At 40.9% G+C, this 144,179-nt stretch overlaps 2 protein-coding genes and 1 pseudogene across 4 annotated transcripts; all 3 read right to left on the bottom strand.

Annotated features, from left to right (window-relative positions):
• Positions 1 to 32,833: 32,833 nt before the first annotated feature.
• On the bottom strand, positions 32,834 to 81,558 carry ZNF235 (zinc finger protein 235). Its single transcript, XM_082710793.1, has 5 exons — positions 81,483 to 81,558; positions 79,973 to 80,035; positions 69,980 to 70,106; positions 68,963 to 69,049; positions 32,834 to 35,674 (listed from the first exon to the last, which is right to left on the bottom strand). Exons 2-5 carry the CDS (start codon positions 79,985 to 79,987, stop codon positions 33,735 to 33,737), a joined length of 2,169 nt encoding a protein of 722 aa, XP_082566919.1. The 5' UTR covers positions 79,988 to 80,035; positions 81,483 to 81,558; the 3' UTR covers positions 32,834 to 33,734.
• A 19,712-nt stretch (positions 81,559 to 101,270) lies between these two features.
• ZNF112 (zinc finger protein 112) lies at positions 101,271 to 125,431 on the bottom strand. Of its 2 annotated transcripts, XM_082710733.1 has the most exons (5): positions 125,402 to 125,431; positions 123,777 to 123,791; positions 121,941 to 122,067; positions 117,874 to 117,969; positions 101,271 to 104,682 (listed from the first exon to the last, which is right to left on the bottom strand). In XM_082710733.1, exons 1-5 carry the CDS (start codon positions 125,414 to 125,416, stop codon positions 102,197 to 102,199), a joined length of 2,739 nt encoding a protein of 912 aa, XP_082566859.1. In that variant the 5' UTR covers positions 125,417 to 125,431; the 3' UTR covers positions 101,271 to 102,196. The 2 variants fall into 2 exon arrangements, with proteins under 2 accessions (XP_082566859.1, XP_082566858.1); XM_082710732.1 differs by lacking the exons at positions 123,777 to 123,791; positions 125,402 to 125,431 and adding an exon at positions 122,617 to 122,950.
• Positions 125,432 to 128,339: 2,908 nt separating this feature from the next.
• On the bottom strand, positions 128,340 to 141,134 carry LOC309853091 (large ribosomal subunit protein uL1 pseudogene; annotated as a pseudogene). The gene is made up of 3 exons (XR_014316609.1): positions 141,023 to 141,134; positions 139,905 to 140,014; positions 128,340 to 129,086 (listed from the first exon to the last, which is right to left on the bottom strand). The product of XR_014316609.1 is annotated as a large ribosomal subunit protein uL1 pseudogene (transcript).
• Between the last annotated feature and the right edge of the window lie 3,045 nt (positions 141,135 to 144,179).

Raw genomic sequence — 144,179 nt, 5'->3', positions numbered from 1 at the left:
TTCAGATTAGATACGACATTACCGTTGGGGAGAGAAGAGAAACTTTGGATGATGGAGGCAGAAACCCCCGGGGGGTGGGCGTTCAGGTAAGAGGCGGGCAGCTCGGGGTCCTCACCACCTCCCTGATGGCCCGCCCGCCCCCGCCCCTGCCCCTGCCCCTGCCCCTGCCCCTGCCCCGCATCCATTACCCTGCCTCATTGCAGCAGCTCCTCCAGGGGGCGCTCTGTTCTGCAAGTGCGCGAGGACCGGGCAGTCAGCCCGTGTCCCTCCACGTGTTTAGTCTTCTCTGACTCCGGTCTTCGTACAACCCGTTGTCCTCACCGTGGCGGTTTGGGCAGTAGCGAGGTGGCCTTCTGCGGGCTTGTCCTGACCTGGGCTCCCTGCTTCACCCTGGGTGAGCGCTGAACACTTCTCTCCGCTCCCTCCTTCCTCCATTTGTCTTTAACTTGTGTATCCCTCAGGTACACCCGGCCCAAGAGGACAGCAGTAGTCATTCCTGCTGGATATGAGCAGCGCAAAGCCCAAACCAAATCAAACAAACAAAAAACCAGAAAAATCCCTCTGCGAATTTGGTGTCGTGAGTAGTGAGGGGAAGGTCTCCCTGGTCTTCAGTTGTTTCTTTCCATGTATCCTTCTGCTGCGTGAGGCCGAATGTGGTCAGGCATGTTGGGTGCTCGCTCCGTCCAACTTGCTGCCTTGTTCTTACCTATAAACCTAACCTTGGGGGGGTAGGATCCCAGTGATTACCATGGTCTGTTTGCTGCTGCTTTTTTTTTTTTTTAATTTTATTTATTTGTTCATGAGAGACAGAAAGAGAGAGGCTGAGGCAGAGGGAGAAGCAGGCTTCCCGCTGAGCAGAGAGCCTGATGGGGGGCTCAATCCCAGGACTCCGGGATCATGACCTGAGCCAAGGCAGACGCTTCACCGACTGAGCCCCCGAGGCACCCTGTTTGCTGCTGATTAGGTAGTTTCCCAGTTGCTTTGCCTCCATGTACAAATCTATACTTTTATTTTTTAAATTTTGGCCTTTTTACTGAAATATATCTCAGGTACAGAAAACTGCACCAATTATAATCGCACAGCCCCATGAATTTTCAGGGCATAAAATGACTTATTTGCCTTACAGTTCTTTTTACTGAGGTACAATTTAAATTTGCACATCTTCAGTGCGCAGCTCTGACAACTGGACAGTCCTCTGTAAGAGATATTCCTCTGAATGCAGAACAATCTCACAACATATTCTGTTCCCGTGTCCCTTATTATTTTTCTTTTTTTTTAAGTATTTTTTAAATGTACTTGACAGATGGAGATCACAAGTAGGCAGAGAGACAGGCAGAGAGAGAGGAGGAAGCAGGCTCCCCACTGAGCAGAGAGCCCGATGCGAGTCTCGATCCCAGGACCCTGAGATCATGACCAAGCCGAAGGCAGAGGCTTAACCCACTGAGCCACCCAGGCGCCCCTCCCCTGTCCCTTATTAAAAGATCTTTAAGCAAACATCAGGACACTCCAGGATTTTGTGTTTTGTCTATCCATCTAGGTGCCCTGCCCCATCTGTGAAGAATCTTCTTGAGGTCTGTTTTTACTGCACAGAAGCTCAGACTGAAGGGTTTCTTCTCCCTTAATCTTCACAAACAGAAGCTCACAGAGAAGGGTCCTACTGTTTGCGCTCCTCCGGGAGACAGTTCGCATGAGCAGAATAAGCTAGCGTGACTGAAGGACTATTTCAAAACATTGTTAATGTCGACCTGATTAGAAGTTCTGTGGCACTTGTATTAACTACCTACTGCTATATAACAAATTACTCTTAAACTTATTGGCTTACAGCCACACATATTTATTTACAGTTAATGTGAACCCAGGAATCTTGGGGCAAGTTTCTGGGTAGTTCAGGCTCCGGGCTTCATGAAGTCACCGACAAGGAGCCCCCGGGCTGCAGCTGAGGGCCTGATGGGGCCGAAGGGTCTACTTCCAAGATGGGTTCATTCACATTGTTGTTGGCAAAATATCTCAGTTCCTTGCTGGATGTTTGGCATCTCAGTTCCTTGCCAAGTGGGCCTCTCCCTATGGTTGCTTGAGTGTCCTTAAAACATAGCATCTGGTTTCCCCAAGAGCTGTGGAGAGTGGAAGGCAGAAGCCACCATGTCTTCCCTGACCTAACCTTGGAAATGACATAGCATCACTTCTGCCATGTTCTGTTGGTTTCATAGACTGATCCTGGTACACTGTGGGAGGGGACCTCTGTAGGGGTCTGGGTACCCGGAGGCAGGGACCACCGGGTCACCGTCTTGCGTGCTGACCGCCACAGCACCTTTTGTGCACATATGAGCCCACAAAACCTGAAAAATGACACTAACCTTCCAGGCTTATCAGAAAATCCAGCCCAATTAAGTGACCATGATGGCCATAGGATTTTACTCCTATGGGATGTGTGGGATTACATTTTCTAGGTGTTTTTTTTTTTCTAGTTAAAATGTTTATCAGTTGAATATCATATATTAGGACTTCATGGGAATAAAGGGGAATTCTCTCAAATCTAGCTTGTTTAGTGGGTGTTTACTGGCTAAGTTAAGGATATAAACATACCATTGCATGGATTCATTGGGACAGAGGAAGTATTTCCTTTTGCAAATACATTTTTTTCCCAAATAATACATTTTATTTGCAAATACATGCAATCACTTTTCAAAGATGTCCTCTCTTTTTTTTCTGTGGGAACTCTTGCCATCACCTGACAATCCCACCTGTAAACAGACAGATTCAGCCTTCTGTCGTCATTTTTGGCTTGTCTTATACAAATATGCAGGTAGTATAGTATAGCCGGGATTTTTTTTTTTTTTACGTTTTATTTATTATTTATTTGACAGAGATCACAAGTAGGCAGAGGCAGGCAGAGAGAGAGGAGGAAGCAGGCTCCTCGCTGAGCGGAGAGCCCGATGCGGGGCTCGATCCCAGGACCCTGAGATCATGATCTGAGCCAAAGGCAGAGTCTTTAACCCACTGAGCCACCCAGGCGCCCCATATAACCGTGATTTTAAGGCTTGTAAATATGTACAATTCTGTAGCCCTTACAAACCTGCTGCAGAAAAGGCAAGAATTATTTAAGTGATTATTTTTATGGACAAGGAAGTAAAGTTTCTCCTCTATATAATCTTTCTGGGACATCTTTTGTTGCTCTGAAGCTTTGTATTTCTAACTTTGATCCCAGACATTAGTTTTGGTATCATTGGAAATAAGTCTTCTTGGCCCTTAGCGGGCAGGAGCCTAATCATTACCTCTTTGTTTCCGTAGGCATAAAAAAGCCAGTGAGAAAGTCAAGCTGAAGTCTTTATGGGTTGAATAAGTTCTCTTGGTGTGACTGACCAATGGAATATTTCACTTGTCCACATTTTCACCTCTGAATCCTCTTTATCCTTCCAGGGCTCAAGAATCGAAATGAGATAGAGACTTTTCAAAAAGTAGGACTAAGCTACCTTTTACATGAAGATGTTACATGCTGGCAGCTGTGGGAACAATTTACAAGTAAATTAGCCAGAAATCAAGACTCAACAATAAATCTGCAAAGCAAGAAGTCCAAGTTGCCAAAACAAAGTGGTTCCTCATGTCAGATGTGGGCAGGAGAATCTCCTCCATTTTCTGAAGATGAAAACTGTGTAATAAAGCTTCAAAGGGAGAGTTCCAATAATATCAGAAGTTGAGAGTTTCCAATTAAGACCACTGGTGATTTCTGGAAGAAAATCTGTCTGAGAGAGTCACACAATTACCAGAGTAGGTGTCGGCAGGTCGACATAAAAAATAAACCATGTAAGTGTGACTGTTATGTTACGACAAGGACCTCCCATCATCATCATGATCAGGAAGAACACAAAATCAGGAAGGCTTGTGGCCACAGTGATTGTGGAAAAGGCTTCACGAGGGAATCACATCAACACAGCATGACCCACTCAGGAGGGAAGCATGATATACATAGTGAGTGTGGGCAGGACATCAGTGACAGCTCAGTGTTCTGCATTTGCCAGAACATTCACTCAGGGGAGAAATGTGGCAGGAATGATGAGTGCGACGGGGGCTTCAGTCAGAGCTCAGACCTGCAAAATCATCGGGGAGTCAACACAGGAGAAAAGCCCTGCAAACATCCAGTATGTGCTAAGAGCTTCCATCAGAACTCTTGTCTTCCTACCCGTGAGCCCCTCCACCCAGGAGGGGCTCCGTATAGGTGTGACATGTGTGGGAAGGGCTCTAGTCAGAGTCTACATCTCAGCGTTTGCTGTGTAGATGACACTGGAGAGAAATCCTCTGACTGTGAGATATGTGATAAAGGCTTCAATCAGACATCACAACTTCAGGCCTATCAGAGAGCCCAGCCTAGAGACAGAACCTACAAATAGGAGGCATGTGACAGGCTAGTTAATCAGAATCCTGGTCCTCTCCAGAGAGTTCACTTGGGAAAGAAACCATATAAATGTGAGGTATGTGGGAAGGACTTCAGTAAGGCCTCAAATCTTCAAGCCCATCAGAGAATCCACACCGGAGAGAAGCCATATAAATGTGACGTGTGTGATAAGAACTTCAGCTGGAATTCCCACCTTCGGGCCCATCAGCGAGTCCACACAGGAGAAAAACCATACAAGTGTGACACATGTGGTAAGTACTTCACTCAGATTTCCCATCTTCAGGTCCATCAGAGAGTCCACACAGGAGAGAAGCCATACACATGTGAGACATGTGGTAAGGGCTTTGTCAGAGTTCCCATCTTCAAGATCATCAGAGAGTCGACACTGGAGAGAAACCCTACAAATGTGATGTGTGTGGGAAGGGCTTCAGTTGGAGCTCCCATCTTCAAGCCCATCAGAGAGTCCATACGGGGGAGAAACACTACAAATGTGAAGAATGCGGGAAAGGCTTCATCTGGAACTCGTATCTTCACGTTCATCAGAGGATCCACATGGGAGAGAAACCCTGTAAATGTTACATGTGTGGGAAGAGCTTCAATCAGACCTCACATCTTCAAGCCCATTGGAGAGTCCATATGGGAGATAAACCCTACAAATGTTTTGACTGTGGTAAGGGCTTTAGTAAAAGTTCACGTCTTCAGGTTCATCAGAGAGTCCATAATGGTGATAAATCCAATACAGGTGATGAGTGGGATAAAAATATTCTTCAGAATGTAAACTTCTCATTTTCATCAGAAAATCCACACAGCAGAGATTATTTATAAAATACTGTGTTTAAGGGGCGCCTGGGTGGCTCAGTGGGTTAAGCCGCTGCCTTCGGCTCAGGTCATGATCTCAGGGTCCTGGGATCGAGTCCCACATTGGGCTCTTTGCTCAGCAGGGTGCCTGCTTCCTCCTCTCTCTCTGCCTGCCTCTCTGCCTACTTGTGATCTCTCTCTGTCAAATAAATAAAATCTTTAAAAAAAAAATACTGTGTTTTAAAATTCAGGAGAGAGCTGGATTTTTTTTTATCATCCTGTTTGTTGTGTCATCGTAGACAGTGTTTCCAGCAGAGCCCAAATTTCGCAGTCCTCGAGACGTAGAAACCCTGTGAGAATGGCACAGTAAGTTTCAGTCAGAACCTTCACATCCAACCTAATCTACAGAGGAGAGAGGCCTTAAGAAGGATAAACAAGGTCAGGACATTAGCAGATGTGTAGGGAGGGACATGGTGAAGTCTGTACCATTAGAAGAGAAGCTCCATGGGGGGCAGGAACTTCGTTTACTGCTCAGTGACCGTGACCTCAGACCAGTGCTTAACAAACAGTAGGTGCCCTGGAAATGTCTAACTTGGTGGAGAGGAAAACTATTATAAATAAGACAAATACTTGAAAGTTGTAAGGAGCTCAGCCTCAGTTAGTCATTATCAGCTGTACCTGGAAAATGATGATGATGATGATGATTAACTTTTTGAGAGAGCAGGGCAGCGGAGGAGGGGCAGAGGGAGAAGCAGACTCCCTGCTTAACATGGAGCCCAACATGGGCCTCCATCTCAGATCATGACCTGACCTGAAGGCAGATGCTTAACAGACTGAACCACTCAGGCACCCCAGGAAAAGGATTCTTCTCAGAAGCTTTTAAAACAATTGAAGGAAGTGACCACTTCATAAAAATACATAAAATCATGCAACCTGCAATTTGAGTGTAAGAGGGTTTTTTTGCAGTTGGCTGCTGTCCTCCGCAGAGGTTCACTTTTCCAGCCACGATAAGCTTACGTTTGCATCTGACCATTTAAGACCTCTCTGTGCATCATCGGTCGTGCAGAGCCCACACCTCACTGTCTCCTCTGGGTCTTTTGTAACAGGAACAGACGGGATGAAAAGGAAAAGAGGAACTTGTTTTTAATTTCATAAAAGATGATGAGAGAGGAGTGTGGAAAAAGGGGGGAGCATGTCTTAGCATGCATTTTGGACATTGAACTAAGCTACTAAGGCACAGAGCATTTGAATACCACCCCGTGCTTCCCAGCTGCCTCAGTAGCTTTCAAGTTCTCCGGGTTGAACAGTTTACTTCAGTGTAAGAGAGAGAGAAGTTTCCCACACTTTTGTCCCCCCAGACCTTACCTTCCGGGACGCTGGTTACTTGCGTTCCATGTTACCATCAGAAACCCAGGGCCCCTAACACTGCTCTGTTGGGCTGCCTGGCTCAGGTCATGCATGATCCCAGGGTCCTGGGATCAAGTCCCTCATCGGGCTCCCTGCTCAGCGGGGAGTCCGCTTGTCCCTCTGCCTGCGCTCCCCCTGCTGGTGCTCTCTCTGTCTCTAACAAATCAATAACTAAAATCTTAAACAAACAAACAAACAAACAAAACAAATCACGGTACTTTGTCATTACCAGATTCTGCTGGACCTCCTGGCTCTTTCTAGCAGGATGTTTTCAGTTGTAAGAAATTAGAAAGCCCAGCTCCGACGAGCTGAGACAAGGGAGAATTTGCGGGTGCACGGAATTAAAAAGAATACACGTAGGCCAGGACACAGGCCCAGTTGGAAACGGCTCTGGATCAGTTCTTCTGTGATTCCCTTACCTCTGCCTTTCAGGCTGAATTGGTTCTCACATTTGTCTTTTCCAACCTGCTCTTAGGAGATTTATTTAAAGAACTGGCGCTCCCTGAACTTCCAGCACACACCCACCCCGCTTTCTGTGTACTTCTAAAGCAGCTGTTCTCTGAACCTCTTGTCCCTGTTAGTCCACCAAAGGCTTGGCATTTTCTTAAATATACCATATCTAAATGCAAATATTTATAGGGTTACTGTGAGTTACAGTTTGCCATTTTTATCATGCCTCTGTCTTCTGGAGAATCTTTTCCTTCTTCCCCATGTAAAATTTGATTTTTTTTTCCTAAAAAATAATACCTGAAAGTTTTAGGTAAGCAAAATAATTCAGTAAAAGCACTCACGTGACATTGCTGACATACGTAAACAATACTGGATATTTTTAGAGTGTCTGTGGTTATGGATATGGATCTGTTCAGTTTTACAAAACTAGCAGAATATGCATACGATAGTGTAACTTGATTTTCTTCCCTCAGTAATATGTTGGAAGGATTTTCTACCAATATTGGTCTACAAACACGTAACAGATTTTAACCTATTCCCTGTCGAATGTTCCGTTTGTATCTTCTAAGCAGTTCAATGAAAAATTAGAACAATGACATGCATTCTCATGCTTTCGTACTGTTATTTCCTTGGAAGAAATTTCTAGAACCGGTACTATATCCAAGAATAATGGCTTTTAGATTTGGTATATACTGGGCAGTTATCTTCCAAAAGTACACAGGACTGCTCATTTCCCTACCCTCCTGAGTAATCTTGATGGGATAAAAATGGCCTCTCGGTATTTGTCTTGCTTGCCAGAAGGAAAAAAAATCCTCTGTGGACAAAGATACCAGGCAGAGCCTCCACATATTTTTATAAGCAATGTCTGGCTAAAACCTAAATTAATTCTTTTCAGGAAAAATAAAGACTAACTGACCCCAAACAAAGAAAAAGGTGATTGAAATTGACCCACAGTGATCCAGAAATTGGAGTTGCCAAACATGGATTTTTAAATTAGCTTCTATTATGTTCATGAAAATACAGAGAATTTCACCAGAGAACTGCAATAATTAAAAAAAGAAAAATCTAACAGTCCTGGATTTGACAAATGCAGCAACTCATTAAGAATTTAATAGATTGGGGCGCCTGGGTGGCTCAGTGGGTTAAAGCCTCTGCCTTTGGCTCAGGTCATGATCCCAGGGTCCTGGGATGGAGCCCCGCATCCGGCTCGCTGCTCAGCAGGGAGCCTGCTTCCTCCTCTCTCTCTGCCTGCCTCTCTGCCTACTTGTGATCTCTGTCAAATAAATAAATAAAATCTTAAAAAAAAAGAATTTAATAGATGGCCTCAAAAGCAAATTAGATGTGGCTAATGCTGTTTATTCTCTAGCTGGAAATCTCAGTGGGCGGAGGAACCCCAGGGCAGACATCATGTTTTATCATGTAATGTCTATGCAGTGAATGTTTATAGAAACAACGAGGCTTCCGAGGGTAGGATCCTTGCTGGAGAGAATGAGTTTTGGGAGCCCTGTGGGCAACAGGTTCCAGGCAGACATAAACAAGCCTTGCTTTTGAAAGTCAAACCAGACAACTCGGCCAATAAAAATCCTTGCTGAGATTTCTTTCCAAATCCGTGATTCTGGAACTTCTGTCCTTGGTAATTAGGGCAAGATAGTGTGGCTGCACTTGGGAGACTTGGAAAAGAAAAAGAATGGGGAGGATTTGATTCAGAAGCCCAGGAAGAGAGGTGAGAGCGACAAGGGTCTCAGGTGGGGGTGGTCTTCGCAGGTAAGAAGAACGGTGAAGATCATCTTTAAGGAAAAGCGTGTATGAGCAAGTGTTTCAAGTAAGGGAAGAGCCAGTCGTCATATCTGGTTAAATGTTACACTTCCTACCAGGTGATGCCCAGACTGAGTAGTCAGGAGGGTCGGGCAGACCTGGTTTTATAGATGACTCTTCGTTTTGCTTCTCTTCTAAAGGAAAACAGTTCAGTGAATTCAGGGAAGTGAGATGTCTTTTCTTCCTTGCATACCTGGTTCAGCCTCAGGGATGGATGGCTCTGTCCAATGAGGGAATCTTAACATCCACAGGGGGTTGGGAGGATGGGTACTGCAGGCACACCATTCTTTCTTTTCTTTCTTTCCGTTTTTTTCTTTTTCTTTTTAAAAGATTTTTATTTATTTGACAGAGCACACAAGCAGGGGGAGCAGCAGGCAGAGGGAGAAGCAGGCTCCCAGCTGAGCAGGAGCCCGATGCAGGACTGGATGCCTCGACCCTGGAATCATGACCTGAATCGAAGGCAGATGCTTAACCGACTGGGCCACGCAGGCGCCCCAGGGACACCGTTCATATGTATTGGAGCCTCGGGGAGGCAGATGATGGTAATCCCCATTGTAATGGGCTTGAGAAGTTTAAAACTATTGCCCTATTTCCCACAAGTAGCAGGATTTCCACAGGCTGCCAAAATTCAAGATTTTAATTCTTAATAATGAAAAATCTCAAGAAGAGAAAATATAATGGTTCCCCACATAGTCACCTCTCAAATTCAAGTTATCAGGATTTTACATTTGCTTAATCTATCCCTTCTTTTTATTTCAAATGCTGAGATAATGTAAAACAAATCCCTGATACCTTATTTCATATCTATCTATTTCAATAGGCATCTCTTTAATATTGGCTATTTTTTTTTTTTTACAAAACCACAAAGCCATTATCAAACCTAACAAAATACTCAAATTTCTGTGATTGCTTTGAATGTTTCATTTTATTTTTTTTAAGATTTTATTTATTTGACAGAGAGAGATTACAAGTAGGCAGAGAGGCAGCAGAGAGAGGAAGGAAAGCAGGCTGAGCAAAGAGCCCGATGCGGGACTCGATCCTAGGACCTTGAGATCATAACCTGAGCTGAAGGCAGAGGCTTAACCCACTGAGCTACCCAGGCGCCCCTCAAATGTTTCATTTTAGTCTAGTTTTTTCTTTTCTTACTTTTCCTTTTCTTTTTTACTTTATCTTCCTCCATACCCCTCCCCCCCCCCAATTTTGGAATTGGGATTATACTGGCGTCTTTTATTTTCTGGAAGAGATTGTGAAGAATTAATTCTGATTATTCTTTAAATATTTGGTAGAATTCTCCAGTGAAACCTTCTGGGCTTGGGTGTTGTGCTTAAGCACCCAAATGTGAACTCAGACTGCTTAGGTATAGGTACTGGTGTGACCACTTAACGGTTGTGTGACCATATCCAGGTAAGTGAGCCTCTCTGCCTCTCTTTCTCCATTGTTGAATGAGGCTAACACTTGGAATACTAGGAATGAAAGAATTAATACATGTCAAGTAGTGGAACCTGTACCCAGCTCACAACCACAACTCGTGGATCTTTGTCTCACTGATCTGATATACACACACTCACACACACTGACAAAACCTTGGCAAGCAGTTCTTAATAGTTCCACACCAGAAGCAATCTTCTGAGATCAAGAATAACACAAGAGTGGTGCCTGGGTGGCTCAGTGGGTTAAGCTGCTGCCTTCAGCTCAGGTCATGATCTCAGAGTCCTGGGATCGAGTCCCACATCGGGCTCTCTGCTCAGCAGAGAGCCTGCTTCCCTCTCTCTCTCTCTGCCTGCCTCTCCATCTACTTGTGATTTCTCTCTGTCAAATAAATAAATCTTTAAAAAAAAAAAGAATAACACAAGAATGTCTATTCTCACATGTTATCTATAATTATGGATTTTAGCCAGTGCTTGGAAACCATAACTAAACAAGGAGTAGAAGGAAAATGAATTATTTGCAGATATTATCATGTATGTAGGAAATCCCAAAGAATCTATAAATAAAATAGAAGGGTGCTGGGTGGCTTAGTTGGTTACCTGATGGACTCCTGATTTCATCTCAGGTTATGATGTCAGGGTCGTGGGATCAAGCCCCATTGGGGCTTCACCAGGGGTGTGGAACCTGCTTAGGTTTCTCCTCCTTCTCTCTTCGCCCCTCCCCGCCCACATTCTCTGTCTAAAAAATAAAAATAAATTTATTTTTTAAATAATATTTATTTATTTGACAGAGATCACAAGTAGGCAGAGAAGCAGGCAGAGAGAGGGGGGAAGCAGGCTCCCTGCTGAGCAGAGAGCCCAATGTGGGGCTCGATCCCAGGACCCTGGGATCATGACCTGAGCTCAAGGCAGAGGCTTAACCCACTGATCCACCCAGGCGCCCTAAAAATAAATCTTTTAAAAAATTTAAAAATATCCTAGGAACAACGCCAAAGGCAAGGGAAGCAAGGGCAAAAATGAACTATTGGGATTTCATCAAGATCAAAAGCTTTTGCACAGCAAAGGAAACAGTTAACAAAATCAAAAGACAACTGACAGAATGGGAGAAGATATTTGCAAACGACATATCAGATAAAGGACTAGTGTCCAGAATCTATAAAGAACTTAGCAAACTCAACACCCAAAGAACAAATAATCCAATCAAGAAATGGGCAGAGGACATGAACAGACATTTCTGCAAAGAAGACATCCAGATGGCCAACAGACACATGAAAAAGTGCTCCATATCACTCGGCATCAGGGAAATACAAATCAAAACCACAATGAGATATCACCTCACACCAGTCAGAATGGCTAAAATCAGTAAGTCAGGAAATGACAGATGCTGGCGAGGATGCGGAGAAAGGGGAACCCTCCTACACTGTTGGTGGGAATGCAAGCTGGTGCAGCCACTCTGGAAAACAGCATGGAGGTTCCTCAAAATGTTGAAAATAGAACTGCCCTATGACCCAGCAATTGCACTACTGGGTATTTACCCTAAAGATACAAACGTAGTGATCCAAAGGGGCACGTGCACCCGAATGTTTATAGCAGCAATGTCCACAATAGCCAAACTATGGAAAGAACCTAGATGTTCATCAACAGATGAATGGATCAAGAAGATGTGGTATATATACACAATGGAATACTATGCAGCCATCAAAAGAAATGAAATCTGGCCATTTGCGACGACGTGGATGGAACTAGAGCGTATCATGCTTAGCGAAATAAGTCAAGCAGAGAAAGACAACTATCATATGATCTCCCTGATATGAGGAAGCGGTGATGAAACATGGGAGCTTAAGTGGGTAGGAGAAGAATCAATGAAACAAGATGGGATTGGGAGGGAGACAAACCATAAGTGACTCTTAATTTCACAAAACAAACTGAGGGTTGCTGGGGGGAGGAGGGTTGAGAGAAGGGGGGTGGGGTTATGGACATTGGGGAGGGTATGTGCTTTGGTGAGTGCTGTGAAGTGTGTAAACCTGGTGAATCACAGACCTGTACCCCTGGAGATAAAAATATATGTTTATAAAAAATAAAAAAATTAAAAAAAAAGATTTTATTTATTTATTTGACAGATAAAGACTGCAAGTAGGCAGAGAGGCAGGCAGAGAGAAAGGAGGAAGCAGGTTCCCCGCTGAGCAGAGAGCCTGATGCGGGGCTCGATCCCAGAACCCTGGGACCATGACGTGAGCCAAAGGCAGAGGCTTTAACCCACTGAGCCACCCAGCTGTAGAGTTTTTATAAATCCCTTTGTCAGAGGACATTCCTTTCTATTCATAGTTAATGGAGAATGTTAATCATTAATGGTTATTGAATTTTATAGCTATAAAATGGCCATGTGGTCATTCTTTTTAGTCTTATTAACATGGTGAATTATACTGATATAATTTTAAGTGTCAAACTAACATTGCATTCCCTGAATTATCCCCACTTGGTCATGAATTTATTGTTTTAAATATTGCTGGATGTGATTTTCTAATTTTTTTGTTCCCCTTTAATTGATCCAGAAAAAGTTTTAAATTTTTTCAGTGTTCCAGGATTCATTGTTTATGCAGCACGGCCAGTTCTCCATGCAATCCGTGCCCTCCTTAATACCCACCACCAGGCTCACCCAATGCTCCACACCCCTCCCCTCCAAAACCCTGTTTGTTTCTCAGAGTCCACAGTCTCTCATGCTTCGCCTCCCCCTCTGATTTCCCCCAATTCAGTTTTTCTTTCCTTCTCCTAATGTCCTCCATATTATTCCTTATGCTCCACAGGTAAGTGAAACCGTATGATAATTGACTTTTTCTGCTTGACTGATTTCATTCAGCATAATCTCCTCCAGTCCCGTCCATGTTGATGCAAAAGTTGGGTAATCATCCTTTCTGATGGAGGCATAATAATCCATTGTATAAAAGATTTATTTATCTATTTATATTTTTATTATGTTCAATTAGTTTTTGATGTAGCGTTCAACAATTCATTAGCTTCTTTTTTATTTATTTGAGAGAGAACACTATTAGGGGGTGGGGAGAGGCAGAGGGAGAGAGAGAATCAGACTCCCCACTGAACCGGGAGCCTGACGTGGGACTCGATCCCAGGACCCTGGGATCATGACCTGAGCCAAAGCCAGATGCTTAACTGACTGAGCCACCCAGATGCCCCTATTTCATTCTTTCTGAGGTTTGTAATATTCCATTTCAAGTATATACTCTGTTCCAAATGTAAATATTCCATTTATATATAAAAATACTATATATGTGTATATGAGTACATAAATATGAAATGTACACACACACCACATCTTTTTTATCTGCTCATCTATTGATGGGCACTTGGGTTGTTTCCACATCTTAGCTGTTGTAAGGGTACGTGAATCTTTTTGAATCAGCATTTTCATTTGTTTGCGTGAAAACCAGCAGTTGCTGGGTTATATGGTATTTCTATTTTTAATTTTTTGAGGAACCTCCATACCATTCCCCACAGTGGCTGCACCAGTTTACGTTCTCACCAAGAGTGACCAAGAACTCCTTTTTCTCCACGTCTTTGCCAACACTCGTTCTTTCTTTTTGATAATAGCCTTTCTGACAGGTGTAAGGGGATACCTCTTGGTTTGTTTGTTTTCTTGGAATGTGTGCTTTTATTACATAATTTTTTGAGGGGACCATTTTGGCATATATTGGGTTGGCATTAAAAACAGAAAAGATCAGGGCACCTGGGTGGCTCAGTGGGTTAAGCCTCTGCCTTAGGCTCGGGTCAGGCTCAGGTCATGATCCCAGAGTCCTGGGATTGAGCCCCACATCAGGCTCTCTGCTCCTCGGGGAGCCTGCTTCCTCCTCTCTCTCTCCCTCCCTCTCAGCCTATTTGTGATCTCTCTCTCTCTGTCAAATAAATAAATAAATAAATCTTAAAAAAACAAAACCACAGAAAAGATACACTTGCATGTCTAGTAGAGGCTAAAACAATGGAGAGGATATTCTTTTTTTTTTTTTAAGATTTTATTTATTTATTTGACAGAGAGAGATCACAAGTAGATGGAGAGGCAGGTAGAGAGAGAGAGAGAGAGAGACAGAGAGAAGCAGGCTCCCTGCTGAGCAGAGAGCCTGATGTGGGGCTCAATCCCAGGATACTGGGATCATGACCTGAGCCGAAGGCAGCAGCTTAACCCACTGAGCCACCCAGGTGCCCTCTTTTTTTTTTTTTTTTTAAGATTATTTATTTATTTATTTGACAGACAGAGATCACAAGTAGGCAGAGAGGCAGGCAGAGAGAGAAGGGGGTAAGCAGGCTCCCCGCTGAGCAAAGAGCCCGATGCGGGGCTTGATCCAAGGACCCTGGGATCATGACCCGAGCCGAAGGCAGAGGCCCCAACCCACTGAGCCACCCAGGCGTCCCTGGAGATGAACGGTTATTTGTCTTTATGCAAAAGTTTTCTCTCAAAGAAAAGAGCTCCTGGCTTGATAGAAGCTTTATAAAAAATCACCAGTGTCATATTTATACTATACAAATGAAGCAGGATTTAACCCTATTTTAAGAACACATTACACCAAATGTGGAAGGGGTTACTACTGTCCTAATGTAGGAGATAGAGGTTAACTCAGCATTGCAGTCACGTGGTAAGTGATCTTAGAGTCCCAAATAAGACAGAATTAGGGTTTCAGAGGTAAGCTCTCTACTGACTATAGAACTTAATATACTTTTGTGCCATGAACCTAACTAATCTTTTCACTACATCTGTATCTTTGGGGTAAATACCCAGTAGTACAATTGCTGGGTCATAGGGTAGCTCTATTTTTAATTTTTTGAGGACTCTCTGCACTGTTTTCCAAAGTGGTTGCTTTTGCATCGAAATGGATTGGACTGGAGGAGATTGTGCTGAGTGAAATAAGTGAAGCAGAGAAAGTCACATCATATGGTTTCACTTGTGGAGCATGAGGAATAGCATGGAGGACATTAGGAGAAGGAAAGGAAAAGTGAAGGGGGGGAGATCAGAGGGGGAGATGAACCATGAGAGACTGTGGACTCTGAGAAACCAACTGATGGTTTTAGAGGGGAGGAAGGTGGGGGAATGGGTGAGCCCAACGATGGGTATTAAGGGTACAATGAGCACTGGGTGTTATATGCAAACAATGAATCCTGGAACACTACATCAAAAACTAATGATGTACTGTATAGTGATAAACATAACATTAAAAAACCCTAACTAATCTGACATCTAGTTTGAAATGCTTCACTATATTGTTGGAGGTAAACATAATTATGGAAACAAAGTTTTCATGGTAGAATGCTTATATGCTAATGCCTTCGACACATTGGTTCCTATAACAATCCTGTAAAGGAGGTATTCCCATATCCTTTTCACAAATGAAGATCCTGAGGCCCAGGGTGGGAAACTAGGCCACTCAGCTAACAGATACACAAATTAGAGCATTTTAGCATGGGTACGTATAACACCAAAGCCCAAACTCTTTTTTTAAAGAAATATTTTATTTATTTATTTGACAGAGAGAGAGAGAGAGAGAGAGAGAGAGAGAGATCACAAGTAGGCAGAGAGGCAGGCAGAGAGAGATGAGGAAGCAGGCTCCCTGCTGAGCAGAGTGCCCGATGCAGGGCTCGATCCCAGGACCCTGAGATCATGACCTGAGCTGAAGGCAGAGACTTAACCCACTGAGCCACCCAGGCACCCCCAAAATCCAAACTCTTAACCAGCAAGCTTACACTATCTTGTTTAAGGATTTTGCCTGACTCTGTTCAGGAAAAATAATTCATTCTAGTCACAGAACATAAGAGATTGAAGGAAATTGATAGTTTTCTAAATCCTTGCATATTATATATAGGAAAACAGAGACCTTTTTACCTTTATGACAAAATTAAGGTGTTTATACATATCTATAAAACATGATGAGGGCACATTTTTGTTTTAAATTTCTTTGTCTAACATACCAAACCATCCATACATCACCTAGTACTTCCAAAGGTAAATTACCTTTGGACTGTTTATGTCAAGAGGATAGGGTAGCATGGTGAGCTGAGGAAGAAGTATGTTGGGTTGGTGTACTGTGATAGGTATTGGCCAATTTGGACATAATTTATTTAGTTTCATAGATTTGATATAGGCTGATCCCAGAAGAATGCTAAATGAACAGCAGTAAATGGTCTAATCCGCCTTGCTTGCTTCTGTCCTCTACCCTTTGTGGGAAAGCAATGAATGATTCCTCTGGTGGGAAACTGCCCATGTTCCAATAGTGCACGTGACCCTGAAGTCTCCAGCCCTTCTCACATCTCCGCCTCAGGGTCTGTAAGAGCCTTGAATGTGTCCTACAAATACCATTTTGTTTGTACACTTTCCTATAGTTTTCAGAGCACTTTTATAGACCTCCAAGTCATCAGGAATAACACAGGGTGGATGGGAAAAAGGGAGACTGGGAATTTATGGAATAATCGAATTTTAGCACTACACAGTTGGCTTTACAGATCTACCTTTCCAGCCACTGGTATTTCAAAAATGCGGAAATTGAGACCCAATTAGTTCTCATGATCTATATTCCCAGTTGGATTCAGATAGAAATCCAGCTGGAGTGAGGTGGTACCCCGTCCAGGACTTTTGCCTGAACGACTTTATACTTTTACGTACATTTAGCTATATGATGGGCAGCATTCCTATCATATAGTTAAATGGACGTAAAAGTACAGATATTTGGAGCTTTAGGATATTGGTTTATTTACAGGGTTTTTAAATATATCTCTTTGGTTTTTTTTTTTTTAATGGTTGCTTTGGCTATTATGTTGAAGTGTGGAAGACTTACTTCCACTTAAGTTCTTTTGCCTTCCCTACTTTTAAATATCATTGTCTTGAGTATCAGGTGGTGATATGGTATTTGTTTCAATCATCTAATGTGTTTTCTGAAACTCAGGAAGATTATCTACTGAATGTGGCCATTTTTCCTTTTTTAAATTCAGTTAGGCAACATATATCATTAGTTTCAGATGTAGAGTTCAGTAATTCATCAGCTGCATATAACACCAGGGCATGTGCCCTCCGTAGTGCCCATCCCCCAGTTACCCCACACCCCACCCACCTCCCCTTCTGCAACCCTCAGTTTGTTTCCCAGAGTCAAGAGTTTTCTCTTATGGTTTGTCTCCCTCTCTGACTTCTCCCTGTTCAGTTTTCCCTCCCTTCCCCTGTGATCTTCAGCACTATTCTTTATGTTCCACCCAAGAGTGAAACTATATGATAATTGTCTTTCTCTGATGGACTCATTTCACTCAGCATAATCTCTTCCAGTTCCACCCATGTTGATGTAAATGGTAAGATTTTCACCTTTTTTGATGGCTAATATCCCATATTTTATATATGTGTGTGTGTGTGTATGTGTGTGTGTGCATGTGTGCATGCATGTGAGCGTGCGCGCGCGCGCACACACACACACACCCCGCATCTTCTTTATCCATTCATCTGGGGATGGATATCTCTGCTCTTTCCACAGTTTGGCTATTGTGGGCATTGCTGCTATAAACATTGGGGTGCTGTGCCCCTTTAGATCACTACATTTGTATCTTTGGTAACAGTACTGAAATTGCTGGGTTGTAAGTTGCTCCATTTTTTAACTTCTTAAGGAACCTCCATGCTGTTTTCCAGAGTGGCTGCACCAGCTTGCATTCCCACCAACAGTGTAGGAGGGTTCTCCTTCTCCACATCCTCTCCAGCATTTTTTGTTTCCTGACCTGTTGATTTTAGCCATTCTGACTGGTGTGAGGTGGTATCTCACTGTGGTTTTGATTTGCATTTCCCTGATGCCGAGTGATGTGGAGCATTTTTTCATGTGTATGTTGGCCATTTGTATGTCTTCTTTGGAGAAATATCTGTTTAAGTCTTCTGCCTATTTCTTGACTGAATTATTTGTTTTTCGGGTGTTGAGTTTGATAAGTCATATTTCTGATCCTTTTGTTGTTCTTATATTTTTTCTATTACCATTTCCTTTCTGTTTGAAATTTTTTTCTGCCACTATTTAAAGGTAGGTCACTAGAAACAAATTATTTGTTTTCCTTCATCTGAAGATGTCTCTATTTTTCTTTCATCCTGAAGGATAGTTTTGCTGGATATATAATTTGAAGATCGGTATTTTGTTTTTTTCCAGCACTTGGAAAATGTGCAACTTCTGGCCTCCAGATCTCATTGTGGTTTTGATTTACATTTCCTTGGATTATTAGTTATGCTGAACATATTTTCATGTGTCTATTCACCATCTGTATGTCGTCTTTGAAAAAATGTCTATTCGGGGTTCTTTCCATTTTTTGTGTTTTTGGCATTGAGTTGTAGGAGTGATTTATATATTTTGGATAATAACCTTTTATCAGACGTATCATTTGCAAACATGTTCTCCAATTCACTAGGTTCCCTTTATGTTTTATTGATGCTTTCTTTTACTGTGCAAGAAATACATTTTGCCATTCTTGTAGTATCTTTGATTTGGATATCAAAGAAATGCTGGCTTCATAAGATGAATGGTAAAGAATTTTCTCCAATTCTCCAGAATACTTTATATAAAATTAGTATTAATTTAACTCTTTGGTAGAATCCACCCATGTCACAATCGGAGACTTGAATTTTTAGTGTGGGTTTTTTTTTTTTTTTTTGTATTTTAAGGAATACATTTAACTATAGATTCCATTTTATAAATATAGGAATAGAATAGCTCTATGTTGTTGGGTTTATAATGGATATTTTATATCTTTCAAGGAACTTTTCATCTGGGTTTTATGGGTACAAAGGTGTTCATAATATTTTATATTTTAATGGCTTTAATATATCTAATGATGCTCACTCTCATTCCTGATATTGATAATTTTGATCTTGTCTCTTTCTTCCTAATTAGACTGGATGGAGATTTGATGTTATTGGTCTTGTCAAAGAATCAAAATTTGTTGTTGTTGTAAATGTCAAGATTTTATTCTTTTTTGTAGCTGAGTGGTATTCCATTATATTATATATATATATGTGTGTGTGTATGTATATATACATACACACACATAAAAACATATACACAATCAAAATTTTTGTTTTACTAATTTTTCTTCATTCTGCTTCTGTTTTTTGTTTCATGATTTCTACTTAATTATATTTCCAAATTAAACTGGGTTTAATTGACTTTTCTTTTTCTAGTATCTGGATGTGAAAGCTTAGGTTCTTGATTTCTTCTATTTCAATATAAACACCTCGTGTTCTAAATTCTTGCACCACTTTATAAAGATTTATTTATTTATTTGACAGAGATCACGAGTAGGCGGAGAGGCAGGCAGTGGGTTGGGGGGGAAGCAGGCTTCCTACTGAGCAGAGAGCCTGATGCAGGACTTGATCCCAGACTCTTGGGATCATGACCTGAGCCAAAGGCAGAGACATTAGCCCACTGAGCCACCCAGGCACCCCTCTTGCACCATTTTAATTGCATAAACTCCTTTTGTGTTTTAGTTTACCCTCGTGATTTATTTTTTTTTATCCCATCTCTTTTTCCTCCCAAGATTTTATTTACTTATTTGACAGAGAGACAAAGTGAGAGAGGGAATACAGCAGGGGGTGTGGGAGAGGGAGAAGCAGGCTTCACGCTGTGTAGGGAGCGTGACGTGGGGCTTGATCCCAGGACCCTGGGATCATGACCTGAGCCGAAGGCAGACTCTTAATGACTGAGCCACCAGCCGCCCCATCCCATCTTATTTATGATTTCAACTCTTTTTGAAAGTACCAGTGTACATGAAAGGAATCAGTATTCTGCCATTGAGTGGAGTGATCTAAAAATGGTGCTTATGTCAAGTTAGTTGATAGAGGTATTCAGGTTCTCCATGTACTTACAGATTATCTATTTACTTGTTCTGTTGTTTACAAAGAAGAGAGCTTGGAGGTCTCCAACTCCAACTGTGGCTGTGTCAATATCTTTAATTTCTATCCTAAGTAGATGTATACATATTTAAGTGGTTATCTATTCTTAATAAATTTATCCCTTTATTTTGGGGGGATGTCTTTATACCTATTTTTTGTTCTAAAATCTGTTTTTATAATTTTACAGATACTCTAGCTTTTTTTAAAACTAATTTTCATCATGTTGCGTCATGTCTTCAACATGTTTTTTCCCCATGTTTTTTCTTCTTTTTCAAAGAAGAGAAAGGAAAATTCACAAATTCATTCTTTGAGGCCACCATTACCTTGATACCAAAACCAGAGAAAGACATTACAAAAAAGAACTATAGGTCAATATCTTTAATGAACATAGATGCAAAAATCCTCAACAAAATACTGGCAAACCAAATCCAACAATGCATTTTAACTCATCATAGGGAAATACAAATCAAAACCACAATGAGCTACCATCTTACACCTGTCAGAATGACCAGAATTAACACTGAAAACAACAGCTGTTGGCAAGGGTGCAGAGAAAGGGGAGCCCTCTTACACTGTGCAGAACAGTATAGAGGTTCCTCAAAAAGTTAAAAATAGAACTACTCTATGATCTAGCAACTGCACTAGTAGGTATTTATCCAAGGGATACAAAAATAATGATTTGAAGGGGCACATGCTCCCTGATGTTTATAGCAGCATTATCAACAATAGCAAAACTATGGAAAGAGCCCAAATGTCCATCAACTGATAGGTAGAGAAGATATGGTATATATACATATATGTGTGTGTATGTATATACACATACAAATATACACATATGTATATGTATATATATCGTGTATGCATGTGTGTATGTGTATATATATATATGTATATATACATATATATATATACACATACACACACGCATACATACACACAATGGAATATTGCTCAGCCATCAAAAAGAATGAAATCTTGCCATTTGCAACAAGATGAAATAATAAGTGAATTCAATATAGTCTCAGGATACCAAAGATGCATGGGATGACTATGATCTTTTTGAATTTGTTAAGACTTGTTTTGTGGTCTAATGGGTGATCTATTCTGGAGAATATTCTAGGGAGCTGGAAAATAATATGTATTCTGCTGTTTTAGGAAAGAATGTTCTAAATACATCTGTTAAATCCACCTGGTTCATTATTTCATTGAACGCCATTGTTTCTGGGGTGCCTGGGTGGCTCAGTGGGTTAAGCCGCTGTCTTCGGCTCGGGTCATGATCTCAGGGTCCTGGGATCGAGCCCTGCATCGGGCTCTCTGCTCCGCAGGGAGCCTGCTTCCCTCTCTCTCTCTCTCTCTGCCTGCCTCTCTGCCTACTTGTGATCTCTGTCTGTCAAATAAATAAATAAAATCTTAAAAAAAAAAAGAAAGCCATTGTTTCCTTGTCAATTTTCTGATTGGATGATCTGTCGATCAATGTAAGTGTGGTGTCCTCTATCATCACCATATTACTATTGATTATTTTGTTATTGATTTATGTATTCGTGTGCTCCTTTGTTGAGTACAAAAATACTTAAAATTATTATATCCTCTCGTTTGTCCCCCTTGGTATTATATTGTATCCTTCTTTGTCTTTTGTTATAGTCTTTGTTTTAAAGTCTAGTTTATCCAACGTAATTTGGCTACTCCAGCTTTCTTTCAATGTCCATTTGCGTGACAAATGCTTTTCTAGCCCTTAACCTTCAATCTGCTGATGTCTTTAGGTCTAAAATGAGTCTTCTTAAGCAACATATAGATGGATCTTGTTTATCCATTCTGTCACCCTGTCTTTTGAGTGGAGCATTTAGTCCATTTACATACAAAGTAATTAGTGATATATATATTTATTGACATTTATCACTTGTTTGTGGTTGTTTCTGAATACTTTCTCTGATCCTTTCTTTTCCTTTTTCATGGCTTGGTGGTTTTTCTTTAGTGATATATTTAGATTTCTTTCTCTTTGTTCTTTGTATATTTATTGGTTCTGATTTGTGGTTTCCATTAGGCTTGCATATAACAACATCTGCATATAGCAGTCTATATTAACTTGGTGGTCATTTAAGCTTTAATACATTCTTCACTTGACCCACCTCCACACACTCATTTTAAGTAAGTGGTATCAGTGGTATCATACTTTACAGCCCTTTCTTTTGTGGGTTCCTGGAAATATTCATCAATCCTGCTTTTGTGTTTCCTACCTTCAAACTGTCACTTACAGTCCTTCTTTTCCACTCAGGGTCCCCTTTATTATTTCCTGTCCAATTTTCCAGCACCATTTATTGAAGAGACTATCTTTTTTCCATTGGATATTATTTCTTGCTTTGTCTAAGATTAGCTTACCACAGAGTTGAGGGTCTATGTTTGGTTCTGTTGATCTGTATGTCTGTCTGTGTGCCAGTACCATGCTGTCTTGATGATCACAGCTTTGTAATAAAGTTTGAAGTCAGGCATAGTAATGACCCCAGCTCTGGTTTTCTTTTTCAACATTCCCCTGTAGATTCAGGGTCTCTTTTGGTTCCATACAAACTTTAGGATTGTTTGTTCCAGCTCTGAAAAATGTTGATGGTATTTTGATAAGGATTTCATTGAATATGTAGGTTGTTCCGGGCAGCACAGATATTTTAACAATGTTTATTCTTCCAGTCCATGAGCATGGAATGTTTTTCCATCTCTTTGTGTCTTCCTCAATTTCTTTCATCAGTGTTTTGTAGTTTCTAGAGTACAGATCTTTTACCTCTTTGTTTAGATTTATTCTTTGGTTAGATTTAAAGGTATCTTACAGTTTTTGTGCAATTGTGAATGGGATTGATTTCTTAATTTCTCTTTCTTCAGTCACGTTGATAGTGTATAGAAATGCAACTGATTTCTGTGCATAGATTTGGTATCCTGCCACATTGCTGGATTGCTCTATGAGTTCTAGCATTTTGGCATAGAGTATTTTGAGTTTTCCACATAAAATATTGTGGCATCTGTGAAGAGAGAGTTTGACTTCTTTGTTGACAATTTGAATGCCTTTTATTTCTTTTTGTCTGATTGCTGAGGCTAGGAGTTCTAGTGTTATGTTGAACAATAGTGGTGAGAGTGGGTATCCCTGCCATGTTCCTGACTATAAGGGAAAAGTTCTCAGTTTTTCCCCATTGAGAATGATATTTCCTGCGAGCTTTTCATAGATGGCTTTTATGAGACTGAGGTATGTTCCCTCTATCCCTATACTTTGAAGAGTTTTTTTTTTTTTTTAATTTGACACACAGAGAGAGAAATAGATCACAAGAAGGCAGAGAGGCAGGCGGAGGGGGGGGGAGCAGGCTCCCTGCTGAGCAGAGAGCCCGATGCCGGGCTAGATCCCAGGACCCTGAGATCATGACCTGAGCAAGGCTTAACCCACTCAGCCACCCAGGTGCCCCAAAGAGTTTTAAGAAAGGATGGTGTATTTCGTCAAATGCTTTTTTCTGCATCAATTGAGAGGATCATATGATTCTTTTCTTTTATTAATGTGCTCTATCACATTGATTGATTTGCAAATGTTGGACCAACCTTGCATCCCAGGAATAAATCCCACCTGGTCATGGTGAATAATCCTTTTAATGTACTATTGGATCTTATTAGCTAATATCTTGTTGGGTATTTTTGCATCCATGTTCATCAGGGATATTGGTCTATAATTCTCCTTATTGATGGGTCTTTGGTTTTGGGATCAAGGGAATGTTGAACTCATAGAACAAGTTTGGAATTTCCCTTCATTTCTATTTTTTGAAACAGCTTCAGTAAAATAGGTATTATTTCTTCCTTAAGTGTTTGGTAGAATTCTCCTGGCCCCAGACTCTTGTTTTTGGGGGGGAAGTTTTTGAAGACTGCTTCAATATCCTTGCTGGTTATTGGTCTGTTCAGATTTTATACCTCTTCTTGTTTCAGTCTTGGTAGGTTATAAGTTTCCAAGAATGTATCCATTTCTTCCTAATTTGTTGGTGTATAGTTGCTCATAATATGTTCCAACACATGTGTATTTCCTTGGTAGTGGTTGTGATCACTCCCCTTTCATTCAGGATTTTATTAATAATATTTATTCTTTCAATCCATAAGCATAGAATGTCTTTCCATTTTTTTGTGTCCTCTTCACTTTCGTCCATCATTGTTTTATAATTTTCAGAGTACAGATCTCTTACCTCTATGGTTAGGTTTATTCCTAGCTACATTATGGGATGGTTTGTGGTACAACCTAAACTTACACCTAAAGAAGCTAGAAAAAGAACAAATGAAGCCTAAAGCCAGTAGAAGGAAGGAAATAATAAAGATTGGAACAGAAATAAATGATATATAATGATAAATGATATAGAAACTTTAAAAAAAACAATGAAACCTGGAGCTTATTCTTTGAAAAGTTAATAAAATTGATAAACCTCTAGCCAGACGATTATCAAAAGAGTAAGGACCCAAATAAAGTCACAAATGAGAAAGGAGAAATAACAACTAGCACCACAGAAATACTAAGAATTAGAGAACATTATGAAAAACTGAGTGCTCAATATGTAACTACTTTGAAACCCTGCAGGTTATCCCTTTTCTGTTTTTAATAAGTTTTTATATTAAGCATAATTTTTACTTCTCTTCTAAGGTAGAAAGGACAAATGTCATTAGCCACAATTTTCAGATGAAGAAACTGTTGCTTACTAAGACTTGGAGACCAGGGAGTTCAGGAAATAAAGGAAAAAGAAAAGTATATGCCAACAAACTGGGCAACCTGGAAGAAATGGTTAAATTCCTAGAAATATATAAATTACCAAAACTGAAACAGGAAGAAATAGAAAACTTAAACAGACTGATAACCAGCAAAGAAATTTAATCAGTAATAAAAAAATATCCCCAAAACCAAAAATCCAGGGCCAGATGGCTTCACAAGGGAATTCTACCAAACATTTAAAGAAGAGCTAATACCTGTTCTTCCCAAACTGTTCAAAAAAGATAGAAATGGTAGGAAAACTTAAATTCATTCTATGAGGCCAGCATTACCCTGCTACCAAAACCAGATGAAGACCTCACTAAAAAAAGAGAAGTACAGGCCAATATCCCTGATGAACAGGGATGTAAAAATTCTCAACAAAATATTAGCAAACCAAATCCAACAGTATATTTAAATTATTCACTATGACCAAATGGAATTTATTCCTGGGTTGCAAGCATGGTTCAATATTCGCAAACCAATCCACATGATGCACCACATTAACAGGAGATAAGAACCATATGATCCTTTCATTAATGCAGAAATTGCACATGACAAAGTACAGCATCTATTATTGATAAAAACCCTCAACAAAGTAGGGATAGAGAGAACATACTTCAACATCATAAAGAGCATGTATGAAAACCTGACAGCTAACATCATCTCAGTGTGGAAAAACTGAAAGCTTTTCCTCTGTGGTCAGGAACAAGACAGGGATGCCCACTCTCACCATCGTTATTTAACATAGTACTGGAAATCCTAGCTTCAGCATTCACACAACAAAAAGAAATAATAGGCATCCAAATCAGCAAGGAAGAAGTCAAACTTCCACTGTTCACAGCTGACATGATACTCTATGTAGAAAACTCATAAGAGTCTACCAAAAAGTTGCTAGAACTGTCACACAGATTCCAAGAAGTCACAGGATACAAAATCAACATACAGAAATCTGTTGCATTTCTATACAATAATGAAGCAGCTGAAAGAGAATCCCATTTACAATAGTGCCAAAATAATTTGTTTTGTTAAATTCCACATTTGAGTGAAATCAGAGTATTTTTCTTTCTCTTATTTCATTTAGCCTTATATCCTTTAGATTCATCCATTTGTTAGGGATGTTAAGCTTTCATTCTTTTTTATGGCTAAGTAATATTCCATTGTACGTGTTTACATATATACACCACATCTTTATCCATTCACTAGTCAATGGACACTTGGACTGCTTCCATAATTTAGCTATTGTATATAATGCTGCAGTAAATACAGGGCGCATAGATCTTTTTGAATGACTGTTTTTGTATTCTTCAGGTAAATACCCAGTAGTGGAATTGTTGGATCATATGGTAGTTCTATTTTTAATATTTTGATGCTTTCACTCTGTGTTTTGATTGGAGAATTTAGTCCATTTACATTCAAAGTAACTGTTGATAGCTATGTATTTATTGGCAGTTTGTTACTTGTTTTGTGGTTGTTTTTGTTCTCTTTCTCTTGCTGTCTTCTCTGTTAGCTTTGTTTATTGATATACTTGACTTTTTATTGTTTGCATATCTGTTACTGGTTTTTGATTTATGGTTACCATTCTGTTTGTATATAATAACCTCTACATATTAACAGTCTATATTAAGTTAATGGTTGCTTATGTTGGAACTCATTCTTTACTCCCCTCGACCCTCCATCTTAGGTCTATGGTGTCATACTTTGTGAGTCCCTTGACTGATTTGTATAGATACACTTTTTCGCCTTTTGTGATTCCTGCTTTTCTTACTCCTCTTTATGGTCTTTCCTTTCCACTCAAGCAGTCCCCTTTAACATTTCTTATTGAGCTGGTTTAGTGGCCATGAACTCCTTTAGCTTTTGTGTATATGGGAAAGGAAACTCTTTATCTCTCCTTCTATTCTGTATGATAGTCTTGCTGAATAGAGTATTCTTGGTTGCAGGTTTTTTTTCTTTTAGTACTTTGAATATATCATGCCATTCTCTTCTGGACTGCAAAGTTTCTGCTGAAAAACCAGCTGAATACTTCTGGGTTTTCCCTTGTATGTAACTATTTTCTTTTCTCCTGCTTTTAAAACTATTTATTACTACCTTTCACCATTTTTATTACTATATGTCTTGATGTGAACTTCCTTGGGTTGCTTTTGTTGGGGGCTCTCTGTGTCTCCTACATCTGGATTTCTGTTTCCTTCCCAAGATTTGGAGTTTCAGCTATTATCTCTTCTGATAAATGTTCTGCCCCCTTTTTCCCTTCTGGGATCCCAATAACGTGAATGTTATTAGTTTTGATAGCATCACTGAGTTCCTTTAATCTATTTGCATTTTTCATTATTCTTTTTTCCCCCTCTTATGTTCAGCTTGATTGCTTTCCATTATTCCATTTCCCAGGTTGCTGATCTGTTCTTCTTCCTGAAGTCTACTATTCATCCTATCTAGTGTATTTTTTAATTTTTATTTTTAAAAAAGATTTTATTTATTTGCCAGAAAGAGGGAGTGGGAGTGTGCAAGAGAGAAGTAGGCTCCCTGCTGAGCAGAGAGCCCAATGCGGGGCTCAATCCCAGGACCCTGGGATCATGACCAGAGCCCAAGGCGGGTACTTAACCATTTGAGCCACCCGGGGGCCGTATCTAGTGTATTTTTAATTTTTGTTACTGAGTTTTTCATCTCTGGTTCTTTTTTATGTATTCTCTCTCTTGTTAAGGGTCTCACTGAGGTTGTCCAGTCTTTACCCAAGTCCAGTGAGTATCTTTATGACCACTACTTAAATTCTCTAACATGTGTATTACTTATCTCTGTTTTGTTTAGCTTTTTTTCTTTGATTTTGTCTTCTTTCACTTGGGACATATTCCTGTGTCTCCTCATTTTGTCTAATTCTGTGTCTATTTCTTTGTGTTAGGAAAGTCAGTTATGTTTCCTGCTCTTGAAAGTAGTGGCCTCATGAAGAAGAGAGAACATAGTGCCCTACAGTGCAATGTCACCTGTTCACCAGGACCTGGAACTTTATAGTATCTCCTGCATGTGTTATATGCAGGAGATACTTTTTTCCTGTGGCTTTGTTCCTGTGGCTGAGCTGCTTTGCCCTCAGGCATCTGCAGTGATTCTCTTTGCCTATTGAGGGAAGTGGTGTTAGTGGGTTGGTTTGGGCTGCCTTGGGCTTAAACTGAGTCAGACCAGGCATTTTCCAGAGCTGCTGTAGCACTGACCTGCAGGGGACTCTCCCTGTGTTGTCCTGGAGAAGCTTTCATTGGTGGTTAGGGCCTGTAGTCAGACACAAGTCTGCCCCCAAACCCACTGCTGGGGCCACATTTTCACTTGTGTGTGTGGTCATCTTCTGCTTTCCCTTGGGCAGGAGTCACTTCGGAGTGGTGGTGGCGGCCTTTGTTAGGGATGTTTGAACACCCACAGCTCCTTGTGGCACTGCTTTAGATAGGATCTGGCCAAGGGCATACTGGAGGGGGCAGGTCTTCAGGAGAATACGGGACAGGGTGCAGGACACCAGCATAGGTCAGCTAAGGGGAGGTCTTGCCGTCACCCAAAATTCTGGCTTAGGCCAGGGCAGGTCCACAGGAGAAGGTGTGGCACTTATCATACTGATGCTTCTGTGCTGTATCTCCGTCCAGCTGTTTGTTGTGCTGTCTCTTAAAGAGTAAGGACTCCGTTTCCTGTTGCCCTTCAAACTCTTCCAGAGCCACCTGCTGATTTTTAAAGTTCCAGTTGTTCAGCTCCACTGATAAAAACTCATGAAATTTGGCTATTCTGGTTTTCAAAGCCAATTTTTATGGGGATTTTTCTTCTCTGTGTGGGTGCCCCAAGCCTGGGTGCCCGGATTGGGGTCTGGTTTTCTCTCTCTGCATCTGGGGTGTGTTCCTTCTCCACCCACCACTCCCCAGACTGTTTCACGGGTCCATTTAGCTCCTGTGTCTCTTCCCTTCCTACCTTCTTGGCTGAGTCCTCTTCTTTATATGTAGCTCTGGAGAGTCTGCTCTGCTGGTCTTTGGGTCATTTTCTGGGGATATTTATACTGATGTGGGTGTTACCTAGGGGTGTTTGTGGGTTGAGGTGAGCTTAGAGTCCTTCTACTCCACTGTCAACCCCCTAGAACTTCTATTTGGTAATTTTTTGATAGTTGCTATTTCTTAGCTAAGGTTTCTTATTTTTTCCTTCATGATAAGGACATTTTTCTTTACATTTTAAGCATAGTTTATAATAGCTTTTAAAAAAATCATTGTCTGGGGGCACCTGGGGGGCTCAGTGGGTTAAGCCTCTGCCTTCGGCTCAGGTTGTTATCTCAGAGTCGTGGGATCAAGCCCCACATTCCCCCCCCCCCCACCCCTGCCTGCCTCTCTGCCTACTTGTGGTATCTGTTAAATAGATAAACAAAATCTTTAAAATAAAAATCGTCTGATTCCCACATCCGGATCATCTTGGCATTGATCTGTTGATCTGTTTTCCCTTGAGAACAGGTCATGTTTTCCAGTTTTTGTTTTCCCAAATATCTAGTAATCTTAAATTATATCTTAGGCATTGTAATTAATCCACTGAGGAAACTGGATTTCATTATGTTCCTCCAGAGTATTTTTTAATTTTATGTTTTAGTGTTCCAAGATTCATTGTTTATGTACCACACCCAGTGCTCCATGTAATATGTTCCCTCCTGAATACCCACCACCAAAGTCATCCATCCCCTACTGCCCTCCCCTCTAAAACACTCAGTTTCTCAGAGTCCACAGTCTCTCATCGTTTGTCTCCCGCTCTGACTTCCCTCCAGAGTATTTTTAAAAATATTTTTATTAGGGGCGCCTGGGTGGCTCAGTCATTAAGTGTCTGCCTTCAGCTGGGATCACGATTTCAGGGTCCTGGGATCAAGCCCCACATTGGGCTCCCTGCTCAGTGGGAGGCCTACTTCTCCCTCTTCCACTGCTCCTGCTCGTGTTCCTTCTTTCACTGTGTCTCTGTCAAATAAATAAAATCTTGAAAAAATATTTTTATTAGGCATTTAATTTAGCTGGGCTCAATCAAAGATTTTCTCTTTCCTGTAGGTGGCAGCTCAAATTTTAATTCACTTGTTAGTATTGGTTTGGCTCCTTTAAGTATTCTTTGTCCTTTTATAGCTGAGGAGAGAGCCACACATTTGCTTAGACACAGACTTTGGAGCTTCCTTTCCCTGGCCCTCTTCCAGGGTATACTACCCACCATACTTTCAAACAGCAGTTGTATAGGTCTTGAACTCTTTTGTTGGAAAACTTAGTTTTCCATGTATGTTTTAGCTGCCCTAAAATAGTGCAGACTGGACTTGCTTTTGGGTAAAAGCCATAAAAAGTAGGAAACTGACTTATTTTATTTCCTTCTTCTAAGTGTTGACCCATCTCCAGGATCTGCCTGATTTTGTTCATTCTCCAGGGCCTTTGGATAGTTTTAGTATTTGGTCTAGAATTTATACTTGTTATCTGCTTGTTATCTGTTGGTGCAATAGGAAACTACTTGGTCAGCACATTTAAGATGCTTCTAGCGTTGTCGTATAATTCATATATGGTTACTTTCAGTTACTTGTTTGCGTCTACACGATTGACCAGTGCACTCTGAAGCTGTGTTTTCCAGCTAGATCATGACAACTCATGAAATGCTGCACAGATACCATATTCTAGCAATTGATCAATCTCAAAAGTCTTAAACTTTTTAAAAAAATATGCTGAGTGTTGGCATTATTACTGTAATAGCCTTTTCCTGAGAATTGCAGTATTCTTTTTTTTTTTTTTAAAGATTTTATTTATTTATTTGACAGAGATCACAAGTAGGCAGAGAGGCAGGCAGAGAGAGAGGAGGAAGCAGGCTCCCTGCTGAGCAGAGAGCCTGATGTGGGACTCGATCCCAGGACCCTGAGATCATGACCTGAGCCGAAGGCAGCGGCTTAACCCACTGAGCCACCCAGGCGCCCGTGAGAATTGCAGTATTCTTAAATGAGAGATAAAACTTGGGGTTGGAGGTAGTGTCAGATACACTGAAGTCACGTCTATCTGAACCATGTACTGTAGACCGCTTCATCTTGTGTATATTCCTAACCCAGTTTGCTCTTCTCTGCCTCTTCTACAGATTGGGTGACATGAACACTCTTTAATGACATGAGACATTTGGGGCACTGGGGTGTAAACGGAAGTCTGTTCTCCTTTCTAGATACACAGGGAATTAAGGAAATAAAGAGTGAAAAGGGAGTAGGAGTAATGGGTTTTTGGTCCCTGTGAATTTTAAGAGTTATTAAAATGAGAATGAAGAGGGTATAAGCTGGTAAAACAGGAGTTGGTGATTGGAATGGGGTGTTTGAATCTGAGATTATAGAGGGATTTCCATTTACCTTATTTCGATTCAGTTATATTAACACACAGTGTATCATGAGTTTCAGATGTATGGTTCAGTTGCTCATAGTTGCACATGACGCCCAGTGCTCATTACGTCACATGGTCACACAACTCGTTTATTTTCTCGCTGGCAAGATGTTACCTCTGGAGTCAAGGGCTGAGGTGCTGTGGAAGACAAGACCATTGGAGGCAGAGTAATCAAGGAACTGAGAGGCCAGGGTTTGGCGAATGGATACAATAATCTGCAAGTAGTCTGAAAAGAGTAGTGACAGGGTAGCAAGACTGATTCTGGAGATAAAATCAAGGAGCAAGAAAGAATAAAGGGATTGGCAGGTGGCTGCGTGAAGGAATAGTGGGTAGTTTGTGCTAATTAATGGGGGGAGAGGGAGTCAGTCGTTTGGAAGGGAAAATGGACAAAGGCTATACACCTTATGTCCAAACCTGGTCATTAGTGCAAGGAGCATGAGGGAAAACAGGAGACCATTTGGAAGATTAGAGTCCTTGGCGGGGACAACTTTCTTCATTGAACTTTCTTAATAATTATTAAGAAAGCCTCAATTACAGGTAGAATGTAAACTGTCCAAGCCTCAGAACAACTGTATCAACTGCAGAGTTGGCAAACTTCCTCCAAACCTAAAAGTCTATACCACTAGCTCTCTTTTCATTTACATAAAAAAAAATACAGGGGCGCCTGGGTGGCTCAGTTGGTTAAATGCCTGCCTTCGGCTCAGGTCATGATCTCAGAGTCCTGGGATCGAGCCCCACATCGGGCTCCCAGCTTCTCCCTCTGACCTCCCCTCATGCTCTTTCTGTCTCTCTCTCAAATAAAGTCTTCTAAAAAATTATATAAATATGTAAATTTTAAATTTGGCACATTTCCAATATAAAGAAAAATACCAATAATTAAATAACCATTTACCAGCCATCCAACTTTTGTACATCTATCCAATTTCCACCATGCATTAAACCTCCCCATTCCTGTGACCTGTCTACCCAAAAGAATTTAAGTCATTAAAGATTAATTTCATAAAAAAGTACTTATTGTATATTTCTAAGATGAATAAAAAACTAATAAACATGTCTAACGATAGATCTAAATAAAAGAATCAATACTAATAAAAACATATTAGGGTACTTTTGGAACTAGAGTTTCATCTGTATTTAATTCCTTTACCAATTTTTATAAATCACAAGATGGGGAGAGGAGAACCTGAAAGGGAAAGTGTTCAGTGCTAGGACTGCCAGGTCAAAGGGTATTTCAGTATATATTGACCAGCTTATGACCACTCTTGACAAGAGGTGTTGAACACAGAATGCTGCGTTGACGGTAATATATCTAAATTGTTATTTAATGAAATTTCAATAAAAACTCAATGTTTCTTGTTCTACTCTTGAGGGAGGGTACAGGTGGGTGGAGAAATGGGGGTGTGACCAAATGTCCTTGAAATCTACCAAAGGCGCTGCCTACAGTGGTCTGGATGAAGGACTGTGCATAGAGAAGGCAGTCTGATCTAAGCGTGAAGGGAAATAATGAGAAGAAGCCACTTGCTAACAATTCGAGTTTACTAAAAAACTTGTCATTAGTCTACTTTCAACACTTTCGAGAGTTACAGTGAAGTCCTACCTTAATGAATTACAGTCCAAAATTTCCAAGCATATAAATTGTAGTATTACTAGTTAAAAACAGTATTTTTCAGTCTATAAAGCACTAATGATACTAAATATTATGCTGTACACAAGGGCTGACCTACTACAAAGAACCAGGGCTGGATGGAGGATGGGGCCATTCCCACATTCCATCCGAATTTGCAGTGCTGTGGCTGGCGGCATGACGTGATTTTCTGTACCTGAACGTTTCCTGAAAGAAATCTCATTAAGGCTACTTGCAAGATTCCTTTTGAGTATATTATTATGAAATCCACGCAGGGGAGTATGAGTTCCCAATACTTGTCCTAATTACAGATTTTCTCCACTTTGTTCAGTAAGTGCTGGGCATCTCTCATGAGCCAAGCGCATGTCTACACAGTAGAGATAAAGCAGTGAAAAACCTCACTCCTGACGCGGCGGATACATTGCTCTTGCCATTCATTTCGCCCATCATGATACTTTTGTTCAAGTTCCGCCCCTATTCTTCATTTATAAGGCTTCTTTCCTGGGTAGACTTGGATGAATTTTGAAATTCTTTCCTGAAAATCGGGACATTCAGAATTCTCGTATAAACACTGAGTGTACTTATAGGTTTTCTCTTATCTGTGAAACCTGATGTTTGTAAAGAATTTCTCTCCCAACCGAGTCCTTAAAATAGCACTGTACAGAGCTTACAGGCATGTGAAGATTCCTTGAGGTTTCTGAGTTCTGAAGGAACTTTCCACAGTTCCCAGCATGGATTTTCCAGCGGAGAGGAGGATGTGAACTCTAACTGAAAGCTACACCACCCCTCACCCGCCTATAGATTTCCTCCAGTGTGGACTCTCTGGTGATACACAAGATGGGATCTCTGACTGAAGCCTTTACAACAGACGTCACAGATGTAAGGCCTTTCCCCGGTGTGGACCCTCTGATGTGTGTGAAAATGCGAGGCTTGACTGAAGCCTTTACCACACTGCTGACATGTATAGGGTTTCTCTCCCGTGTGAACTCTCTGATGAGCACTGAGCCCAGCGCTCCAACTAAATTCTTTCCCACACTCCTCACATTTAAATGGTTTCTCTCCCGTGTGGATGATCTGATGGACTTGAAGATTTGACCTCTGGCTGAAGGCCTTACCACACGTGTCACATTTATACGGTTTCTCTCCAGTGTGGACTCTCTGATGTGCTTGAAGATGGGAGGCCTGACTGAATCTCTTCTGACACGCTTCACACTTGAATGGCTTCTCCCCCGTGTGGACACTCTGATGAGCTTGCAGATTTGAGGCCTGACTGAAGCCCTTCCCACACTCCTCACATTTATACGGCTTCTCTCCCGTGTGGACCCTCTGATGGTTGTGGAGATTCAAGCTCCAGTTGAAGCGCTTCCCACACACGTCACATTTGTATGGTTTTTCTCCCGTGTGGACCCTCTGGTGAGCTTGAAAATACGAACTTTGGCTGAAGCCCTTGCCACACACGTTGCATCGAAACGGTTTCTCTCCTGTGTGAACCCTCTGGTGGCTCTGGAAACTGGAGGCCGAACTGAAGCCTTTCCCACACTCTTCGCACTTATACGGCTTCTCGCCGGTGTGGACTCGCTGATGGCTGTGGAGATTAAAGCTCAAACTGAAGCACTTCCCACACTCCTCGCACTTGTACGGTTTCTCCTCCGTGTGGACCCTCTGATGGGTATGAAGATTGGAGCTACAACTGAAGCGCTTCCCGCAGTCTCCACATTTGTACGGTTTCTCTCCGGTGTGGATCCTCTCGTGGGCCTGCAGGTGCGACCTCTGAGTGAAGCCCTTCCCACACACCTCGCACTTGTAGGGCTTCTCTCCCGTGTGAACTCTGCAGTGAATATTCAGGTCAGTGCTCCGACTGAAGCCCTTCCCACAGCTCTCACAGCGGTAGGGTTTCTCTCCGGTGTGGATAGGCAAATGCGCATAAAGATGCGAGGTCTGGTTAAAGCTCTTACCGCACTCAAGGCACGAATAGGGCTTCTCCCCTGTGTGGACCCTCTGGTGAGTCTGCAGGTTTGAGCTCTGGCTGAAACCCTTCCCACACTCGTGACACCAATAGCGTTTCTTTCCTGTGTAGACACTTTGCTGAACGGCAACAGCCGCACTGTAACCGCTGCCCTTGTCATGTGCGCCGTAAGGGGGGGACTTCTTTCCCGAGTGCATCTGCCGGTGAAGTTCAAGACTGCGGCCATCGCTGAATGCTTTCTCGCAATCACTGCAGTGGTAGGTCTGCTGAAGAAGAGGGGACACCTTCCCGCAGTCACTGTTATGAGCTCGGTCTCTCCTGTGCACAGTGTCGTCATCGTGGTGTGAAATACAGCTGAAAATGTTAACATATGGAGCAAATATACATAGTTGGTTTTTCATCTGAGTCTGCTTACAACTTCGCTGGTAATTCTGTGTTTCGCTGAGATAGATTTTACTCCAAGGATTCTGAACTCTCCCGGCTAGAAATTCTTGGTTTTCAAGGATCTTAGCACGACCCTCCAGAAGGTTCATGAAGCAGCTGTCCTCCACTGAAGCCTGAATGCATATCCCGGCTCCCACTTGGCAGGGGGAGTCACACTGGTCGAAGAACGGAGCACTCTTTCCTTGAATATCTATCCCAGAGTCTTGGTTTTTGATTAATTTGCTTACAACATGTCTCTTGATTTGCCAACATGAAAGCTCTCCCAGTGACAGGCACCTGATTCCTGCCTCGTGAAGAGTTTCCGCCTCGTTTGGATTCCTGCCTCCTGAGAGGATAGAGAGAGAAAGAATTAGGGACAGGAGAGTGACATGAGCAAGGTGGTGAACTGAGAAGCTTCAGCCCTTGTTCCTGAAAGGAAACATTAAAAAATACTCGAGGCTGGCTGAAAAATAAAGATCTACAGTGAACAAGGGACTGTCCAGTAGGGGGGAAAAAACCACATTTAAAATGGGAGGAGGGGCGCCTGGGTGGCCCAGGTGGCCCAGAAGCCTCTGCCTTCGGCTCAGGTCATGGTCTCAGGATGCTGGGATCGAGCCCCATGTCTGGCTCCCTGCTCAGGGTGGGGAGCCTGCTTCACCCCCCGCCCCCCGTCTGCCTCTCTGCCTACTTGTGATCTCTCTGTGTCAATAAATAAAATCCTTTAAATAAATAAATAATGAAAGACTTAAACATGAGACAGAATCCTAGAGAACGCAGGCAGCAGCCTCTGTGACCTTGGACATAGCAACTTCTTACTAGGCCCGTCTCCAGAAGCAGAAACAAAAGCAAAAATGACTCCTGGGCTTCACCAGGATAAAGCTTCTGTGCAGCGAAGCAAGCAATCAACAAAACAAAGCGGCAGCCTACAGTGTGGGAGAAGATATCTGCAAATGACCAACCTGATAAAGGGCTAGTGTCCAAAATCTAGAGGGAACTTCTCAAACTCAACATCCAAAAAACAATCCTGTTACAAAGTGGGCAGAAGACGTGAATGGACACTCATCACTCAGCAGGGAACTACAAATCAGAAGTTACAGGAGATGCCACCTCAGAGCTGTCAGAATGGCTAAGTTTAACAACTCGGAAAACGACGGATGTTGGCAAGGATGGTCCAGAGAAAGAGGAACCCTCTTACACTCCTGATGGGAATGCAAACTGCTGCAGCCGCTCTGGAAAACCATATGGAGTTTTCCCAAAAGTTAAATGATCCAGCAATTGCACTATTAGATATCTACACAAAGGATGCAAAAATAGTGATTCTGAGGGGCACGTACGTCCCAATGTTTATAGCAGCGTTGTCAATAATGCCCAGATGTCTATCAACTGATGAATGGATAAAGATGATTATATAGGGGCACCTGGGTGGCTCAGTGGGTTAAGCCTCTGCCTTCGGCTCAGGTCATGATCTCAGGGTCCTGGGATCAAGCCCCACGTCAGACTCTCCGCTCAGCGGTGAGCCTGCTTCCCTTCCTCTCTCTCTGCCTGCCTCTCTGCCTACATGTGATCTCTGTCTGTCAAATAAATAAATAAAAATCTTTTAAAAAATGATTATATGTATAATATAACTATATACATAATGTGATTATATGTATGAAATCCATATATTATGTGTAATTATATATTAATCTATATAATATAGCTCTCACACACAATGTAGTATTACTCAGCCATGAAAAAGATTGAGATCTTGCCATTTGCAACAATGTGGATGCAGCTATAGTGTATTATGCTAGGTGAAGTCGGAGAAAGACAAATACAGTATGATTTCACTTGTGTGTAATTTAAAAAACAAAACAGATGAACACAGGGAAAGGGAAAAAAGAGGGAGGCAAACCATAAGAAACTTAACTACGGAGAACAAACTGTGGGTTGATGGAGGGAGGTGGGCAGGTGATGGGTTTAAGGAGGGCACTTGTGATGAGCATAGGATGTTATACGTATGTGTTAATCACTAAACTCTATGTCAGAAACAGTATTACCTTATACATTAACTAACCAGAATTTGAATAAATTGAAACCAAAAAACCCCCACATTATTCAACAATTCCACTTCTCCACTTGATCTTAGCCAAAAGGCAGAGAAGCGATCCACTTCTCAAAACATACCAAAATAAAACGAAAGCAGACTATCAGGTATTTGTACACAGATTGTACAGATATTAAAAGGGTAAGAGAAGGGGCCCCTGGGTGGCTCAGTGGGTTAAGTCTCTTCCTTTCGTTCAGGTCATGATCCTGGGGTCCTGGGAATGAGCCCTGCATCGGGCTTTCTGCTCAGGGGGAGCCTGCTTCCCGCCCCCCTCTCTGCTTCCCTCTCTGCCTACTTATGATCTCTGTCAAATAAGCAAATCTTTTTTTTTTTTTTTTTTTTTTAAAGGCAAGAGAATATTACAGACTTTATGCCAGGGATGTCTGGGTGGCTTAGCTATCTGACTTTAGCTCAGGTCAGGATCCCAGGGTTCTGGGATCAAGTCCTACATCAGGCTCTCTGCTCAGCAGGGGAGCCTGCTTCTCCCTCTGCCTGCTGCTCCCCCTGCTTGTGCTCCGACAAATAAACTGTTAAAAAAAAATTATGCCAGTAAGCTAAAATGAAATGGGTAAATTTCTTGAAAGAGAAAACAAGGCTTATCCAAGAAGGTATAATCTGTACAGCCCTGTATCAATTCATATCTTGGAACTTTGCACAAAGAAAAGTCAGATCCCAGATGGCTTCTTGCATAAAACTGACCAAACATGTAAGGAAGAAATAATACTAATGACACATAGACTCTTCCAGAAGAGTACGAGTGACTACTTCCTAGTGTATTTTATCAGGCCAGCATTACCCTGACCCCCAAAATCAGACCCAGGCATTACAAGAAAAGACAATGACAGACCCATATCCCTCAGGGTCACAGTCACATCGCTTTGCCAACTTAATCTGATGATGTATAAAAGAGCACTAAATCATGAAGGAGTGACTGTTTCAAGAATGGTTGGTTTAACATTCTAAAATCAGATCAAGCCCTTTCCTCTGTAGATCAAGAACAAGGCATAGTCATGGGTTACAACAAACACAAGGAAAAAGTTTGAAATACTGTGAGAGCTACCAAAATGTGACAGAGAAATGAAGTGAGCAAACGCTGATGGAGAAACGGTGCTGACAGACTTGACACAGGGTTGCTACAGACCTTCAACATGTAAACAAACCACAACGCCTTATAAAGAGAGGTTTACCTGTAATCAAAGAGCCCACAGTTACAGATCTCACCTTTTTTTCCTTTTTAAAGATTTTATTTATTTATTTGACAGAGATCACAAGTAGGCAGAGAGGCAGGCAGAGAGGCAGGCAGAGAGAGGAGAAGCAGGCTCCGAGCAGAGAGCCTGATGCGAGGCTAGATCCCAGGACCCTGGATTCATGATCTGAGCCAAAGTCAGAGGCTTTAACCCACTGAGCCACCCAGGCACCCAGTTCTCACCTGTTTTTTGAAAGTTGGTGTTACTCCATTTTGACAAAAACCTACATCTGTACTGGCGTTTGCTAACCAGAAGAAATCCAAAGAGGATTTTCACTTTTATGCAAATAGGTGAAAAGTGGAAATCGCATTTAGCGCTGGTTTTGCTGAGAGCTGCTGCAGACACAGCGGGCACCCTGAGTGGCGGAGGGCCGGGGCCCTCGGGAGCTCTACGTGGCCTCTCTGTGCTGGAGCTGCTAGAGCTCGCAGCCCCGTGCGCACACCCCTGCTCCATCTCAGCCAACCCTGCGCCTCCTCTAGCAGGATGCGGCCCAGGTAGAAAAAAGCCCAAGAAAGGTCATTTTTGGGGTCTGGGAACAAAAATTTTCCATAGAAATGACTGGAAATGACTTCTTCATGCTGTTTTGGTTACAAAAGATTTTTTTTTTTTAAATTCATGCACATTTCCTACGGCTCCTGCACTGACTGCGCATACTAATCTGGGAAGGACCGACTTCTCTAAGGGGTCCCAGTCAGGACCGCGCTCTGCCTCTCACGGATTCTGGCCATTCTTCAAGGCCCTCAGGGAAGTTTTATAATTGCCTTCCTAGAAATCTGGCATACTTCTAGTTAATCCCAAAGAGTTTTCTTTTTCGTCATTGTTGCTGTTATGAGATAAGGTCTTTTTCATCTTACTATTTTCCCCCCACAGGAACCGCCTACTTTTGGAGAGGAGACACCTGTGCGCGAAAAGACGCTCAACATCATTAAACATCAGGAAAATGCACCAAAACCACACAAAGATGGCCCTCATGACTGAGGGGGCATCAAACCGGCAACACGTTGGAGTGGATGTGGAGGGAAGGGAAGCTTGTGCGCTGCTGGCGGGACTGTAAACTGGGCAGCCAGTACGGAAACCAGTGGGGAGGCTCCTCAAAGCATTTTTCTTTAAAGATCTTGTTGGGGTGAGCGTGCACGCGCACACACAAGCAGGGGAGCAGCACACAGAGGGGGAGGCAGGCTCCCCGCTGAACAGGGAGCCCGACAGGGGACTTGATCTCAGGATCCTGGGATCATGATCTGAGCCAAAGGCAGACGCTTAATGACTGAGCCACCCAGGAGACCCTAATAAAAATATTTTTAAAAATACTCCAAAGGGAAATCAGAGGGGGAGACAAACCAAGACAGACTGTGGACTCTGAGAAACAAACTGAGGGTTTTAGAGAGGAGGGGTGGGGGATGGGTGAGGCTGGTGGTGGGTATTAAGGAGGGCATGTGTTGCGTGGAGCACCGGGTGTGGGGCCCATACAATGAGTCAGACTGAGCCGCCCGGGCGCCCCTCCTCAAAGCGTCTGAAACTAGTGCAGGACCCAGCAGTCCACTTTCTGCCTGAAGGAAACAAAATCTGCATGTGGGAGGAAGCTCTGTGCCACCGTCACTGGAGCAGCACTCACGAGAGCTAACGCGCAGAACAAGAGTCCGTTGACAGATGGAGGCATAAACTGTGTGTAAGCCGAGGTGGAGGGGGCGCTTAATATGCAGCCATAAGGAAGCATGAAATCTTGCCACTATGACAACATACATTCACCTCAAGGGCATTGTGATAAGTGACAACAGACAAATGCTGTATGATCTCTCTCATAGGTAGAAAAACAAAAAACTCGAGAAAATTTTTGGTTACCAAGTATGGAGGAAATGGATGAAAGGGATCAAAAGGTTCCTACTTCCAGTTATAAGTTAAGTAAGTACTGAGGTTGTAATGTAATATAATGATGAACAGAGTTAATTAATACTGCTACATGGCATATTTGAAGATTGCTAAGAATGTATATCCTAGAAATTCTCATCACAAGGGAAAATATTTTTTATGCTCTTTTATAGTCCTCCCCTTTTTAATTTTTTTTTAAAAAATTAATGGATTTTATCTAAACTTACTATGTTAGGGGCGCCTGGGTGGCTCAGTGGGTTAAGCCTCTGCCTTCGGCTCAGGTCATGATCTCAGGGTCCTGGGATCGAGCCCCACATCCGGCTCTCTGCTCAGCAGGGAGCCTGCTTCCTCCTCTCTCTCTGCCTGCCTCTCTGCCTACCTGTGATCTCTGTTTGTCAAATAAATAATCTTTTTAAAAAAATCCAATATTCATTTATAATAAAAACTCTTGGCAAATTAGGAATATAGAAGAAATTACTCAACTGGCTAAAGGACATCTGTAAAACTCACAGCTAACATCAGAATGGTGAGGAACACAAAGCCTTCCTGCTACAATCAGGAGGAAGGACGTCCTTTCTTAGCACTTTTTTTCAGTACTGTACCGTAAGTCCCAGCTAGTGCAAGAAAAGGAAGTAAAAAGGGCACAGAATGCAAAGGAAGAAATAAAACTCATCACTGGTAGATGATACGACTGTCTATGTAGAAACCCCCAAAGAATCAACCAAAAAAACTCTTGGAACTAATAATTACAGCGAAGATGTAGGACACAAAACATAGGAAAGTATATTGCTCTCATATACACAAGCACTGAACAACCGGAATTTGAAATAAAAATCACATTATCATTTATGTTAGCACACTCGAAAGTGAAATATGTAGGTATGAATCTAAAAGATCTAGATGAGAAAAACTAAAGCTCATGAACAAAATTCAGGTAAATGGAAAAATATTCTATGTTTAGTAGAGAAAAATATTCTATAAAAAGACTCAATACTCTCAAGATGTCCTGGGCATCTGGTTGACTCAGCCTGTTAAGCGCCTTCCGCCCAGGTCATGATCCCAGGGTCCAGAGATCAGGCCCTGCATCGGGCTCCCTGCTCAGCAGGAAACCTGCTTTTCCCTCTCCCACTCCCCCTGCTTGTGTTCCCTCTTTTGCTATCTCTCTCTCTCTCAAATAAATAAAATCTTAAAAAAAATAAAATATAGGCAAAAGATCTGAACAGACACACCACTAGAGAAAATAGATAGCAAACAGGCCCATGAATAGATGTTTGACTCTCTCTCTCGTCAAATAAAATCTTAAAAATAAAAAGGTGTTTGACATCCTATGTCTTTAGTGAACTACAAATTAAAATGAAACACCACTATGCCTGTTAGAAAAGCCAAAATCCCAAACAATGACAACACCATTGCTGGGGAGGCTGTGCAAAATGCACTGCTGCAAAAAAGCAAAATGATACAGCCACTGCGGCAGTTTCTTATAGAGCTACAAAAGGAAATTACCCAAATGAGTTGAAAACTTGTGTCCACACACAACTCATCACACAGAGCTTTACAGCAGCTCGGAAGCAATCCGCTGGATAAACAAACTGGTCCATCGGGACGACGGACTCTACCATCCAGTGCTCAGAAGGGAAGACTTCTCGAGCTTTGAAGGGACTGTGAGTTACTAAATGAAAGAGGTGAATCCGGAACAGCTAAAAGCTCTGAGTCCACCTGTCTGATTCCGGAAAGGCGCACCTGTGCCGACAAATGGCTCGCTGGTTGCGCACAGAGCTGGTTGCGCACAGAGCCCAGGCCGGACGGTGCTGGGAGGGCGGCTACGTACCATTATAAATTGGAACAAACACCCAAAACGCATGACGCCACAAGTGAACACGGGTGCAAACTACAGACACTGGGTGACAACGACATATCCGTGTAGGTTCACCAGTTACAACACACGTACCACCCTAGTATCAGATGTTGTCAGGAGAAAGAATGCTGTGTGTGTGTGTGCGTGCGCACACGTGTGTGTGTATGATCTGTGGGAATTATTTTCTCACTTGCACTGAACCTAAAAGTGGTGTGAAAAAGAAAATCTGTTTAAAAATGTCTACACACACACATACAGGCACACACCAGGGAAAACAATGAACAAAAGGTAACCTACATGCCCACCACATGATCCACCATGCCAATCCTTACTCCTATCAAAGAAAATGGAGGTCTATGGCACCCAGGGATATAAGAACATTCGGGATCTTCACCTATAAGAGCCCAAAGCCGGAAACAAACATCCACTAACAGGTGAATGAATAAACCGGAGTATATCACACCAGAATATGACTTAGAAATAAAAAGGAATGAACTGCTGACAGATGCAACAACACGTGTGCTTCTAAGCTTATACTGAGTTATGAGGCAACTGAAAAAAAATATTGTATGATTCCATTTATTAAAATTTTTTTTTTAAATTCAAAGTAATGGAGAGGGGCAGGAAGTAGATGTGCAGTTGCCTGGGGATGGAGGACATGGGGAATTAGACAGGAGAAGGGAGTTGGGGGAAATTGGAAGGGGAGGTGAACCATGAGAGACTACGGACTCTGAAAAACAATCTGAGGGTTTTGAAGGGGCAGGGGGTGAGAGGTTGGGGTACCACGTGGTGGGTATTATAGGTTGGGGTACCACGTGGTGGGTATTATAGAGGGCACGGATTGCATGGAGCACTGGGTGTGGTACAAAAATAATGAATACTGTTATGCTGAAAACAAATAAAAAATAAAATTTTTAAAAAAAGGAAAAAAAAAAAGAAGAAAATGAAACACTAATTCAAAAGGATATATGCACCCGTTTTCACTACAACATTATTTACAAGACATGGAAGCAATCCAAGTGTCCATCAGCAGATGAACAGATGAAGATGCTGTGGTGTGTGTGGTGTGTGTACACACACACACACACACACACACACACACAGGAATATTACCGACTCATTGGAACAGAGAAGAAGAGCCAGATATGGACCCTCAACTCTATGGTCAAATAATCCCCAACAAAGCAGGAAAAAATATCCAGTGGAATAAAAGGACAGTCTCTTCAATAAATGATGCTGGGAAAGTTGGACAGCTATGTATAGAAGAATGAAGCTTGACCATTCTCTTACACCATATACAAAGATAAACTTGAAATGCATGAGAGACCTCAATGTGAGACAGGAATCCATCAAAATCCTAGAGGAGAATATAGGCAGTAACCTCTTTGACATCAGCCACAGTAACTTCTTTCAAGACATGTCTCCAAAAAAAAAAAAAAAAGACATGTCTCTAAAGGCAAAGGAAACAAAAGCAAAAATGAACTTTTGGGGCTTCATCAAGATCAAAAGCTTCTGCACAGCAAAGGAAACAGTCAACAAAACAAAGAGGCAACCCACAGACTGGGAAAAGATATTTGCAAATGACACTGCAGACAAAGGGCTGATATCCAAGACTTATAAAAAAAACTCCTCAAACTCAACACTCAAAAAAAAGAGATCATCACATTGAAAAACAGGCAGAAGACATGAACAGACACTTCTCCAAGGAAGACATGCAATTGGCTAACAGACACATGAAAAAATGTTTATCCTCATTAGCCATCAGGGAGATCAAATCAAAACCAAATTGAGATACCACCTTACACCAGTTAGAATGGTCAAAATTATCAGGACAGGAAATAACAAGTGTTGGAGAGGATGTGCAGAAAGGGAATCCCTCATATTACACTGTTGGTGGGAATGCAAGTTGGTGCAGCCTCTTTGGAAAACAGTGTGGAGATTCCTCAAGAAATTAAAAATAGAGCTACCCTATGACCCAGCAATTGCACTACTTGAGGGAGTCCTGTGAGCATGAACTCCACTGTTGTAGAGCTTCCAAGCAGGCAAAGAGCTTCCAAGAACTGTTATGAACTAGGAGGTGTTACAAAGGATGTTATAGCTGACCGCAGATTGACCACCGGGACATGGTGTACGTGCTACAAGCAACATCAGCAGCAGCAGATGAGCAGCCTTGCACGTAGAACTGAACTGGCATATAAGCAGCACTGGCCCTCTGCTTGTCAGAGTGTGCTCTTGGGACACTCTCGCTCAGATCATCCTCCTGGTCAATGCACCCAAAAGGTGTGCTCCAGGGAGGGGATCGGTCACCTTCTCGGTCGATGCACCCAAATGGTGTGCTCCAGAGAAGGGGATCGGGCGGGAGTACCCTGGGCCCTCTTCCTAGCCCACGTGGCTAGAGTTGTCTGTCTTGTATTAGCTATTGTGTGGTACGCGCTAATAAACAGCTTTTGCTTTCAGTTATTGTGTGTGACCCGTTTGCTTCCATCATCGGACCGGCTCACTCCCCTGGGAGCTCCATGAGTGGCAGAGAGCTCCCAGTTGGCGAGCCAGCCAGGAGGACACAGACGAAGTAGAGTGAGCCATCCTTCGAGCCTCTAAGGCCTCAGTGGTGAGTACTCCCCGAGATCTTGAAACAGAGATCTGAGACTGTCCCAAGAGGGGATAGGAAAAGCAGCCATGGGGGTTGGGTTAAGTAAGAGAGATGAGAAGCGGTTGCAACCGGTCTTCAAGGCGATGTCGAGAGTAAGGAAATGTTTGGGGAGTAAAGAGACAGTTACCAGAGGTAACTGTATCTGGGCCTTGAAGACAGCCATTGAGGCAACCGGGACGCCGGTTAAGGAGGTGACAGAGGAATCACTAGAGGACCTAATTCAGAGATGGGTGGAGACAAAAGGAAACAAACCAGACGGGTTATACAAGGTCTGCTTGGAAACTTTATGTTGCATATGGTGTCTTCTTAAAAAATTTAAGATAAGAGAGTTGTCAGAGGGACTTGTACAATACAAGGTTTGTCATCCAGGCTTTGGAGATGAGGATGTCAAAAATCCCCTAAGGCAGGATGATCAAAAGGTCCAGGCTGCATATCCAGTAGTTGTTAGGCATGGCCAACAAGAATATGAACAATTTAATCCCAGATTCTACAGCAGTTGGATAGGCAAGGTACAGGAGTCAGGACTTCTTGCTCAGGCAACTCTCCAATATTTGGGGATCATCACGGCAAGTAGTACTTCGCCGGAGATGAATGGGCTTTTAGACATCATCCCAGGGGCCTCGGGGCAAAAGGAACTTTTGCTCGCCAAATTGAATGAGAGGCTAGAAGAATATGAGAGGATGCATCCACCACCAGGCCCTGGTGCAGCAGGACCTCACCCCCTGACGGTGGCAGAAATTAGAGGTCTAAACATGACAAATGAAGAAGCTGCCAGACCAGAATGGAATGTGGCTAGGAACCTATATAGAAACATGATTCTTGAAGCCTTTCAGGATGCCATCAGAGTCTATAAAGGGGTTCCTAAGGCCACATCCATCAGACAGGGCCCAAAAGAACCTTATCCAGATTTCATAGATAGATTATTCAGCCAAATAGATCAAGAAATAACAGATCAAGAAATCAAAGCATACCTAAAACAGCAGCTAAGTATAAATAATGCAAATGAGGACTGCAAGGCAGCCATGAGAAATCTAAGACCAGAAGATCCTCTAGAGGACAAAATGTATGCCTGTAGGGAGATAGGGTCAAATAAACACAAAATGGCTCTCCTAGCTGAAGCCCCGCAGGTGGGGCTGCAACAAGGGAAGAGGGGAAATGAAGGAAAATGTTTTAACTGTGGCAAACCTGGTCACATAGCAAAGCAATGTCAGGCGCCCAAGAAACAACAAAAAATGACTTGCTTTAAATGTGGAAAACCAGGCCACATGCAGAAGGAGTGCAAACAGGGAAACGGGCAGCGCCCCCAGGGGTTGTCCCCTGGGAAGGTAATGCAGGCGAGCAAATCCGCCCATCAGGAGGGGGGGACCAACAAACTATATCCCTCCCTGTCCTTAGCCTAAATAGTAGGCCTATAGCCCCAGTGTATATTAATAAAAAAGAGATTCATATGCTGATAGACACTGGGGCCGATACATCAATTATCAGCAACAAGGAAGCAAGAAAATTGGATCTAGGACCATGCTTAGAGGTAGTCAACATAATTGGAGTAGGGGGTCTCCAAAGATTTCAAAAATATGGCCCCTTAAATATTCAAGTAGGAGAAAAAAGGATTTCTTCAAAAATCTTGGTAGGAGAAGTCCCCTTAAATCTCTTGGGAAGAGATATTTTAAAGAAACTAAAGGTTAAATTAATATGCGCTAATCTATCAGATAAGATTAGGCCCTACAAGGTACAACTTAAAGACCCTACTAAGGGACCCCAAATAAAACAATGGCCCCTTAGCAAGGATAAATTAGAGGGAATTACAGAAATCATAGAGAAATTATTAAAGGAAGGGAAAATAGAAGAAGCAGCATGGGATAACCCTTGGAACACACCCATATTTTGCATAAAAAAGAAGTCAGGGAAATATAGACTGTTAATAGATTTCAGGGAGCTTAATAAGATGACTTTAAAGGGAGAAGAAATACAATTAGGAATACCCTTCCCTGCAGGGTTGCCAGAAAAGAAATGTATAACTATTTTAGATATAGCAGATGCCTACTTTACTATCCCATTGGATCCTGATTTTAGGCCTTACACGGCATTCACCCTACCTTCCTTAAACAATCAAGGAGGTTCCAATGGTGCTGTCTCCCACAAGGCTGGAGTCACAGCCCTGCTATATACCAAGGCACCCTTAGAGATATTCTCTTGCCCTGGAGAGAACAACATCCTGAGATAGTATTATATCAATACATGGATGATTTATGAATAGGATCAGATTTAAGCAAAAGGGAACATCAAAGGATAGTGCAAAATCTTAGAGACATGCTACTTCAATGGGGGTTTGAGACCCCAGAGGAGAAACTACAAGAAACTCCCCTATATAAATGGATGGGGTATGAATTAGAACCTAAAACCTGGAAATTGCAAAAATGGGAACTGGAAATCCCGGAAAAACCAACTTTAAACCAACTGCAAAAGATATTAGGGAAGATCAATTGGGCTAGCTCCATGATACCAGGATTAAAGATAAAAAAAACTTATGTAATTTGGGGAGGAGTCAAGATGGCGGAGAAGTAGCAGGCTGAGACTACATCAGCTAGCAGGAGATCAGCTAGATAGCTTATCTAAAGATTGAAAACACCTGCAAATCCATTGGCAGATCGAAAAGAAGAAGAACAGCAATTCTGGAAACAGAAAAACAACCACTTTCTGAAAGGTAGAACTGTCGGAGAAGTGAATCCAAAGCGACAGGAAGCTAGACCCCGGGGGGAGGGCTGGCTCCCGGCAAGCGGCGGAGCAAGGGAGCACAAAATCAGGACTTTTAAAAGTCTGTTCCGCTGAGGGATATCGCTCCAGTGGCTAAACCGGGGTGAAGCCCATGCGGGGGCAGTGTGGCCTCAGGTCCCGCAGGGTCACAGAAGGATCGGGGGTGTCTGAGTGTCGCAGAGCTTGCGGGTATTGGAACGGGAAAGCCAGCTACAGAGACAGAGCTGACAGTAAGTTCGCAGCTCGGGTTACCTTGAACCGGTCGCAGGCTGGGTGAGCTCGGAGCGCGGCCGGAGGTCAGGCAGACGGGAGTAACTGGGCGCTGTTCTCTGAGGGCACACTGAGGAGTGGGGCCCTGGGCTCTCGGCTCCTCCGGGCCGGAGACCAGGAGGCCGCCATTTGTATTCCCATCCTCCGGAACTCTATGGAAAGCGCTCAGGGAACAAAAGCTCCTGAAAGCAAACCCGAGCGAATTACTCAGCCCGGCCCCTGGTAAGGGCGGTGCAATTCCGCCTGGGGCAAAGACACTTGAGAATCACTACACCAGGCCCCTCCCCCAGAAGATCAACAAGAAATCCAGCCAAGACCAAGTTCACCTACCAAGGAGTGTGGTTTCAATAACAAGGAGAGCAGCAGAATTCCAGAGGAGGAGAAAGCAAAGCACGGAACTCATGGCTTTCTCCCTGTGATTTTTTTAGTCTTGCAGTTAATTTAATTTTTTTCTTTTTCATTTTTTTTCTCTTCTTCTGCTAAAATTTTTTTTAACTTTTACCCTTTTCTAAAATTTTTTAACTAGTTTATCTAATATATATATATTTTTTATATTTTTCTTTGTTTTCTTTTTTAAAATTCTTTTCTTTTCTTTCTTTCTTTTTGAACCTCTTTTTATCCCCTTACTCCCCCCTCACGATTTGGGATCTCTTCTGATTTGGTTAAAGCATATTTTCCTGAGGTTGTTGCCACTCTTTTAGTATTTCACTTGCTCCTTCATATACTCTTATCTGGACAAAATGACAAGGCGGAAAAATTCACCACAAAAAAAAGAACAAGAGGCAGTACCGAAGGCTAGGGACCTAATCAATACAGACATTGGTAATATGTCAGATCTAGAGTTCAGAATGACAATTCTCAAGGTTCTAGCTGGGCTCGAAAAAGGCATGGGAGATATTAGAGAAACCCTCTCGGGAGATATAAAAGCCTTTCTGGAGAAATAAAAGAACTAAAATCTAACCAAGTTGAAATTAAAAAAGCTATTAATGAGGTGCTATCAAAAATGGAGGCTCTCACTGCTAGGATAAATGAGGCAGAAGAAAGAATTAGTGATATAGAAGACCAAATGACAGAGAATAAAGAAGCTGAGCAAAAGAGGGACAAACAGCTATTGGACCACGAGGGGAGAATTCAAGAGATAAGTGACACCATAAGACGAAACAACATTAGAATACTTGGGATTCCAGAAGAAGAAGAAAGAAAGAGGGGAGCAGAAGGTATACTGGAGAGAATTATTGGGGAGAATTTCCCCAATATGGCAAAGGGAACGAGCATCAAAATTCAGGAGGTTCAGAGAACGCCCCTCAAAATCAATAAGAATAGGCCCACACCCTGTCACTTAATAGTAAAATTTACAAGTCTTAGTGACAAAGAGAAAATCCTGAAAGCAGCCCGGGAAAAGAAGTCTGTAACATACAATGGTAAAAATATTAGATTGGCAGCTGACTTATCCACAGAGACCTTGCAGGCCAGAAAGAGCTGGCATGATATTTTCAGAGCACTAAACGAGAAAAACATGCAGCCAAGAATACTATATCCAGCTAGGCTATCATTGAAAATAGAAGGAGAGATTAAAAGCTTCCAGGACAAACAAAAACTGAAAGAATTTGCAAACACCAAACCAGCTCTACAGGAAATATTGAAAGGGGTCCTCTAAGCAAAGAGAGAGAGCCTACAAGTGGTAGATCAGTAAGGAACAGAGACAATATACAGTAACAGTCACCTTACAGGCAATACAAGGGCACTAAATTCATATCTCTCAATAGTTACCCTGAATGTTAATGGGCTAAATGCCCCAATCAAAAGACACAGGGTATCAGAATGGATAAAAAAAAAAAAAACCCATCTATACGTTGCCTCCAAGAAACTCATTTTAAGTCCGAAGACACCTCCAGATTTAAAGTGAGGGGGTGGAAAAGAAGTTACCATGCTAATGGACATCAGAAGAAAGCAGGAGTAGCAATCCTTATATCAGATCAATTAGATTTTAAGCCAAAGACTATAATAAGAGATGAGGAAGGACACTATATCATACTCAAAGGGTCTGTCCAACAAGAAGATCTAACAATTTTTTTTAAAGATTTTATTTATTTATTTGACAGAGAGAGATCACAAGTAGGCAGAGAGGCAGGCAGAGAGAGAGGAGGAAGCAGGCTCCCTGCCGAGCAGAGAGCCCGATGTGGGACTCGATCCCAGGACCTGAGATCATGACCTGAGCCGAAGGTAGCGGCTTAGCCCACTGAGCCACCCAGGCGCCCCAAGATCTAACAATTTTAAATATCTATGCGCCCAACGTGGGAGCAGCCAACTATATAAACCAATTAATAACAAAATCAAAGAAACACATCAACAATAATACAGTAATAGTAGGGGACTTTAACACTCCCCTCACTGAAATGCACAGATCATCCAAGCAAAAGATCAGCAAAGAAATAAAGGCCTTAAACAACACACTGGACCAGATGGACATCACAGATATATTCAGAACATTTCATCCCAAAGCAACAGAATACACATTCTTCTCTAGTGCACATGGAACATTCTCCAGAATAGATCACATCCTCGGTCCTAAATCAGGACTCAACTGGTATCAAAAGATTGGGATCATTCCCTGCATATTTTCAGACCACAATGCTCTGAAGCTAGAACTCAACCACAATAAGAAGTTTGGAAAGAACCCAAATACATGGAGACTAAACAGCATCCTTCTAAAGAATGAATGGGTCAACCAGGAAATTAAAAAAGAATTGAAAAAAATCATGGAAACAAATGATAATGAAAATACAACGGTTCAAAATCTGTGGGACACAACAAAGGCAGTCCTGAGAGGAAAATATATAGTGGTACAAGCCGTTCTCAAGAAACAAGAAAGGTCTCAGGTACACAACCTAACCCTACACCTAAAGGAGCTGGAGAAAGAATAAGAAAGAAACCCTAAGCCCAGCAGGAGAAGAGAAATCATAAAGACCAGAGCAGAAATCAATGAAATAGAAACCAAAAAAACAATAGAGCAAATCAACGAAACTAGGAGCTGGTTCTTTGAAAGAATTAATAAAACTGATAAACCCCTGGCCCAACTTATCAAAAAGAAAAGAGAAAGGACCCAAATAAATAAAATCATGAATGAAAGAGGAGAGATCACAACTAACACCAAAGAAATACAAACTATTATAAGTACATACTATGAGCAATTCTACGCCAACAAATTTGACAATCTGGAAGAAATGGATGCATTCCTAAAAACATATAAACTACCACAACTGAACCAGGAAGAAATAGAAAGCCTGAACAGACCCATAACCAGTAAGGAGATTGAAACAGTAATTAAAAATCTCCAAACAAACAAAATCCCAGGGCCAGACGGCTTCCCGGGGGAATTCTACCAAACATTTAAAGAAGAACTAATTCCTATTCTCCTGAAACTGTTCCAAAAAATAGAAATGGAAGGAAAACTTCCAAACTCATTTTATGAGGCCAGCATCACCTTGATCCCAAAACCAGACAAGGATCCCATCAAAAAAGAGAGCTATAGACCAATATCCTTGATGAACAAGATGCGAAAATTCTCACCAAAATACTAGCCAATAGGATTCAACAGTAAATTAAAAGGATTATTCACCACGACCAAGTGGGATTTATTCCAGGGCTGCAAGGTTGGTTCAACATCCGCAAATCAGTCAATGTGATACAACACATCAATAAAAGAAAGAACAAGAACCATATGATACTCTCAATAGATGCTGAAAAAGCATTTGACAAAGTACAGCATCCCTTCCTGATCAAAACTCTTCAAAGTGTAGGGATAGAGGGCACATGCCTCAATATCATCAAAGCCATCTATGAAAAACCCACCGTAAATATCATTCTCAATGGAGAAAAACTGAAAGCTTTTCCGCTAAGGTCAGGAACACGGCAGGGATGTCCATTATCACCACTGCTATTCAACATAGTACTAGAAGTCCTAGCCTCAGCAATCAGACAACAAAAGGAAATTAAAGGCATCCAAATCGGCAAAGAAGAAGTCAAATTATCACTCTTCGTAGATGATATGATACTATATGTGGAAAACCCAAAAGACTCCACTCCAAAACTGCTAGAACTTGTACAGGAATTCAGTAAAGTGTCAGGATATGAAATCAATGCACAGAAATCAGTTGCATTTCTCTACACCAACAACAAGACAGAAGAAAGAGAAATTAAGGAGTCAATCCCATTTACAATTGCACCCCAAACCATAAGATACCTAGGAATAAACCTAACCAAAGAGGCACAGAATCTATACTCAGAAAACTATAAAGTACTCATGAAAGAAATTGAGGAAGACACAAAGAAATGGAAAAATGTTCCATGCTATGGGATTGGAAGAATAAATATTGTGAAAATGTCTATGCTACCTAAAGCAATCTACACATTTAATGCAATTCCTATCAAAGTACCATCCATCTTTTTCAAAGAAATGGAACAAATAATGCTAAAATTTATATGGAACCAGAAAAGACCTCGAATAGCTAAAGGGATATTGAAAAAGAAAGCCAACGTTGGTGGCATCACAATCCCGGACTTCAAGCTCTATTACAAAGCTGTCATCATCAAGACAGCATGGTACTGGCACAAAAACAGACACATAGATTAATGGAACAGAATAGAGAGCCCAGAAATAGACCCTCAACTCTATGGTCAACTAATCTTCGACAAAGCAGGAAAGAATATCCAGTGGAAAAAAGACAGCCTCTTCAATAAATGGTGTTGGGAAAATTGGACAGCCACATGCAGAAAAATCAAATTGGACCATTTCCTTACACCACACACAAAAATAGACTCAAAATGGATGAAGGACCTCAATGTGCGAAAGGAATCCATCAAAATCCTTGAGGAGAACACAGGCAGCAACCTCTTCAACCTCAGCCGCAGCAACATCTTCCTAGGAACATCGCCAAAGGCAAGGGAAGCAAGGGCAAAAATGAACTATTGGGATTTCATCAGGATCAAAAACTTTTGCACAGCAAAGGAAACAGTTAACAAAATCAAAAGACAACTGACAGAATGGGAGAAGATATTTGCAAATGACATATCACATAAAGGACTAGTGTCCAGAATCTATAAAGATTAGCAAACTCAACACCCAAAGAACAAATAATCCAATCAAGAAATGGGCAGAGTACATGAACAGACATTTCTGCAAAGAAGACATCCAGATGGCCAACAGACACATGAAAAAGTGCTCCATATCACTCGGCATCAGGGAAATACAAATCACAACCACAATGAGATATCACCTCACACCAGTCAGAATGGCTAAAATCAACAAGTCAGGAAATGACAGATGCTGGCGAGGATGCGGAGAAAGGGGAACCCTCCTACACTGTTGGTGGGAATGCAAGCTGGTGCAGCCACTCTGGAAAACAGCATGGAGGTTCCTCAAAATGTTGAAAATAGAACTGCCCTATGACCCAGCAATTGCACTACTGGGTATTTACCCTAAAGATACAAACGTAGTGATCCAAAGGGGCACGTGCACCCGAATGTTTATAGCAGCAATGTCCACAATAACCGAACTATGGAAAGAACCTAGATGTCCATTAACAGATGAATGGATCAAGAAGATGTGGTATATATACACAATGGAATACTATGCAGCCATCAAAAAAATTAAATCTTGCCATTTGCGACAACATGGATGGAACTAGAGCGTATCATGCTTAGCGAAATAAGTCAAGCAGAGAAAGACAACTATCATATGATCTCCCTGATATGAGGAAGTGGTGATGAAACATGGGAGCTTAAGTGGGTAGGAGAAGAATCAATGAAACAAGATGGGATTGGGAGGGAGACAAACCATCAGTGACTCTTAATTTCACAAAACAAACTGAGGGTTGCTGGGGGGAGGACGGTTGGGAGAAGGGGGGTGGGGTTATGGACATTGGGGAGGGTATGTGCTTTGGTGAGTGCTGTGAAGTGTGTAAACCTGGCAATTCACAGACCTGTACCCCTGGGGATAAAAATATATGTTTATGAAAAATAAAAAATAAAAAAAAAGAAATACATTTTATGAAATTAAAAAAAAAAGAATGATAAACAGAATTACATCCCACAGACAGTAAATAGCAAGGTTGGATTCTGAGTACAATGATTCTCAGAAAGTCTTTCTTCTCTACAGGTAGTTTTCTCAATGTAAGCTTGATAAACTGGTTAGAAGTGTTTACATGTCTGAAAATAGTCATTTTAAATAGAAGGATATAGGAAAAAGAAAGTAATGGTTAGTCATTAAAACATTGATTTTATGACATACATTTTGGCAAAAGTTTATTTTCTAGAACTATTATTTAATAAGATTAATAATATATATCATCAGGGTGCCTGGGTGGCTCAGTGGGTTAAGGCCTCTGCCTTCGGCTCAGGTCATGATCCCAGGGTTCTGGGATTGAGCCCCGCATTGGGTTCTCTGCTCAGCAGGGAGCCTGCTTCCTCCTCTCTCTCTCTGCCTACTTGTGATCTATGTCTGTCAAATAAATAAATAAAATCTTTTAATAAAAAAATTTTTTAAAAAAACTTACATAATTTAATGAGAGGCAATATGCAATTAGACTCCCATAGGGAATGGACGACAGAAGCTTTAGAGAAAGTAAAATATGCCCAACAAAAAATAACAGAAAATCAGGGATATCATTACTACATATCAGAAAAGGAGGTTTATTGCAAGATTGTAAAGGATTCTCAGGAAATAAATTATGGAATATATCAGGAAGAGCAAGGGAAAAAACAAATACTATGGGTTGGAAGACAATCATTAAAGAGGGATATTGGGAAATCTATCCTAGATAAATTGGCCATAGCTATTCAAAATATTTGCACAGAATGCAAAATCAGATTAGGGGTAGAATCCATTATTCTACTCCCCATGGAAAAAAGGACCTTAGAAAATTGGTACAGCCAAGAAAATTATCTTCGCTGGTTTCCCCATGTCAAACTAATAAATGCAGATTTAATGTTTAAGGAAGCCCTAGCAAACCAAAGTGATGATCCTTTAGAGGATGTGGAAGTCTTCTATACAAATGGAGGGAGAAAGGAACAATAAAGAAAGGCAGGATATGTTACATCCACAGGAAAAAATAGAATAGAACATATAGTAGGATCAAATCAGCAAGCAGAAAAATATGCAATAAAAATGGCCTTTCAAGATTCAGATCCGCAGGTTAACATCATCACAGTTAGCAAGTACTGCTTCTCCATTTTAAGAGCTAGACCAGACCCGGAAACCATAGAAGATAGTTTATGGAAGGAGATAATTTCATCAGCTATGAAAAAGGACATTTGATATATAGGATGGGTACCAGGACATAAAGGGGTACCTGGAAACACAAAAGCAGACCAATTAGTATCTATTGTTGTGGAGAGAGAAAATATTAAGGACAAAAGACCGAAAAATGTAGGCTATGATCTATGTACCCCAAAAGATTTATTTCTATTACCTAGGGAAATTATAAAACTAAACATAAAAACAAAAATAGAAATCCCAAGAGGATACTGGGGTTGGATAACCCAAAAATCATCCCTAGGCTTAAAAGGCCTACAAATCCAGGGAGGAATTATAGATCAAGGGTTTAGAGGTGATATTCAAGTTCTGTTACTAAATGGAGGAAAGAGGGGAATTTCATCACAATCAGGACAGAAAATAGCACAATTAATCATCCTACCCTTATTTCATGAACTTCTTAAACAAGGCACAGTTGACAAAAACACAGAGAGAGGACAACAAGGCTTTGGCAGCATAGGTGTCTTTTTCAACTGGGTAGACAACCTGAATCAAATAAAGGAAGAACAGAAGAAATGGCATAATAATTGGAAGGATTTAAAATTGAAATATGGTCTTCCTACCACAGTGGCAAAAGAAATAATTACACAATGCCCAAATTGCATTAAAGGGGCAAACCCAGTAAGAGGCATCAACCGGGGACGCCTGGGTGGCTCAGTTGGTTAAGCAGCTGCCTTCGGCTCAGGTCATAATCCCAGCGTCCTGGGATCGAGTCCCACATTGGGCTCCTTGCTCGGCAGGGAGCCTGCTTCTCCCTCTGCCTCTGCCTGCCATTCTGTCTGCCTGTGCTTGCTCTCTGCCCCCCTCTCTCTCTGATAAATAAATAAAATCTTAAAAAAAAAAAAAGAGGCATCAACCCTGTAGACTCCCAACTATGGCAGATAGACTGTACTCATATGGGAGAAAAGATAATCTTTACTGCTTGTCACAGCTCCTGAGGATACTTGCATGCAGTGATCCTGCCCTCAGAATTGGGAAAAGCCACTGCTATAGCCATATTAAATTTATACAAACTATGGAATGTAAACTGGATCCACTCAGATAATGGGCCAAATTTCACATCCAGACAGGTGGAGGGAATATGTGAATACTTAAATATAAAACACACATATGGCATTACATGGAATCCTCAAAGTCAGGCCATAGTAGAAAATAAGCATAAGGAATTAAAAAGACTGACTAATCAGTTCAGAGAGCAAACAGAGACATTACAAGCTGCATTGGATCTAGCACTAATAGTGCTCAATAAAAAACAAAGGGGTGGAATAGGGGATATCACACCTTGGGAACTAATGATATACCAGATGAATACAGATAACCAAGAACAAATAAATATCTACAAAACTCAAAATAACAAAAAATTCTGTTATTACAGACTTCAGCAAGGAAAGCAAAAGGGGAATTAGCAAGGTCCTGCCTGTATCCTTTGGAAAGGGGAAGATGCTATAGTAATACAAACACCTGATGGGCCAGTCCTCATCCCTAATAAAAACTTTAAGGAGGTACCTAACCCAGAGGACTAGGCCACAAAACCTATGGAGAACAACCTTTAGTAGCACCCAAAAAACCAATGTCATTAGAATCACAAGCTGTAAAAGAGGAACCCAAAAATTTCACATTAGACAGGAATTAAGCTTCCTCGAAAGAAGAAGTCAAGAAGACAGAGGAAACTGTTTAGGTTAAATTTAGGCATGCAAAATATAGAAAATGAAGCTATCTGGTACAACAGATATAAAGTAGTGATAGGAACCAAGGTTAATTGGGAAGAATGGGAAGGAAAATGGGATAGGCCAGGAGCGTTTGGCCTGTTATGCAGGTTAGCATCCTGTGGGAAGCACACCTCAAATTGGTGGAGATTCCTCTTAACAGGACAAAAACCCCCAAGATGCTATTAATGTGCTTTGCTAGCAGTAACTCATGCTTGTGCATAAAGTGCGCTTTCCACTGCCAGCTTTGCTTTCTTCAGAAATATTTTTGTGTCTAACGAACTTTGCAGTATTGCATTACTAACCTTTCTAATACTCTTATCAACCAAACCATGATCTCAGAACCGATCTTTGGACCTAATGGAACACTTTATGGGAGCATGTCTGGCATTGACAAATGTAACTACACATATCATTGGATACCAAGAAATATGTCTGTCAACTGCTCCAGAACCATCTGGAAACAAAGGGTATCAATACAAGGCAAATTTGGGGGTTTTCCCCTATCATATTTGAGCTATAAGGAAAAAGGGTATAAACAATTGAAATGCAATTACACTGGTGACTCTTGGAGGCCAGATGGAGCAGTATTAAATCTATGGAAAGTCAATACCAGCCGTCCCCAAGAAAACCCTGCCAGGTGGTTCCTATTTCCTTGCCACTCAAAAAACTTTAGCGTCATCATACAATGTCCTTGCATAGATGGCGAAAACAAAAGCTCTTCCTGTGGTGTCACGAGTAACACCTCAATAGATTGGAACAACTGTACAATAGCAAAGAATATTCCCTTCTGGGATGGAGGAGCCAAAAGGTTAATAGCTAATTGGGTCAGAACATCTCTCAGAAGCATGACAGGAAACTGGACATGTTATAATGCCTGGAAAGGGTTCTGTAACAGCAGCTGTAATAATAATACTTCAGAGGAAGAGTGCTCATGCCAAAATAATACCATTATAAATTTTATAGATCCGTACTCCAACCTTATGCATCAGTTAAAAGACTACTCCATAGTCAAACAACCTTCAATAGGAGTGTTCAGGGAAAGTGAATTCCCAATGTGGGAGACTACAAAGTCGATTGGCAGGAGAAAAAGAGCTGTACAGGTACCATTGCTTCTGTTCTCCTTGCTGATGAGTGGAATCGGAGCCACATCAGGGATAACTGGAGTGCTCCAATCTTCAGGGCTGGTAGGAGTCTTGAAGGAGCAACAGAAACTCCTGAGAGGCATCCTTGAAACCCAGGGATTGTTGTTGCACAGACAGGAGGCCCTGGAGGCAGGCCTGATGGAACTGGAGGCAAGAGTAGATAGAATCGATTGGATCCTGGGAACAGCCCAATTAATGAATTTGGCCGGATGTGGGAGTTTTACCCCAGTATGTCTGACCCACCTTGTCTGGAATTCCACATATAACACTACTATGAAGAACAGGACCATGAGCAACTGGTTAAATCAAAGCAGGACATATAAGGAGTTAATACTGCAGCAACTGGCTGAGAGTGGCGCCTCGTTCCAATCATTAGAGGTACAACTCAAAAATTTTGGGGAGTCAAATTGGCTAACTACCATATGGAATAAGTTCAAGGATCTGTGGAGATCATGGGATATTCTAGCACTTATAGTACTGCTCTTACTTCTTTTCGGGCCATGCCTCTTTCAATGTGTTCAAAATATGCTTTATAAGTTTGTAGGTTATTCTCTTATACCTGAACAGGACCAAATCCTTCCTGCCATGTCTGTGGTGGACCAGATAATGACGACAGACATTTTGGGGGAAGCAGACGTAGAGCTCGGCGACGAATCATCACTCGAGCAAGGCGTCAAGCCTGGAAAAGGCTGGAAGCCCAATTTGCGCGGCTCCACTTGGTGGATGAGTGTTCGAGACAGAGTCCAGAACATCAGGAACAAACTGCCCCGAAACAAGACATCCTGGACTTCCCACAGAGAAAAGGGAACACCATCATAAGAATTAATCCCACCATCCTGCCACAAAAGAAAAGAAAAGAAAAGGGTGGACAGAGGGAGACCTGTGAGCATGAACCCCACTGTTGTAGAGCTTCCAAACAGGCAAAGAGCTTCCAAGAACTGTTATGAACTAGGAGGTGTTACACAGGATGTTAAGAACTGTTATGAACTAGGAGGTGTTACACAGGATGTTATAGCTGACCGCAGATTGACCACCGGGACATGGTGTACGTGCTACAAGCAACATCAGCAGCAGCAGATGAGCAGCCTTGCACGTACAGCAGACCGCAGGTTAACCGCAAGCACCTTTGACGCAGTGACTGAACTGGCATATAAGCAGCACTGGCCCTCTGCTTGTCAGAGTGTGCTCTTGGGACACTCTCGCTCAGATCATCCTCCTGGTCAATGCACCCAAAAGGTGTGCTCCAGGGAGGGGATCGGTCACCTTCTCAGTCGATGCACCCAAATGGTGTGCTCCAGAGAAGGGGATCGAGGGGGAGTACCCTGGGCCCTCTTCCTAGCCCACGCGGCTAGAGTTGTCTGTCTTGTATTAGCTATTGTGTGGTACGCGCTAATAAACAGCTTTTGCTTTCAGTTATTGTGTGTGACCCGTTTGCTTCCACCATCGGACCGGCTCACTCCCCTGGGAGCTCCATGAGCGGCAGAGAGCTCCCACTACTATTTACCCCAAAGACACAGATGTAGTGAAAAGAAGGGCCATCTGTACCCCAATGTTCATTGCAGCATTGACCACAGTCGCCAAACTGTGGAAAGAGCCAAGATGCCCTTCAACTGACAAATGGATAAAGAATATGTGGTCCATATATACACAATGGAGTATTATGCCTCCATTAGAAAGAATGAATACCCAACTTTTGTATCAACATGGACGGGACTGGAGGAGATTATGCTGAGTAAAATAAGTTAAGCAAAGAAAGTCAATTATCATATGGTATCACTTAATTATGGAGCATAAGAAATAACATGGTAGACATTAAGAGAAAGAAAGAAAACGTGAATTGAGGGAAATCAGAGGGGGAGATTAAGCATGAGAGACTGTGGACTCTGAGAAACAAACTGAGGGTTTTGGAGGGGAGAAGGTGGGGAGATGGGTGAGCCTCGTGGTGGGTATTAAGGGTAGCACGTATTGCATGGAGCACTGGGTGTGGTGCATAAACAATGAATCTTGGAACACTGTAAAAATAAAGTCTAAATCAAAAAATAAATAAATAAATAAATAAATAAATAATGTAGTCAGCGTAATTTTGTTTTTTAAGAGAAGGAATGCTGGGGTGCCTGGGTGGCTCAGTGGGTTGAAGCCTCTGCCTTCGTCTCAGGTCATGATCCCAGGGTTCTGGGATCGAGCCCCACCATCGGGCTCTCTGCTCTGCAGGGAGCCTGCTTCCTCCCTTCTCTCTCTCTGCCTGCCTCTCTGCCTACTTGTGATCTCTCTCTGTCAAATAAATAAAATCTTTAAAAAAAAATAAGAGAAGGAATGCAAGGTTGTTTAGCACTGAAATCACCAATGCATTTTACCATATTCACAGCATAAAGGAGAAAATCTTATGGTCCTCTCAGTAGACTAAGCATTTTACAAAATAACCACATTCATGATAAAAACACTGAAACTAAGAACAGACGGGAGCTCAACCCAATAAGAAAACCTACAGCTCACACCATTATCAGTGGTGAAAGACTGAATGCTGTCCACGTGCTTTCAGGGAAACAAGCCATCAAAAAACCCCAAAGGTGTTCACATTGGAAAGGAAAGAATAAAGAATATACATTTGTACATCATGATTTTCTGCAGAGAAAAATCTTTAGGAATGTACAAATAAAGTATAAAAATGTTTCTAGAATATACTAATATGGGAAGACTGCAGACTACCAGGTGGAGGTCAAAAACTGATTGAATTCCTATGTTGTAAAGCCAAATAACTGAAAAATGGAATATTTCTACAGCATCAAAAAATAAACTTCTGAAAAATTAAGGATTTATAAAACCTACCCACTGAACACTATAAAATGTGATATTGTGATTTACGATAAATATGTATTTTAGTTGCCAGTTCCCATCCCACATCGCAAAACCCTTGGAATGTCCTGGGACAAAAGAACAATGGGAATATCTTTGTTTTAATACTTGGTCTCTTGTTCTCAGTTCCTGAAACCCTCCCACAGCCATAAGGGGGACACGGGTCCTGAACTTCCTAACAAACCTCTTTAACCACATCTGAGTTTAGGTTAATGAGGTGACTTCTAGCAATCCCCCAAGGATGGCAGGCCGGGTGCCATGAGAGCTATGGAACGTTCAGTCCCACCTCCTGACCTCTGGGAAAGGGAGAGGGGCAGAAGGCTGAATCAACCACTAATAGCCAATGACCACACTGATCAGGCCTAAGAAATGAAGCCTTCACACAAACTGGAAAGGAAGGGAGTTGGAGAGCCCTAAGGTCCATGGACACGTGGAGATGCAGGGAGACCAGTGAGCGCAGAGAGAGCGTGGACGCTCCATACCCCTTCCCACAGACTTTGCCCCCTGGGTCTCTTCTGGGTTATGTCCTTTTATAATAAACTGACAACCTAGTAAGTAGACTCTATCTCTGAGTTCTGTGAGCCCCTCGGGCAAAACAACTGAGCCCAAGGTGGAGGTTGCAGGGACCTCTGGAGCATGGTGAACAACTTGGACTTGTGGCTGGCCGCTGAAAGAGGATGAAGGAGGAGGGTGGGCATCTTGTAGGACCGAGCGCTTAAGCCATGGGACTGGATGCTGTATCCAGACAGATGGTGTCAGAATTGAGTTCAAATGTATGGTACCCAGCTGGTCTCCTGACCAATTGCTTAGTATGGCAATAACCCCCACATATTAGAACTGGTGTCAGAATTATAGAATTGAGGGGCGCCTGTGCGGTTCAGTTGGTTAAGGATGACTCCTTGATTTCAGCTCAGATCATGATCTCAGGGCCATGGGATTAAGGCCTGTGTCTATGCTCAGTGGAGGGTCTGCCTGAGGGTTCTCTCCCCCACCCCCCACCTGTCCCCATGCTTGCTCACTCTCTAAAATCTTTTAAAAAATTATAGAATTGAAATGCGTCACTACAAAAAAAATCAACTAAACAAACAAATGTGATAATGAAAGAGGGGCAAAAAGCTTTAAGACACGGGTGTTATATGCAACTGGTAAATTGTTGAACTCTGTATCTGAGACTAATGATATGTTATATGTTGGCTAACTGAATTTACTGAGTGATGTGATGAGCACTGGATGTTATACGCAACTGATAATTACTGAACACTACATCCTGAAACCAATGATATGCTGGCTAATTGAGTTTAAAAAAAAAAAAAAAAAACTTAGGGCACCTGGGTGGCTCAGGGGTTAAAGCCTCTGCCTTCAGCTCAGGTCATGATCTCAGGGTTCTGGGATCAAGCCCCATATTGGGCTCTCTGCTCAGCAGGGAGCCTGCTTCCTCCTTTCCCTTTGCCTGCCTCTCTGTCTACTTGTGATCTCTGTCTGTCAAATAAATAAATAAAATCTTTAAAAAAAGAAAAATAAAAAATATGTACATGAAACAAATATAGAATAACAAAAATCTCTCTCTCGATCTCAAGTCTTCTAACAAAACAGATCACAAGTTCTGGGGATGTAATGTACAACAGAATAACTATAGTTAACAATACTGCATTATATGTTTAAAAGTTTCTGAACAGTATAGTCTTAAAAGTTCCCCTCACAAGGAAAAGAATCAACTATATGAAGTCATGGATGTTAACAAAACTTATTATAGTAATCATTCTGTAATATATACAAATATAAAATCATTATGTTGTACAACTTGGACAATGATGTCCATTTCACCTCAGTAAAACTGGAAAAAAATAAAAGATAACTCAAGTAACAATAAAACTTTACATCATTAAAAAAAAGAAACTTTACATCATAAGGGAATAGAAAAAGAACAAACTGGGGTGCCTGGGTAGCTCAATCAGTTGAGTATCTGAGTTGATTTCAGCTCAGTTCATGATCTCAAGGCTGTGGGATGAAGCCCTACATCAGGCTCTGCACTAGGCGTGGAGTCTGCTTGAAATTCTCTTCCTCTCCCTCTGCTCTTCCCCCCTACTCATGTGCACTCTCTCTCTTAACAAGAAGAAAGAAAGAAAGAACAAACCAAACCCATAGTTAGCAGGAGGAAATTACGAAGAGCAGAAATAAGTCAAATATACAACAGAAAAACAAGAGAAAAATCAATGAGAAGCAACAGCTGCTTCTTCAAAAGAGCAACAAAATAGACAAAAAGTTAGCTACAGTGGCTAAGAGAGAAGACTCAGATTTCTAACATTAGAATGAAAGTGGGTGGGATGACTGGGTGGCTCAGTTGGTTAAGCCACTGCCTTAGGCTCAGGTCATGATCCCAGGGTTCTAGGATCGAGTCCTACATTGGGCTCCTTGCTCGGGGGGAGCCTGTTTCTCTCTCTGCCTGCCACTCTGCCTGCTTGAGCTCTCTCTCTCTCTCTCTGACAAACAAATAAATAAATAAATAAAATCTTAAAAAAAAAATGAAAGTGGGGACGTTGCTACTGACCATAAAGAAACAAAAGATTATAAGACAGCACTATGAATATTTCAGTGCCAACAAACTGGATAACCTAGATAGAATGGACAAATTCCTAGAAACACAAACCTAAGGTTGAATCACAAAGAAACAGAAAACCTAGACCTGTAACTGTTCAGAAGATTGAATTGGTGATAAAAAAAACTTCCCAACAAAGAAAAGCAGGGACCAGATGGCTTCACTGGTGAATTCTATCAATCATTTAAAGAAGAATATTAATTCTTGGGGTGCCTGGGTGGCTCAGTTGGTGAAGCATCTGCCTTTGGCCGGGGCTGTGATGTCAGGGTCCTGGGGCTGGGCCCCACGTGAGGTTCCCTGCTCAGTGGTGAGTCTGCTTCTCCGTTCCCCTCTATGATCTCTCTTGCTCTTACTCTCTATCAAATAAATAAATAAAAATCTTAAAAAAGAAAACAACAACAAAGAATGTTCAGTCCTTGTTCAACTTTTCCAAAAACATGGAAGAGGAGGGAGCACTTCCTACTTATTCTGTGAGGCCAGTATTGCCTGACACTAAAGCCAGACAGAGACACAGTAGAAAGGCAACTACGAACATCCCTTATGACCACTGATCTAAAAATAATAGCAAACCAAATTCAGTAGTATATTAAAAGGACACTACAACACAGCCAAGTGGGATTTATTCCTGAAATGCAAGGATGGTTCAACACACCAAAAAAATCAATGTGATATGGCACATTAACAGAATAAAGGAAAAAAAATCACATAATCATCCCAGTTAATGTAGAAAAAGCAAATGACAAAACTCAAAATGCTTTCACGATAAAAACTTTCAACAAACTAGTAATAGAAGGAAACTGCTTCAATGTAATGAAAGCTTTAAGTGAAAAATACACAGTATACATCAGACTCAATGGTGAAAGACTGAAAACTTTTCCCCCAATATCAGGATTAAGGCAAGGATGCCTACTTCCATCCCTAATATTCAGCACAGTACTGGAAGTTTTAGCCTAAGAAATTGGGCAAGAAACAAAAGGCATCCAAACTGGAAAGGAAGAAGTAAAATAGTTCATAGAGGATATGATTTTAAATTGTTCATAGAGGATATGATTTAAAATTGTCATGTATTTACCCCAAAGATACAGATGTCGTGAAAAGAAGGGCCATCTGTACCCCAGTGTTTATAGCAGCAATGGCCAAGGTCGCCAAACTGTGGAAAGAACCAAGATGCCCTTCAACGGACAAATGCATAAGGAAGATGTGGTCCCTATACACTATGGAGTATTATGCCTCCATCAGAAAGGACGAATACCCAACTTTTGTAGCAACATGGACAGGACTGGAAGAGATTATGCTGAATGAAATAAGTCAAGCAGAGAGAGTCAATTATCATATGGTTTCAATTATTTGTGGAGCATAACAAATATCATGGAGGACAAGGGGTGTTAGAGAGGAGAAGGGAGTTGGGGGAAATTGGAAGAGGAGGTGAATCATGAGAGACTATGGACTCTGAAAAACAATCTGAGGGGTTTGAAGTGGCGGGGGGCTGGTGGGAGGTTGGGGTACCAGGTGGTGGGTGTTATAGAGGGCACGGATTGCATGGAGCACTGGGTGTGGTGAAAAAATAATGAATACTGTTTTTCTGAAAATAAAGAAATCAATTTAATAAAAAAATTGTTAATAGAGGATATGATTTGAAAAATCCTAAAGGTTCCACACAAAAACCGTTTAATAAATGAATTCAGCAAAGTAGCAAGAAACAAAGTCATGCACAAAATCAGTTGCATTTCTACATACAATGAAAATTCTAAGAGGAAATTAAGAAAATAATTCCATATACAATAGTGCAAAAGAGAACAAAATGCTTGAGAATTAACTTAACCAAGGAGGTGAAAGACATGTACACTGAAAACTACAACACTGATCAATTAAAAATATAGGAAAATGGAACGACAGCTCAAGTTCATGGATTGGAAGGTTCAATATTGTTAGGAAATCATACTGAATGGAGCACTGGCTGTTATTTAAACAATGAATCATGGAACACTACCTCAAAAACTAATGATGTACTGTATGGTACTAACACAATAAAAAAATAAAAATGATTTCATTTCTATTGGGTAAAAAAAAAAAGATATCAATGCTACCCAAAAGGATCTACAAATTCAATGCAATCTCTATCAAAATTCTAATAATACAGAAACAGAAAAACCCATCCTGAAATTCCCTGAGTCACCAAAACAACTTTTAAAAAAGAAAAAAGTTGTTTTGTTTCCTACCTCCCATAGCCCCCCACCCTGCCTCATAAATTCCTCATATCAGAGAGATCAAATGAAATAAGATGGACCGGGGAAGGAGACAAACCATAAGAGACTCTTAATCTCACGAAACAAACTGAGGGTTGCTGGGGGGTGAAGGGGTAGCGATAGCGTGGATGGGGGATGGACATCGGGGAGGGTATGTGCTGTGAAATGTGTAAGACTGACAATTCACAGACCTGTAGCCCTGGGGCAAATAATACATTATATGTTAATAAAAAGAAAAGAAAAGAAAAGAAAAAAGATGTTGGAGGCAGTTATTTCCTGATTTCAAAACTTACTATAACGTTGCAGTAGTCAAAACAGCTGTGTACTGGTATAAACACATACAGACCAAGGGAACAGTCTAGAGAGCTCAGAACTATACCATCACATACACAGTCAAATGGTTTTTGACAAGTGTGCCAAGACCATTCAATGGGAAAAGGACAGTCTTTTCAATAAATGGTGCTAGAAAAATTGGATATCCACACGTCAAAGAATGAAGTCAGACCATTCCTTATTCCATTTTCAAAAATTACTTCAAAATGCATTAAAGATCTAAAGGATCTAAAACTATAAAACTCCTAGGAGAAAACATAGGACAAAAGTTTCATGATATTGGACTTAACAATGATTTCTTGGATAGAACTCCAAAGCCACAGGGAATAAAAGAAAGATAAATTTGAAAATTTCATGAAAATTAAAAATCCTTAACGCATCAAAAGACACTATCAATAGAGAAAAAGGCCACACACAGAATGAGAAAATATTTGCAAATCATATATCCAGTTAGTAAGGGATTAGTATTCAGAATACAGAGAACTCCTAAAACTCAACAGAAAACAAACGCGACTCAAAAATGGACAAAAGACTTGCCCAGACATTTCTCCGAAGATGATGTACAAATGGCTAACAAGCACACATGAAAAGATGCTCAGTTTCACTAATTATTAGAGAAATGCACATCAAAACAAGATACCACTTGGTACCCACTAGTTGTTAAAGAACAACAGCCCACACGAAACAGCAAGTGTAAGGATGATTAGTGTATGTCCCAATACACTGGGACATTGTTGGTGGGAACCTGTGCATTGCTGGTGGGAACACAAAATAGTGTGACTATTATGAAAAACAGTATGGCGATTCCTCAAAAATTAAAAATAGAATTACCAAACGAGGGGTGCCTGGATGGCTCAGTTGGTTAAGCATCTGCCTTCAGCTCAGCTCATGATCTCAGGGTCATGGGCTCCAACCCATGTTGGGCTCCCTGCTCAGCGGGGAGTCTGCTTCTCCCTCTCCCACTGCCCCTCCTGCCCCCAACCCCACTCGTGCATGCTCTCTCTCTCTCTCAAATATAATCAAAAAACATTGCCATACAATCCAGCATTTCTAGTCTCGGTATCCACACAAAAAATGGAAAGCAGGGACCTGAACAGATACTTGTACACCCCTGTTCACGGCAACATTATTCACCATAACCAAATGGTACAAACCACCCAAACGTCCAACAAAAGATGAAGAAAATGTGATCTGTACATACAGTGAACAATTATTCAGCCATAAAAAAGAAGGAAGTTCTAACATACGACACCATCAACCTTGAAGACATTACACTAAAAGAGAGAAACCAGACACTAACAGCAAACACTGCACGACTCCGCTCACATGAGGTACTTGCAAGGGTCAAATGCATAGACACGGAAAGGAGAGCAGTGGTTACTAGGAACTGGGATAGGAGAGAACAGGGAGTCACTGCCTGATGTGTAGAGTGCAGTCTGGGATGACGGAAATGTTCTGGAGATGGACAGCGCTGACGGTTGTGCAACAACAGGAATGTACTCAATGCAGCCAGGTAAAATAAATTCTATGTTATGTAGATTTTACCACAATTTCAAAATCCTATATGCTAGTCAGTCTGGTGGTGTAGTGCTTACACACAATTAAAGCAAGTCAAGGGCATGGAGTGTGATGGGAGATGGCATTTTAAGCGGTAGTCAGACAAGGCCTTGGAAGAAAGGACTTCTCAGTGACATAAGTAAGAAAGCCAGAGTGACTGGATGTGTACAGGCTGGCAGCATTCCAGCCAGAGAAGAGAAGGGAAACAGTCCTGACGTAGAGCGTATCTGTGTTGTCTGAGGCACAAGTCAGGTTGGCAAAGCAGTGGGGGGGGGGGGCGCGGGAAGGGACGACTGGAGAAAAATGCAGAATGCGGGGGCACCTGGGTGGCTCAGTGGGTTAAAGCCTCTGCCTTTGGCTCAGGTCATGATTCCAGGGTCCTGGGATCGAGCCCCACATCAGGCTCTCTGCTCAGCAGGGAGCCTGCTTCCTCCTCTCTCTCGGCCTGCCTTTCTGCCTACTTGTGATCTCTGTCAAATAAATAAATAAAATCTTAAAAAAAAAATAAAAAAGAAAATGCAGAATGCGTGTTGAAGCTGGGGGATGAGCACATACCACAGGGCCTTCCAGGCCCCTTGAACACTTTGGTTTTGGTTTTTTTAGATTTTATTTTTTGAGAGAGAGAGAGCAAGACAGCACAAGTAGGGTGAGGGGCAAAGGGAGAGGCAGACTCCCTACTGAGCACAGAGCCAAGGTGGGACTTGATCCTGAGACTCCAGGATCATGACCTGAGCTGGAAAAGCACTTAACTGACTGAGCCACCCAGGCACCTGTTTTAGTTTTTTTTTTTTTTTTTTTTTTTTTTAAGACAGAACGCACAGGGAGGGGCAGAGGGGCAGAGAGAACCTCAAGTGGACTCTGAACTGAGCGCAGGGCCTGACACAGGGCTCACTCTCCCGACCCTGAAATCACGACCTGGGCCCAAAAAAGAGGTGGATGCTTCAATGACTGGCCCCCCAGGCACCACGAGCACTTCCACTTTTACTCTGAGTGAAGGCAGAAGCCTGTGGAGGGTCTGAAACAGATGAGTGACGTGCTATGATTCATGTTTTCAAAGGCTCTCTGTGGCTGCCGTGCGAATCATCCAGAACAGAGGCAGAACAATGGGGCTGTCACCTACAATGACCCCAGCCGCATAGTTCTTATCCAAGTGCCTACCTCTTTCAGTGCAGATCTCCTTCATGCAAAGCTTCTCCTCCTCTCTCTCCAACTGGGATATCATATCTGGTTTGGAGGATGAATGCCCTATGAAACGGTAAGATAAAAGTGGAAAACATTAAGGGCAAAAGTACTAAAAAATTTTGGCTCTGATTTCATAACATAATAAGGCTCTGCCTCTCCCCAAGGCAGCATTTATCACTTTCCTATCACCACCCACAATAAGGAATATACTTGGTATCATTAGAAGTATATCACTACCATACAAATTCTCCAAGTAAGTGATCCAATGAACTGTTTCTTATTCTTTCTCGCTTTCGTTTTTTTGGAGAGGAAGTCGGGGCAGGGGGGGAGAGAGAATCTCAAGCAGACTCTGAGCTGAGTGCAGAGCCCCATGCGGGGTTCCATCTCACGACCCTGAGATCATGACCTGAGCCAAAATCAAAGTCGGATGCTTACCCAACTGAGGGTCCCCCAGCACCCCTAAAGTGAACTGTTTCTAACCAAGGTCTGTTTCTGTTGCACCCTTCCCAGTCTGACTCCCCTCCCTGGAAACCACTTGCTCTGACCCCTGCTGAATGCACGGACGTGTGCCATTCTAAGTAACAGCTCTGATGCTATGACTCTGTTCTGTAAGTATTCAATAAGACTGCTGATTCAATTTACTAAATTAGTTCCCTGACCCACCAGTAGATCATGATCAATGAGTTTAAAAAAGACAGACGAAATACAGATCCAGGTAAAGACAAGCTTAACTGTCCATTTACAGTTCATTTACACAAGACAACACCTGCCTTGGAATAAAGACTAGAAATGTCTTGTCTCTGTGCTCCAAAGGGACTGGAAAACTCTGGTGTCTGAGGAGTCCTGAAGCCTTGAACTAGTCGGCAGAGGCCAGGGATGCCACTAAACATCCTAAAATGCACAGGAGACTCCTCAAAACAAGGAACCATCTGCCTCCAACTTCAGGAGAAACCCTGCTTGAGGGGATGAGTTCCAGAAGGATCCTATCCTCACCCACAGAGACCAGGTTCCTGAAGTTCTCCAGCATCACGTCACGGTACAGCTTCCTCTGGGTGGAATCCAGCAGCCCCAGCTCCTCCTCACTGAAGACCACTGCCACATCATTGAACGTCACTGCCTCCTACAACAACAAGTACACGCAGACTCAGTCTCACACTCAGTGGACACTGGCAGCAGGGCCGCGCTGAGGAGGCGGAGGAGCTATGGGGATGTTGTTCCACACTGTGTGGGATCGGAGCAACTCTTCTTAGTGGTAGTCTCTCCCCTTCCACAAGCACACCAAAAATGCAAGGGTCCCAGGGGGAGGAGAAGGAAAGAGAAGAAGAAAACAAAAACCACCAGTGTACACGCAACATGGTGCCCTTCATACAGTTACGTCTCTAGAACTGTCATGGTCAAATCGTATCACACACACATTTTAGAATTTGACCGACAGTGCCAAATTTTCTAAGAAATTTGTCAGAAATGTTGCATGAATTTTTTTCAACAGTATTTAATAGAGGCCGTCTCCTTCTCTCACTGGGCAGTCTCACTACTTCGTCCACATGTGCCCATCCAACAGGCCTTCAGCACCCCGCCGGGCAGGTGCACAGTTCATTCTCTGGGATCTCAGGAGCATACCCTATCTGTCAAATGCAGAATTCAGTGTCAAGGTTAAGAGCCTGTGTTCTGGAGACTACATGCCTCTGAGGCTCTGTCCGTTACTGACTTTGGGACTGTGGTCAAGTCACCTAACTTCTCAATACTTGAATGTCTTTGTCTGTGTGATAGTCTACATCATAAGGATCAAATGAGAATATATAAAGGACTTAGGACAGCATCTAATGTGCATTAAGTACTCAACAAATGTCAGCTGTCACTCTTACTGCTACCATCATTGTTTCTGGTTGCATTATTATTCTGTAAGTGGTGATCTAGAATATATTTACTGATTCCAAGAAATGAATAGCTATTCTACATTATTAATAATGCTGCAGAAAACATTTTTACACAGATCTCAGCCAACTGTCCTGTTATTTCCCTAGGATAAGTTCCAAGAAGTGGCAATTGCTTTGTTGAAAAATAGGCACCTTTATTTTGCTAATATAATGACAATTTTCCCAATGAACTCTTCCTGTAAGAGAACAGAAGTATCCCTGATTCTCTATCTTCTGGCCAAAATTATACATTATCTTATTTCTAAAATTTTGGGTAATTTGATAAGTGATCAAAACTTAAAAAAAATGAAATAAGTGGAATTTTTTTTTTTTAAGTTTTAAAAAAGATTTATTTGAGGGATGGGGGAGAGAGAGAGTGAGAGAGAGAGAGCGTGCAAGCGGGGCAGGGCAGATGGAGAGGGAAAGAATCTCAAGCAGACTCTGTGCTGAGTGTGGAACCCGACTCAGGGCTTGATCTCACAAACCTGAGCTGAAACTGAGAGTCGAACACTCAACCAACTGAGCCACCCAGGTGCCCTCCACTTACTTAATTTTTTTGAAAAACTATCTTTCAAGATGGCATATCAACTATACACAAATAATTTTTTAAAGATATTTATTTACTGGGGCGCCTGGGTGGCTCAGCGGGTTAAAGCCTCTGCCTTCGGCTCAGGTCATGATCCCAGAGTTCTGGGATCGAGACCCGCATCAGGCTCTCTGCTCAGCGGGGAGCCTGCTTCCTGCTCTCTCTCTCTCTCTGCCTGCCTTTCCGCCTGCCTGTAATTTCTGTCAAATAAATAAATAAAATCTTTAAAAAAAAAAAGATATTTACTTATTTATTTGTTTATTATTTAACGGAGAGATCACCAGTAGGCAGAGAGGCAGGCAGAGAGAGAGGGAAGCAGGCTCCCTGCCGAACAGAGAGCCCGATGCAGGGCTCGATCCCAGAAGCCTGAGATTATGACCTGAGCCAAAGGCAGAGGCTTAACCCACTGAGCCACCTAGGTGCCCCAATACACAAATAATTTTTAAAATATCTTTTGATTTTTTTATATATTACCCGTTCGTTTTCTTTGCTCATAATCCTATAGATCTTATAGAGTATCTTATAGATCAGTAAAATTTGTACTGAGAATATTAAGCCTTTTTCCTAGTGTGTATAAATTCCCACATTCACTGCCCCACCCACTGGCTCCTGTTTCCTATTATGTATACCAACTTCTTCTGTATAGAAATAAAAATTATCTCAATGCTAGCTAGAGTTCTGAGCATCTACACACTAAACAACGAGTGGATATATCTGACAGAGAGACAGCCACTAAGAAAGGGAATTAGGTGAGGATGTATTAGTTTTGGAGTCTTCCGTCTACCAGCCATACCAGCACGCATGCAGCCTGGCCTCAGGTCCCTGAATAGAGAAGTCTCTTTTCTTTTGGATCTTTCCATTTACTGTGATTTAACACCTGAAACTCCTGGATTAGATAATAGGAACTTTAGTGTCACTGGGCACTGAGTAGATGTCAGTAGGTATCTGAAGGTTCACAAGCCTGTTTCTTCATCTTAAAATGCAGGTAATACCACCTATATCCTCACACATCTGTTCCACAGAGTAAATGTCTGGTAAATCCCTAGTACTAAGGATTTTTAAAACTAAGTATGTACTTCTTTAAAACATACTAACATGTCAATGAACAAAATAAACATCTAACTATAATACGCACATGGTTTAACTTAGAATAAAAAAGGAATCTAGCTCCTTTTTAAAATTATTTACTTATTTTTTAAGTGAGTTCTATGACCAACGTGGGGCTTGAACTCAAGACCCCAAGATCTAGAATCTCATGCTGTATGGCCTGAGCCAGCCAGGTACACTCCAAATCTGGCTCTTCTTGTTTAAAGACAACTAAAATTATTTTCTCTGACTTTAGTCCGAGGTGGACTATGCCACACCAAGCCACACTTTAGATAGACATTCTTACAACCAAATGTGAGGCACCACATGTGAGAAAACCATGGAGTCCCTGGAGCTTTAAAGAGGGGGAAAAAAAACCCTGAGATCTCAGAGTTTCTGTACAGGAAGAAAGGTTATATGATGTTAGCAAACTGTTATTGCAAACATCTTTAAAATGGTAAAATCCACATAAATGGAGATTAGGATAAAGCATAGGTAAATTATGGAAAATGATGTGATCATTTAAATTGTAGGTAATATGGTAGTGGGGAGGCATAGGAGTAGGGGACTCTATTTCAACCTGTCCCCTGAACTAGCTGGACATGTATCCATCCTGGACACCCACAAAATCTGCCTGAGATATAAGAAGATGCATCTGGAGCTCTACAAACAGAATATCTCCGGAAGTTGGTCTCCAGGTATGAAGCAGGGAGCTGTGATTCTGCAGGCAGATATAGGAGCATACATGGAAGGAGGAGGGAGCTTCAGTGATCTTGTGCCAGGAAGGCAAAAGCCTCCTGCACTGCGGACCTGGCACAGATTTTGAAGACTGGAGGCCACAGGGAAAGGACTTCAGGGCAGCCCCCCAGACTGAAACCTGGAACTATAGGGGTACTGTCAGTTTTAGAAGTGCAAAGGGCAGAGACATGCCCAGCCCTGGGAATGATGGTTGGGAGTGCTGCTGTGGAGAAAACAGCCCAGGTGGCTGCAGTTTTCAGCAGCACAGACAGAAACAGAAACAGTGTGGCCTGGAGGGCTTTCTGGAGAACAGACTGAGGTCTCTCTGTTCTGAGACAAAGGACTGGATAAGGTCACTTTTGCTCTGACTCTTGGAAGAGATGAGGAAAGCCACTAGGGAAAGCCACCAGAGAACAAAACTCTTCTGCTCCCAAAACCAGTTTTCACTGAGCACATACTCCCCCACAGGGGAGAGGGCAACTCTGTCCAAACAGGATTGTCTGAGGAACAGTGCGGCAGTCCCCGCCCCCAGAAGACACGCTGAAAGAACAAGAGGCCGACAACCCTAAGATCCTTATAAAACACAGGTGTATCTTGCTTGGGTTATGGTCAATAGTTTAGACTCTGTACATTCCCTCAAACACCCCTCAACAGAATGACTAAGGGGAGGAGCCCCAAACAAAGGAAAGAATCAGAGACTGTGGCCTCTGTCACAGAACTAATGGATATGGATATGAGCAAGATGTTGGAAATAGACTTCTGAGTAACAATTATCAAGGCGATACCTAAGCTTGAGAAAAAAAAATAACGATAGTATAGAATCTCTAAGGGCAGAAATGAGTTCTAATAAGGCCAAACTTAAAAATGCTATGAATGAAAGGCAGTCTAAACTGGATACTCTGACTGCCAGGTAAATGAGGCAGAAGAACGAATTAGTGAGCTAGAGAATGAGATGATAGAAAAGAAGGAAACTGAGGTGGCATGGGAAAAACAAAAACACAAGGGATCAAACTGAGAAATTAGTGACTCAGTGAAACATTTCAATATTAGAATTACTGGGATCCCTGAGGGGTGGAGAGAGAGAGAGAGAGAGGTCTAGAAAATATATTTGAGCAAACTGTAGCTGAGAACTTCCCTAATCTGGGAAAGGAAACAAGCATTCATGTCAAAGAGTCAGAGAGGACCCCTCCCAATATCAATGAGGACAGACCAATGCCATGACATATTATATTATAATATAATAGTATAATTCATAAATCAAAGATCCAAGAAAACAATCTCGAAAGCAGCAATGGGAAGAGGACATTTCTTATGTACAGGGGGAAGAACACATCAGAATAACATCAGACCTGTCCACAGAGACCTGGCAAGCCAGAAAGGGCTGGTAAAGACATAGTGAAAGTATTAAAGAAGAACAAAATATGCCCTGAGAACAAAATGAGAAGAACAAAATGCCCTGCAGAAAATATTAAGGGGGGGGGTGTTCTATAAAAGGAGAATGACCCCAAGAGTGATACAGAAATGTACAGAGACAATCTATAGAAACAAGGACTTCACAGGCAACATGATGACAATAAAATCATATCTTTCAAGAATCACTCTCAACATGAATGGCCTAAATGCTCCCATGAAATGGCACAGGGTTGCAGTTTGGATAAAAATACAGGACCCATCCAGATGCTGTCTATAAGAGACTTGTTTTGAACCAAAGATACATCCAGACTGAAAATGAAGGGATGGAGAACCATCTTTCATGCCAATGGACTTCAAAAGAAAGCTGAGGTAGCAATTCTCACATCAGACAAATTAGATTTTAAGCTAAAGGCTGGAGTTAGAGATACAGAAAGACAGTATATCATTCTTAAAGGGTCTATCCAACAAGAGGATCGCACAATTCTAAATATTTATGTCCCCAACATGGGAGCAGCCAACTACATAAGCCATCTGTTAACCAAAATAAAAAGACATATTTATAACAATATGTTAATTGTAGGAGACCTCAACACTCCATTCTCACCACTAGACAGATCATCTAAGCAGAAGAATCAACAAAGGATCAAGAGCTTGGAATGACACACTGGACCAGATGGACCTCATAGACATATACAGAACATTCCTCCATAAAACAGAATACTTCTTCTCAAACGCACATGGAACTTTCTCCAGAATAGATCACATACTGGGTCACAAATCTGGTCTCAACTGTTACCAAAAGATTGAGATTACTCCCTGCATGTTCTCAATACAATACTTTGAAACTGGAACTCAACCACAAGAAAAAGTTTAGAAGAAATTCAAACACTTGGAAGCTAAAGACCATTCTGCTCAAGAATGTTTGGGTGAGGGGCGCCTGGGTGGCTCAGTGGGTTAAGCCGCTGCCTTCGGCTCAGGTCATGATCTCAGGGTCCTGGGATCGAGTCCCACATCGGGCTCTCTGCTCAGCAGGGAGCCCACTTCCCTCTCTCTCTCTCTGCCTGCCTCTCCACCTACTTGTGATTTCTCTCTGTCAAATAAATAAATAAAATCTTAAAAAAAAAAAAAGAATGTTTGGGTGAACAAGGAAATCAAAGAACTTAAACAATTCATGGAAACTTATGAGAAAGAAAACATCAGTCCAAAACCTAAGGGATACTGCAAAGGTGGTCCTAAGGGAGATATACATAGCCATCCAAGCCTCACTCAAAAAAACAGAAAAAATTTTGAATACACAAATTAACTTTACACCTTAAATTTGGGGTAGCAAGAACAACAAATAAAAACAACAAACAAAAAAACAATAAATAAAGCCTAAGCCAGGCACAAGAAGGGAGATCATTAAGATTAGAGCAAAGATCAATGAATTAGAAACCAGAAATACAGGAGAACACATCAATGAAACTAGAAGCTGATTCTTTGAAAGACTTAGTAAGAGCGATAAACCACAGGCCATATGTATCCAAAAGAAGAGAAAGGACCCAAATTAATAAAATTATGTAATAAAATTATGAATGAAAGGGGAGAGACCATGACTCACACCAAGGAAATAGAAACAATTCTTAGAGTGCTCGCTTCAGCAGCACATATACTAAAATTTGAAGAAACAATTTTTAGAAATTATCACCAACAACCAAATGCAAAAAAATTAAGCAATCTAGAAGAAAGGAATGCATTCCTAGAAACCTATAAAACTACCAAGACTGAAGTAGGAAGAAATTGACAACCTGAATAGACCAATAACTAGTAACAAGATTGAGGCAGTGATCAAAAACCTCCCAAAAAACAAGATTCCAGGGCCTGATGATTCCCTGGGGAAATCTACCAAATATTCAAAGAAGAAATAAAACCTAGTCTCCTGAAGCTGTTTCAAAAAGTGGAACAGAAGGAAAACTTCCAGACTCATTCTATAAGGTCAGAATTACCTTGATCCTGGAACTAGGCAATGACCCCAGAAAAAGGAGAATTTCAGACCAATATCCCCGGTGAATATGGATGCCAAGATTCTCAACAAGATCCTAGTTAATAGGATCCACCAGTACATTATAAGGACTATCCATCATGACTAGGTGGGATTTATCCCTGGGAAGCAAATGTGGTTCAACATTCACAAATCAATCAATGTGACAGAACACATTAATAAGAGGATGGACAAGAACCACGTGGTCCTCTCAATTGATGCAGAAAAAGCATTGACAAAATACAGCATTCTTTCCTGATTAGAATTAGAGTGTAGGGATAGAGGGAACATTCCTCAATTCCATAAAAACCATCTATGAAAAGCCTACAGCGAATTATCATTCTCAATGGGGAAAAGCTGAGAGCATTTCCCTTAAGATCAGGAACATGACAATGATGCCCACTCTCACAACTATCATTCAGCATAGTACTAGAAGTCCTAGCAACAGCGACCAGAAAACAAAAAGAAATAAAAGGCATTCAAACTGACAAAGAAAAAGTCAAACTCTCCTTCTTTGCAGATGACATGATACTTCATGTGGAAAACCCAAAAGACTCCATCCCCAAATACTAGAACTCATACAGCAATTCAGTAATGTGGCAGGATGCAAAATCAATGCACAGAAATCAGTAGCTTTCCTATACACTAAGAGTGTAACTGTAGAAAGAGAAATTAGGGAATCAGGTCCATTTACAATAGCACCAAAAACCTAAGATACCTCAAAATAAATCTAACCAGAGGTAAAGGATCTATACTCTAGAAACTACAGAACACTTATGAGAAGGCGTTGAAGACACAAAGAGATGGAAAAACATTCCATCATTCCATACTCATAGATCGGAAGAATAAACATTGTTAAAATATCTATGCTGCCCAGAGCAACCTATACTTCCAGTGCCATCCCGATCAATATAACAATGGCATTTTCCAAAGTGCTGGAACAAACAATCCTAAAATTTGTATTGAACTACAAAAGAGCCCAAATTGCCAAGGAAATACTGAAAAAGAAAAACAAAACTGGGGGCATCACGTTGTCTGATTTCAAGCTTTACTACAAAGCTGTGATCACCAAGAAAGTATGGTACTGGCACAGAAACAGACACATAGACCAGAGGAACAGAGTAGAGAGCCCAGATATGGACCTGAAATTCTATGGTCAACTCATCTTCAACAAAGCAGGAAAAAACATCCAGTGGAAAAAAGACTCTTTAATAAGTGGTGCTAGGAAAATTGGACAGCTATGTATAGAAGAATGAAACTCGACCATTCTCTTAAACCATACACAAAGATAAACTCGAAATGCATGAGACCTCATGTGAGGCAGAAATCCATCAAAATCCTAGAGAAGAAAACAGGCACTAACCTCTTTGACATCAGCCACATTAACTTCTTTCAAGATAGGTCTCCAAAGGCAAAGGAAACAAAAGTGAAAATAACCTTTTGAGGGGCGCTTGGGTGGCTCAGTGGGTTAAAGCCTCTGCCTTCAGCTCAGGTCATGATCCCAGGGTCTTGGGATCGAGCCCCGCATCGGGCTCTCTGCTCAGTGGGAAGCCTGCTTTCCCCTCTCTCTCTGCCTGCCTCTCTGCCTACCTGTGATCACTCTCTCTGTCAAATAAATAAATAAAATCTTAAAAAAAAAAAAAACAACCTTTTGAGACTTTATCAAGATAAAACGACTCTGCACAGCAAAGGAAACAGTCAACAGAACAAAGAGGCAGCCCACAGAATGGGAGAAGATATTTGCAAATGACACTTCAGATAAAGAAGAAAACATCTGATATTCAAGATCTATAAAGAACTTCTCAAACTCAACACCCACAAAACAAATGATCATGTCAAAAAATGGGCAGAAGACATGAACAGACACTTCTCCAAAGAAGGCATACAAATGGCTAACAGACACATGAAAAAATGTTCATCATCATTAGGCATCAGGGAGATTCAAATCAAAACCACATGGCGATACCACCTTATACCAGTTAGAATGGCAAAAATCGACAAAGCAAGAAACAACAAGTGTTGGAGAGGCTGTAGAAAAAGGGGAACCCTTTTACAGAGTCGGTAGGAATGCAAGTTGGTGCAGCCACTTTGGAAAACAGTGTGAAGGTTCCTCAAAAAATAAAAAATAGAGCTATGACCCAGCAATTGCACCACTGGGTATTTATCCCAAAGATACAGATGTGAAAAGAAGGGCCATATGCACCCCAGTGTTCATAGCAGCAATGTCCACAATAGCCAAACTGTGGAAGGAGCCAAGATACCCTTCAACAGATGAATGGATGAAGAAGATGTGGTCCAAATCCACAATGGAATATTCCTCAGCCATCAGAAAGGACAAACACCCACCATTTGTATCGACATGGACGGGACTGGAGGAGATTATGCTGAGTGAAATAAGTCAAGCAGAGAAAGACAATTACCATAAGGTTTCACTTATTTGTGGAACATCAGGAATAGCACAGAGGACATTAGAAGAAGCAAGGGAAAAATGAAGGTGGGGAATTCAGAGGGGGAGATGAAGCATGAGAGCCTGTGGACTCCAGGAATCAAACAGAGTTTTAGAGGGGAGGGGGTAGGGGGACGGTGGGCCTGGTAATGGGCATTAAGGAGGACACCCACTATAATGAGCACTGGGTGTTATATGCAAACAATGAATCATGGAACACTACATCAAAAATTAATGATGTACTGTATAGAGACTAACATCACCATCATCATCATCAACATCATAAATTGTAGGTAGTATAAAATTACATTTAAAAATGCAAAATGTGGGTGCCTGGGTGGCTCAGTGGGTTAAAGCCTCTGCCTTCAGCTCAGGTCATGATCCCAGGATCCTGGGATTGAGCCCCGCATCAGGCTCTCTGCTCAGCAGGGAGCCTGCTCCCTGCACCACCGTCCCCCCACTCCTGCCACCTACTTGTGATCTCTGTCAAATAAATAAATAAAATCTTTAAAAAAAATCCAAAATGTACTTAAAGTATGATTAAAAATCTAGACATGTCAACTCAAATGAGAAGGCATGTGGGACAATTAAAACTGATTTGTAAACACATTTGTAATGTGGGAGTTGTTTTTTTTTTTAATATTAATTTTCACACTATTATTTGGAAATAAAAAGCAAACATCTTGGGTCCCCTTTTACCCTTTCCAAGCAGGGGTAAAATGCATCCGATCTTTTGAAATGAGACATCATTTCAAGGAATAGGAAGGCAAGCCCAACTTACCTGGAACTTGGTCATTTTTCTCCTTTTCCTTCTGGGGAGAGGCAGAGCTCTGGGATGGCAAAACTGTGGAAGGGAAAGTCATCATGAGAGAGCTGCTAGTCCGTGTGGTGCTTTGTGCCAACAGGAAAAGGTGCCTCTTTCTCCAGGCAGAACTTAGAACAGGAGCTGGATTCCAGCTTCCCCTGGGCGCCCTCAGTCAGCTGCCTTCATACAAAAACAGTCCCTAACATAAGTGCTTCTGGTAGTTTCCAGAGCACTCCTGAGCCTGGGTAGGAGAGGAAATGAGAGACATATAGGCAATATAACTTAATGGGGCCAAAGTAGCTGGGTTCAAATTCTGCATTTCTGCTTATTGCTTTCTACTTCCTAGCAGCGTAAACCCTGAGGGAGTTATTAATCTTTCTGCGCCTCCATCCAGTCACATGTAAACGGGGATCATAGGAATGTCAGTATTCCCTATGTCTTGCAGTGTCAAATAAGCAGATGCCATTATGCTTCATAAAACTTCCCTTGCAGATTTGTTAAAAAAAAAAAAAAGAAGAAGAAGAATGTTTTAAGACACCCAGAATTCAGAGCCATGAGTTAGCATTACCCTAACTGATTGGTGATCCCACAGATAATTTGTTGTACTGCTAATGACAGACTGTCATGATTCCCCCCACATTACACCATTTTAATAGGTGTAATTACTTGAGCATGTTACTAAGCTGGAAGAGCCTCAACTAAGTCTCTTCTCCCGTATGCACGGAGGCAAATAATGGCTAATAACCGCAGACTAAGAAATCCTGCTGCATGTAAACTAAGGACACGCAGCTGCAGCACGCTGCGAACAGTTAAGGACTCGCTATGCCGCAGGCACTCTGAGAGGCCGTGCTCACAGCTGTTTCTCTGGGATAAACCACGGAGACCTTTCCCCAGGGTCCGGCTGAAGAGAACTCTGAAGTGTCACGGATGAGTCCAGAGGTGCAGGACCGGCCCCCCAGCGTAAATCAGTGAAGGGCCAGCGGAGCTGCAGCTGGGGCTCCGAGCCCACGCCGGGCTCTCAGGAGCTTCCCAGCCACCGGGGGCCCGAGTTTGACGACAGAATTCACGGTCCCGTCCGATCCTGCACCAGGCACTGATTTCTAGCTTTCCTACCCAATCTCACTGAATTCTCAGAACACCACTGGGAAGGCGCTAACGCTTTTTAGCCAAGGGGAAACCGAGGCAAGGAGATGTCAAGTCACTCGCCCGTTGTTTTACCGCGAGGCGGGCGCAGCGCCGGCTGGCAGGTCCGCGACCCGGGCCGGGGACGCGGAGAGCGCGGGAGACCTTCAAACTCCGCTAGCCACGCGCGTCCGCCCCGACGCCGAGGCTTCGCGGAGCAGCGGCACTCCGCCGCTGCCTACGTCCCCGTCCTCCGCCGCCGGCTGCGACACCCCTTCCCCAGGAGCGAAGGCCGGCTGGCTGTTGGCCCCACGCCGAGGCCGAGAAGGCTCGGAGGGACCGCAGGGACGCGCGCTTAACTCACCTCACTGCCAGCAACCTCGGCCCCGACCTCGCCTTCCTGGAGCGGAAGTGCCTCCGAGCCGCCGACTATATCCAGCTCCTGGACTACACTTCCCAGAATGCCCCAGGGGAAGCACCTCAGGTTTCGCGCACCTGCTGACTACATTTCCCAGAATGCAGCTCGCGGGGCCGCGCCTCCCACCAGCCGGCTCTCGGTCGGGCAAAGATGCGATTCAGGTTGAGTCCTTCCTTTGGCGCGGTAACTGTCAGATTTTTTTGTTGTTGTTGTTTCATACATTTCTTAAAGCTCATGAGAAATGAATTGCGAACTGAAGCTTACACGGTGAAGTTAACCAAGATTTTGAGCGGGAGCAAGTCGGGGGATGGTGCTAAAAATGGAAAACGTGAAATTGACTTAGGCTGAACCTAAGTTCCTTAGGGGACTTTGGATCTCAAAGCTGCATCAAGTGTCGGCTCCTTGGATATTGCTAATCGCGGTGAGAACACCGCCGCAGCGGAGACAGCAGCTCCACGGGGCCGCAAAGTCAAGGTTGGAATTCACTGAGAATTGCAAGTTTGGTTTCAATGCAACGAACTTGATTAGGTTTGCGTAAGGTTCATGGTAATACAGTCCAGGATTGGGGGGACCGGGGAGGGTTTTTAGGTGCCAGGTGATGCTGCTTGCTTTCGAAGAGATTTAAGGTTAATGGAAGATTGAAGATTGATGGAACCTATGGAAGTTCCCGTGATGAACAATCAAGAAATCTGCTTGGACGGGAATCCCCTGGAACAGTAAAGGCGTGCTAATGACAACAGTTATGTTAACATAGACGGTATACTGTGGGGAGGGAGGGAGGGAGGCAGGAAGTTTCCTTCCTCAGTGTCCAAGCTATCCGCACGATGCGGGAAGGGAAGGGAAAGAGATAAGGGAAATGTGCTTGACTCCTCTGCCTCCTTTATTGTCCACAAGGCACCTAAGGGCTATCGACACTGTTTTGTGGCATGAGCTACTCATCCTAATAAGCTGAGAATTTGCAAAAAGTTGAAACATTGATTATGTTCCAAAGAGAAATATCTCGAATTTCATTTACAAAAATGAATTGTATTAAAAAACGATTCAAGTGACTTTAAAGTTCTAATTGGCTTTATGTAACGATTCTTGAATTAAGCATCATCCCTTCTAGTAAATAGAAGGGAGCTCCCAGGAGCTGCGCAAATGGTCCATACAAGGAGGTGATTAGGAAAAAAAAAAAAAAAAAAAAAAAAAAAAAAAAAGGAAGAAGAAGGAAGGAAGAAAGAAAAGGAAGAAAAGAAAGAAGGATTATTTCAGGTCAGGTTACCTTGTCTTAGGGGAAGGCAGGGCAGGGAGTCTCATCAGGCAAATTAGTCCACTCCTGGGATAGAAGTCTTAGTTTGCTATCCTGGGGACAGGTGATTCCCCCTTCACTCGTTCGTTCGTTCGTTCCTTCCTTCTTCCCTCTCTTCCTCCTTCCCTCTCCCACTTTTTGCTTTCTCTCCCTCTTTCTTTTTCTTTTTCGTTCTCTCTCTCCTTTCTCTTTCTTCTTCCCTCTCTCTCCCTCTCTCTCTCCCCCTTCCTCCCCTTCCTTACTTCCGTTCCTTTTTTCCTTTCCTTTCCTTTCAAATAGTTGTGGCAGATGAAAATAGCTCTATTGCAGGGAACTTCAGAAAATTCTGTGGCGTGTGCTTTATATAAAACTTAAATTGTTTTGTAATTCAAGTTCAGCTTCAGATTATTTCATTACATAGTTTTACTATGTACTATTCTGTTCCCGAATAAAGTGTTTTGTGATTGAATAACCCAAGTGAAACCAGGAAGCCACGGTTTTTCTCCTCAGCTGGAAATGTATTTGTAGCTTTTTATTATGAAAGTCTTCAAACATTTACAAAAGCAGAGAGAATAGTAAAATGTACCTCATATACTTATATCCTAAATTTAATACCGTTTTAACCATCTCATTCATATATCATTTTTAAAAATATTTTATTTATTTGACAGACAGAGATCACAAGTAGGCAGAGAGACAGGCAGAGAGAGAGGAGGAAGCAGGCTCCCTGCTGAGCAGAGATCCCGATGTGCGGCTGGATCCCAGGACCCTGGGATCATGACCTGAGCCAAAGCCAGAGGCTTTAACCCACTGCGCCACTGAGGCGCCCCTCATTCATATATCATTTTTATTTTTAAATTTTAGATACGGAATCTTAGAACAAATCCCTGACATCGTGTTTTTAACTCCTCAATACTTTGGTAAATATTTCCTTAAAATATTTTATTTCAAAACCACAGTATCATTATCACACTCAGTAATAATTACCAATAAACCCTTCACATCTCCCACTACCTGTAGAACTGTGCGCAGAGTTAGGGGTCTCCAGAAAAAGAAAGCGGAGGTACAGCTTTCATGACAGAAGTTACTTTAGGCCCCCAGCTGTTTTCCATTATCTCCGCTCTACTTGCCTTAGCACACCCCTTGCAAAACTTCCTAGGAGGTGTCAGAATTACAAAGATATGCAAAAACCTCAGTAGTTGTGGATTTTTAAGGGAACAATGAGAATGCAAAAACTAAGTCTCTAGCAGCCCAGGATATAGCCTAACCATATCAGAGATAATAAACTAGCAGTAGAACTCCAGTGCTGTTTTCTTTCTTTCTTTTTTAAGATTTTATTGATTTATTTGAGAGAGAGACACAGTGAGGGAAGGAACACATGCAGGGGGACTAGGAGAGGGAGAAGCAGGCCTCCCACCGAGCATGTGGGACTGGATCCCAGGGCACTGGGATCATGACCTGAGCCAAAGACAGATGCTTAAGACTGAGCCACCCCGGTGTCCCATACAGTGCTCTTTCAAAAGCAAACAAGACCCCGTGTTCCTTACCCAGGACGAAGAGCTCAAGACCTCATCCAGTTTATACCGGCTCTCAGAGCACAGCCCCATACCCTTGTCCAGCAGTTACCTCTGCTTCATTATTCCACTAAAGTCTTCACCCTTGGAGGAGCACACGATTCATTTACATAATATGGGACGCCTGTATAGGCATGTTTTTTACAACCTTGGGTCCACCTTTGCATATAATGACGAAGCTCCCTCTGCTGAATATTCATCCTAACCCCTAAAAAGAAACCTCTCATCCCTGCTGGGGGAGTCACAGCTTTGGGACTTATCTGCTGCAAACAAAATTTCCTTGGCGTGTCAGCTCCACCCAGTGTAGTCTCTACCTCTAACTCACCAAGGAGCAAACTCGCATTAGTTTGGTTGCAGAAACAAACTAAAATGGGAGTCTCTCATGTCAGGGACAAAATGGAGCTGGTGAATGCAAGTGCGAGAAAGGAAACTTATAACCTGACCTTGAAGGAGTGTACATCTCTTCTCAGAAATCAACAGAAGACACCAGCCAGTTTCCAGGTCTGTTCATGGCCATCTCTGGACTTCCTTTCCTTGACTCCGCTACCCTGATTCAAGTAAAAAAGATGACTAGGCAACCAATGAACTAAAAAAAGCCAAATGACTTTTACATGTATCCCATAAATATCTCTTAGCCTGTGAACAACTCAGAATTCATTGTTTCTGTAGCCTTGAGTTTCCTGGTTTGCAGGTCAAAAGGCTGGCAGTAAACTCATCCTTCCACTTCTGTTTTACTCAGTATGTAGAAATTGCCTTGACAATTGACATGCCCAAGCCCTGTTCAAATTTTTCACGTCCAAAATCTCTCATAGCTGCTCTGTTTAAGTCAATGTCCAAACAGAATCCATTCATTCTAATTATCTGCTCAGGCACATTTATTCTTGAATACTATCCTACTGTTCCTTTTTTCAGACCTTTGGCCTGCTGAGGAATTGTGTCAGTTGTCACGATGTCCCACATCTGGGATCTCTCCAATTATTTTTTGTGTCATTAAACAATTTGTTTCTCTATCTTATGTATTTTCTGTAAAGTTTATTATTTTAAGTTTATTATTATTATTATTTAGTAATCGCTACACCCAGCTTGGGGCTCGAACTCATGACCCTGAGATCAAGAGTTGCATGCTCTTCTGACTGAGCCAGACAGGCACCTCTATTTCTTAAAGTTTTATTTTATTTTTTTCAAGATATTATTTGAAAGACAGTGAGAGAAAGATAGAGAAAGAGAGAGAGAACGAGCATGAGGAGGAGTGGAGGGAGACGCTGACCCGCTGCTGAACAGGGAACCTGACACAGGGCTCGATCCCAGGACCCTGGGATCATGACCTGAGCCAAATGCAGACGCTTAGCCAACGGAGCCACCCAGGCGCCCCTTAAAGTTTTTAATTCCATTAGTTAACACACACTATTATATCAGTTTCAGGTGTACAACATAGTGATTCAATTCCTACAAATCTACAGTCCTGATTAAAGTACATCTCTTTTGCCAAAAAACCATGGATGATACTAGAAATATCTGAAAAAGATTAACTGAAACCAGTTCCAAATCCTGGGCAATGTTCCTCTGAATAGGAAAATAAGTAACAGCAAATATGTGAAAAATAATGGTTTTAAAGAAAAGAAACTTTTTAAGGATTAACCATTTTAAGATCAAAGGATTCCTCCCCAAAGTAAAAATGTTTGGTAATATCTGTTTTGCAGTTTCTTAAACAGGATCAGTCTGATTATAGGAAAGACAAAAGGACTGCCAAATTAGAAAATATAACAGAGGCTTCCATTTTGAGTAATGGTAAAATAGGTAATTCCTGTTAGTTTACACACACACACACACACACACACACACACACACACAGAGTCTGTTGGTAAGCATCAGTAAATTGACAATGTGTACAGAATGAATAAGCCTGTAATTCAGGAGAACAGGGAAGCCTAGAGAGAAAGCTGGTTACTGGGAGCTACTTTTCCCCTCAGGGGCCAGTTCTGAAAACAGTAAGGCTGAGAAGCAAGATTCTTATCTTTGACATGGTCATGGGTGTAGGGTTATAAAAGTTTGAGTCCAGGACCTGCCAAAAGTAGGTAACTGATAAAACTCCTATATTTTAGGGTTTTTAAAAGATTTTATTTATTTGACAGAGAGAGAGAGAGATCACAAGTAGGCAGAGAGGCAGGCGGGCGGGGGGGGGGGGCGGGGAAGCAGGCTCCCTGCTGAGCAGAGAGCCTGATTCAGGGCTCGATCCCAGGACCCTGAGATCATGACCTGGGCTGAAGGCAGAGGCTTCACCCACTGAGCCACCCAGACGCCCCTAAAACTCCTATATTTTGTACTGGATACCAGGAACCATTGCACCTAGGGGAAAGAGTAAAGAGCCTATAGATCTGCCCTGGCAGGGATCTGAAGCCCAAATCCAAATTAGCTATATCCTTTTTTTTTTTTTTTTAAGATTTTTATTTATTTATCAGAGAGAGAGGGGGAGAGAGCGAGCACAGGCAGACAGAATGGCAGGCAGAGGCAGAGGGAGAAGCAGGCTCCCTGCTGAGCAAGGAGTCCGATGTGGGACTCTATCCCAGGACGCTGGGATCATGACCTGAGCCGAAGGCAGCTGCTTAACCAACTGAGCCACCCAGGCGTCCCGAAATTAGCTATATCCTTGAAGCTATAGAAAAAGAATCCTGAATTTGCTAATGCCCTCAGCTATGTGAGAGTCAAGTGGATATCCTCTTTGGACTAAAGATATCATCCTAAGCCTGAAATCATTTTGACAAATTTTAAAATACAATGTTAATATCAGACAAAATACATATATTTATTTATTCATTTATTTAAAGATTTTATTTATTTGTCTGGGAGAGAGAGAAAGGGAAAGAGAGAGAGAGAGAGAGAGGGAGCGAGCATGAGCAGCAGGAAGGGTTAGAGGGAGAGGGAGAAGCATGCTCCCTGCTGAGCAAGGAGCCAGACATCGGGCTCGACCCTAGGACTCTGGGATCATGACCTGAGCTGAAGGCAGAGGCTTAACCCACTGAGCCACCCAGGCGCCCCAGACAAAATATATTTTAAGGCAAAAAAGCATTGAAAGACCACACAAAAGTTGCATGTGTATGTTCATAGCCTATTATTAATAATAACCAAAAAGGTGGAGGGGCCCCTGAGTGGCTCAGTGGGTAAAGCCTCTGCCTTCGGCTCAGGTCATGATCTCAGCGACCTGAGGTGGAGCCCCGCATCTGGCTCTCTGCTCAGCAGGGCTCTGCTTCCCCCCCTCTCTCTGCCTGCCTCTCTGCCTACTTGTGATCTCTCTCTCTGTGTGTCAAATAAATAAATAAAATCTTTTTTTTAAAAAAAAAAGGTGGGGGGCGCCTGGAGCCTCACATCAGGCTCTCTGCTCAGTGGGGAGCCTGCTTCCTCCTCTCTCTCTCTCTCTCTCTGCCTGCCTCTCTGCCTACTTGTGATCTGTCTGTCAAATAAATAAAAATCTAAAAAAAAAAAGGTGGAAACTAGTATCTATCAATGGATGAATAAGTAAGTAAAATGTGGTTTATCCACACGATGGAATATAATTTGGCCATAAAAAAGGAATGAAGTACTGATACATGGATGTACTTTGAAAACATGCCAAATAAAAGAAACCAGCCCAAAATGCTACATAGTATATGATTCCACATATATGAAATGTCTAGAATAGGAAAACCCATAGAGACAGAAGGTAGAGCAGTAGCTTCCAGGGGCTGGGAGGAAGGCAGAACGCGGAGTGACTGTGCATAGGGATTGAGTTTCATTCTGGAGTGATGGAGATGTTCTGGAGTGAGAATAATAGTTGCACATTCTATTAACATACTGAAAACCATTGAATTGAATTGTATACTTTAGAAGTGTGAATTTTATAATATGTGAGTTATATCAATACAACCACTTTAAAAGCATTGCTAGAGAGACTCTTCATAGTGATAAAATGTTAAATTCACCAACACCATAGGACACTTCTAAATTGTATGCACCTGTGTAATAAATAGTTTGGCTGAAATTTGTCTCCAGGTCCTGGAAGATAGGCCTTAAATCCTTAGAATCTTCTGAGTGATAGGAATCTTTCTTATTCATGGTGTGGGGGGTGTCCTCAGACTATACCTGCTCGTTTATGCTGGAAAGATGAGTTATGGGGAACCCCTAGATAGTCTGTGATGATGGATGGAATGGGGGCTGATCACACCAGAAAAACTAACCATGTGGTTCGAGGGTTGGGATTTGAGCTGGGTAATATTAATCTGTAGGGGGAAAGGAGCCTAGAGATCGAGGCACAAGACCAATGATTCAATCAATCATGTCTACGGACACTGAGGCTTGGGTAAGCTTCCTTAGTTGGCAATATTCTGAGTATTGTCACACGTCTGTTTGCTGAGATGGCAACATGTCCCTCCCAGACCTCAGCTTATTTGTCTCCCCTTTTGGCTGGTTCTGTTTACATACTTTTGCTAAAACAAAACTGTAATTCGTATAGTGTTTTCCTGAGTTCTGTAAGTGGTTACAGTGAATTATCAAACCTGAAGTGTTGGTGGTCAGCTGGTCAGAAGTAAGGGTGGCAATGGAGTCCATGAACTTGCAGCTCTGGTGAGGACTTGAAGACTTATGAGGACTGTGCCCCTAAAATATGCAGTCTGACTTACCTCTGGGTAGTTGGGATGAGAGGTCATTGTACCACTGTACCATGTAATAACACAGGGGAATACTTTGATGATCTCAGGGTAGGAAAAGTTAACAAGTACATAAAGTTCCCCAATAATAAAAGAAAAGATTGCTATATTATACCCTATTCAAATTAAGAATGCATCTGTTCATCACAAAACATTATGAGACCTCATTTTAACAGTGAACAAAAATACTTTAAAAATCCCATTTCTCAGACATTTGGGAAAGCAGGAACACTGACTGGATATTTGATGATGTCAAGGAATGTTTTATGCGTTGGGGCAGAGAGAAGGAGAAGAAGGGGGAAAAGAAATAGAGAAGAAGAGAATGTATTGTGGTTATGTTTTAAGAATAAAATTCTTATCTCTTAGAGATACATGCAGATGAAATGTGTGGAAATTGCCTCAAAATAATACAGGCTGGGAAAAGCAGGTGGAGATAGAGATAAAATAAGATTAGCCATGAATAGTTATTTGTTAAAACTCAGTAATAAGTATATAATGGTTCATTATATTATATGCATTTACATTTTTTCTTAAAAAAAAGGTTATAAGAGAGTAAAATGACAAAATGTTAATTTCACCAAGACCATAGACAAGTAAATCCAATACCATAGACATAGTAAATCACGGGATGGGAGAAGATAAGTGCAGTACATATATCTGACAGAGGGCTTATATTAAAAATATAAAAATAGCTCTTACAAGTCAAGAGGCACAAGCCAATAGAAAAACAATCAAGACACCTTAAAGGCAGAATACAGGAATAGGAGTCCTGAATGGGTCCCTCTTCTCCCCTACTTCTAATTCCCAGTTACCTGTATCTTTTGAGGCAGCCCACAGCTGCTGGGACCTGTAGGTGAATAACACTGCCAGCTTCCCTATAGCGCAGGTGAGGGAGCCAGAACTTTCTTCCTCTTCGTTGGAAAAAGTCTCAGTGAGTGTCTCAAGAGTGAGGAAGTGAGGATGTCAGTGTCTAGTCTGATGTCAAGGTCTGAGAAGTTTTACTGTGCCCAAGAGGTGTATACATTCCAGTTCTGATTATGTAATAACTAAATTTAAATCAATTGTTTGAAAGGAAGCAAGGAAGAAATAAAGCAAATATCCAGAATGATGAAGTCTGGCAAGAATTATAAACTTGGGGCATTGAGGTAATTACTTTTTTCCATTTGTTCCTTCATTAAACAAATATTTTTAAAAGATTCATTTATTTGGGGGGGAGGGGCAGAGGGAGAAACCATGCCATGTCAGCCATGAATCACCTCCTCTTATTGAATCCCCCAACTCAGGGTGACATAAGCTCTGCCCTAGGCAAGTAGGCCAAGAAGACCTTCTCTCTCCATTTCCCAGTATAGGGCTATCATCTCCACCCAGGAGGACAGGCTAACATCATTTGTCTTTCCTTCCAGCTTGATGATGCGGAAGCTCTATTCCAGGCAAGTACGGTTGAGAAGTCTGGGACTCCTTTCCACACTCAGTCCCCACCTGGAGTGAAGGTTCTTCTCCAGATGTGGCAGACCAGAAAAATGGACCCTGATTGATCCTGCCCCAGCTTGCTCATGGGACAGAAGTTTTACCTCAGGAGAGGTTAGCTGATAAACCAAGGGCTCCTATCTCTGTATAATACCCTGCTTATAGAGAGGAGGGTCACTGTCCCAGCCCCCAGAACCAGAGAAGTGTGAAACATTCTGCCCAGGAGGAGAGGTAGACCATAAGAACAGAGAACTCTGCAGCTCTCCCTAAAGGGACTGGCTTTGTTTGAAAGAGTGTGGATGAGTTCAAGTCCAAGATCATTGTTCAAAAGAAGGGAGATTTTGGAGAAGAGGAATTAAGAGGAGGTTAGTACCTCCATGGGAGCTACAATAGAAACAGAATACCTCTTAGAGGCTTGACAGAGAGAACCAGAGTGAGAGAGAGAAATGGCTAAGAAAAGCCCTCGTCAGGTTGGGGCAAGCCTCAAAGGCCTACAAAAGGGCCCAAGGATTTACTGGTGAACTCCACCAAATATTTAAAGAAGAATTAACACCAGTTCTTCACAAACTCTCCCAGAACACAGAAGCCAGGGATACTCTCAATTCATTCTATAAGGCCTGTATTACTCTGACACAAAATCAACAAAAGTATCACAAGAAAACTAAAGATAATAGTCCTTGCAAATATAGATGTAAAAATCTTCAATGAAATACTGGCTAACTTAATCCAGCAGTACATAAAAGGTATTATACAGAATGACCAGTGGGATTTATCTCAGGAATGCAAGGTTGGTTTAAAACCTGAGTATCATTAATGCGATGTACCACACTGATAGAATAAGGGACAAAATCCACCTTATTAACTCCTTAAACACATGAAAAGCAGTTGACAATAAAACAATTTTAAGAAGAGTCTATAAACTAGGAATAGAAGAAACTTCTTCAATTTGATAAAAGACATCTGTGAAGAAAACACATTCAGCCAACACTGAATGTTTTCAGGAATAATGCAAGGATATCTGCTCTTGCTACTTCAGTTCTGTACTGGTGTTTCTAGCTAGGACCAGCAGGCAAGAAGAAGAAAAAAAAGCACACAGATAGAAAAGGAAGAATGCAACTATATTTGCATATGATAAACTTGTATATTGAAAATCCTAAGAAGTCAACTTAAAACTATTAGAACTAATGAGGAAGTTCAGCAAGACTGTAGAAGATCAACATAAAAAATTAATTTCTATACACTAGCAATGGACAATCCAAAACTGAAATTAAGAAAAGATTAATATTTACTTAATAATTTCAGATATCCCATTTCACCTAGATTTACTGCTTTGGCAAAGTGACATTCACTGCAAAATCTAAAAGACAGAAGAAACCCACATAAAATCCTCCCTATCAGAACATTTATGTGAGGTATCCTGCACATGTTATCTGATGCACGTAAACACGCACACACACATTTTTTTTATATTAATCTGTGAAGATTGAAACCTATTTTCTGTAAATTACATTATGTTTTGTCATGGTTTTAAAAGATTTTATTAAGTAATTTCCACACCCAATGTGGGGCTTGAACTCACAACCTCAAGATCGAGAATCACAAGCTCCACTGTGTAAGCCAGCCAGGTGCCCCATGTTTTGTCACGTTTATGCCATCATTTTAACAACTCCTTGTTGTTACAGGAATATACCAAGTCTTTTCGGGCTCTATTGATGAACACTTGTTATATCCATTTGTAAAAGCACAATGACATCATTGATACTTATCTTTTCTGTTTTAAATTTCCTATTCTAAGGTTTGTAGATCTAAGAGAGACACATTAAACAGTTTAAAATATACTGGCCAATTCCTTTTCAACGTCTGTGTATGTTTTTACTGGCACCCACAGAGAGAAGTGTGTAAAGATGCCAACCTTGGGGCGCCTGGGTGGCTCAGTGGGTTAAAGCCTCTGCCTTCAGCTCAGGTCATGATCCCGGGGCTCTGGGTTTGAGCCCCACATCGGGTCCTCTGCTCATCAGGGAGTCTGCTTCCTCCTCTCTCTCTCTCTCTGCCTTCTTTTCTGCCTGCTTGTGATCTCTGTCTGTCAAATAAATAAATATCTTTAAAAAACTTTTTTAAAAAAGATGCCAACCTTGCCCCAATAATGAATACATTTGAAAATTAAATGACCAGAAGTGCCTGGGTGCCTCAGCAGGTTAAGGGTCCAACTCTTGATCTCAGATCAGGTCTTGATCTCAGGGTCATGAATTCAAACCCCATGTTGGGATCCATGCTGGGCATGGAGCCTACTTTTAAAAGAAAAATTAAATGACCAAATGTTAATAATTTAAAAAAACCTTTCCTTTTGGGGATTGGGAAGAATACTTGATAGGGAACTTGAGAAAACTACTGTCCTTGAAGTTCAACATAATCCTACCTGAAATGTTGCTGGAAGAAATGCTCCCATACTCTGAATACAATCATAACTAAAGCCTTGGGACACCTGGGTGGCTCAGTCATTAATCATCTGCCTTTAGCTCAGGTCATGATCCCAGGGTCCTGGGATGGAGCCCTGCATCAGGCTCCCTGCTTGGCAGGAAGCCTGCTTCTCCCTCCCCCACTTCCCCTGCTTGTGTTCCCTCTCTTGTTCCCTGTCAAACAAATAAATAAATGAAATAGTTTTTTAAAATAATATAAAAGCCTCAATGAAACTATGCAGAATAAAAAAGCAATTACCAAGTGCTGAACTTTACTTGCTTGAGTTTACTATGACAATTTTGTCATTAGTAACTACTTTTAACACTTTCTAAGTGCTACATTAAAATTCTATTTGAACACTGTAGTGGGGACAAAAGATTCAAGTGTTATGTAGTATCCTATTACTGATAGGCTAAAAAAATAATTTTCAGTTAGGCTGTACTGTCATAAAAATCACAAAGAATAGTTAAACTCATATTGTATGTAAGCAGTGGAACACCAGACAGAGTCCCAAATGATAAGAACCCAACTTGAGAACACTTTTATAAATTAGCCAAAGACAGCCTCTGTGTATTGGCTCTGTGTTGTTTACTTCTGCATAGCAGACTGGGACTGTTAGCTTAGAAGCCTGCTAGTGCCACCCTCAAATCCAATTAAACGCATTAATTTGTTTTTGTTTTAATTAATTTTATTTTTTCAGTGTTCCAAGACTCACTGTTTATGCACCACACCCAGTGCTCCATGCAATATGTGCCCTTCTTAATACTCACCACCAGGTTCACCTAACCCCCAAGCCTCTCCCCTCCAAAACCCTTAGTTTGTTGCTCAGAGTCCACAGTCTCTCATGTTTCATCTCCCCCTCCGATTTCCCCAAATTCACTTTTCCTTTCCTTCTCCTAATGTCCTCCATGCTATTCCTTATGCTCCACAAGTAAGTGAAACCATATGATAATTGACTTTCTCTGCTTGACTTATTTTACTCAGCACAATCTCCTCCAGTTCCGTCCATGTTGATGCAAAAGTTGGGTAGTCATCCTTTCTGATGGATACATAATATTCCATTGTATATATGAACCATGTCTTTTTATCCATTCATCTGTTGAAGGGCATCTTGGCTCTTTCCAGAGTTTGGCGATTGCGGCCATTGCTGCTATGAACTCTGGAGTACAGATGGCCCTTCTTTTCACTACATCTGTATCTTTGGGGTAACAGTGTCTTTTGAAAAGCACAAGTTTTAAATTTTGATGAAGTACAGCTGATCAATTTTCTTATATGGATCATACCAAGAACTCCGTGACTAACTCAAGGTGATAAAGAAAGCTATCCCACATTTTCCACTTTTTACTGTTTAGGATTTACATTTAGGTCTAAGACCCATTTTGAGTTATTTTTTCATATGGTATGATGTATAGGTTGAGAGTCATTCTTTTGCACATGGATGCTTACTTATTCCTGAATACTTTGCTGAAAGATTATTTCTCCCATTAAATTGCTTTGGCACAGTTGTCAAAAGTCAACTGAGCATATATATTTGGGTCTATTTCTGGACGCTATTATGTTCTACTGTTTTATGTGTCTATCCTTTCACCAATATCACACTATCTTGATATTAAGTCTTGAGATCAGATAGTGTGAATCTTCCAATATTGTTTTGCTTTTTTATTTTTTAGTTCATTTTTATTTCTTTGCTTCTTGCAGATTTTAGAAATAGCTTGTCAATTTCTGCAAAAACTCCTGCTGGAATAGTGAGTGGGACTTGTTGCACTTATAGATCAATTTAGGATAAATTGCTTAACAAAATTGAGTCTTCCATTCTATGAGAAACTCATATCTATTTGTTTGAATGATCTTTTAATTTTTTCATCAGTACTTTGTAATATGCAGCATAGGGAGCACACACACTCATGCCCCCTGCTCACCACCCCCCAATTATATATTTGGTGCTATTGTAAATGGTACTGCTTTTTTCTTTCCTGATTTCAATTTCCAATACTTCAGAACAAGTATAGTGATTTCTGTATATTAGTTTTTTATCCAGTGACTTTGCTGAACTAATTTGTTAGTTCTTTCGTTAATTCCTTGAACTTTTCTGCATAATCTTGGCTTCTGTAATTAGAGTTTTATTTCTTCCTTTCCTATCTTTTTGTTCTCACCTTAGTGTGTTGGCTACTACCTCCCATATGATGTTGACATGGGGTGGTGAGAGTATAAGTCCTTGCCTTGTTTGCAAACTTCAGGTGAAAGGATCCAATCTTTTTTTTTTTTTTTCCATCTAGTGGTTTGTATTTTATTTATATTAACTAACCAGAATTAAAATGAAAACTTTAAAAAAGAATTCAATCTTTCACCATTAAAAATGATGTTATCAATATTTTTGCCAATGGCCTTTATCAGCTTGAGGAAGTTTCCCTTTAATTCCTAGGTTTTGGGTTTTTTTTTTTTAAGTCATGAATTAATGTTCAATTTTGTCAAAACCTTCTTCTCCTTCTAACTGAATTAGACAGTTTGACTTCTGTATATTGAAACAATCTGCAATTTCAGAATCTACACTACTTGTGATGAATTATCCTTTGTAGAAACCGCTAAATGATATTTTGTTGGGAATTTCCACATCTATTGTATTGAAGAATATTGGTAGTTTTCTGCTTTTATGTCACTGTTGGATTTTGTTATCAAGGTAATGCTGCTTCATAAAATGACAGGTATCGTGTCTATAATTTTTTTAAGATTTTGATTAGAATTAAAATCATTTTTTTTTCTGATGTATTTGGCTAGAATTTGCCAGTAAAGCCATTTGCCCCTAGGTTTTCTTCGCTAGATGGGTTTTTTCTTTTTTAAAGTTTTAAACAAAAAAGCTAGTAGAACTAATAAATTACTTTAGCAAGTTATTAGTTTTAGAGGTAGAATTTAGTGATTCATCAGTTGCATACAACACCTAGCTAAAATGCTAGATGGCTTTTATCTATACATTCAACTTATTTAGGAGATATAGGACTATCCAGGCTCACTTCTTGTGTATGCTTTGATAATATGTGTCTTTCAAGGAATTCATACATTTTGTTGAAATTGTTAATTTTATCAGCAAAATATTGTTCCCAATATTTTCAGGGACCTTGACATCTGGAAGCCATGCACTGGGTTGACATTCTAGAACTGCTGCTCCTGGTGGTTGGTAACAGGTATCACTTGCTTGATACAATTTAATTCCATTTGGAATAGAGAACATACTTTGCATGATTTTACTTTTAAGTTTGGTCTGGTTTGCTTTATGGTCCAGAATACGATTTATATTGGCAAATGTTCCAAATCACTTGAAAGTAATGTGTATTCAACCACTATTGGATGACATGTTCTCTAAATGGCAAATAAGTCAAGCTGATTGGTAACGTTGTTCAAGTCTTCGATATCCTTACAGATTTTTTGTCTTCTTGCTTTGTCAATTACTAAGGGAACTATTTAGTTTTCCAAATATACTTGTGGGTTTCTATCAGTTCTTGCTTCATGAATCTTGAAACACTTGTTAGGTACATACACATTTAGAATTGTATGTTACTTGCTAATATTCCTTGTATTAACTCTTTGTTGGTATGAATATAGACAGTCCAGTTTTCTTTTGATTTGTTTTAGCATGGCATACCTTTTTTCATCCTTAGTCTTTTAGCCTACTTACCTCTTTATATTAAAAACTTTCTCTTACAAAAAATATAAAGTATATCTTAGGTTTTGCTTTTTTATCCAATCTGATGATCTGTTTTAAGTGGTGTGTTTGGAACATTTACATTTAATGTAATTATTGATATCACATGATTTAAACATCATGCTAATGTTTACTATTTCCACCATGTGTTATTTGTTCAATTTTCCTGCTTTTGGATAGAGTTTTTTTTTTAATAATTCCATTTTTTCTCTACTTCTGGCTTATTATATACCAGTTTAAGATTTTTAATGGTTGCTCTGGGGCTTATAATATGCACCTATAATTTTTCACAGTCTACCTTCTAATATTATGTGGATTCATGTAGTGTAGAACAGCAAGCTTCCAATTACTCTCTGCTCTGCCTTATGGTATTGTCACATTTTTCTTCTTGTATATGCTATAAACTCACAAAACAGCTCACACTTTTGCTTTAATGAATGTTTTCAAGTGGTTAAAAATAAGAAAAACTATTTTATATTTGCCTTGATTTTAAGCATTTTCAAAGTTCGTTTATTCATTCTGTCTCAATTTCTTTTTTTTTTTTAATTAATTTATTTATTTATTTGACAGAGAGAAATCACAAGTAGTTGGAGAGGCAGGCAGAGAGAGAGAGGAGGAAGCAGGCTCCCCGCTGAGCAGAGAGCCCCATGTGGGACTCGATCCCAGGACCCTGAGATCACGACCTGAGCCGAAGGCAGCGGCTTAACCCACTGAGCCACCCAGGCGCCCCATTCTGTCTCAATTTCTATCTCTTTCTCTTTCCATTTCCTTCTCTTTCACTTTTCTTTTCTTCTCTCTTTTGATCCAAACTTACTTCTGGTATAATATTCTGTAGAAATTCCTTTAATATTTTTTTTTTTAAAAGATTTTTATTTATTTATTTGACAGAGATCACAAGTAGGCAGAGAGGCAGGCAGAGAGAGAGAGGAGGAAGCAGGCTCCCTGCCGAGCAGAGAGCCCGATGCGGGACTTGATCCCAGGACCCTGAGATCATGACCTGAGCTGAAGGCAGCAGCTTAACCCACTGAGCCACCCAGGTGCCCCAAAATTCCTTTAATATTTCTTAAAGTACTGATCTGCTGGTAGTGAATTCTATTGGCTTTTATTTATCTGAAAATATTTATTTTTGCATACTTCTTTGAGAAACATTTTCATCGGGCTAGGAATTTTTGATTAGCACTATTTTGTTTCAGAATGTTAAAGATACCACTCCACTGACTCTGGCTTGAATGGTTTTTAATGAGAAGTCAGCTTTTTTTCTCATCTCTGTTCTTTGTATGTAATGTGTCCTTTTTCTCTGCCATCAATATTTCCTTTGCCTTGTTTATTTTTAGCTATTTAGCAATAATAGATCAAGTTTCCTTTCTTGTTTTTTGTTTTTAAATCCTGCTTGGGTACTCAGAGGTTCTTGGACTTGGCAGAGGTCTTGTTTTATTTTGGGGGGAAATTCTCTGCTATTATCTATGCAAATATTTTTTTTCTCTCATCTCTTCCTAGATTTCCATCACATTTATGGGACCATAAAGAAGTTTTCCCATGGTTCTTTGATACTTTATTCTTTGTTCTTCACACTTTTTGTTTTAGTTTGGATGATTTCAATTGATCTATACTCAAGTTCTGACACTTTTCTCAGCTTTGTTTTGAGCCTACTCATGAGTCCTTCAAAAGCATCCTTTGTGATACATTTTCTTTTCCAGCATTTCCTATTTGATTCTTCATTAATTTCTACTGAAATCCCCCCATCTGTTCATGTACATTGTCTGTCCTTCTCACAGAAGCACTCAACACATAAAATTCTGATATTTCCAAAATATGCTCATTTCAATGTGTGGTTTATTAATTAGTCTATTGCTGCTTGGCAGAGGATTATTTGTTCTTTTCATTTTGTAATTTTTTTTGATTGCATGCCAAATAGCATGTATGGAACAGTGGAGACTCAAGTAAGTACTATATATATATATATATATATATATATATATATATATATATATATTTAAAGGTTTTATTTATTTATTTGACAGTAGATGGAGAGGCAGGCAGAGAGAGAGAGAGAGAGAGAGAGAGGGAAGCAGGCTCCTTGCTGAGCAGAGAGCCTGATGCGGGACTCGATCCCAGGACCCCGAGATCATGACCTGAGCCAAAGGCAGCGGCTTAACCAACTGAGCCACCCAGGCGCCCCAAGTAAGTACTATATTTGTCTTCAACTGGGCACTGCTATTCTGCTAGGATGTTAGGATGAACCAATCTGGTAAGGAACAAAGTTGGAATTAGATTCTGCTGTTGCAATAGTTATCTTCAGTACACCACTTCACATTTTTTCTGTTACCTGGTATTTAGGGCAGGGGCTGGAGTGCTGGAGGATTTTTCTCAATGTTCCTTCTTCACCCTCAGCTTTTGGCCATCCCTGTGTACCTGTGCCTATCTTTGCCACAGGATTCTCTGTCTATGTTCTTGCCATTTTCCCAATGTTGCCTGCTATTGCTTAACGCTAAGAGCAAGTCATCCTGTTTATGCGAAAGAGAGATATTCTTTATTGTCCTGGCTTAGTCTCAGTTTTGAGTGGAGATTGGAGAGGACAGATTTTATGTATTTGGGGGAGCCAGGACTACATAACCCCCAAAACGAGACAGAAGTGCTCTTCCCTCAGCTGTGAGCAAAAAAGGTAATACTGCCATCTTCTGACCAATCTAAAGACAAGAATTCACACCAAAGGACAGGAGTGAGAGAATTAAAGAAAAGCAAAAACGAAGCTTCCTTGGCTGACCCAGACCCAAGTCTTACCCTGCCAGTATCTTTTCATTTATATGAGCTGAGAAATATGTTTGGTTTAGGCAACTCTATGTTACATTTTTTAAAAAAATATTTTATTTATTTCTTTGACAAAGAGACAGAGCAAGAGAGAGAACACAAGCAGGAAGATTGGGAGAGGGAGAAGCAGGCTTCCTGCAGAGCAGGGAGCCCAGTGTAGGGGCTCAATCCCAGGAACCTGGGATCGTGACCTGAGCCAAAGGCAGATGCTTTATGACTGAGCCACCCAGGTGTTCCTGTGTTACATTTTTCACTACTTAAAACTAAAATCACCCTAAATGATAAAATCACCATGAGCTCTCATGATCTCCCTTTGTAAGTGATGACAGCAAAGAAATGCATTAGAAACCCTGATTTCTGATGATATAGTGCAACTTGAACTAGCCCCTTGGAAGCCAGGTTAAGTGAGTACTTTGGTCACCTTGTTCATCCAATGAGGGAAATGTGATTGAAAGATTATAATGCAGGGGCACCTGGGTGGCTTAGTGGGTTAAACTTCTGCCTTCAGCTCTCATGATCTCAGGGTCCTGGAATCGAGCCCTGCATCAGGCTCTCTGCTCAGCAGGGAGCCTGCTTCCCCCTCTCCCTCTGCCTGCCTCCCTGCCTGCTTGTGATCTCTCTCTGTCAAATAAATAAATAAAATCTTTAAAAAAAAAAGAAAAAGAAAAATTATAAGGCACCAATTTATAACACTACTGAATTGTACTAGGGCATTCTAGGCTAAATTGAGACCTAAAGAAATTTCACAGAAAGAGAAAGGTGCTGACACCCAATTTATCCATTTCTCCCCAAACCCAGGGAATTTTGAAAATTAACTTCAGGGATTTTTATTCTTTAGTTTTGACCATAATGCCACCTACTGAAATAGAGTAATCACATTTGCGTTCTTAACCATTGGGAATAATATCTCAGCAGTTCATTAATTCAGTAAAGTTGGTAAATGTGAGTTGAAAAAAGCTATAAATGCAGTACAAAAAAGAAAAGACAAAGCCAAAATTTTGCTTGTCAGAGAAAACCATTGTATATATGATGATGAGTAATCTTTCATACAACATCTATGAGGCATGTGTTTGAACACACATGTATACAGACTTAAATAACTGGATATTATGAAGGTACAATCACATTTTCACTGCACAATATGCATGATTCTTTGTCATTTTTGATTGATGCCTTACTTTCTGTCACTCCATTTGATAGGAATTTAGAGAAATTTATTCAAACCCTTACTTATTTCCAGTTTAAAAAATTACCCACATTCTACAGTTTTTTCTATTAAAATTGCTTTATCATAAATTATTATTCTATGTTTCCAGGTGGGTATGCACATTTTACATATATATACATAGTATTTCCATAGATATATATGTATGTATGTAAAATGTGCATACCCACCTGGAAATACTATATATCCTATATATGGAGTACATACACTATATATATACGTGTACATATATAGTATGACTCTGCTCTAACAAACTTGTGTTGTTTTCAAACCCACCAACAGAATGCATTGTTTTTGGAAGATAGAGACTAGCAAGTAAAAGGCAATCTTATCTTAATAACCAATACATTTCATAAGATGTTCAGAAAAATTCAAGATTTTTCCTTTCTTTGTGTGAGTGGGAGGACAGGGATGGAGAACTTGATAAAATTAAAGCCCTCCAAAAGCATCACAGATTCTAACTAAGGAGGTTTGAATTGGACAAAGACTGTAACTCTTAGAAATCAGTCAGATTAAAAGAACTTTGATGTCAATATGGAGACTAAAGAACCAAAGTATTATAATTTTGACATTTATTAAAAAAGTATTTTTCATTAGTAACCATTTCTGACACTTTTCAAATCTTACAGTAAAACTCTACCTTAACACACAGGGCAGGAGTAAAAAGTCAATTATGTAAAATGCAGTGTAACAAAAAACACTGTTTTTCAGTTTGTACTGTCATTTAAAGTGCACATGCATGTGTACACACACACACACACACACACACAGTGCTAAACTTAAACTGATGATATACTGTATAGAAAGAGACCACATGGTAAGAATTCAGCTCCTCCTGTTTAAGACAGGACAAAGGATGGGAGCCAATCCCTGCAGGATTACAGCCAAGTTCACGTAATTTCAGACTGCAATATTGCTTGATATCCAGTATTTCAAGGAATGTTTTCACATTTGAAGTGCTTATATCAAGGTTACTTGCAGGATTCCTCCTCCAAGCATTTTTAAATGTCTTTTTGTGTGTGGGGGGGTGGGGTGGGGGGATGAACTTAATAAAATTTTTAAATAGGATACTTTTATACATTTTTAGTCATTAGGCAAAAAGTACTGAGCACCTACAATGAGTTACACAATGTCATGGTTTTGTAAACTCAGTAATGAATGAAGCCTCTTCCCTCACTAAGCTTGTATTAGATAGGACATGGGTTTAGGCACACTCGTCATTGTACTTTTGTTACTCTTATCTTTCAAAAGCCCTAGTGCAACGATAGTTAAAGTCACGCACAATGCCTGTTAAAGTTGTGACAAAATTCCTTTATGGTAACTCTCCAGTTAGATGTCTCTGCTGTGTGGTCGGACTATTGTGAATGTCGAGGTTGGGCAGAAACATTACATTTTCATTAAAGAAATTTTTTCTACTATAATACCTGTAGCGATTGGAAAATTTCAGTTCCTAGTTGAGGGTTTCAGAACAAACAGAACTGTTTTATAGAACTTCATTTCTGTACGGATTCTCTGATGGATAATCCTTACCATACTCTTCACTTTTATAGAATTTATCACCACTGTGGACTCTCTGATGAATAAGGAGACCTGAGCTCCAACGGAAACCCTTACCACATGCATCACATTTGTATGGTTTCTCTCCTGTGTGGACTCTCTGATGAGCCTGAAGGTTTGATCTCTGACTGAAGCCCTTTCCACACACCTCACATTTGTATGGTTTTTCCCCAGTGTGGACTCTGTGATGAGCTTGAAGACTTGAAAACCCACTGAAACCCTTACCACACTGTTCACATTTATAGGGCCTCCCTTCTGTGTGGACCCTCTGATGTGCTTGAAGGCGTGAACTCTCACTGAAGCCCTTTGTGCATACCTCACATTTGTATGGTTTCCCTCCTGTATGGACCCTCCGATGTGCTTCAAGGCGTGAACTCTGACTAAAGCCCTTCCCACACATCTCACATTTGTATGGTTTGACTCTAGTGTGGACTCTCTGATGACCTTGAAGATAAGCTCTCTGACTGAAGCCCTTCCCACATACCTCACATATATATGGTCTCTCTCCAGTGTGGACACTCTGATGGCTTTGAAGGTATGACCTCTGACTGAAGCTCTTACCACACTCATCACACTGGTATGGCTTCTCTCCTGTGTGGACTCTCTGATGGGCCAGAAGAGTTGAGGCTTTACTGAAGCCCTTACCACATTCTCCACATTTATAGGGTTTCTCTCCAGTGTGGACTCTCTGATGAATTTGAAGATTAAAGCTCCAACTGAATCCCTTCCCACACTCCTCACATTTGAATGGTTTTTCTCCAGTGTGGACTCTCTGATGGCCTTGAAGGTGTGAGCTCCGACTGAAGCCCTTCCCACACTCTTCACACTTGTATGGTTTCTCTCCAGTGTGAACTCTCTGATGGCCTTGAAGGTATGAATTGCGACTGAAGCCCTTCCCACACTCTTCACACTTGAATGGTTTTTCTCCAGTGTGGACTCTCTGATGGGCTTGAAGGTATGAACTCCGACTGAATCCCTTGTCACACTCCTCACATTTATAAGGTTTCTCTCCTGTGTGGACTCTCTGATGAACATTAAGAACTGACCTATGACTGAAGCCTTTACCACAGGCATTGCATTTGTATGGCTTCTCTCCAGCGTGGGCTCTCTGACGATCTTTAAGTTTTGAATTCCAACTGAAGCCATTCCCACAACCCTTATAAGCTTTCTCTCCAGTGTGAATTTTCTGATGACCTTGAAGATATGAATTTTGGTTGAAGCTGTTACCACATGCATAATGTTTATATGGCTTTTCCCTTGTGTGGACTATCTGAAGGTCCTGAAAATGGGAGGCCAGACTGAAGCCATTACCACAGTCCTCGGAATTATAAGGACGCTGAATGTTAAGATTTGAGCTACAAATAAAACCCTTCTCATATTCCACATCTGTGTATAGTTTCTCTTCGGTGTGGGTTTTCTGGTGAACTTGAAGACAAGAACTCTGATGAAAGACATCCCCATTCTCTTCATATTCATGGGGTTTCTCCACAGTACAGACCCTAAAAATACTGTTAAGGTCTAAGCTATGACTGAAGTCTTTCTCATAAATATTGCATCTACAGGAAGTCTCCCCTGTGTGAAGAAGTTCACAAGTGTTGAGAGAGGGGCACTGACTGAAGTTCTCACCATATCCACATTTACATGGCTTCTCCTCTGTATGTTCTCTATGTTCTCTCTGATGGGACTGCAGGTGTGAACTCTCAAAAATACAACCATCTCCTCTATGAACACTTTGATTAATACAAAGAGCTGAACTGTAACTGCAACCCTTTTTACACGGACGGTAAGAATGCGTCTTCCCTTCTAAGTGTAACTGCTGATAAACTTCCGAGTTGGAATCATCACTGAAGGCTTTTCTGTACTCATTACAGGAATAGGGCTTTTGCCCTGTTTGAATTAAGTCTTGATTAAGCAATGAAACCTTCATGATGTTCCCTCCACAATTATGGCAGCTGTAGTTTTTTTCTGTTCGGTGCACTCCCACATTGTCATTGTGATGTGATACCCAACTGGTGCTGTCACACTTACAGAAATTATTTTTCATCAAAATTTGCTGACATCTACACTGATAATTATGTGACTCTGTCAGATACATTTTCCTCCAGGAATGCTGGGATCTCCAAGATGGAAATTCTTGACTTTCTAGGCAATTGGAAACATCCTTTATATGAGTCAATATACAGTTCTCGTCTTCAGAAATATGAACTGGCACTCCTGCCCAAAGCTTGCAGGGGACATTGCCTTGTTTTTGCAACTGAGAAATATTCCCTTGAAAAATTTTCATGGAATCTACACACCTGGTTAACCCGTCTGCACCCTGTTGCCAGGTCTGCTGGGAAGAAACCTCTTTGGGAGAAATGTAGTGTAATCCCACTTCTTGATTACTCTCCATATTGTGTTGACTCTTGGCTCCTATAATAATAAAGAGAATTTAGACATGTGCACAAGTGAATTTTTTATCCAGAGATTTTCAAGATTTTGCACTTAGGTCATGACATGAAACTTTAATGGACTATGGAAAAATTCATGTTACTTTTTTTTTAAAAAAGATCTTATTTGTTTATTTGACAGAGACAGAGATCACAAGTAGATAGAAAGGCAGGCAGAGAAAGAGAGGGAGAAGCAGGCTCCCTGCTGAGCAGAGAGCCCAATGCGGAGCTCAATCCCAGGACCCTGAGATTATGACCTGAGCCAAAGGCAGAGGCTTAACCCACTGAGCCACCCAGGCACCCCTCATGTTACTACTTCTAAGAGTACTTAGAAAGTAGCTCTTCTTTGGTTATATTCAGGAATATAAGTAGGACCCACATAATTCAGGCTATCTGTATGCCTCAAAATCAGGGCTTTGCAACACAGCCTAGAAACATCAAACATGGTAGCCCTATTAAAACCATGTAAGTAGTGCTCGCTTCGGCAGCACATATACTAAAAATTGGAACGATACACAGAAGATTAGCATGGCCCCTGCGCAAGGATGACACGCAAATTCGTGAAGCGTTCCATATTTTTAAAAGAAAAAAAAAACCATGTAAGTATTATCATGGGTTTATCATGAGTTGCCTGGAGATCCCACAGACAAACTAGAAGGCGGTCTTCTCAAATTGGAAAGAATAGGATTCAAGCAGACAAATGGTTTTTGTACTGATAATAACTTCTGCTTTTTTTCTCTGGCATGTGGGTATGGCAATGTTTTAGTTTGTGTTAGGAGATAGTGTTAAATGCTGTGCAAAGGTAAACACAGAGGTATCATATGGACTCTCTAATAAACTGTTTATCATCATGAGAATAAACTACTCTTCTAAGTCACTTTATGCTATATCACTATATCAGTTTCAACTCTTCAGAAAAAATGGTATGGTATATATGACCCATTATCATTTTTTTTTTTAGAACCATATTATATTTATCCATTTGTCTGTTGAAGGGCGTCTTGGTTGGCTCTTTCCACGGTTTGGTGATTGTGGCCATTTTTGCTATGAACATTAGGGGACATATGGCTCTTCACTGCATTTGTATCTTTGGAGGGTTTTAGAAGGGAGCGGGGTTGGGGGTTAGGTGAGCCTGGTGGTGGGTATTAAGGAGGGCACGTATTGCATGGAGCGCTGGGAGTGGTGCATAAACAATGAATCTTGGAACACTAAAAACACAAAATTAAATTTAAAAAAAGATATTTCACAATTAGCAAAGGACATTGTATAGATCATAATGTGAAACCCTGTGACAGAATTCAACTCCAAAGACAGAAAAAAAAAAAATGGAGGTAGAGGGAGGGAGCACAGCCAAGTTCCCTCACACCTTCGGGTGTCCTTTGAGGCAAATCACCAAAAACCAAAACTCAATGAACACTGACCTTTTCCTGGAAAAATACTTTTTTTTTTTTTAAAGATTTTATTTATTTATTTGATACAGAGAGAGAGATCACAAGTAGGCAGAGAGGCAGAGAGAGGAGGAAGCAGGCTTCCTGCTGAGCAGAGAGCCTGATGTGGGGCTCGATCCCAGGATCCTGGGATAATGACCTGAGCTTAAATCAGAGGCTTTAACCCACTCAGCCACCCAGGCACCCCTGGAAAAATACTTTAATGTTTAGGGATTTTGAAGCACCAAAAGACTTGAAGACAGGCACATTTTGGTGGAGATGGTCAGTCACTTAGTTATTAACACTCTGCTTATAAGCAGACAGCAAATCCTAATATCCTGGTAAGAAGTATCCTTCCTGCAGAAAATGGATGCAGCAGGGCTGACATAATAATGTACTTATATCTAGAATATTCATTTATTGAAGAGTGACATAAAAGAGTTGATACTGAAAAAAACATGTCATAAACCCCAGATATTTAAGAGGAATATAAAGTGAAACAATCTTTTAGTTCCCATTTTGGAAAAGAACAACTTGAAGCTTTTATTTTTTTTCTTCTTGTTACAGGCTTGGTTTTATTACTATTTTTTAAATTATGTTCAGTTAGCCACTGTATAGTATGTAATTAGTTTAAAAAAATATTGTATTTATTTAAATATTTTAAATTTAAATTATTTAAATTATAAAAATTTAAATTATTTTAAATATTTTATTTATTTATTTGACAGACAGAGATCACAAGTAGGCAGAGAGGCAGGTGGAGAGAGAGAGAGAAGCAGGCCCCCTGCTGAGCAGAGAGTCTGATGCGGGACTGAGATCACTCAGGAGCCACCCAGGCGCCCTGTAATTAGTTTTTGATGCAGTGTTCAATGATTCATTAGTTAAGTAGAATACCCAGTGCTCATCATGACACGTGCCCTCCTCAATACCAATCACCCTGTTACTACTCCCTCCACCGTCTTCCCCTCTGAAACCCCCAGATTGTTTCTCGGAGTCCATAGTCTCTGATGGTTCATCTCCCTCTCTGACTTCGCCCCCTTTGGATTTCCCTCCCTTCCCCTATGGTCCTCCATGCTACTGCTTATGTTCCACATATGAGTGAAACCCTATGATAATTGTCTTTCTCTGCTTGGCTTACTTCACTTAACAGAATCCCCTCCAGTTCTTTTCTTTAAAAGATTTTACTTATTTATTTGACAGAGAGAAAGGGGTGGGGGTCGAACAAGCAGAGGGAGCAGCAGGCAGAGGGAGAAGCAAGCTCCGCGCTGAGCAGGGAGCCCAATGCAGGACTCGATCTCAGGACCCCGGGATCATGACCTGAGCTGAAGGTAGGCACTTAACCGACTGAGCCACCTAGATGCCCCAACACATATTTTTTCTAATACTTGGCAGCCCATTAACTCTCTACAGCATCCAGAAAAGAAAGCAGTAAAAAAGGATTCTTTTCATACATGAATACTATCCTTAAACATAATCATTCTTCCTTTTCTACCTGTGTTTGTCTGTCTGTCCACACTACAACATATTATCTACCAGGATGAACTCTTTGATTCCAGCAAACAGGAGTTCCTCAATAAGCATATGGCGAATAGATCCCACAGTGACTCATTCTCACTCTCAGAACTATAAGGGCATGGATACATGTTGTTGTTCATGGGAAAGAAACTGGTGACGGTAATTCTGCCATAAAGTTGAAAAGCTGTCTAAGAGGCAGGGCTACCATTAGGGGATCACCTGCTGATGAGAAAAGCCAAGGTCACAGGAATCTTGTGGATTGAGTTTTTTTAATTTTTAGAATAACTTAAAATAGTGTATTTTTTCTTGTATAATATCTACAGGTAATACCTCATTATCCCCAACTTAAAAAAAAAAAGAAAATGCCACACTGATGCCAGGGTGGCATTAGAATTGGAGGCACTGCAAAGACTGCAGGGTAAAACTTTATGGCACATCCACACGTGCTCCTCTTTGTACTTAAGAAACAATGCGAGTGGGGCACCTGGGTGGCTCAGTGGGTTAAAGCCTCTGCCTTCGGCCCAGGTCATGATCCCAGAGTCCTGGGATCGAGCCCTTTGCTCAGCAGGGAGCCTGCTTCCCCCTCTCTCTCTGCCTGCCTCTCTGCTTGTGATCTCTGTCAAATAAATAAATAAAATCTTTAAAAAAAATTTAAATAAATAAATTAATTAAATAAAATACATTAAAAACAAGATGAAGTGAAGGGACATACTACAGGAGGCAGATAAAGTAAATAGCTTATGTATGATAAGCTTGGCATCTAGCTAGAGTTCATCATGATGCTTAGTTTTGCTCGGTATCATCAGAAGCACTCAGTATGCATCCATAAAGATACAGTTTAATATATCTTTTGGGACTGACATGGTGGCTTAAGGACATGATGGCAGCTTGCTATAACCAGTTTTTTGGGGGGGGTGTTAGACATAAACAATGATTCTTGGAACACTACACCAAAAACTAATGATGTACTGTATGGTGACTAACATAATAAAAAATAATTTTTAAAAAAATCTCTTTCAATAGAGTACTGTACATCATTTATGACATGACCCCTCTCAAATATTTAAGAGATTAAAGTTTCCTTTTGATGAGTGGCTTTCTAATGTTAAAGTAATACAGGAAGGGGAAAAAAGGTTATTTCACTTGGTTTCAGGCTCTATGGAAAAATTATGCATTTAACGACAGTAACCTGAACTTCCTTCAGCCAGGGGTGCATACCAGAACACCTTGTCATTTCCTTCTCTTCTCTCAACGTTTAAGTTCTATCTTAGTATCAAAGGCCGGGTGCCGATGAGAAACTGTGTTAAGTCAAATTCATAAATGAACTTTTCTGATGGAGAAAATACACACTGCAAAAGAGCACTAAAAGACCTCATCTCAAGGAGGAAAGCTGAGAATTTATTTCACCTCCTTAGTGATCTTGCTTTAGAGATGGAGAAAGTCCATCATTCCAGCATCTTCTATGAACCAATTCAACAACAAATGTTATACGTGTTGTAAATACCAAACAATTCCTTTATTTTTTTTTAAGATTTTATTTGTCAGAGAGAGAGGGAGAGCGAGCGAGCACAGGCAGACAGAGTGGCAGGCAGAGGCAGAGGGAGAAGCAGGCTCCCTGCCGAGCAAGGAGCCCGATGTGGGATTCGATACCAGGACGCTGGGATCATGACCTGAGCCGAAGGCAGCTGTCCAACCAACGAGCCACCCAGGCGTCCCCAAACAATTCCTTTAAATTTAATAGTTAGCTAGTTAGTGAGAGCTAATGAATTAAGAGAAAAAAAAATCTCAATTTATATTTTCTTTTTCTCTCCTCTTTTTTTTTTTTTTTTAAGATTTTATTTATTTATTTACAGACATTTATTTACAACCCTCAGTTTGTTTCCCAGAGTCTTACTGACCTTTTAGACAGCAAGAGAAAGGAAGGCACTTATTGGGCAGTAGAGGATACGGATAAACACTTGCACAGCTCGCCACTCCCTTCACCACATCTGAGACTTAGCTCTGGGAGAATATATTTAGCCTTTGGAGGATTTCTTGGGTCTCCACTGCTTTTCCTCACCATTGAATGAGCTTGATCTTTCTGTTTTGGCAGGTTATTAGTTATCGATTCAGTTTCCTTATCAGATTGTCGATTTCTTCTCATGTTAAGTTTTGGCAAATTAGGCTCTTCATGGAATTGGTCCATTGCATTTTGTTTATCAAATCTGTGGGATTAGAGTTTGCCTACAGTATTCCTTTATTATCCTTTTAATGTCCATAGGACCTGGGTGATGTCTCCTCTTCCACGTTTGGGATTAGTAATTTGTATCTTCTTTCTTCTTAGTTGGCCTGGCTAGATGCTTACTGATTTTAATTTTTCAAAGAACCAGCCTTTGTTTTCTTTTTTTTTTTCCTCTATTGGTTTCCTGTTTTCAATTTGATTTTTTTCTCTAATTCTTATTATTTCTTTTCTTCTGCTGACTTTGGATTTAATTTGCTCTTCTCTTTTTAGTTTTCTAAGGTAGGAGATTAGATGGTAGATTTTAGATCTTTCTCCTTTTTTAAAAAATATTTTATTTATTTATTTGACAGAGAGAGAGAGAGAGAGAGATCACAAGTAGGCAGAGAGAAAGGGGGAAGCAGGATCCCTGCTGAGTAGAGAGCCCGATGCAGGGCTCGATCCCAGGACTCTGAGGTCATGACCTGAACCGAAGGCAGAAGCTTAACCCACTGAGCCACTCAGGCAACCCAGATCTTTCTTCTGTTCTAATATAAAATGGCTCCAATACCCCCATTCCATGCCACAAGGCTATAATTTTAGAATCAGTTTTAATTCAGTCTGCAGGGGGAAACATATAATATATGGAAACAAAAACAGGTTATGTAGAGTGGGAGCAGAGGGCAAAATGTAGAAAATCCCCTTTATATGAGAGCATAAAATTCGCAGGGCTACCACAGCCTAAGGTTTGATATCAGAACCACTATTAATGAACAAAAAAGTTATAAGAAAAACAGACTAAACATATATATAATTTAAAAACCAGATTTGTATATTTTATTAGCAACATGACATTTTCTCCATATCTTCCTTATGTCTGAAGTTAGTTAAGGCAAATGTGTTAAGTTCTCTATTAAAAAGTAAATCTTAGGGGCACCTGGGTGGCTCAGTGGGTTAAAGCCTCTGCCTTCAGCTCGGGTCATGATCCCAGGGTCCTGGGATTGAGCCCCACATTGGGCTCTCAGCTCAGCAGGGAGCCTGCTTCCTCCTCTCTCTCTGCCTGCCTCTCGCCTACTTGTGATCTCTGTCAAATAAATAAAATCTTAAAACAAAAAAAAAATTAAATTTTGGCAGGGAATTTTAACTCCAAATAAACATCAGTTTGGCACCTGTAAGATGTCCCTAAATATTTATGAAAGGTTGTGTTAGAACTTGAGGTTTAGGGGCGTCTGGGTGGCTCAGTCAGTTAAGCATCTGACTTTGGCTCAGATCATGATCTCAGGATGCTAGGACTGATCCCTGCATCGGGCTCTGTGCTCAGTGGGGAATCTGCTTCTCCCCTTCCTCACTGCCTCTCACCCTCTCATGTGCACTTGCTCTCAAATAAATAAATAAAATATTAACAAAAAAAGTCCTTGAGGTTTAAATTATGGTTAACATATAGAGTTAAACTATGGTTGTAATTATTAACACAGTGATGTTTGATATCCTAGTAAGCAAGAAGGGAATTAAAATTACTGAAGGAAACAGCTGAGAACAGCTGAGACCCACTGATAGGAATGGGGAGTTTCTTTGTTCAGTGCCAGACAATAATAATCTAAAGAAAGAGAATTAAAGATGAGGAATTCTTGAGAGACTATGGACTCTGAAAAACAAACTGAGGGGTTTGAAGTGGCGGGGGGGTGGGAGGTTGGGGTACCAGGTGGTGGGTATTATAGAGGGCACGGATTGCATGGAGCACTGGGTGTGGTGAAAAAATAATGAATAATGTTTTTCTGAAAATAAATAAATTGAAAAATTTTTAAAAAAAAGATGAGGAATTCTTAGGGACTGTCTGTAAGAAAAACACCAACTTCTCAGCTGTTCTTTTTCACTATAGGGAGTGACAATCAGGTTGGGACAGAGAAGGAGATCAGAGTGCAAGAAAATATCTGTGAGAGATTATTTAAAGATAATGTTGAAGAAATCTGGCCCACCAGTGGACTCATGGCACTTTATTTTTATTTTTAAATTTAATTAATTAATTAATTAGAGAGAGAGAGAGACCAGGTGGAATAGCAGAGGGAGAGGGAGAAGCAGACTCCCCACTGAGCACAGAGCCAGACACTGGGCTCGATCCAAGGACCCGAGGATCATGACCTGAGCTGAAGGCAGACACTTAACCAACTGAGCCACTCAGGTGCTCCTCACAGCATTAAAAAATAAGGCGGGGGGAGGGGGGAAGAAATAAGAGAGGGAGACAAACTATGAGAGACTCTGGACTCCAAAAAACAAACTGAGGGTTGCAGAAGGTGGGGGTATTGGGTAACCGGGTGATGGGTGTTAAGGAGGGCATGTGATGTGACAAGCACTGTGTGTTCTATGCAACTAATGAATCACTGAACCACATCAAAAACTAATGAAGCACTGTATGTTGGCTAACTGAACATAATATAAATAAATAAATAAATAAATAAACGGATTAGTGCCATGAAGCCAAGAAAGCTTCAATACTGAAAGAGCCTAATGTGTGTTCTGAAAATACTTTGATCTTCATTGAAGGGGAAGTTTCTGGGTTTCTTCAAGGTGTTCAAATGCTGGTACTGGCCTCAGGGTCCCTCAGCCGAAGAATCATTAGAACCAGAAGAGCTGTGCCACTTTGGGGTGTGTGTGTGTGTGTGTGTGTAACACACGTGCACACATGCAGTCATGGCCAAGTTGCTCCTGGTAATGTGAATGTGGAGGTTTCTCTGCAGTAGTTGACAGATATAAAAATCTCACACAACACTCCTGCTGGTATATCTGACATCCTTGACATGTGCTTTGGAGTCTGTCATTCCATCCTCAGACTTTCTAGGAGCCTGGACAGTAGGAAGGACTATAAACTGGGAAGGACTGAGATATAGTTAGTATCTCTTGAGAAATAAAACTGAGCCACAAGGACATGAAATGTACCCCTGGTTGAGGGGGAGCACTGCCTCTCTGTGGACTTGGGGGGGCCTCTTGCCAGATACTATGCTCACTGATGTATAGAGTTGCTGCTTTCCAGTCACTTCCCACAGAGAAAATTAAAATTGCCAAATACTTTTCTGAAAAGTTTAGTGGATTCAGATCTAGCTGTAGCCAGCCAATTACCAAGAGGAAGAAAAGTACGATAATTTGTAGGGAGCACCTTCTTACTTAAAGATGAAGGGATTCCTGGGGGGGCTCGGTCGGTTAAGCCTCTGCCTTCCGCTCAGGTCATGATCCCAGGGTCCTGGGATGGAGCCTCATGGAGATCCCTGCTCTGCCCCTCCCCCTGCTCCTGCTCTCTCTTGCTCACTCTCTCTCTCCCTCAAATAAATAAAATCTTAAAAAGAAAGAAAGAAAGAAAGATGGAGGTTACTAAAAGTAAGGATCTCATGGTTAATGAAGTGGATGGTTTGGATATTATGGGAGATGACACTCTCTCATAATGCAAATGAAAAACAGAAACAACTTGCTATAGAAGAAAAAGAAAAAGAAAACCAAAGCCCTTGGTTTGTGGAGCCATGATGTCTGTCTGGCCCTACGGACCGAAACTTCGCTTTCCATCCCTGCTCTGGGAGTTTCATTTTTCATCAGCAGCCACAGGCACTGTTAAGGTACAGGGCTGGTAAAGGGCCATCACTCAGAGCCCCTGGGGACTGTGACACCTCATGGAAGCGAGGGCTGCAGGTGGCTCTAAGAGACTGATGGCTGTACCTCAGACGGAATTAACCTGGCAGTTCCACGAAACAGATTCTGTTTACTTATGTGGCTTGATAAGTTGACTGTATATACACCCAATCACTTGTTTTACTGTAAGTAAAATTATTTTGCTTATCACTTTCCAAATATGAGACATGATTTAGTGACTGGCAAGGAAGGCCGTACTTTGGAAAACAGATTACGAGATATTGCCAGATATATTTGGAACGTATGACCTAGAACAGCGTGAGAACACTAATGGTGAGAAACCATTTGTGAGGCTTAAAATCGATTTAGTAGGTGATGCATGTAACTTAAAAAAACCCAGAAGATATCCGCGGTACACTGCATGTTCAGATATCACTGCATGAAATACTTGTTTCAGATGTGCAGATATATACGTATACATACATCTGTCTATACAGGGTTATATTACATAGCAGGGGACGTGACTGGAAAAGTACGAAAACCACTGGTCTAGATATTTGAGGAAAGTATAAACTTCACAATGAAATAATAGCAAGGCTCAAATGCAAAGTTCAAATGTGGAAATGTGGAAAAATATCAATGAGTAGGTTTGTACCTTTTAGTTTCATGCCTACACGGGCTAAAGTTTCAAAATATAAGGAACAAATTAGCACTTGAAATAGATTCTTTCTCAGGGGCGCCTGGGTGCCTCAGTGGGTTAAAGCCTCTGCCTTTGGCTCGGGTCATGATCCCAGGGTCCTGGGATCGAGCCCCGCATCGGGCTCTCTGTTCAAGTGGGGAGCCTGCTTCCTCCTCTCTCTCTCTGCCTGCCTCTCTGCCTACTTGTGATCTCTGTCAAATAAATAAATTAAAAAAAAAAAAAAGAAAGAAAGAAATAGATTTTTTCTCTCTCTCAGGATATGTGAACCTTGAGAGTTCAGCTTCTTTTTTTCTGTTTACAATGGCCTCCAGCTGAAAGTTATACCCTAGATCCTCAAGAGAACGAAGATTTGAAGAAAAAAAAAAATCTGGGCATTTCTTTAAGCTAATAATAAACTATTGGATAAATTAAGAAAACAATCCCATTTACAACTGCATCACAAAGAATAAAATATCTAGGAATAAATTTAACCATGGAAGTGAAAAACCTATAGGTTGGAAAAATTACAAGACACAAAATTAATGAAAGAAATTGAAGAAGACACAAATAAATGGAAATATATTCACGTTCATGGACTGGAACAATTAATATTGTTAAAATATCCATGCTACCCAAAGCAATTACAAATCCAGTATAATCCCTATCAAAATCCAATGGTATTTTCTGCAGAAATAGAACAAACAACCCCAAAAATTTGTATGACAAAAGATCCCAAATAGCCAAAGCAATCTTGAGAGAGAACAAAGTTAGAGGTATCATACTCCCTTATTTCAAACAGTATTACAACACAACGGTAATTAAAATAGTGATGAGCACTATGTTATATACACAACTGATGAATTACTGAACACCACCTCTGCAACTAATGACATACTATATGTTAGCTAATTAAATTTAAATAAGTAAAAAGATAATAAATAGTATGGTATTCATATAAAAAAGGCACAATGGAAGATCAATGGTACAAAGATCAATGGAACAGAATAGAGCCCAGAAATAAACCTGCACTTATATGGTCAGTTAATTTACAACAAAAGGAGCAAGAATATGCAGTGGGGAAAAGAAATCTCCCCAACAAATAGTGTTGGGAAAACTGGACAGCCACATGCAAAAGAATGAAACTGGACCACTTACTTATACCATACACAAAAATGAACTCAAAATGGATTAAAGACTTGAACATAAGAAACTAAAACCATGAAACTCCTAGAAGAAAACACAGGCAGTAAGCTCCTTGACCTCAGTCTTGGTGATTATTTTATCTGACACCAAAAGGAAAAGCAACAAAAAAATAAAAGGTGGGACCACAACAAACCAAAAAGCTTCTGCAGAGCAAAGTAAACCATCAAAAAAATAAAAAGGCAACCTACTGAATGGAAAAAAATAACTGTAAATCACATAGCTGAAAGGCTAATATACAAAATACATGAATAATGGCTACAACTCAATAGCAAAAAAAATCCCCAAACAGACCACATAGAAAATGCACGGAAGATCTGAATAGATATTTTTCAAAAAAGACACAGATGGCCAATAGACAAGAAAAGATAGTCAACCGTCACTCATCATCAGGGAAATGCATATCGAAGCCACAGTGAAATACCACCTCACACTTGTTACAATGGCCAGCATCAAAAAGGTGAAAGAGAGAAAGTGTTGGCCAGGATGCAGAGTAAAGGGAAGCCTCATGCACTGTTGGTGGGAATGGAAATTTGTGCAACCACTACAGAAAATGGGTTCCTCAAAAAATTAAAAGGAGAACTACCATATGATCTAGTAATTCCACTGCTGGGTACTTATCTGAAGAAGATGAAAATGTTAATTCAATAAGATATATACATTCCTGTGTTGACGGCAGCATTATGTACAGTAGCCAAGATAGGGAAACAACTGAAGTGTCAATCAATAGATGAATGGATAAAGAAATTGTGGTGTGGGGGGTGCCTGGGTGGCTCAGTTGGTTAACCCTCCGCCTTCAGCTCAGGTCATGATATCAGGGTCCTGGGATCGAGTCCCGTATCAGGCTCTCTGCTCAGCAGGGAGCCTGCTTCCCTCTATCTCTTTCTGCCTGCCTCTCTGCCTACTTGTGATCTCTGTCAAATAAATGAATAAAATCTTAAAAAAAAAAAGAAATTGTGGTGTGTATACACACACACACACACACACACACAACACACAAACATATTACATACACACACTGGTGTGTATATATACATATATATGCACGCATACATATATAGGTATGTATGTATATATACATATATGTGTGTATATATATACATACATATATATACCTATATCTACCTATAGATATTGATAGATAGGTGTATATAGATATAGACAGATAGATAAATATAGATATAGGTATATATATATAGTGTAATATTATTCAGCCACAAGAATGTAATCTTTTTTTTTTTTAAAGATTTTATTTATTTATTTGACAGAGAGAGATCACAAGTAGGCAGAGAAGCAGGCAGAGAAGGGGAGGAGGGGGAAGCAGGATCCCTGCTGAGCAGAGAGCCCCACGTGGGGCTTGATCCCAGGACCCTGAGACCATGACCTGAGCCGAAGGCAGAGGCTTTAACCCACTGAGCCACCCAGGTGCCCCCACAGGAATATAATCTTGCCATTTGCAACAACATGGATGGACCTCGAGGGTATTATACCAAGTGAAACAAGTCAGACAAAGATAAACACTGTATGATCTCTCTTATGTGTAGATTAAAATACCATAAGAAGATACCAAGTTTACAGACTCAGAGAACAGACTGGTCGTTTCAAGAGGAGGGGGTTGGGGACCGGAGATATAGGTAGACTGATGGGTTTGGTGGTATTATATATATATTTTTTTAAGTTTAAAGAAACTGAGTAAGAATTTTAAGAAAACTGCAGCTGGGTCAAGAGACTCTTCAAGTGTTAGAGGGTAAGAGGATGAAAAGAGAGGGCAGAATGGAAAGATAAAGAACTGGGAATTTGAACAAGGAAGTCAATGCAAGAGGGTCTCAGTTGAAATTGCTACCTGGGAAGGACCAGTTATGACGCTGGCACAGATCACTTTTGATATTGACTCTAGTTGACTGGCTTTTCTTAATCTTTTAAGGATAATGGCTACCTAATTTTTTTCTTAAAAATTTTATTTATTTGACAGAGATCACAAGTAGGCAGTGAGGCAGGCAGAGAGAGAGGAGGCAGGCTCCCCGCAGAGCAGAGAGCCCGATATGGGGCTCGATCCCAGGACCCTGAGATCATGACCTGAGCTGAAGGCAGAGGCTTGAACCCACTGAACCACCCAGGCACCCCAACGGCTACCTATCTATACTCAAGCACACCTACACCATTAGAATTAGGATAGGCCTTCATCAGAAAACAAACAGCATTCTAGAATATCCTTTGATTGTGCTGATTTATTCTATGCCTGCCAGCTGTCCCACGGAGGACTGAGGACAGTTAGGGCCTTGCATCTGTTAACCAATTCATTCACTCAAGGCAAAGAGAAAAGCAAGTCGAGTAACCCGAAGCAGAAGCATAATTATGATGGTCTGATGGGCAGCAGAGAGGCAGAGCAGAACAGAATGAATGAGCAGAAGTAAACACCTATAGACAAATACGGAAAGCCAGAGGTGGCTGAGCGCATAGACAGCTTAGGGCCTGACATGTTCTGATTCATGTCTAAGGAGAGAATCTCTAGCTGCTGTGTTACTGCAGGACGGTTCTTACCTAAATATCCATCTCTTTGGGTTTCTGTCTCTATCATCAAGAGCTTTTCTTCTCTCTCCAGCTGGAATATAAGGTCTGGCTTGAAGGGCTGGTTCCCTGAAGAAAGGCAAGGAGAGCAGAAGTTTAAAGTTTTGATGAAGTCCAACTAATCTTTTGTTTGTTTGTTTGTTTCTGAATCATGCTTTTGGTGTCTAAGAACTGTTTGCCTAACCCAAGGTTAAGATTTTCTTGTGTTTCTTTCTAGAAGTTTCATACTTTTACAGTTTCCATTAGGTCTTTTACCCACTTTGAGTCACTTTCTTAGTGAGATGCAAGGCATGGGTACAGATGCATGCAGAAGTCTAAATGTTTCAGCACCCTCTGTTGAAAACACTGTATTTTCTCCAGTAAATTGCTGTGACACCTGTAATACATCTAAAATAGTTTTAGGGGAGGGTGCCTGGGTGGCTCAGTGCGTTAAAGCCTCTGCCTTCGGCTCGGGTCATGATCCCAGGGTTCTGGGATGGAGCCCCATATTGGGCTCCCTGCTTGGTGGGAAGCCTGCTTCTCCCTCTCCCCCTGCTGTTCCCCTGCTGGTGCTCCCTCTCTAATGTGTCTCCCTCTGTCAAATAAATAAATAAAATCTTAAAAAAAAAAAAAGTAGTTTCAGAATGGCTTCTTCCATCTCACTGCAATAAGCAAATCCACGAGAAATTCTTCAGGACTGCAGTTTGTTTTCCCATCCCCCTCCCACTGCACCTAACACTAAGGGGACACAGTCATGTGCTGTGCTCCTTAGCTACGTCCCTAAGTTCTTTCTTTCTTCGCTCTCTTCAGTGTGGTTAGGGTACCAGTTTCAAATCTAATTAATTTCATTTGTTTCATTGTTCTTTTAGTTTTAGATGATCATACTTTTGCATTCTTATTTTTTGTCTTTCAAGATTATATTTAAATTCTAGTTAGTTAACATAGAGTGTAGTGTTTGTTTCAGGGGTAGAGTGCAATGACTCATCAGCTGCATTTAACACCCAGCGCTCAGGGCGCCTGGGTGGCTCAGTGGATTAAAGCCTCTGCTTTCGGCTCAGGTCATGATCCCAGGGTCCTGGGATTGAGCCCCGCATCGGGCTCTCTGCTCGGCGGGGAGCCTGCTTCCTCCTCTCTCTGAATGCCTCTCTGCCTACTTGTGATCTCTGTCAAATAAATAAATAAAATCTTAAAAAAAAATAATAACACCCAGCGCTCATTACAACAAGTGCCTGCCTTAATGCCCATCACCCAGTTACTCCTCTTACTTGTTTCTTCTTATTTAATTTGTATAATGCATTGAATTAATGGATTCTCAAAAATCCAAACCAGGCAGAAAGGCACACCCAAAGGTGTGTGACACATATCTTCCACACTCTTACCTCCTACTCACTATATGAGACTGGCTTCATGAATCTCTAATTAATCCTTCTTGGATTTCTTCTTATAAAGACAAGCAGATAGACGGAGGTTTCCTTATTTCCCTTCTTTCTTACACGAATTGCAGTATACTATTAACGCTCTTTTGCACTTTGTTATCTTTGGGGAAAATTCCTAGAAGTGAATTGCTAGGAACATTGCTGGATAATTATCAAATTCCCCTCCTTCAGGGCTGTTTCATTTTGCTTTCCTACTTCTGATGCATGAGATTTTATTTATATTCATATTTATTTTTATATAAATTTATTATATTTATATAAATATTATATATTTATATTTATATTCCCTGCAAATTCCCCCACAAAACTCCAGTGTTGAGTATTTGAATTTTTGCGCATCTCACAGGCGAGAATTGGTATTTCAGGATAATTTTACTTAACATCTCCCTTATGTTTCATGAAATGGAACATCTACTCATGCGTGTAGACGCATATGCACATGAAATATGCACATGCACACGTCTACCTTCTAGGTCTACCCCCCGAGACCAAGAAACAAAGCCACCACAGTAGCAGTGACAGTACCCAGCATTCAGATCCTGTTGTTAAAAAATCACTCTCCAAGAAACAGATGACTCCAGAGCGGGGGTTATGAAACAAAAGATTAACACAGAGCAGCATCTATGCCATAAAGTAAAGGAAGTGCTCAAAAATATGGTGGGGGCATATCACAAAAGGCCAAATTTGGAAAAATTTCAGCACCGAAGTAATTACAGTAATATTATAAACCATTTTTTACAAAAAGAATTCACAAGTCTCGACAAATACATAAATAAGTAATTAAGGCACGTGGGGCTCCTGGTTACTGTAGAAGGCCAAGAGCTGACTGCCAACTGCGAAGGAGGTAATAAGTCAGAAAATCGTTTTGTAAGGACCCTCGTAAAGACCAGCAAAGGCAAGGATCAGCACTGGATGTTAAATCTACAGGGAAATATTTGTGTGGTCTTAAAAAGTGTTGCCCTATGATTGCAAGAGAAACAAAGAGGTAATTTTATAGTGGAGAAACTGGACATCTGGACTGGGGGATCAAAATCAGCACACACCAATGAGGGACAGATGCTGTGCCTCTACCTGGGATGTTCCCAAAAGGACTGCCAATGTCAAGTTCCAGCCAGAATGGATCACTGAACCAAATTATAAGGAAGTATTAGGAATGCTGTATGAAAAATGGGGGGCACGGGCAAGGGAGGAATAATAGTATTCTTCCAAAATGTTGCTGTCACAAAAGACAAAGAAATTGCTGTGGAAATGCTCCAAATTAAAGGAGGCTGAAGAGATGTGACAGTCAGACTAGACACAAGACTAGGCCTCACTCTGGAGAAAGAAAAATGTGCTTTTGGGAATGTAACTGGCTCTACTGATAAAATCAGAGCATAAATGAAAGATTGGATAAAAGTCTTACAGTTGCACTGGGAATATGTAAGAGAATATTCTTATTTCTACAAAATACACTGTTCAGTGAAGAATTAAGCTTGCTCAAAGAGAGGTCTGGTCTTTATCCCCAGCTCTTGGGAAGTGATCTTTAAGTCCTTGGGATTTCCTGTCTCGTAGGAATGTCTTCCTCATGTGGAGGCTTTGGACAACACCAGATTGCTTACCAATGTGATTTATGGTGGGGACTTTGGGCCAACTGCTATCAGTCTGATTTCCAGAGGGACTGGAAACTAAGGTCACACATTCAGGTGTCCAGCCACATCTATATGGCCAAACCGCAGTAAAAGCTCTGGACACCACGGCTCGTGTGAGCCTTCCTGGTTGGCAATGCTATACTCCATGTGTACCATGACCTGTCACTGCTGGGTAGAGTCCCTGCGGTCTACGTCTCCTCTGGGAGAGACAATTAGAAGCTGGTGCTGGAAATCCCCTGGACTCTGCCCCAGGTGCCTCTTCCCTTGGCTCTCTCCTTTTCATTTAATAAAGTGTAACCATGAGTATAACCACTTTCAGTGCTTTCTGAGAGTTCTTCTAGGGAATTATTGAGGCTGAGGGTTATCTTGGGGACCCCTGAGCTTATAATTGGTGTCAGAATAAAGGCAATCTTGGGGACTCCCAAACTCTGCATATACACTGAGGCATTTAGAGATAAAGGGCCATGGTGTATATAAATTACCCTCAAATGGTTCAGAAAAAAATATGAATATCCATATGTTACCATACATACACATATATGTGGAGAGAGAAGGAACATGCTCATAAATAAAATAAATGGGTAAAAATATTACTCTAGGTGAATCTAGGCAAAGGCTATAGGGGTGCTCTTATTCTTACTTCTGCAAATGTTCTGTAACTTTTAAGTTATTCACAAATACACTGTTAAAGGAAAAAAAAATACCTCTGAAAAATCAAGTTAATACATAGTTGCTTTTGCTGGCACCCTTGGCCTGGGCGGGAGGGCGGTGGGTGGGGACCAGGGGAGAGGGGCAGATAAAAAAGTTAGAGTAACTCACTAAACTGACTACATGACAAACAACAGGGCTGGACCACAATTCGCCCCATTATATACTGCGAAGGACAGAAACATCTTGTCAGTGTTGGACGGCGATTATTAGGACTCTTATCTGACCAAGCATGATTTCAAGGGTCTCAGAGCTTCAAACACCTGAGACACCGAGAGCCTGTCCTCACCCACAGAGACCAGGTTCCTGAAGTTCTCCAGCATCACGTCGCGGTACAGCTTCCTCTGGGCGGGGTCCAGCAACCCCAGCTCCTCCTCACTGAAGACCACCGCCACGTCCTTGAACGTCACCGCCTCCTACAACACCAAGCACATGCAGACTGTGTTTATGGAAGAGGGGCAGCACTGAGAAAGTGTCAAGGATGGGAAGCTGTTCTAGAATCTGGGGGACCCAATCAAAGTAGCTGCCTTCTATGACACTCATTCCGTCCACCAAAAGGGACGCAAGAAATCGTGGACATTACATCGCCGCCAAAAAAACAAACAAAGAGCTGCCTTTTGTTAGCACTCCTAGGCTGCTGTAATTTTAAATTTATAATTTTATAATTTATAATAAATTTATAATTTTAAATTTTATTAGGAACACCATTTGCCCCCAGAAAAGCTTTAGTACCAATAGCATGTGATGGAGAGTCTCTGTTCTCCATTTTACACACACACACACATTCCACTTACTTAGTTTGACAAACTTACAGGTATCGGTCTTTTACATACTGTTGGAGTATGGAGTTCACCCTCTATGCCCCCCCCCCCCCCCCCGCCTGGAGTGTGCAGCGGTGGCGTGGGCACAGCTCCAGAGCCGGGCTGCCTGTCCTCACACTGAATGCTCTGCCTCGTGCTAGCTACGTGCCCTTGGAGAAGGTCTTCATTCTCTCCTCCATGTGCTGGTACCTGTACCATAGGGTACGCATAACAACATGAGCGACTCTAGGGAAAGCAATTTGGAGCAGGGCCTGGCACAGAGTACCCAAAAAATGTTAGCTATTATTATGATTAGTATTATTTATTTTTTTAAAGATTTTATTTATTTGTCAGAGAGAGAGAGAGCACAAGCAGGCAGAGGCAGAGCAAGAAGCAGGCTCCCTGCTGAGCAGGGAGCCTGATGCAGGACTTGATCCCAGGACCCTGGGGTCACAACCTGAGCTGAAGGCAGACGTTTAACCAACCTAACCACCCAGGTGCCCCTTATGATTAGTATTTTTTTTTTTTTTAGATTTTTTTATTTATTTACTTGACAGAAATCACAAGCAGGCGGAGAGGCAGGCAGAGAGAGAGAGAGAGCAGGAAGCAGGCTCCCTGAGCTCTGGGATCATGACCCGAGCCGAAGGCAGAGGCTTTAACCCGCTGAGCCACCCAGGCGCCCCCCCTTATGATTAGTATTATGATCACATCTGTCATCCTACTGCAGCACTGTACAGTAAGTCAATGATCTAGGTAGGATACGATCAACTCATCTAAATAATGCAGTTTTAGATTATCTATCATAAACAATGTCACAACAAAAATCCCTTGGATTATCTCCTTAAAATGAATATTGAAAAGTAGAAATGGTAATGCTGAATGAAAACTTTCAGCATTTTGATTCATGACAGGTGTTTCCTCCAGAAAAGATTTTTCCAGCTCATTCTTCTTCCACATATAAATCCCTAAACTTCTATACCAGATACGAATACTTAAAACAGATATGAATGCCAGATATGAATACTTAAAAAAAAACTCTGATAATCTCAGAAGTAAATTTGGGAAGTAAAGACCAGTTATTTAGAAAAATTTTCACAAATCTGATTAGTAATGAAGACCACTCCCTTTTATGTATTTGCTGGTCATCTCTTGCTCTTGCTGTATTCAAAATATTCATTTTGGGGACATTAAGTTCTTTCTTCCAAATATGTTGCAAATATTTTTCATTCTACTTGGGCTATTTGTCTTGTAACTTTTTACTGTAGTAAAATGTAAATTTTTTGTATGAAGATCTTTGTTCTGGCTGGAGCTCCAAATGTCACCACCTCAGGCCTTGGTCTCTGAATGAAAAAGAAAGACAAAACAATGTTTTGTTTTGTCTTTCTTTCTTCTAGTATCTCTTTCCTGATACTCTTTATCCAGAAGGGAAAGGCTTTGGAGTTGGCAAGATACTTTGGAGTTGGCCAGATACTCATCTGCTACTGTAGGAACTTGAGCAGGACTTGAACTTCCATGAACCTCTTACCTTCATGTTAACAGTGCAGATTATTCTAAATCCCCCTTGGAACAGTGGATAAAGTGACAGATGGAAAGTGCTTGGATGTCCTACAGTATGACTACAATTTTTAAATTAAGTATCTATATTGCTCTAATAAATTAATTCATGAAAGGTGAAACACACGAAAGTACATAAACATACAAAGACACAAAGTTTCAGGTTTGGGGAAGAAAAAAATTGAGCTTTTTGTATGAAAACATCTCACAATTTTTTTCTGAGTTCATTTTCAGTATGATCCTGTTAGACAAAAACATCTTTTAGGTATTCTTTTTGTAAAATACCCGAGGCATCACTTAGGAGAAAAAAGTTTTTTAGTTTTGAGTCCCTACAACAGAAGGAAAAATTATCTTAGAATTCTCTCAGAATTGCTTTTTGTGGGGCACCTGGATGGCTCAGTCAGTTGAGCATTCAACTCTTAGTTTATCGTCAGGTCATGATCTCAAGGTAATGGATCGAGCCCTGCATCAGGCTCCATGCTCAGTGGGGAATCTGCTTGAGATTCTCTCCCTCTCCCCTCCCCTATAAATAAATAAATAAATAAATAAATAATCAATCTTTCAAATAAATAAATAAATCTTTTAAAAAGTTGCTTTTTAAGTAAAGACTGTATGTAGCAAAACTGATACTTCTGCACAAAACCGCTAGAATCCTCAAAAACTTAAAAACTTATGAATGGGGAATAGTGAAAAGTGGGGGTGTCCACTAAAATAATATTAGATGGCAAATTAAGTGTTATAATCTTAAGTGAAAAAATTCAAAATTGTATCTATCATTTTATATAATAATATATATAAAATACCTGAAAAAATAAATAATTTATAAGCAGAGTGATATGTGAGCTTTTTCATTTTTTTGAATTTCTTTTTTTTTAAGATTTTATTTTTAAGTAATCTCACACCAGTGTGGGGCTCAAACTCACAACTTTGAGATCAAGAGTTGAGTGCTCCATTGACTGAGCCAGCCAGGTGCCCCCATTTAAAAATCTTTTCTCGGGGCGTCTGGCTGGCTCAGTGGGTTAAAGCCTCTGCCTTCAGCTCAGGTCATGATTCCAGAGTCCTGGGATTGAGCGCCACATCAGGCTTTCTGCTCAGCAGGGAGCCTGCTTCCCACCTCTCTCTGCCTGCCTCTCTGCCTACTTGTGATCTCTGTCAAATAAATAAAAATAAAATCTTTAAAAAAATAAAAATCTTTTATCATTTACACTATTATTTGTAAAAATAAAAAAATGACAAAAACTGAAAGGAAAACATTTTTAAAAACAAAGAGCATGGCACATAAATGGTTAACACTTGCTGAAATTCTTTATTGTTGGCAAGGAAGAGTAAAAAAGGAGTCTACCTAACTGAGAAGTGAAAGAAAATGTTCAATGACAGAAATAAAAACCCAGCTCACCTGGAACTTGATCATTTTTTCCTCCTTTTCCTAGGGAAAGGCAGAGACCTGAGAAGGTAAAACAAGGTCATGAGAAAGAAGCCATGAGAGAAAGGGAGATGTATCTTTGTGTACAATAGGCAAAAGTGTCCCTTACTTGCTCCCAGAAGATGCTGCCACACACACCTTGGCAGGCCAGGTGTGGGCTGGATTCCAGCTACCACAGGATGCCCTCATGCACGGGACAGTCTGCACAATGATACTCAGCGCTCCTCACAGACCTCTCTGCTCCTATGGACTCACTCTGATACTGGAAAATGTGGAAAAGGAGAGGCAGTGGTATGTACTGGTTAAAGCTGGACTCTGGGCACAAAATTCAGTTTTAAAATCTGGCATTGTTGTGTATTTGCTATATGTTGGCATCGCTACAGAATAAACATATGTAATATTTAACGTATAGGACATATATGAGTACAACATACAATATGTAATACACACATATGTTAACCATGGTTAATTAACCTCTCCAGGGTTCATTTCTGTAATCTGAAGCATGAGGACCATAATAGAACCAACACTATCAGATTGCTATTAGGATTTCATGTGAATAGCATAAAAATGTTGTAATTATACCAATGTTTTCTAGATGCTAAAAATAGAGCTTCCCTATGACCCAGGAACTATACTACTGGGTATTTACCCCAAAGATACAGATGTAGTGAAAAGAAGGGGCACATGCTCCCCAATGTTTATAGCAGCAATGTCCACAATAGCCAAACTGTGGAAGAAGCCAAGATGCCCTTCAACAGACGAATGGATAAAGAAGATGTGGTTCATATGGAATATTCCTCACAATGGAATAGTCCTCAGTCATCAGAAAGGACGGATACCCACCATTTGGACTGACATGGATGGAACTTAGGCTAAGTGAAATGTCAAGGAGAGAAAGACAATTATCATATGGTTTCACTCCTATGTGGAATGTAAGGAATATCGCAGAAGACCACAGGGGAAGGGAGGGAAAACGGAATGGGAAGACATCAGAGAGGGAGTGGAACTACAACAGACTCTGGATTCCGGGAAACAAATTGAGAGTTACAGAGGGATGGAGTGGGGGAAGGGGGTAACCAGGTAGTGGGTATTAAGGAGGGCACGTTTTGTGATGAGCACTGGGTGTTAAATGCAACTAATGAATTCATTCAGCACTATATCAAAAACTAATGGTATGCTCTATGTTGGCTAACTGAACACAAAAATAAAAAAAAAAAAAGGAGGGCACATGTTGTGATGGGCACTGGGTGTTATACACAACTAATGAATCATTCAACACTATCAAAACCTAATGATGTACTATACAGTGGCTAACTGAAAATAATTAAAAAAAAAAAAGAAAATCAGATACTATTCTCCATCATAAAACTGTCCTTGTAAATGTGTCTTATAAGACAACTGGGTGGCAAAGATGGCTTCTTAATCTGTTGCCCCAGTAATAATGTTTGTTTCGACACTGAGACCACACTTCTGAAAAATTTAATGATTGACAGCTATTCTTTTTATTTTTTTTTACAGTATTTCTTTTTTAAAAAATTTTTAAAATTTATTTTCAGCGTAACAGTATTCATTGTTCTTGCACCACACTCAGTGCTCCATGCAATCTGTGCCCTCTCTAATACCCACCACCTGGTTCCCCCAACCTCCCACCCACCCTTCAGCCCCTTCAAACCCCTCAGATTGTTTTTCAGAGTCCACAGTCTCCCATGATGGCTATTCTTTTTTAAAATTATTTTTTATTTTATTATTTATTTTTATTTGAGTATAGTTGACACATAATGTTACATTAGTTTCAGGTGTATAACATAGTGATTCCACAAGTTTACACATTATTCTTTTTAAGATTTTATTTATTTATTTGACAGAGATCACAAGTAGGCAGAGAGGCAGGCAGAGAGAGAGGAGGAAGCAGGCTCCCTGCTGAGCAGAGAGCCCAATGTGGGGCTCGATCTCAGGACTCTGGGATCATGACCCGAGCCAAAGGTAGAGGCTTTAACCCACTGAGCCACCCAGGAACCCCTCAGAAGTTTATACATTATTCTATGTTTACCACAAGTGTAGCTGCCATCTGTCTCCATATTCTTCTTGAAGTCAGAGAAGGCTCAGATAGCACATCCCTTTTCCCACATGGATATAATGAAGGATATAATGATGCCACTATATTTCTCATATCCATGTAAGGTGTTGGCTCAGCACTTGATGCTTGCAAGGACTTGGGGACCAGGAGTTTAATTTCTTGGGCAAGGTTATTTATTGTATTCAACAGGTGTTTACTGTTATTTACTGTTTTCAAGCAACTTCTCGATCATTCGTGTAAGAGAAAGAACTCAAAAAAGGGCTGGTTGAGGCTGTGACTAAGGTAGAGCCTTTTGTACCACTTTAGAGAGAGGTTTTCTTCTCCTGCAGCAGAGTACGCATCTCCTCCCAAGTCCCTGCCCACACAGGCCACAGCTGAAGAATCCACAGAATGTATGCACCACTACCAAGAGCAAGTATTGACTTGGCTTCACAGTTAGTAGTGAAAGAGCTGAGTTTTCTTCTCACTTACCCAATATTTATAGACCACCTTCTGAAAGGGATATAGTTCCTAGACCTCTAGTTGCTTAGAGTCTAAGTGTGGGAGACCAATTAGGAAATGAGCTGTTACACACCGACAGATGCCACAGTAGAGTGTAAACAGGGTCCTTTGGGGGAACATGGAAAGGGTCCCCAAACCTACACTGGATAAGCGAGAGAGTTAAGATGGGCTCAACGAAGAAAACGAGGCCTGATGTTAGCCCTGGAGGATGACAGTGCTGTATCAGCCACTCAAAGCTCAACAGGGTACTCAAACAGAACAGTACTCGAACAGAGGGTACTTGTGGCAAATAAGGTGAAGAGGTGGTGAGAAGTCAAGAACCAAATCACATGCCTTAGAGGCACTGCCTCATTTAATCCTCAAACAACCCCAAGGATTAACACAATTTTTACTGTTGAGAATATTGAAGCATTGAGTTGTTGTTGTTGTTTTTAATGGCAACACTAGGGCTTATTAAGCTGTGCCTTAGTACAGGCACTGGGGCTTGCCCATGATCCTCTTGATGTATAAAGCCCGAATGTTCTACCAATTCCTCTTGAGCAATGACACCAGGAAACTGACAGCTAAGTGGACGTTGTACACAAGTCCATCATCTGTCATCTTGACATGGCCAACGGCCTTGCCAGACACAATACTTTCTTCATCTGGACTTTGATTTCGGACTTCACTTCATCCACTTTGGCCACCAGGTTCTCATGCGGGTTCAGGCCTGGACCCAGAATTCATGGATCTGTTTGATCAGAGATTCTGGAGCCCAAAAAGTATCATACTTCTTGGCCAACTTCTTGACTGATTTTTTTATTCTTGTTGATGCTTCAGGGCCTCAACGCCCATGTGGGGAATATCCACAGCTTTGGCCTCATCACCCTAAATCACACCTGGAGAACGTGGGGCAGGGAGTGGACCTAAGCCTGATGATAGGGTCATAGTTCTTCAAGCTGACTTGCAGCTCCACAGTCTCCGAACACTTCCAGTGCTTATGCTGGTTGCTGGGCAGGACTTCCTGCATAGCTTCGTACAGCCTGTCCCAGGAGACTTTGCTGCTCGTGCTGCTGCACACTGCAGTAACTGGAAAAGCTGAAGCATTGAGATTTTAAGTTATTTATTCATGATTAGCCATTCAGTCAGCAGAGCAGCCAGGATTATCATCCCAGAGTCCATGTTTTCAATTACTAGGATGGTGGCTTTCAATCTACCAGCTCACTGGTAATTGTTGGGAAGCTAATAAAAAAATGGAAACAAAACTAATACCCAGGCCCCAGTCCAGGGTCTATAATTGGTATCTGTGGAGGAAGAGGTTTTGTGAAAATGGAAACCCCTTTCGTTCATGTGACTAGTTTGCAGACAGGGTTGCAAACATAGATTCTGAGATGAATAGAAGCAATTTGCAGGCTGAGCCTATGCAATCAACCATTAGATCGTTCAACCTCCCAGTAAGTATAGGGAATGACTGGAGAACACCTAAGCCAGGAGCAGAGGAGGGTCTGGGAGTCAGGCCTTGTGACTCCCAGCTTCCCACTGCTCCCTATTATAAGATGCTCCTGGAATTGTGTCTAAGTGTTGTGGATGTTTCTTCAGGCACATACTCAGTATGAATACAGGCCACCAGTTAGACTTGCTTCATCAGATTTACCAAGCAATAGGAGTTATGAATCATCCACGGGATTTTAAGAATTCAGAATATAAAGCAATTTATGTTATTATAAAAAATAAAGCAATTCGTTTTAAACAGACATTTAAACAGTAGTCATCCCACAGCTTTACATGTTAGAGTCTGATTATGTCCCTTTCTCGGTTAAAACATGTGCATGGCTGCCCAATGCCTTTAGAATAAAGTCTAGACTCTTAGCAAGCCATCTATAGGGGAATCTTCCATGTCTGCTCTCCCCTGTAAACTCCAGCTGTGTAAAGGACTTTACCTCACAGGAAAGCCTCCAGGATTTTGTAGGTGAAGAGAGGCTTTACAAAAAGAAGTATGGGCAATAGTTTGCCGACCTGCATCCTAAATCCTCTTGGCTTTTTATACCAGCTTATACGTCCCCTGTTCTAAGATACCTTTTAACAGGCTTTGCTACCAGCCTTATCAACTCCTAAAACCCACTTTGCCAGTCTGATAAAAGCAGAGTGTTCTGCCAAGAGCCTAGGCTATAGAATCAGGTTGCCAAGCTTCAATCAAGATTCTGCCACTTAATAGCAGAGTAAACTGCAAAATAATTAACCTCTTGATGTTTCTGTTTCTTCATCTGTAAAATGAAGACAAAAGTAGGGTTATTATGAAGAACAAATGAGTTAATGCATCCAAGCGTTAGAAAGTCCATGTAGTTCATAATAAGCACCCAACAAATGATAGCTGTTATTGTTATCCTCATTGTTGTCACCATGAAATAAATAGAGAAGCTGCATATCAGCCCTAGTTTGCCTCTAAGAATATTTATTTTAGGTTAGTAATTAACACTAGGCATATACCACCTTTTGAATATTCTGAAAAAGTGGGTGGCTTCAGCATCCTACTCAATCTGATTGAGATAAAGAGCAGAAAATATTTATGTTTGCTTATCCCACATCCATTTTCAGAAAATTTGAATACAATTTCACTGAGCTGAAGGTCCCTCTTCCCTGATGCCTGTTGGAAAGCTACATCAACCACAAACAGGTACTGAATAACTCCTCTCTGTCAAAACCTATACTTGGAAATAAGCACAGAGAACTTGACATTGTCCCTATTATATAGAAACCTGCAACAGAGTGGGAGAGACAGAGCAGAAACACCAGCGAACTCACAGACAGGTCAACAGAAATGATCAGAACTGAAGCTCATGCAAATCATGCATTTTGTTGTTTATTTCATAGTGTGTACTGGAAAGGTTATTATTATTATTCAGGTCTTTTATATTCTTACTGAACAAGCCTGCTTGTTCTATGAGTTACTGAGAAGAGTACTCAAATCTCCATATGAAATTATGGGTTTCTCCATTTCTTCTTTTGGTTCTGTCCAGTTTTCCTCATGTGGTTTGAAGTTATGTTGTTTTGTGAATACACATTTAGGATGGAATGTTGTGTCTACTCGATGAACTTACCCTTGGTGTAAGTGTCCCTCTTTGTCCCTGATAATAGTCGTTTGTCTGAAGTCTCCTTTGTCGGATATTATTATAGCCATTCCAGCTTTCTCTTGATTGTTGTTTTCATGGCACACCTTTTTGGGGTAATCCCTTTAACCTTTACCATATCTATGTCCTTATATGTAAAGTAGGCTCTTTAGATAGCATATACTTGGTTCTTGTTTTTTAATCCATTTTATAATCTCTTAATGAATGTATTTCGGCCATTAGCATTTAATGTAATTTTTATATGGTTGGATTTAAGTCTATCACTTTACCCTAATTTTCCTCCCTTCCTTTTTTTAAATTTAAATTAAATTAGCCAACATATAGTACATCATTAGTTTCAGATGTAGAGTTCAATAATTTATCAGCTGCATATAACACCCAGTGCTCATCACATCATGTGTCCTCCTTAAATGCCCATCACCCAACTGCCCTATCCCCAACCAAATACCCTATCCCCACCCCTACCCACCTTCCCTCCAGCAACAGTTTCTCTCCTATAGTTAAGAGTCTCTCATGGTTTGTCTCCCTCTCTGATCACTTCAGATTCAGTTTTCCCTCCCTTCCTCTATGATCTTCTGTGTTGTTTCTTATCTTCCATATATGAGTGAAACCATATGATAATTATCTCTGATTGACTTATTTCATTCAACATAATCTCCTCCAGTTCCATCCACATTGATGTAAATGGTATGTATTCATCCTTTCTGATGGCTGAGTAATATTCCTGTGTGTGTGTGTACAGGCATTGTTATTTATATATACATATATATGTGTATATATATATACACACACACAATGGAATACTACTCACATTCTTTATCCATTCATCTGTCTATGGACATCATGGTTCTTTCAATAGTTTGGCTATTGTGGACACTGCTGCTATAAACATTTCCTCCATGATTTTCTTCCTCAATTACCCATTTCCTGCCTTTTCTGGGGTTATTTGAAAAAAAAATTTAGGATTCCATTCATTTTAATTTATCTGTTAACCTATGGCTATAGCTCTTGGGATTTTTTTCTCTAGGGTTCCAATATATACACCTAGTCTTTCACAGTGCACTTAGTGTTATTGTTTTACCACCTCCGCTAAAATGCAGAAGCCTTACCATCAAATAGTTCCCTTAACTCTCTCCCACATCATGTAGTAGTTGTATCTATTACTCTATATAAAATACTCTAACCAAGTTATAATTTTCACTTTAAACAGTCATGTATATTTTTAAGAGGAGAAAAACAATATTTTATATTTATCAAAAAACTTAGCATTTTGTTGCTCTTTCATTTCTTTTTTTTTTTTAAAGATTTTATTTATTTATTTGAGAGAGAGATAGTGAGAGAGAGCATGAGCAAGGAGAAGGTCAGAGGGAGAAGCAGACTCCCCATGGAGCTGGGAGCTCGATGCGGGACTCAATCCCGGGACTCCAGGATCATGACCTGAGCTGAAAGCAGTCGTCCAACCAACTGAGCCACCCAGGCACCCTCTTTCTTCATTTCTTAAGTTCCTAGTTTTCATTTGGTATCATTTCTATTCAGCCTAAAGAATCTCTTTTAGTATTCCATTTTAGCATAGATGTGACACTCCTCCCCCTTCATTCCCAGAGGAGATTTTCACTGGATATATAACTTTGAGTTGGCAATTCCTTTCTTTAAGCACTTTAAATACGTTGTTCTGTCTTCTGGCATGCATGGTTTCTCCTGAGAACTCTGCAGATATTTAAATCATTGTTCTGCCACATATAATGTGCTACTTTCTCTAGCTTTAGTCAAGAATTTTTATTTATAATTTTCAGAACTTTATGATATATTCAGAAGTAATTCTCAGTTTCTTGTATTTGATATTCACCAAGCTTCTTGAATCTAAATTTATGTATCTCACCAAATTTAGGGGGTTTTCAGCTAGTACTTCCACACAAATATTCCTCTCCTCCTCTCCTAAGACTCCAATCACATGAATACTAGACTTTTGATATTGTCCCATAAGGATCTAAGGTTCTGCTCATATTTTCAGTATTTTTTTCCTCTCTGTTGCTCAGACTGAAATATTTACATTGCTTTATCTTTGAGTTCATTGATTCTTTCCTTTTTCATCTCCAGTCTGCTATAAAATCTTATAAAATTTGAAATCTTATAAAGTATTTTTTCAAACTGTAATAGAAATAAACTAAAGATGAATAACAAAAAGATATCTGGAAATCTCCATTTGGAAATTAAACAGCACATTTCTAAGCAACCAAAAGGCCAAAGTCATAAAAGAAAGACAGCATACTTTAAACGGAATCAAGATGAAGAAACAACATATCAAAATGTGTGAGACACAGGCAAAGCAGATATAGAGAAATGTATTCACATATTAGAAAAGAGGAGTCTAAAAAAAAAAGAAAGAAAAGAGGAGTCTAAAATCAATTTAAGCTAACAACTAGGAAAGGGCAAGTAAATTACACTTAAAGTAAACAGAAAAAAAGGAAATAATAAAAAGTAGAGAGAAATCAATAAATCCAATAAACATAAGGCATAAAACAATGTAACTAAAAATATAAGAACCCTAGAGAAAATAAGAGGTTTAGCAAATTTGGCTACCATACAGGCCCCTGCCTGTTTTTGTTTAGCTGTGAGCTAACAATGGGACTAACGCTGATTTTTTTAAAAGACTATTCTTTTATGGTATGTGAAAATGATCAAATGATATTATTCCACAAATTCTATAAGGTATTACTGGAATATAGGCATGCTCATTTGTTTAAGTAATATTTCTGGTTGCTTTCATACTACAGCAGCAGAGTTATATAGTTGTTAATATAGACTGCTTTATGCTGAAGAGTTTATATACAAACCTATCAGCAACCACATATCAAAAACCACTACTAAACATACAAAAAGGGAGGGGGTTTGGGAGAAGGGGGTGGGATTACGGACATTGGGGAGGGTATGTGCTTGGGTGAGTGCTGTGAAGTGTGTAAACCTGGTGATTCACAGACCTGTACCCCTGGGGATAAAAATATATGTTTATAAAAAATAAAAAATTAATTAAAAAAAATAAACATACAAAAAATAGAGAGAAAGAAATCCAAATACATCACTAAGGAAAATCAGCAAAACACGAAAGAGAGGAAGACAATAAAGGATCAGAGAAAATCTCCAGAAACCACCACAAAGCAAGTAACAAAATGTTAATAAACACGTATCTTATCAATAATTACTTTGAATGCAAATGGACTAAAGCATCAATCAAAAAACTAAGGGTGTCAGAATGGATTAAAAAAAAAAAAGACCTATCTATATGCTGCTTACAAGAGACTCATATTTGACCTAATAACACCTGTAGATTGACAGCGAGGCATGGAGAAACATTCACTAAGCAAATGGATGTCAAAAGAAAACTGGAGTAGAAATACTTGTTTCAGACAAACTAGACTTTTTTTTTTTAAATTTGATTTATTTGACAGAGAGATCACAAGTAGTCAGAGAGGCAGGCAGAGAGAGAGAGAGAGAGAGAGGAGGAAGCAGGCCCCCCGCTGAGCAGAGAGCCCGATGCGGGGCTCGATCCCAGGACCCTGGGATCACGACCCGAGCCGAAGGCAGAGGCTTCAACCCACTGAGCCACCCAGGTGCCCCCAAACTAGACTTTTTAAAAAAATATTTTATTTATTCACTTGAGAGAGAGAGACAGAGCAGAATCAGAGGGGCAGGCAGAGGGAGAGGAAGAAACGGACTCCCCCCTGAGCTGGAAGCCTGACATGGGGCTCAATCCCAGAACCTTAGGATCATGACCAGAGCCGAAGGCAGACACTTAACCATCTGAGCCACCCAGGTGCCCCTGGACAAACTAGACTTTAAAAGAAAGACAGAAAAAAAAAAAAACCCACAAAAACAAACAAACCAACAAACAAACCCACGACTGTAACAAGAGATGAAGAAGAAGGACATTACATAATAAAGGGGATAATCCAACAAGAAGATGTAACAATTGTAAGTATTTATGCCCCCAATGTGGGAGCACTCAAATATATAAAACAATTAATAACAAACATAAGGAAATATATGATAATAATACAATAATAGTAGGGGAATTTAACACCCCACATATCAATGGGCAGATCAACTAAGCAGAAAATCAACAAGGAAACAATGGCTTGAATGACACACTGGACCAGGTGAACTTAACCGATATGTTCAGAACATTCCAACCTAAAACAGCAGAATACATATTCTCTACAAGTGCACATGGAATATTCTCCAGAACAGATCATGTATTAGGTCACAAATCAGACCTCAACAAATACAAAAAGACTGAGATTATACCATTTTATGTGTATAATTTACACCATTTTATGTGTATGATATACCATCAGCACATTTTCTGATCACAACACTATGAAACTTGAAGCCAACCACAAGAAAAAATCTGGAAAGACCACAAATACATGGAGGTTAAGTAACATGCTACTAAACCATGAATGGGTCAACCAGAAAATAGAGAAGAAGTTAAGAAATATACAGAGACAAAAGTGAAAACATGATGGTCCAAAATCTTTAGGACACATCAAAAGCAATCCTAAGAGAGAAGTATATAGCAATAGAAGCTTACCTCAAGGAGCAAGAAAAATCTCAAATAAACAATCTAACTTACATGTAAAGGAGCTAGGAAAAAACAAAAACAAAGTCTAAAGCCAGCAGAAGGAAGGAAATAGTAAAGATTAAAGCAGAAATAAATTATATAGAAACTAAAAAACAGTAGAACAGATCAATGAAACCAGGAGGTGGTGCTTCTTTGAAAAAATCAATAAAATTGATAAACTTCTAGTCAGACTTATCAAAAAGAAAAGAGAAGGGACCCAAATAAATTAACAAATGAGATAGGAGAAATAACAACCAATACCACAGAAATAAAAATAATTATAAGAGAACATTATGAAAAAGCACAGACCAACAAATTGGACAGCCTGGAAGAAATGGGTGAGTTCCTAGAAATATACAAACTACCAAAACTGAAACAGGAAGAAATAGAAAACTTGTAATCAAAAATTTCCCAAGAAACAAAAGTTCAGAGCCAAATGGCTTCATAGGGGATTTCTACCAAACTCTTAAAGAAGAGTTATACCTATTCTTCTCAAACTATTCCAAAAAATAGAAAAAGAAGGAAAACTTCCAAACTCAACCTACAAAGCCAGCATTACCTTGATGCCAAACCAAAGAATCCATTAAAAAGGAGTATTATAAGGGCACCTGGGTGGCTCAGTGGGTTAAAGCCTCTGCCTTCAGCTCAGGTCGTGATCCCAGGGCCCTGGGATCGAGTCCCGCATCGGGCTCTCTGCTCAGCGGGGAGCCTGCTTCCTCCTCTCTCTCTGCCTGTCTCTCTGCCTGCTTGTGATCTCTGTCAAATAAATAAAGTGAAAATCTTTAAAAAATCTTTAAAAAAAAAGGAGCATTATAGGCAAATATTTCTGATTAATATGGATGAAAATGGATGGAAAATTCTCAATAAAATACTAGCAAATTAAATACAACAGTACCTTAAAAGAATCATTCATCATGATCAAGTGGGATTTATTCCTGGGCTGCAAGGTGGTATAATATTTGCATATCAACCAGTGTGATACCCTACATCAATAAAAGAAAAGATAAGAACATATGATCCTTTCAATAGATGCAGAAAAAGCATTTGACGATGTACAACATCCATTCATGATAAAAAACCTTCCACAAAGTAGGGATAGAGGGAACATACCTCAACATGATAAAGGCCATATACAAAAAAAAAAAAAAAAAACCCCATAGTTAATATCATTCTCAATGGGAAAAACCTGAGAGCTTTTCCTCTATGGTCAGGAACAAGACAAAGATGTTCACTCACAGCACTGTTATTTAACATAGGATTGGAAGTCCTGGCTTCAGCAATCCAACAACAAAAGGAAATAAAAGGGATCCAAATCTGGAAGCAAGAAGTCAAACTTTCACTATTCGCAGATGCCACGATACTCTGCAGAAAACCCAAAAGACTCCACCAAAAATTGTTAAAAGAGTTACGAAAATTCTGTAATGTCACAGCATACAAAATCACTGTATGGAAATCTGTTGCATTCTATACACCAATAATAAAACAGCATTTACAACTGCATCAAAAACCGTAAGATACCTAAGAAAAAACCTAATCAAAGAGGTGAAAGACCTGTACTCTGAAAACTGGGAAAAAACTGATGAAAGAAATTGAAAAGGAAAAAAAGAAATGGAAAGACACTCCATTTTTGGAAGTGGAAAACATTGTTAAATGTTTTCTTCCACTGGAATAAAAAACATTGTTAAAATTTCTATACTACCCAAAGCAATCTACACATTTAATGCAATCTTGATCAAAATACCAATAGTATTTTTAACAGAGCTAGAACAAACAACCTTAAAATTTGTGTGGAACCACAAAAGACTCCAAACAGCCAAAGCAACCTTGAAAGAGAAAGCAAAACTGGAGGTATCACAATTCTAAGACTTCAAGTTATATTACAAAACTATAGACATCAAAACAGTATGGTACTGGCACAAAAATAGCCACACAGATCAATGTGTCTGTGTCTGTGTCAACACACAGAAATCCCAGAACTGGACCCACAACTATATGGTCAATTAACTTTAGACAAAGCAGGAATGCATACCCAATAGGACAAAGCATGTCTTTTCAACAAATGGTGTTGGGAAAACTGGACAGTACCATGCAAAAGAACAAAACTGGACTGTTTTCTTACACCATACACAAAAATAAATCCAAAATGGATGAAAGACCTAAATGTGAGGCAGGAAACCATCAAAATTCTAGAGAAGAACAGAAGCAGTGAGCTCTCTGACATCGACCATACCAACTTCTTTCTAGATATGTCTCCTAAGGCAAAGGAAACAAAAACAAAATAAACTATTGGGATTACATTAAAATAAAAGGCTTCTGCACCATGGAGGAAACAATCAACAAAACTAAAAGGCAATCTATGAAATGGGAGAAGATATTTGCAAATGACATATCTGATAGAGGGTTAGCGTCCAAATATATAAGAACTTCTACGAATCAACACCCCCCAAAAAATTACAATTAAAATATGGACAGAAGACATGAACAGGCCTGTCTCCAAGTAAGACACACAGACGGCCAACAGACACATGGAAAGATGTTCAACATCACTTACCGGGGAAATGCAAATCAAAACTATAAAAAGGTTCTGCACAGCAAAGGAAAGAGTCAACAAAACAAAGAGGCAACCCACAGAATGGGAGAAGATATTCACAAATGACACTGCAAACAAAGGGCTGATATCCAAGATCTATAAAGAACTCCTCAAACTCAACACTCAAAAAACAGATAATCACATCAAAAAATGGGCAGAAGACATGAAAAGACACTTCCCCAAAGAAGATATACAAATGGCTAACAGACACATGAAAAAATGTTCATCATCATTAGCCATCAGGGAGACTCAAATCAAAACCACAATGAGAAACCACCTTACACCAGTTAGAATGGCCAAAATTAACAAGACAGTAAACAACAAGTGTTGGAGAGGATGTGGAGAAAGGGGAACCCTCCTACACTGGTGGGAATGTAAGCTGGTGCAGCCACTTTGGAAAACAGTGTGTTAAGAAATTAAAAATAGAGCTACCCTATGACCCAGCAATTGCACTACTGGGTATTTATCCCAAAGATACAGATGTAGTGCAAAGAAAGCCATCTGTACCCCAGTGTTCATAGCAGCAATGGCTACAGTCGCCAAACTGTGGAAAGAGCCAAGATGCCCTTCAACAGACAAATGGATAAAGAAGATATTGCTCATATACCCAATGAAGTATTATGCCTCCATCAGAGAGGATGAATACCTAACTTCTGTATCAACATGGACGGGACTGGAGGAGATTATGCTGAGTGAAATAAGTTAAGCAGAGAAAGTCAATTACCATAGAGTATCACTTACTTGTGGAGCATAAGGAATAACACGGAGGTCATTAGGAGAAAGAAAGGAAATGTGAATCGAGGGAAACCAGAGGGGGAGACGAAGCATGAGAGACTGTGGACTCTGAGAAACAAACTGAGGGTTTTGGAGGGGAGGGGGTGGAGGGATGTGTGAGCCTGGTGGTGGGTATTAAGGAGGGCACGGATTGCATGGACCACTGGGTGTGGTGCATAAACAATGAATCTTGGAACACTGAAAAAATAAGATAAAATTTTTAAAAATGAGATATCACTTCACATCTATTAGAATGGCTAAAATCAACAACACAAGAACAATTGTTGGTGAAGAAGTGGAGAAAGGGAAACCCTTTTACACTACTGGTGGGAATGCAGAGCAGAGCCACCAATGTGGAAAATAGATGGAGATTCCTCCAAAAGTTAAAAATACAACTACCCTATGATCTAGCAATTGCATTACCATGTATTTACACAACGGATACAAAAAGGCTGATTCAAAGGGAAACATGCCCCCTGATGTTAATGGCAGCATTTATCTACAGTAGACAGATTATGGAAACAGCCCAAGTGCCCATCAACTGATGAATGGATAAGGAAGATACGGTGTATAAATACAAAGGAGTATTACTCAGCTATAAAAAAGAATGAAATATTGCCATTTGCAACGATGTGGATGGAGCTAGAGTGTACTTTGCTAAGTGCAATAAGTCAGTCAGAGAAAGAGAAATACCGTATTATTTCCCTCATAGGTGGCGTTAAAGAAACCAAACAAAGGAGCAAAGGAAAAAAGAGAGGCATACCAAGAAAGAGACTCTCCACGATAAAGAACAAACTGATAGTTACCAGAATGGAGGCTGGTGGAGGGATGGGTGACACAGGAGATGGGGATTAAGGAGTGCACTTGTCAGGAACACTGGGTGACGTACAGAAGTACGGATCACTATATTGTACACCTGAAACGCATATTATGCTCTATGTTAACATACAGGAATTTAAATAAAAGCTTGAAAAAGTAAATATAATTGTTATTATTCATGCCCAAGAACTCTCCCATACCTTCCTGTATTTATTTATTCAACAAAAGTCAAGGCATCGCGGTAGAAGAATTTAAAGATGGGTTAAGGAAATACCTTCTCCCCTGAGAGGAGATAACCTAAGAAGAAGAGAGACGCTAAGTCCTACTCCGGTGACGCTCTGCTTCCAGGAGCCAACGCGCCATTCCCTCCTCCCAGGGGCCTTTTTCAAGAAGTCCAGGCTGGGGAAGGAAAGGAGGCTGAGAGAATCACAACTTCATTAGAACTCCCGCATAAATTACGGTGGTGTCCCAGACAACAACCAGGAATGACTCTTTATAACTACTTAAATTTAGATTAAAAAAAAAAAATGGGTATCTGGGTGCAGCCTCCCTTCCTTCAGGGATCCCAGAAGGGTCAGAGCTCGGACCCCATCCCAGGTTCACAGATGCTTTTATGGAACTGAGAGCTTCTCCAGAAATTTAAAAGTACTGCTTATCAAGAGACCTAATTTTTTTTTTTTACCCCAAGCCAGACTCTAAGCCTTCCGCTGCTGCATCCTCATTTAACTCTTAAAGTAACTCTACTAGGTAGACACGACTACTCACTTAAAGAAAAGAGGCAGAGACACAGGTTCTCCGAACAGTATACAGCCGGGGAGCTGGGAAAGGGCAGCACTGGCCGGGGGTCGGGGAAAGGGTCGGGGAAGTGCAGAACCCGGGAGACCCTCACTCCCAGCGACGTCGGCGCCCGGCCCCGGCCCTGAGCCGGGGATGCACGCACTGCCCCGCACTCCACAGAGCTCATTCAGAAGGAACACAAACCCCGCCCTTCGCCGCCGGCGGATTCTCTTCCCCAGGGTCGACGGCCAGAGGACCATGGGCCCACGGCGAAGTGACGCCAAGTCACTGCGGCTGCCGGGAGGGTTCTCGAGGAGGCAAGGCTCACCTTTCGCAGAGGAATGAAGGCCGCGTCCTCCTGTACCGGGAGCGGAAGCGACTCTGTCTACAGAGACGTCCTGGACTACGCTTCCCAGAATTCCCGACGAGAGCAGGGTCGCAGCCTCTGCCTCCTACAGCGGAAGTTATCCTGCTGTACTGTGTTCCCGGACTACACTTCCCAGAATCCCCAGCACCCCTCTCGTTGCCTTCCTAGGGCGGAAGTGTCGGCTGTCACACCGAGATCCTGGATTGTATTTAAAAGCGTGTGGCTCCGGATCGAATTTTGTAACCCGGGAATGCTGCCAAGTGTATAGAACTCTTTAATGTACGTCTGTATTTTCTCATCAACGATGCATTCAGGGCGTCTTTTCGGAGCTTAATGCGTCTGACCTTGTGGATCTTGTGGACCACAAATCCCGGAATCTCCTGCGGAGTGGCCCTTTCCTCAAGGCTCTCCCTCTGTTTGGGATAGTCAGCGTTTAAATAGTCGGTGTTCTCTTTTGGAGAGTCAGCCTGAATTAATTCTATACTGTTAGTCTAGCTTGGCCGCCCCGCCTCCATCGTTTTCTTGAAATTTTTTCTTCCAAATGTGACAAAAACTAAGACAACTCAACCAAAACAAATTACCTATTCGAAGAAGCTTCCTTATAGACGCTAGAGAACCTTAAACTGGGAGAAAGAGGAAAGGAAAGGGAGAGGAAGGAAGGAAAACATTACAGAAAGGAAGAGATGGATGCGGGGTTTGGGAGGGGCGGAATGCAGATACTATAAGGAAATTTTTGCTGACCTGTACTGAGTATCGAATTTGACAAATATAGAGTCTCAACCTTAGTGTGACTGGTTTGCATTTCTTTATTCTTTATGGGCATGCATGCATCCAGAACTGACTGAGAGAGATAGAACAAGAACAGGGCAAGAATGTTCCCATTCGGGATGCCTGGGTGGCTCAGTGGGTTAAGCCTCTGCCTTCGGCTCATGTCAGGATCTCAGGGTCCTGGGATCGAGTCCCGCATCGGGCTCTTTGCTCGGCAGGGAACCTGCTTTCTCCTCTCCCTCTCTCTTTCTGCTTGCCTCTCTGCCTACTTGTGATCTCTGTCAAAAAAAAAAAAAAAAAAAAAATGTTCCCATTCAACACTTTTTTCAACATTACACTGGAAGTTGTAATTAATGCATTAAGATAGGAAAAGAAAATTAAAAGTATACGGATTGGGAATGAAGAAATAAAACTGTCATTGTTCACAGATGATATGATCATCTATGTAGAAAGTCCAAAAGAAGGGGCACCTGTGTGGCTCAGTGGGTTAAGCCTCTGCCATCGGCTCAGGTCATGATCTCAGGGTCCTGGGATCAAGTCCGGCATCGGGCTCTCTGCTCGGCAGGGAGCCTTCTTCCTCCTCCTCCTTTCTCTCTCTCTCTCTGCTTGCCTCCCTGCTTACTTGTGATCTCTCTCTGTCAAATAAATAAAATCTTTTTTTAAAAAAAGTCCAAAAGAATTGACAAAAAATTCCCAGAACTAATAAGCCATCATAGCAAGGTTGCAGGATACAAAGTTAATACAAAAGTCAAATGTTTTCCTATATATCAACAATGAAGAAGTAGAGTTTGAAATTAAAACACAATACCATTTGGGGTGCCTGGGTGGCTCAGTGGGTCTCTGCCTTTGGCTCAGGTCATGATCTCAGGGTCCTGGGATCAAGCCCCACATCAGGCTCTCTGCTCAGCAGGGAGCCTGCTTCTCCCCTCTGTCTGTCTCTCTGCCTACTTGTGAACTCTCTCTCTCTCTGTCAAATAAATAAATAAAATCTTAAAAAATAATAATACCATTAGCAACCCCCTAAAGGAAATACTTAATTACAAACCTAACAAAATGTGTAAAAGATTGATAGAGGAAAACTACAAAACTCTAATGAAAGAAGTCAAAGAATAACTAATTAAATGGAAAGATATTCCATGTTCATGGATAGAAAGACTCAACATACTCAAGATGTCAGTTCTTCACAATTTTATCTGTAGATTCAGTGCAGTCTTGGTCAAAATCCCAGGAAGTTATTTTGTGGATATTGAAAAACTTTTCTAACGTTTATATGGAGAGGAAAAGACCCAGAATAGCCAACAAAATATTGAAGAATAAAAAAGTTGGGAGTACAGACACTTCTTGACTCTGAGGCTTACTATGCTACAGTGTAACTACAGTGATGGAGACAGTGGAGATACTGATGAAAGAACAGACAAACGGGGGTTCCTGGGTGGTGCAGTCAGTTGAAAATCTGACTCTTGGTTTTGGCCCAAGTTGTGATCTTACAGTCATAAGATCATGCCCTGTATCAGGCTCCATGGTTCAGCACAGAGTATGCTTGAGATTCTTTCTCCCTCACCCTCTCCCTCTGCCCCTCCTGCTTATTCTCTCTCTCTCAAATAAATAAATCTTAAAAAAAAAACCAGACAAATAGATCAGCACAACAGATAGACAACCCAGAAATAGACTCATATAAAAATAATCAACTGACCTTTGACAAGGGAGCAAAAGCAAAACAATGATTCAGAAATAGTCATTTCATCAAATGGTTCTGGAACAACTGGATGTCCTAATACAAGGGGAAAAAAGGAGGATCTAGACCTAGACCTTACATACTTCACATAAATTAACTTAAAATGGATCAAAGACTTAACTATAAAAACCAAACATAAAAATCCTAGAAGATAGTACAGGGGAAAATTTAGATGATCTTGACAATGACTGTGCCTTTGTAGATACAATACTAAAGTATGATCCATGAAAGAAATAGTTGACAAACTGGACTTCACTAAAATTAAAAACTTCTGCTCTGTGAAAGACAACCTCAAGATAATGGGAAGATAAACCACAGACTGGATGAAAATATTTGCAAAAGACACATCTGATAAAGGGTCTCTATACAAAATATACAAAGAACTCTCAACACTCAACAAGAAGACAAGCAATCCAATTTAAAAATGGGTCAAAGACCCATATCAAAGCAGATATACACATGACAAATAAGCATATGAAAAGATACTCTACATCCTATGTCCCCAAGGAAATGAAAAGCAAAAGATTACTTTCTCATTTTTTCCTATTCAAAATCCCATCAATGACTAAAAGTTTTTTTATATATCTATACAATGGAAGTACTAGTCAACATTAA

This window comes from Mustela nivalis (assembly GCF_964662115.1).
Source record: "Mustela nivalis genome assembly, chromosome: 18".
Taxonomy (NCBI): Eukaryota; Metazoa; Chordata; class Mammalia; order Carnivora; family Mustelidae; genus Mustela; species Mustela nivalis.
This window is presented reverse-complemented; position numbering and strand designations above follow the sequence as displayed.

Excerpts from the sequence above, each read along its gene's own strand:
- ZNF112 (XM_082710732.1), bottom strand. The coding sequence starts at position 122,670 with ATGGTACAGGTACCAGCACATGGAGGAGAGAATGAAGACCTTCTCCAA. Across the intron at positions 122,068-122,616 it reads AAGACCTTCTCCAAGGGCAC|GAGGCGGTGACGTTCAAGGA; the intron begins GTAGCTAGCACG and ends TTGGTGTTGTAG. Across the intron at positions 117,970-121,940 it reads CAGGAACCTGGTCTCTGTGG|GGAACCAGCCCTTCAAGCCA; the intron begins GTGAGGACAGGC and ends GCCTTTCTTCAG.
- ZNF235 (XM_082710793.1), bottom strand. Across the intron at positions 69,050-69,979 it reads CAGGAACCTGGTCTCTGTGG|GGCATTCATCCTCCAAACCA; the intron begins GTGAGGATAGGA and ends ACCGTTTCATAG. Across the intron at positions 35,675-68,962 it reads GGAGATCTGCACTGAAAGAG|GAGGCAGGAATCCAAACGAG; the intron begins GTAGGCACTTGG and ends CTATCCTCTCAG.